This window comes from Musa acuminata, chromosome BXJ1-1, assembly GCF_036884655.1.
Source record: "Musa acuminata AAA Group cultivar baxijiao chromosome BXJ1-1, Cavendish_Baxijiao_AAA, whole genome shotgun sequence".
Classification (NCBI taxonomy): Eukaryota; Viridiplantae; Streptophyta; class Magnoliopsida; order Zingiberales; family Musaceae; genus Musa; species Musa acuminata.
The window spans coordinates 13,272,536-13,394,431 of NC_088327.1; the positions used below are offsets into that span (position 1 = coordinate 13,272,536).

General features: G+C 38.1%; 11 protein-coding genes, 1 long non-coding RNA gene, 1 other non-coding gene and 1 pseudogene across 21 annotated transcripts; 3 read left to right on the forward strand and 11 right to left on the reverse strand.

The window, feature by feature from the left end:
* Positions 1-7,920: 7,920 nt before the first annotated feature.
* Positions 7,921-8,944, reverse strand: LOC135674807 (germin-like protein 5-1). The gene is made up of 2 exons (XM_065184986.1): positions 8,732-8,944; positions 7,921-8,665 (listed from the first exon to the last, which is right to left on the reverse strand). Exons 1-2 carry the CDS (start codon positions 8,862-8,864, stop codon positions 8,121-8,123), a joined length of 678 nt encoding a protein of 225 aa, XP_065041058.1. The 5' UTR covers positions 8,865-8,944; the 3' UTR covers positions 7,921-8,120.
* A 2,568-nt stretch (positions 8,945-11,512) lies between these two features.
* On the reverse strand, positions 11,513-13,963 carry LOC135674812 (uncharacterized protein C24B11.05-like). Of its 2 annotated transcripts, none has more exons than XM_065185005.1 (8): positions 13,592-13,963; positions 12,989-13,049; positions 12,849-12,914; positions 12,672-12,769; positions 12,478-12,603; positions 12,045-12,353; positions 11,900-11,965; positions 11,513-11,761 (listed from the first exon to the last, which is right to left on the reverse strand). In XM_065185005.1, the coding sequence occupies exons 2-8, from the start codon at positions 13,032-13,034 to the stop codon at positions 11,612-11,614; spliced, it is 861 nt and encodes a 286-aa protein (XP_065041077.1). In that variant the 5' UTR covers positions 13,035-13,049; positions 13,592-13,963; the 3' UTR covers positions 11,513-11,611. The 2 variants fall into 2 exon arrangements, with proteins under 2 accessions (XP_065041077.1, XP_065041069.1); XM_065184997.1 differs by having other exon boundaries at positions 13,602-13,957.
* A 2,357-nt stretch (positions 13,964-16,320) lies between these two features.
* Positions 16,321-17,270, reverse strand: LOC135587146 (heavy metal-associated isoprenylated plant protein 2-like). Its single transcript, XM_065078191.1, has 3 exons — positions 16,976-17,270; positions 16,823-16,898; positions 16,321-16,741 (listed from the first exon to the last, which is right to left on the reverse strand). The coding sequence occupies exons 1-3, from the start codon at positions 16,979-16,981 to the stop codon at positions 16,491-16,493; spliced, it is 333 nt and encodes a 110-aa protein (XP_064934263.1). The 5' UTR covers positions 16,982-17,270; the 3' UTR covers positions 16,321-16,490.
* Positions 17,271-25,036: 7,766 nt separating this feature from the next.
* Positions 25,037-27,555, reverse strand: LOC135674816 (transcription factor MYB61-like). Its single transcript, XM_065185015.1, has 3 exons — positions 26,549-27,555; positions 26,311-26,440; positions 25,037-26,194 (listed from the first exon to the last, which is right to left on the reverse strand). Exons 1-3 carry the CDS (start codon positions 26,679-26,681, stop codon positions 25,210-25,212), a joined length of 1,248 nt encoding a protein of 415 aa, XP_065041087.1. The 5' UTR covers positions 26,682-27,555; the 3' UTR covers positions 25,037-25,209.
* Positions 27,556-39,290: 11,735 nt separating this feature from the next.
* On the forward strand, positions 39,291-45,168 carry LOC135674820 (uncharacterized). Of its 4 annotated transcripts, none has more exons than XM_065185032.1 (6): positions 39,291-39,569; positions 41,100-41,192; positions 41,307-41,402; positions 41,538-41,633; positions 41,754-41,846; positions 41,956-45,168. In XM_065185032.1, exons 1-6 carry the CDS (start codon positions 39,372-39,374, stop codon positions 44,686-44,688), a joined length of 3,309 nt encoding a protein of 1,102 aa, XP_065041104.1. In that variant the 5' UTR covers positions 39,291-39,371; the 3' UTR covers positions 44,689-45,168. The 4 variants fall into 4 exon arrangements, with proteins under 4 accessions (XP_065041104.1, XP_065041098.1, XP_065041108.1 ...); XM_065185026.1 differs by having other exon boundaries at positions 39,292-39,569; positions 41,953-45,168; XM_065185036.1 differs by lacking the exon at positions 41,100-41,192 and having other exon boundaries at positions 39,294-39,569; positions 41,953-45,160.
* Positions 45,169-61,430: 16,262 nt separating this feature from the next.
* On the forward strand, positions 61,431-71,039 carry LOC103997155 (dnaJ protein ERDJ2). Its single transcript, XM_009418309.3, has 11 exons — positions 61,431-61,562; positions 62,449-62,676; positions 62,769-62,864; positions 64,093-64,213; positions 64,315-64,421; positions 64,568-64,785; positions 66,494-66,671; positions 66,954-67,073; positions 67,231-67,317; positions 68,209-68,319; positions 70,110-71,039. Exons 2-11 carry the CDS (start codon positions 62,491-62,493, stop codon positions 70,935-70,937), a joined length of 2,052 nt encoding a protein of 683 aa, XP_009416584.2. The 5' UTR covers positions 61,431-61,562; positions 62,449-62,490; the 3' UTR covers positions 70,938-71,039.
* A 438-nt stretch (positions 71,040-71,477) lies between these two features.
* On the reverse strand, positions 71,478-79,730 carry LOC103997141 (aspartic proteinase). 2 transcript variants are annotated; one of them, XM_065185067.1, is made up of 14 exons: positions 79,598-79,730; positions 76,971-77,339; positions 76,798-76,858; positions 76,490-76,584; positions 76,271-76,383; positions 75,961-76,129; positions 75,827-75,866; positions 75,679-75,743; positions 73,451-73,564; positions 73,280-73,344; positions 72,921-73,074; positions 72,716-72,835; positions 71,949-72,037; positions 71,478-71,828 (listed from the first exon to the last, which is right to left on the reverse strand). In XM_065185067.1, exons 2-14 carry the CDS (start codon positions 77,316-77,318, stop codon positions 71,744-71,746), a joined length of 1,518 nt encoding a protein of 505 aa, XP_065041139.1. In that variant the 5' UTR covers positions 77,319-77,339; positions 79,598-79,730; the 3' UTR covers positions 71,478-71,743. The 2 variants fall into 2 exon arrangements, with proteins under 2 accessions (XP_065041139.1, XP_009416564.2); XM_009418289.3 differs by having other exon boundaries at positions 79,535-79,689.
* An 892-nt stretch (positions 79,731-80,622) lies between these two features.
* On the reverse strand, positions 80,623-81,707 carry LOC135674841 (diacylglycerol O-acyltransferase 3-like). The gene is made up of 2 exons (XM_065185075.1): positions 81,294-81,707; positions 80,623-81,199 (listed from the first exon to the last, which is right to left on the reverse strand). Exons 1-2 carry the CDS (start codon positions 81,654-81,656, stop codon positions 80,690-80,692), a joined length of 873 nt encoding a protein of 290 aa, XP_065041147.1. The 5' UTR covers positions 81,657-81,707; the 3' UTR covers positions 80,623-80,689.
* Positions 81,708-82,673: 966 nt separating this feature from the next.
* On the reverse strand, positions 82,674-91,416 carry LOC135674844 (ABC transporter B family member 11-like). Of its 3 annotated transcripts, none has more exons than XM_065185081.1 (13): positions 91,179-91,416; positions 90,606-90,931; positions 90,216-90,270; positions 89,944-90,119; positions 89,601-89,822; positions 89,272-89,510; positions 87,660-88,185; positions 87,147-87,420; positions 86,122-87,002; positions 85,425-85,691; positions 84,527-84,790; positions 83,716-84,009; positions 82,674-83,205 (listed from the first exon to the last, which is right to left on the reverse strand). In XM_065185081.1, exons 2-13 carry the CDS (start codon positions 90,900-90,902, stop codon positions 82,852-82,854), a joined length of 3,849 nt encoding a protein of 1,282 aa, XP_065041153.1. In that variant the 5' UTR covers positions 90,903-90,931; positions 91,179-91,416; the 3' UTR covers positions 82,674-82,851. The 3 variants fall into 3 exon arrangements, with proteins under 3 accessions (XP_065041153.1, XP_065041163.1, XP_065041157.1); XM_065185091.1 differs by lacking the exon at positions 91,179-91,416 and adding an exon at positions 91,014-91,161; XM_065185085.1 differs by lacking the exon at positions 91,179-91,416 and adding an exon at positions 91,009-91,158.
* Positions 91,417-97,009: 5,593 nt separating this feature from the next.
* On the reverse strand, positions 97,010-98,677 carry LOC135674852 (acyl transferase 4-like). Its single transcript, XM_065185096.1, has 2 exons — positions 98,126-98,677; positions 97,010-98,025 (listed from the first exon to the last, which is right to left on the reverse strand). Exons 1-2 carry the CDS (start codon positions 98,660-98,662, stop codon positions 97,186-97,188), a joined length of 1,377 nt encoding a protein of 458 aa, XP_065041168.1. The 5' UTR covers positions 98,663-98,677; the 3' UTR covers positions 97,010-97,185.
* Positions 98,678-99,587: 910 nt separating this feature from the next.
* LOC135587147 (uncharacterized) lies at positions 99,588-102,499 on the reverse strand. Of its 2 annotated transcripts, XR_010475778.1 has the most exons (4): positions 101,700-102,499; positions 101,161-101,397; positions 100,936-101,070; positions 99,588-100,838 (listed from the first exon to the last, which is right to left on the reverse strand). It is a non-coding gene; the product is annotated as an uncharacterized LOC135587147 (long non-coding RNA). The 2 variants fall into 2 exon arrangements; XR_010475775.1 differs by having other exon boundaries at positions 99,588-101,070.
* A 1,748-nt stretch (positions 102,500-104,247) lies between these two features.
* Positions 104,248-105,838, reverse strand: LOC135674858 (acyl transferase 4-like). Its single transcript, XM_065185105.1, has 2 exons — positions 105,369-105,838; positions 104,248-105,268 (listed from the first exon to the last, which is right to left on the reverse strand). Exons 1-2 carry the CDS (start codon positions 105,780-105,782, stop codon positions 104,429-104,431), a joined length of 1,254 nt encoding a protein of 417 aa, XP_065041177.1. The 5' UTR covers positions 105,783-105,838; the 3' UTR covers positions 104,248-104,428.
* Positions 105,839-115,061: 9,223 nt separating this feature from the next.
* LOC135592650 (U6 spliceosomal RNA) lies at positions 115,062-115,164 on the forward strand. The gene has a single exon (XR_010479173.1). It is a non-coding gene; the product is annotated as a U6 spliceosomal RNA (small nuclear RNA).
* Positions 115,165-119,506: 4,342 nt separating this feature from the next.
* LOC135587150 (acyl transferase 4-like) lies at positions 119,507-120,951 on the reverse strand (annotated as a pseudogene).
* Positions 120,952-121,896: the final 945 nt, after the last annotated feature.

A 121,896-nucleotide genomic window follows, 5' to 3' on the forward strand; every position in this document is an offset into this window, starting at 1 on the left:
TAATAATACGTAAACTAATTTTTGTGGTGGACAAGTATTCATGCTTCCCGGCGGCGAGAAGAGTTCAAAATGTTCGCTGGGAGGAAACTTCTGCTCCTAAGAAAGAAGCCCCCGCCGGTGAGAAAGAGGATCTGGATGTCGTGCTCTCGGGGCCGAAGCTAAAGCCTACCGAGAAGCCACTTTTGTCATTCGTGATGATCATCATCGCTGAGAACCCTTAGAGCCGGTTCTGCATATACTGCGGGGTCATGCCGGAGCGTCACGAACGAGAAGGCTGTAATGCTCTTCAAGGATGGACGGAGAATGGCTCGCCTATGGTGAGTTCCAAGTCCGCCTCGAGTAGTTTGAGAATACCAGGTGATCTTCTAAGATCTCTTGTTCGAATATTCGCAATGCCCTAATTTTGATTTATTATTAATCCATTTGTCTACATTTCAATAACTGGTGAAAATTTCATATTAAAATGCTCGGGGACGAGTTCTCAATTACGTTAGGGTTTTGCATAATGCTCCTTTCTTGTTTCTGTTGCACAAAGGACTAGTAGACTGACGAGCAATTAATTCTGGAATGATGCTTCTTAGATCGTTCTTAGTTGATGGGAAGGAAATAGGAAGTATCTGATTTCATTTCTATTGGGATTGTAATTGGACCCTCATATCCTGATGCGGTCTGCACCTGTTTAAGCCGTGGCGTCGGGGTCGTCGCGGCTTGGTTCGGGTCCGGAAGACGGTGATCTCCGTGGGGGCGTTCCTCGGGGTCTCCCGGCGGTCGAGCACGGTGGTTCGGGTCGGGAGGTCGGGTCGGTAGGTCGGGTCGGTAGTTCGGGTCGATGGGTCGGGTCGGGAGGAAGCTCCGTCGCAGCGCCTGGAAGAGTCGACCCCGTTTGGCCCCTGCACAAAGGTCGGGCCGGGAGCCAGGCCCGACCCCTCCGACGGCCAAGTTAGCGATGTGGAGGGGGTTTAGGAGGAGGAAAAGCCTCTGTGTGTTGAGTGTGTCCCCCCCCCTCCTTCCTCTTAGCATGCGAGGGTATTTATAGGGGAGGTTTGATGTTACCTGACGTAGCTGTCTGCAGGGCAGGACTGTACCTTTGGTGGCGTCTGACATTGCCACTGGGGCTACATGGGAGGCCGAGCTGCTGCAGGGTATGGCGAGCCTCGGGCAGTGTGTCACTCAGGGGGATGCTGTCATGGCGTGTCACATCACCATTTTTGCCCCTATCATATGCCCCCCCCCCCCCGAAAGGAGCTATGCGTCGGTTTTTGCATGCAGGGAGTCCGATGCATGGCTTCTTACTTCAGGTGGGTTGTTCATGCGGATCCGAGGGGCATGACGCAAACGGGCCGGTCGCACGAACGCGTCTCGAGCAGCACGAAGCCGAGGAGCATAAGGCAGGTTGAGCCGGCGAGTCGCAAGTCGGAGATCGAAATGGAGCGACCCGGACTATGAGCCGAGGAGCCGGCGAGTCGCAAGTCGGAGATCGAACTGGAGCGACCCGTGCTATGAGCCGAGGAGCCGGCGAGTCGTAAGTCGGAGATCGAACTGGAGCGACCCAGACTATGAGCCGAGGAGTCAGCGAGTCGCAAGTTGGAGATCGAACTGGAGCGACCCGTGCTATGAGCCGAGGAGCCGGCGAGTCGCAAGTCGGAGATCGAACTGGAGCGACCCGTGTTATGAGCCGAGGAGCCGGCGAGTCGCAAGTCGGAGATCGAACTGGAGCGACCCGGGCTATGAGCCGAGGAGCCGGCGAGTCGCAAGTCGGAGATCGAACTGGAGCGACCTGGGCTATGAGCCGAGGAGCCGGCGAGTCGCAGGTCGGAGCCTGAACTGGAACGACTCGGAATGACTGGATCGACGAGTCGCAGGTCGGAACCTGAACTGGAACGACTCGGAATGACTGGATCGACGAGTCGCAGGTCGGAGCCTGAACTGGAACGACTCGGAATGACTGGATCGACGAGTCGCAGGTAGGAGCCTGAACTGGAACGACTCGGAATGACTGGATCGACGAGTCGCAGGTCGGAGCCTGAACTGGAACGACTCGGAATGACTGGATCGACGAGTCGCAGGTCGGAACCTGAACTGGAACGACTCGGAATAACTGGATCGACGAGTCGCAGGTTGGAACCTGAACTGGAATCCGGCCTGAACTGGAACGACTCGGAATGACTGGATCGACGAGTCGCAGGTCGGAACCTGAACTGGAACGACTCGGAATAACTGGATCGACGAGTCGCAGGTCGGAGCCTGAACTGGAACGACTCGGAATGACTGGATCGACGAGTCGCAGGTCGGAGCCTGAACTGGAACGACTCGGAATGACTGGATCGACGAGTTGCAGGTCGGAGCCTGAACTGGAACGACTCGGAATGACTGGATCGACGAGTCGCAGGTCGGAACCTGAACTGGAACGACTCGGAATGACTGGATCGTCGAGCCGCAAGTCGGGAAATGAACTGGAGCGGCTCGGGATATGTTTGAACCGACGAGTCGCAAGTCGGGAACCGAACTGGAGCGACTCGTAATATGACTGAATCGCCGAGCCGCAAGTCGGGAAATGAACTGGAGCGGCTCGGGATATGAGCCGAGGTAGCAGGTCGTGCCGTCAGCCGAAGAGCTGACGCGGGGTGGCCGCGCATGGGGCCGAGGCAGCAAGCTGCGCTGTCAGCCGAGCAAATGAGGCGAGCTGGCCGAGCATGGGGCCGAAGGGTCGAGGCGCTTGGGGCTGAGCCGCGCGCGTGGCCGAGGAGCCGAGACGCGCGGGCTGGTCGCGCGCGTGGGGCCGTCGCGGGCGTTTTGGCCGCGAGGTTGAGGCAGCGTGCTGGCTGCGCATGAGGCCGAGGCAGCAGCGTGTTGGCTGCGCATGAGGCCGAGTGGCCGAGGCAGCGTGCTGGCTGCGCATGAGGCCGAGTGGCCAAGGCAGCGAGGCTGCTTGCTGGCTGCGCACGAGGCCGAGTGGCCGAGGCAGCGAGGCTGCTTGCTGGCTGCGCACGAGGCCGAGTAGCCGAGGCAGCAAGGCAGCAAGGCAGTAAGGCAGCGTGTTGGCTGCGCATGAGGCCGAGGCAGCAGCGTGTTGGCTGCGCATGAGGCAGAGTGGCCGAGTGGCCGAGGCAGCGTGCTGGCTGCGCATGAGGCCGAGCGGCTAAGGCAGCGAGGCTGCTTGCTGGCTGCGCACGAGGCCGAGTGGCCGAGGCAGCGAGGCTGCTTGCTGGCTGCGCACGAGGCCGAGGAGCCGAGGCAGCGAGGCAGCAAGGCAGCAAGGCAGCGTGCTGGCTGTGCATGAGGCCGAGTGGCCGAGGCAGCGTGTTGGCTGCGCATGAGGCCGAGGCAGCAGCGTGTTGGCTGCGCATGAGGCCGAGTGGCCGAGGCAGCGTGCTGGCTGCGCATGAGGCCGAGTGGCCAAGGCAGCGAGGCTGCTTGCTGGCTGTGCACGAGGCCAAGTGGCCGAGGCAGCGAGGCTGCTTGCTGGCTGCGCACGAGGCCGAGGAGCCGAGGCAGCAAGGCAGTAAGGCAGCGAGGCTGCACCGTCAGCCGAGCGGCTGACGCGGGCTGGCCGCGCACGGGGCCGAGGAGCCGAGACCAGCCCCAGAAGTCGCTGCTGCTGGTGCAGGTCGGCTGCAGTGGAGCAACCAGGGAGAAGACTTATGTACCGTTATTCCGGGCCCTCCTTTTAGCGCCATTCTGATGCGGTCTGCACCTGTTTAAGCCGTGGCGTCGGGGTCGTCGCGGCTTGGTTCGGGTCCGGAAGGCGGTGATCTCCGTGGGGGCGTTCCTCGGGGTCTCCCGGCGGTCGAGCACGGTGGTTCGGGTCGGGAGGTCGGGTCGGTAGGTCGGGTCGGTAGTTCGGGTCGGTGGGTCGGGTCGGTAGTTCGGGTCGGTGGGTCGGGTCGGGAGGAAGCTCCGTCGCAGCGCTTGGAAGAGTCGACCCCGTTTGGCACCTGCACAATGGTCGGGCCGGGAGCCAGGCCCGACCTCTCCGACGGCCAAGTTAGCGATGTGGAGGGGGTTTAGGAGGAGGAAAAGCCTTTGTGTGTTGAGTGTGTCCCCCCCCCTCCTTCCTCTTAGCATGCGAGGGTATTTATAGGGGAGGTTTGATGTTACCTGACGTAGTTGTCTGCAGGGCAGGACTGTACCTTTGGTGGCGTCTGATATTGCCACTGGGGCTGCGTGGGAGGCCGAGCTGCTGCAGGGTATGACGAGCCTCGGGCAGTGTGTCACTCAGGGGGATGCTGTCATGGCGTGTCACATCACCATTTTTGCCCCTATCATATCCTTTCCTTATCTATATGGAATTTTGAGGTATTGATTGAGCAGAACAAAAAGAATGGAGAACTGCCTTGTCCTTGTAGATCAGCCAGCCATAATCCTAGAAGACCATGAAAATTGGATCAAGAAGAGAAGAAAAACAATGTCAGCGGTATCCAAATCTCTCTACAAAGTTAAAGGTCTCAATCAGCAATAACATGATAAAATCCATAGACTGTTTCATGAATGATAAATGTCCATGATCTGCATGATTAAAGGCCTAGCCCATACTTACCTATGGCCACAGGACAATACTGAATATTTTATGCAAAATAAAGGTCTCTTGATGATGCCAAAGAAATGGTTTTGTTGTATTATACAAGACCTAATCCCGGTTTAACTTCTTACACTAATATATGGGAGGTCAGAGGTATACTGTTTCATGATACAGTTCCAATCTTGAAAACACAACACCATACATGTAACTTCTGTGTCTATTACAAATCCTCAATATAATTCCTCCAACACTTTAGGTAACTGTTTTATGGTTTATGGCTTTAAGCAATACCAAAATACTTTTAAGATAATTATATATATGAGCCTCAACCTCATTTTACATGACATTGATGACTTGCCTTATGCTTATTGTCTTAAAGCCTTCTATACTATGGGATGAACCCATGTATGGAGTTGAGCTCTACTTAACTTTGTGATTTCTGTAACTGGTGTTCATTAATAAGACTAGTGATTCTTAATATAGAATCATTTAAGCCGAGGACTTGCAAGAACAAAAGGTCTGACCATCTGAGATCATATGGTGATCAGCCATCACAGATCATAGAACTAAATGTATTGTGTAGATTTAAAATTGACAGGGATATGTAAATAAAAAAGAACTGAAACACTGGGTGATGAAGCAAATGCAAACATATTTGGCACAACCTTATTAAGTGCTAGTCTAAACCATTCAAGAAAAGAGTCAGTATGTGGAACATATTGATGAGCAATACTGACACACTTTGCAACATTTGAAAAGAGAGATTGTTACAAGTCTGGTAATATCAACAAATAGGCTTAATAAACTTAGTGTTAGGTGTTGAGAGATTAATATATCTGTCATTAAATAACCAAAACAGCAGACATGAGTAAAGAAGCAAGCCAAAGGAACACCATCTATTTCAAACATCAAGAGCTAAACAAAACTAATTTTAAGATGGATATTGTGGAGAATGCAAATGCAATGATGAAGTAGACAAGCACAGATCTAATTGCAAAATGACAATTTAGTCAACCATAGCATAAGAAAAGGATTATATTGATTTTGGAAGAGCACTATATGACAGGAGTTTGGTAACAGAGTTGCATTTTCATGTAACATTCAGGAAAACGAAGATTATAGTAAATAATCATAGAGCAAACGTGAGCCGTGGTGCCCAAAGAAGCAAATCGATACAGGCAAAAGTTGGTGCCACTTAGTCGACAGACCATCCATCTCTCCGGATCACAGAAAAATCAATCTGGGCTAAGCAAGTTAAAGTCTAACTTCCTTTCTGTCATATCATTTTCTGCTCAATCAACACCTAAAAATTCCATATAGCCATGGACAGGATATGAGGGTCCAATGACAGCCCCCATTGAAATGAAATCAGATGCTTGCTATTTCCTTCCCATCAACTAAGAATGATCGCAGATCATGGACATTTATCATTCATGAAACTGTCTATGGATTTTATCATGTTATTGCTGATTGGGACCTTTAACTTTGTAGAGAGATTTGGATACCGCTGACATTGTTTTTCTTCTCTTCTTGATCCAATTTTCATGGTCTTCTGGGATTATGGCTGGCTGATCTACAAGGACAAGTCAGTTCTCCATTCTTTTTATGTATCAGTAGGTATGACTAGTTTATGAAGCATTATGTTATTTGGGAGCATCTACTTGAGTTTTTCAATGGTTTGGTTTAGTTTTATCGTGATGATTCTCTCACATTATTCCTCTCAAAAGCTGGATACAGACAACCAGGCTCGCGGACAAGGTCCGAGCTAAGAACAAATGCAGCTCATATTCAATGATAAACCTAAGCCCTACTGCATAGTGACTATAATAAGGGCATAGAAAATAGCATGCCTCTTTGCTCATGCAGGGGGCCAAGAAAGCATAGGCCCCATGTAAAGAAAATGAAATGCTCCGTTGCTAGTCTGTTTGGATGCTAACATAAGGAGTGCAGGGGAGTAAAGAAGCAACCAAAGATACAAAAAGAAAGAAAGAAACACTCAAAGTCCCCCTCTCTCTTGAATCTTCTTATCCTTGAAGAGGGGAGTAAACAAAAGAAGGCATGGAGGAGAGTTGGTTCTTCTCCATTTTCTCTATTTCTCTGCACGTTCTATATCAAGACTGATTTATCCTTTCATTCTTAGTGTCTTCAGGCTTGTAGTGTTAGGTTAAAATAGACTGTTGATCACATGATGAGCTCAATGGTCATAAGCATTTGGTAAATGGTCTTCTGTCCTGACATGGATCTTCTACCAGTGGACTGGGTCTTGGTGAAAGGAATAGCTCAAGTGACTGATTCAAACTGGCAACCAAACAGTGGTTGCAAAGTCAATCCGCAGAGAGGCATTTGCCAATCTTGGAGGAACACTTGTTTATTTTTTAAAAAAATAGAAAAAAAAAGGGTATAATTATGTAAAAAAATCAAAACATCAATAATTGTGGCTTCAAATATAGACAATAACATAGGGCTTTATTCTAAAGTCTCGTAGACTTTCTTTTAGATGTTTTTTTCTCTTTTCATTATAAACCCTTAAAAGGACAGATTATCTTTCCGAAAGCTGTCTGAGAAACACTTTTTTTTCTTGTCATTTTTGGGTAATCTTGATCGACATGACAGATTCAATTGGCTCAACATTAGTTCTTTGACTTTTCCGATTCAATTAGTATCCCCTCTAGTTTTTTCTTTTTCATTTAAATCAATCTATCTGATCTGATTTTGATAACTATAGAATTGAATGGTCAAAGCTCTACAGGAAATCGATATGCTTCTGGATGAATTTATAGTCCAGAATCTTGAACAGAGCCTCATATTGGAGAAGTATAATAATGGTGGCTGTCTATGTCCATACTTACGGGGAAGGTCTGATGGTGACTTAATGTATAAGTTACCATTCCCGTTCTTCCGCACATATATGAAGTTGTTCATCACAAATGATCCAAGTCGTGCAAGGCACTTCCTGTGAACTACTACTATATCTCTTTGTCCTCAGCCATTGTAGTCGACACTAGTTTTCCTGCTTCCTTGTGCTTTAAGTCCTTTCTTGTTGGCCCACTTATCCACTGATTGCTCACCCTTGTCCTAAGCTATGACTATTCTAAGCTTGTTTTGGCACTCTCCTTTTCTATTCTATTTGACATGCATTTGCATTCTCCAAGCCCAAAGACAAATATTCACATATTAATCAAGACTACTCACCTAATTAGATATATGATTAATTTGATCAGGATATTACAGTCTCCTGCAGTTAAAATACATGCATGCCATAATCTGATGAGAGTACACAATTAGTCACACTACTCAAATATGTCAAACTCCCAAGAAGTAACATTTAGGTGTTTTTTGAGTTAATATTAAACTCATGTAGTATCCAATGTCTATAGAATCATTTCAGAAGGGAAGAGAAATGAAACGATTAAGCTTGTTTGAGCATTATTATTAGCTAATGATTGAATAAGCATCCAACAAAGGCTGTGGTGCCCGACACACTGAAGTAGTTATTACACTCTTTATTCTTCAACCACGAAATGACTCCAAAACAAATGTTGACCGAAGATAACAACACACGGGCGGTTACGGAGTCTCGTTGACTCGATCCATTGCCGCCTCACTTCTTGGGCGCAAGGCGGCTCTTGATATCCTCCACCTCCTTGGTGCCGATCTGGAAGGCCTTGGCGAGGACGTCGTCGGGCACCGTCGGGGTTGCCGCGAAGAGGGTGGCAGCGATGGACTGGGTGCCGGGGAGCTGGCTGTTGAAGCCGGCGACGACGGCGGCGGGCACCGCGCCGTTGTTCTTCTGGAAGTGGACGAGCCCGCGGGGGAAGACGAAGACTTCGCCCTTGGTGATGGTCTTGGCTATCAGCTTGTTGGCGGTGGTGATGAAGCCCACGTCGAGGGTGCCGTCGAGGACGAAGACGATCTCGGTGGCACGCGGGTGGGTGTGGGGCGGGTTCAGCCCGCCGGGGGCGTAGTCGATGCGGGACATGGACACGCCCAGGGTGTTCAGCCCGGGGATCTTCTCGACGTTGGCGCCGGTCACGAGGGAGCCCATGGTGTTGTTGGTGGCGCCCGGCGTGGCCAGCCCCTTGAAGAAGAAGTCCGCCTCTGTCACGTTTGCCGCCGGCTTGCAGGCGAATCCATTCAGCTTGACAGCTGCACGCAGTTGTCAGTTTGCAGGAGAAAGAACAGCCTCTGATCTCCGCATAATAGATCTGTTACCTGAGCCAGGATCTGCTACGCAGATGTCTTGCAGCATGTCGGGGTCCGCGGCAAGGCAGGGAGGAACAACGAGGAGGGAGAAGAAGGCGAGCAGCAACAGCGAGGGCTTGGTCATGGCGGTCAGCATTATCATCAACGTTGCTGTGCTTGGCTTGGGTGGGAGACTCGACTTTTAGGCTGTGCAGAAGAGAAGAAAGCGATGAACTTGGGAGGGAAAAGGGGTGCTATATATAAATAAATATAAGGGGGTTGGTGTGAAGTGTGTTGGCATGAAATGGAGGACCTCAAGCCAAGAAATGAGGGAGAGAAGACCAGAGAAGGAGGCATGAAAGGTGCCATTAGTCAACCATACAATGAAAAAGAATATTATGTGTAGCGTCTAACTCAACAAATACATGCTTGAAGTGCATTAAATAATCAGAGATGCTTCCAGGCTGTAACTTAATCTTGCCAACCAGCAAGCTTAAGATGATTGATAACGCTGGCACACGACATCAATTTGGTTTCGCTGATGTCGGATAAGGTTCTTCCCTTGAAAGTTCAGCTTATCCATCACAGCCAAATGGGAGCAAGCAACCTGTGACAGAATTCAAGGCTGCTGGCAACAAAGAAATCGAACCACCAATTTGGAGTGGAAGCTACCGCAGTGAAGCTTGATGTAGCTGATGCTTGCAGCAGGTGGCACCACCAAACACACAAGACAGAGCAACAGTGGTTTAACAAGTTGGATCACAAAAGTGGATTGGATGGAAGGTAAGAGTGCAAGTCGAACAGGTGATGTGCACGTGATATGAATCACACTAGCCAACAACCATAAAGGATAGCGTGCAATTGTCGTTGGCGTTTTGCAAATGAGGACGACGAGAAAACTACATGCCAACAACTGCCGAAACATAGTGCTTGAAGCTATCGACTGGAACAGTCTGTCGATGGCCGGAGACAAATATAGCTCAAAGATTCAAACTAATCCAGAAAAAAAAATATATGTAAATTTAGAGAGAATCAAATTTAATATATCTTTTATATCTTTATTTTGCACCCATAAGTTTATTAGATTTAGATAATAGTAACATGGTAGTAGGACGGAGATTGTATGATTTATGGCTCGGTTTATTGGATTTTGATAGTAAAATTCATGGATATTGTATGGTTTATAAACGATATCTTTCGATTCAATTAAATATTAAAGCGGTTTTTTCTTTTCATCTACTACTCTACTAATTAAAAATAATTTAATTGTCTTTGACATTTCATATATTTTCAAGACACCCATATTAACATAAAGCATAATACAATAATTTGAATAACGATTTGACTAGAAGATAATTGAATCTAATCTGTCATACTTCATTACTTGAAGAACAAATAACATCACGAGTAAAACTAATTAATTTATAATTCTAAGGTCTCTTATTATGACATTGTTCTCTAGTACTATTTCATATTCAAAACTTGAGATTTTTCTGTGTCTTTGATGCTTTTTTTTTCGATGCCCCGGAGCATGAATATAAAAAATACATTCATTTATAGAATCTTATGATTATGAGAAGAATAAGATACTATTTATGAGTTTTTCCTAATTTGATTCTTTGATATGTGCTTTGGATGATAGGTGGACAGATAGAACATATATATATCACATTTATACGTTTCAAAATGTAAAGAGAAAGAAAATATTTTCATCTGCATATTATATCTTCTTCAATATGTTTATGCATTTTTTGTTTCCTCCAATGTTACACTCAAAAAAATTTAAAATGTAACATAAATCAAAATTCTACTGTTGATATAAACAAAGCTAATTGGTGTCATGCGATTGGCATCAATTACGCATGACATGACATGACATAAAAATAACCATACCATTTTAGTAAATTACATGTTAAGACAATATCTTCTCTAATATCTTCAGAGGACAAAAGTTTATTTTCACATTGAAATTTCTGGATCATGTAAGTAACATTTTTATCCTCTTGGCAAACATTATACTGCATGACTCTTCACTTTGGCAAACATTTTCATCCAATGAAATGAAAGCATGTTCAATCAATTTGAATGTTTTTGAGATGTGAAGTTGACTTGTGTATTTTATGCCTAAAAATATTATGAAACTACTATTTTGGTTATTTAACAAATTAAATGCAGAGATAAAATTGTATTGAAAGGCTGCAATTGTTGGTACTTTTGATTTTTTTTTTTTTTGTCAGCCCAAAGTATGATCTATTATTTATTAGGAGTAGTGTTGGGCTGAGCCAAGTAGAAGCCCATTTAATATTATTGGGCTTTAACTTGGGCTTGACCTTTTGGGCTGTACCCTAATTGGCTTGCCTTACTCGAGAATATGAGATACTGATGACATGTAACTCTAAAGAATAAATAATGAAGGCAGGATTTGAATCTAAAATTTTACGGTAAACTATCAGTCTTTATCAGCTAATTGGCACCTTTATGACTTGACCTCAAATTTTTTTCTTCATTACTATAAATCAGTAGGACGCATTTCTTGTCCTACCATTGTAATATAGTTTGACGTGACAAATCTCGTCTAATTGGAGACTTCTTATATGCACTCACCATCCTCATGATATAGTAGTATATATATATATAAAACATTTTAATTTAGTCTTTTAAGTCTTACATCGAAAGTGGACTAAGATTTAGATTAACTTATAAGAATTCATGATAATATCATTGTATATCAAGTTGATGAAAGCCTTGTGATAGATGTTAGTGCTTTTGGCATTTGTGCGCAAAGGAAACCAGAACAGAGGAGAAGGAGAATGCAAGGGAACAAAGCACGCCCACCATTTTATGATCTCAACAATACAAGTGCTACAACTGTGGGTTTTGCTTCATACAAGTCAAGATGGTGGTCATGGTCTAGGCAAGGACTGTTGTTTCTACTGCAGTGGCAGCAAGAACTGGTTCCAGCTCATCTCCATCCTTCCATATCTCAGGCAATGCCTCTCTCATGTTGTGGATGCTCTCCAGTGCAACATCAGCCCCTGGTACCAGCGTTGGGCTCCCAACCTGCACTCACCGACATGTAGTGTGACATGAATCTTATGTGATCTTAGTTTTCTGCAAGTTATGATCACGCCAACTTGAGTCTGACTCCGTAAGAATAGCACGAAGAGGAGGAAGAACATGGAGGGAGCAGTGACTTACAAGAACAGTATGCAGACCTGCTGCCTTTCCTGCTGCGATGTTTCTTGCGCTGTCGTCCAAAAAGATCTGAAACCCGAAAATTTTCGATCAGTACGTGGCCAATTTGTGATTAGAACGGAGAACCGATCTCTAAACTGAGACAAACCGTTCTCTTCGGATCGATGTTTGCGATCTTGATGGCAGCTTCTATAGCTTCCAGTGATGGTTTGCAGAGTATTCGGCCTTTGGAATTCGACTTCCTTCCACCAACACAGCCGGCGGTATCAGCGCTTGAATCACTCTCTCCATCGGTGTTTGAATCGGCCTCACCAAAATTTCCATGACCATCAGCTGAACCATTCTGCTGTGGCGGTGGATTGAGTGTCTCAAAGCATGTGACACCCTCGAAACAGTCTTCGAGGCCAAGCCTACTGAGAACTCGTGCAGCATGAGCTTTGTCCGCATTTGTGAGAATCTGGTGAAGAACGGCATAGATCAAATCATTAGCATGGGATTTCTAAGCAATTTAAGTTCTATCTTTTGTTTGTGATTATTCATAATTGGTGCTCTTTTTCTTCTTCATCCCCAGATTTGCTTACTATCTTTCTTTGTGGCATCGAAAGAAGCAGATTCCTCAACAAAGGGTCAGGCTTTAGTATCTCATACGGCAATCTCCCATGAACATAAGCATGGAATTCATCATCGTCGAATTCGTATCCTAATGCCTGCTCACAGAAAGACAAAAAAGATTAATCTGATTCAAGTGTACAGACTTCTTAATCAGATAGAACACCTTAAGACCAGCCATTGTTGTTCCATATTCCTTGTACAATTCCAAGCACATTTTTGGGACTTGGCTTTCCTCAATTTGGAGATGATGAAGCATGTAATCTGTGATTCATGTATATAGATTAATTAGAAGAGGCTACATACTTGGAATCAACTCAAGTGTCACTAGAGCCGAACTCACCTTCTATGTTCTTGCGGCAAGCTAAGTTGAGGCCAGAACTCAAGGGATATAAGGTATCATCCATATCTGAGATCAGTGCATGTGAATGTAAACAAAGAACAGATGCAACATGTATAAATATACCTGAAATCTGAGCTTACCAAAGAGCAGACACTCATACTTGGCTTCATGTACAACAGTTTCCATGCTTCAATCTTATTCCTTCAAGAAAAGCAAGTCAGCCATTAGAAAGATTTTATGGCAAAAGATCAACCTATGATGAAATTGTTCAGCTTTGGCAAATATGAAATCTGTCAGGAATTCTGTGGAAGAGATGATAAATCTGTCAGGTAAATGAATTTGTTTTTTTGCCTACAATATGCTTGGATGGAAACACATCAGCTTGATATAAAGATGTGGAGTTCCTTGCTTTGATATCAATGAGGCTGTTTTCATGTTAAAGAAAGGATAAGATTAACAATTTACACCAAATATGATATTATAATTATGTGTGATCTGATCACCATCAGGAAAAGACTTGTGACAATAAACTTTTCTAAGAATCCCCAAAGATACCAATCTATAGTAAAGATTGATCCATCATGAAACCAGTTTATTATTAGACAGTAACAATAATGTAAAGAACAGAAAATAATTCAGCAGTGGATCGAAATTTATAGCAGACATGAGAGATCCAATTCACAGGGACATCAAGAAGAGCTGAAACAAACATGAGAAGTATGAGAATCTCCTGAGAAGCATACATATCTTTACCTTCAAAGAATGTGATGCTGGATGCTGGATGCTCAGATTGGTTTCTCAAGAGGCTCAATTTATACAGCATCAGGAACCCAGATTTGTGGCTAATGGAAGAAGATGACACCTGCAATGATTTCAATGGGATGTTTGAGAAGAATATACATATATCCTTTAGTCCCTTGAATGATCCAGTGGTTCTGCTTTTTCTGTCTGTAATGCCCTTCCACACAGATCCAAGTGCCTACCCACACAGACTGAACTAAGGTGTTGGAAAGAGTAGTACAAGTGACACAGACAACAGCACCACACTTTGGTACCCTCATGGCATTCACCACTGCAAGGTCCATTTACTTGGCAGTCCAACTTGTGGCTTTCCTCCACTACCTGTCTTTTCATGCTCTTAACCATGCTGGAAGCTGCAATGTGGCTGCTGATTGCCTAATTCCAACTTGGGATCTAACTTCCTCTTGGAAAATTGGCAGCAGATGTTTGCTAGAATCTGGTCATGTGGCAGGATCCTATAAGTTTCAGTGGAGGATGAGCTCTGTTCTTACTTTTTTCATGTAGTGATGGGCATCAAGGATTTGGCTCTTTTTTGTAGTACTCTGCTATCTTTTTTCCTTTTGGTGGCCTGTTTTGACAGGGCACATTCAGTGTAGACAATTAGATATGTTGTCAGATAACTTAGATTAGATGCTGTGAAGAAGGTGGGTCTGATGGATGGTGATTGAAAACAACTCAATGAGCTTTTTTGTTTGTGGTTCATGAGGAGGTGGACCTCTGCTTGTTGAGACAAACCAGCCAAATCTGTGCTCCTGATGACAATGCCAAGAAGCCTTTACTCTTGTGCTAGCCAAACCAGCCAAATTTGTTGTGGACATGCAAAGAGAAGTATTGAAATAAACAGTTTAAGAAAGACAAATTCTTGTGTGTTGTGCTATTAATTTGTCTCTCTGTATTGTGGTAGACACATGGAAGGAGATTGCAAAGAGAAGTATTGTAATTAGCAGTTCAAGGAAGACAGATTCTTATGTATTGTGATGCTATTATGCCTCCATATTGTTGTCTTTCCATGATGTCATGCAAGATCTTATAAGATGCTGATAATATTTAAGACAATATTATAATGGTAAGATATATAGCTGGCCTTTGATTGAAGATCAACTCCACTTGTTGAGATGTGGTCAGGGAATGATTTGATACTTAATAAAAAAGAGTGAATGATGCAGATTTAATGCTCTGATACAAGAGGGATTCTTGAATCATGTGATGCTGACCTTAATAAACTTAGTCTAATCCGTAGAACATGGGGCTGATAAACTTGGTCTAATCTCTGTTTGACAAGTCAGTCTGCCATCAATTGTTGGTTAGGTATGAGATCCTGGAAACATCCAAGCTAAATCTCTGAGGTAGGTGCTCTGAAGTAGAACCAGGGAAGAAAAATATTTGATGGAAGAACAAGCCATAAGAAGATTTATTAGCTTGAGAGACCAAAAATTCTGATACATTTTAATAGCTTCTTCAAATTTCTTTTTTTCCCAAGTCTTTTATAGAAGAGATAATTTCTCGTAGCATCAAACTGAAGCCTTCAAAAAAATTTAATGAGTTTAAATGCTCTTTCTTGATGATTCTTGCCAAGGTTTAGTTGTACATTTCAATTGATGCTATACATTTAGTTGTACTTGAATGCTTCACCAAACACTCATGCAAACAAATCAAATCCAATGAAGTAAGGAAAATTAACTCAAAGCAAGTGAATCAATTAGTTTTCAGGGGTAAAAAGAACATGATATAGGGGACATGAATTCAGAACAAGAAACCCTTTGATTCCAAGCATAATGATTGATTGTTATTAGAATATTAAATCAAACCTTGCGATTAGCATGGAAGATCCCAGCTGAGTTAGATGACGGCTTATTACTTTATATTAGGTGAAGAGACTAAGAGATGAGTATAACATTCAACTTGCATGGTCGTGAGGCACAAACCTCAGCTCCTCTTATTCCGTGTTCTCTATTGCCTCATAAATCTATTAGAGAAGAGCGAACATGTGCTCCCCGGAGCAGGCTGCCAATGGCGTGATAGAGATGAGCTGTTTCCTCCTGCTTGGGACAGTGACACAAGCAGTAGTAGTCCGGCGGATGATGAAGACGAGCAGTATCTTATACCCACGGTTTCAGGGAAATACCATGTTTAAGCCAACCTGTTCCTCTAGTTTATTTGCAGCGTGGTTGGACTCTGAAAATAAATGGGACGTTCAACAGCTCTGACGTCCGACAAGCTTCAGAAGTTGAGTTCTCAGACTCCTTCCTCTGAAGTCTTTGCGGTCTCGATAGATCAAGATGTAATTTACAGTATAAGTCAAATCAAGGCCGTCATTTGTGTATATGAATTCAAAGAGTTGTTACAGTACACCAGTTGTGTGTATGAATTCGATAGATTGCATTGGTAGGACCATTTGGTTTGCACGTTGACTATTCTACCATCATCAGTTTTAGCTACGTGAAAAGGCTTGTGCGTTGACTCATGATCACAGTCGTCTCATCGAGCTGTTGAAGGTTGGGAGATGAGAGGAGAATCAAGTGCTGTTGATTCCAACTCTCTCTCTCTCTCTCTCTCTCTCTCTCTCTCTCTCTCTCTCTCTCTCGGGAGAACAGGATTCTAGTGCATGAACCAAATGCAACATGACTGGAATTGATTTCACATGGTTAAGCAGATCATGTGGGATTTGGGATTGAAAGGATTAATCAAGAGCAAATATATATTCATTCTACACGATCTGCTGTTTGCTTACAGTACAAACGAGAAATTAAGTAGATATTGGAAGCATCTGCGTACACGAGGAAGTGATGAGGAGATGATTAAGCCAAATCAAAGAGAGGAGCAAAAGCAGTGTGCATGGATTCAGGATATGGTGCAGGCGCTTGGTTCATCCAGCCACACGACGGCGGTCCGGCAGGCGTTGCAGCACGGCGGCAACTTGCAGTCCTCAGGCTTCTTCTTATCCTCCTCCTTCTTCTTGTCCGGATCGCCCACGCTGACGATCTCCGCCGGCTTCTTCGCCTTCCTCAGCGCTTTCACCACGCCCACCGCGTCCACCGCCCCCACTATCGTCACCGTGCTCTTCTCCACGTCCATCGCGATCGAAACAATCCCTGCAATGAATCGATCGATCAAGCTTCAGTCTGATGCAACACCAAAGAACCCAACCACAGAAGCAATCAGCCGCTGCAGACCGTCGAACTTGGAGATGATGGTCATGATGCAGATCTTGCACTTGGTGCACATGACGCTGACCTTCAACACGATCTTCTGCAATTGGACCCCAAGAAAACTATCAGAACACAACGTACCATGAACCCTTTCGGCCGCAGGAGGTCACCACTTACCTTCATGACTGCAATCTTATGCCAGGTCGTGGTACGACTCTATGTGCGGCATCGGAAGCTTATATAGCGGTGGCCAAGAGGGCTCCGCCCAAGTTGGTGGAGTCACGGTTGACTCCTGCTATAATGGACAGGCCGATCGAGCTCATAGGGGTGACGCGACCAGTTCTGCAAGTTGGTGCCCCGAGTTAGGGCACCCGAGTCATCGACGTGTCGCACGTCAAGAAGCAGACAGCCGTGACAGTGCTCCGAAAACAATGGGCCGCTTGATTGGAGGTATTTGAAGACTAATCAACCATTCATGAGCTGGTGAGCAAGTGCTTGAGGCGTTTCTTGGTGAGATGAAAGAGTTAGGTCTGTATATATATATAGTCGATTAGGGTTCTTCTTCTTCTTCTTCTTCTTCTTCTTCTTCTTCTTCTTCTAATCAAGTTTATAATTACCATTGCAAAGCACGCAGTGCATGGGGAGGATAAAATATCAGATCTCTTGTGCACCTCATTACAATATGACTGGCATTGTCATTAAGCTCCTCCAACAAACGCTAACTGTCTTCTCCCAAAGCTAGTGTAAGTTCACAACGTTTCTTTGTTGACCGCAATATTAATGTTGACCTTGTGGAAGACTCATTAGAAGAGAAAGTAATTAGAGATTTTGGAGAGAGATCACCCAAAGGACTCTTAGAATGGTTGGCTTTTATTACCCTAACAAAAGCATGGAGTGACATTTGGTCAAATGTAGTGGTTGTTTGGTTAATCTTTGACTATTTTGAGAAGACATAGTCAAACTTCTCGAGTCCAATTTAAAAGCACGCATAGGTAGTTAATCCTACTTCTCGTAGGGATATTATTTTGTCCACTTGGTAATGAATCGATTAGGTCGTTAATGTTACTTGGAATACCATTTTTGTCCTTCGTCAAGTCAAGTCTTCTCTTCTCTGGTTATAAAATTGAATGACACTCATACACACAATATTTATTTTTTATTAAAAAATAAATTAAAGTTGCATCATTCAAAATAAATATTTAAGGCTAAAGAAAATAAAGCAAGTGACTAACTCATCATACTAGATAAATTTACTAACTTTTTTTAGTATATCAAAGATAATTAAAAATTAATCCCTATTATGTTAGTCGTATTCTAAAATTTATTAAAGTATAATTAATTTTTTTATAAAGGTTAAATGATAAAGACAATGTTACAATAAACTATCGAACTCTTTACCAACTAAGCTTGTTGACATTTTCAATAAAATATGTCGGATGAAGTTTTAAACTTCGCTCTTTGGTAAGTATGATATTTATCAATTAAAAAAATTAATTAAGAAAAGAACCGACCGATGATTTAGAATTAGGAATAATTCTAAATTGAGCTTGAAAATTAACATACTCAATTAATATTGACTCAATTGTGATTTTATAGAAAACTGAATATTTACCCAAAAATTAAAATTCTACAAGGACCATTTTCATATTATTTATCATAATATAGATTGATTAGGCTTGATCGACCACAACAATTATAGAATAATGAAACATAAGTATTCTCGATCTAAAATAGATTCTTATAAGTGCATGATATGGGAGGATGGTTTGACAACATTCTTTGATGGGTTCAATCTATGAAATTGTTGGGTTCTTCCCCTCCGACGATGGAGTTGTTGAAGGCCAGAAAGTTCAAGATTATACAGCGATGATATGGTAGATGTCAAATACAAGTGCAATGATGCATGCATCTAAGTCCTAATAATTTAAGAGATTTTAATCCTTTTTCTATGTAACCTAATTGATTTGATCAGAAATCACACTCTATTTCAATTGCTTAGCTATTCCTATTCACTTAGATGAAAATAAAATACATCGATGAGAAATCACACTCTTTATCCAACGAGGGGTGAGATTAAGATGGTATCCTAAGCTCTCTTCTAATGTCGAAAACCATATATATATATATATATATATATATATATATATATATATATATATATATATATATATATAGAGTTTTTTAAGAAAGATATTTCATTTTTTACTTTGCTCATTTGATTTTTTTTATATCATAAATACCTATTGTCGTCATTTGTTGTCTTCATCCCTCCGCAAGGTCTCCGTCCCTCCTATCATGATTGTTTTTATCTCATCTCAAGGTCTTGTACTTTCTGTACAGTCAAAATACGAAGAAGGAAAAAAAGACGAAAATAACAGTTGGAATGCGAAAAAAAGAGGTATGAAAAAACTAAAGATCAAACATACCTTTTGAGAAAATCTTAAAAAAAGAGTTTTTTTTTCATGAAAATCGCCTATATAATATAAAATAAATAAAATAAATAAATAAGCATATATATAATATTAAAGAAAGTACATAAAACGAGACATGCACATAAATAAATGATCCTAATTTAACCTAGAGTAAATTAAACTATCAAATTGATGTAACTCAACCTACTACGTGATTCGATGCATGAATTGTAGAAGCCAAGGCAACTGGTAGAGCTGTTAGTGCCACTCGTTGCTGAAGTCGTGCAGTCTGTCGCATCCCCCGGCATTGCTGCTACCACCAATAATTTTGAAGTTTGGTGATATAAAGATTGACTCACTAGTTTTGATTTGTCGTTGTAATCATGTGGTCTGCAGTAGAATGATAGAGCTAATGTGATCACTCTTAGATGTTACGACTGTTCAATGCTAGTCGCTTGGCTTGTTCACTGCTACAAATGGTTGCCTGTCCATGTTCAGGGTGTGATGGATATATTTTGAAAAGAATTCTAAAAATGTATGAGAAGCAACAAAATTTAAAGCATCATTTCCTTTGGTGCATTCAATTTTTTGCATGGTGAATATATGCGGAACACCAGTCACATTAGTTCTCTATTTTATAATGGTTGATCAATTGTTGGTTCCATCTGGTAACTTTCCTGATGCTTATATCTGATCTTTTCTCTATTTTGTAGATCCTTCCATGAAGCCATTCTTCATTTGTCATATTTGTATATATTATTTTTCTCCTTTTTTGTCTATAAAGTTCTATTCTCATAATTAACGAGCTCAATTTTTTAGGCAACAACACTTGATAACTTCTCAATGAAATTTTTGGTGCAAAATTTTCATCAATGATTTCTCAATATCTTAAGATAGTTCATCCATATCATAAGATGCTTGAAATGTCGCAAACCCAATCCAGTTGGCTATTTGTTTAATCTACGTGTCTTAGGAGTTTTGAAGTGGTGCCAAATTTTTATCCAATCTGCTTTTTTTTTGCAGTTCTGTTACTTGGTCATCATGTTCTAAATAATTTTTCCTGGACAAGTTTATAGTTTCTTAAGTACTACTTTAGGTTCATTGTTCCATCAGAATAAATGAAATATAGTTCTGTAGCCACGTAGGGTCTAAGCTGCAGGCTGCCAACATGTAAGCATGAGATTTAAAAAATTGGCTTCAATGCGATATTTGTCTGAATTTGTTCAATGTGTCCTGGTGTGAAAAAGTTGTCCCACTTCGTTCCAACTATGTAGGCTGCAAGAGAATTCCAGAATCTGTAAGCTGAAGCTTAGAGGCCATATCTCTCACTTGACATGTAAATTCTCTTTTTGCTTTAAAGTTTGAACTATGAAATCTAGACTGATTAAGGAGAATTTTCCAAGTAGTTGACTTATGTCTCTATTATGTTATTCCATCTTTTTATCTCAGAAAGCACAAATGGTTCCAAGAACTATTAAAATAGTGGCTCAAGCTCTGCCTGGATGTTAGTACATTCAATTCCTTCAAGTCTGTCCTCATCACTGAGGAACATTGCAACTTGCTCATCCACAAAACATAACAAACAAAGTGGGAAAATAATTTTTTCTATAAAAACTTTATTGATACAATTTCCTTCTACATCCTTAAGTGTCCTAGATATATACTATTTTCTGTATAGGACTCTAAGCATGGAGGGCCTAGCTTGCAATGCCTTCCTACCATTGTGATTGTCAAGTGAGAGACACTACAGTGCAGTTTTATGAAAGAGAAGCCATGAATTTTGGCCATCTATAAGCTATTATTTCATTCAATTTCATCTTGTAAATAGCAAAGCATTGAGAGCAAATAGAATTTGTTCTAGTTTTGTAAACTGAGGAAATATGTGTATAACAAAAAACATAACTAGAAGATGAAGGTAAACACAAGTTCTGACTAAGATTGCATTTATCTTGGAGTTCAATGATTGAGGTTCATCATCTATACTATCAACTTTTGATCCAATGTATACAACATCATATTTTTTTAGTGTCATTTTTATGTTAGACATTATTTTATATAAGAAAATGGTCTGTTCTTGTGAAATTCTTCTCTTATATTGTATAGTAAAGAAATTATATCTGATAATGCTGTGTTGTGTCCTCTTTGATTTAGTTTTGAGAAAGGGTTCTGACTTTTATAGTTCTAGTTTCTCTAGTAACCTGCTAATTTTGTATTTAAAGCCCATTTTGTTTTTTTGTTTTTCTGGTTTCCTTACTTTGTGCTGATGTTATTTATTAGCTCATAACAACTCCACATGCTTTTAATCATACTGCAGAAGGAATTTTCTTCTTAGCTTGCAACATATTCTACAAAAATGTAAGGAGAATTGACAAAGTATCAGGAACACAAGCTGACTATTTTAGATGTACTACTTCTAAATGCAGGATACTGACAAGGTTATATAAAAGTGTTTCTTCTTCTCAGATTGTAGTAAGAACTAGGTTTCACTGGTAGTATTAAGTAATGAATGGTGGAAAAGTAATGAGTGAAAGGCTTATTGTTTCTCCCTATGGCCTTTATTATCCCGACAGTTGTTTTTATCAATTAATTTTGCAGGTAAGATAAGGAAGAAAACAGCTTCAATTATGTAAAATAGAATACATAGTGAAAAAGTAACACAATTAGAAGTAAGAATTTGTTGGTTTTGTTTTTTTTTATATGTCAGATGTGCATCCCGTTCTACCCTTATGCCTAGGCTATATTTTTAAATTGCAGAACTACGATGTTTCTCAATTTTTATCATGGAGTAAGGAGCATTAGTAAATACAGAAGTGTAGCTGATTGTAAGAGATGCAATATACTGATCTGCAATATTTACGCGCAAACTAAAATTTTGATGTATAAAAAACCTCTCTATGTTGTTGGTGATGTCTTTTTAGGTTCATATATCAATCACATTTAGTTGCTGTCTAAAGGACAGAGGACTATATTGATCTTTCTGACAATCATCATTCTCAACTAGTTTATGTGCACTAGCCATTGGAATATATTCACTCGTGAGTCGTGGCTATGGATCTTGGCATCAATTGATTGTTATGCTGTTATTCTCATTCATGGAGATCATCCGCGTATGCTCACTATATGAATGTGGTATTTTGCCATCAAAAAGTCTCGGTAGTCTGGTTGTTTGTTCTCTTTTTTCTGCCATGTCTCATATGCTTTGCATTTGGTAAATGCATTTATTCTAAGATTTGATATAATTCACCATGTACTTATTGTTGTGTTTGATCTCTGTGGCTTCTTTCTCCACAATTTTGCAGTAGTACTTTTCATCGAGTACATTTTTCAACTTGTAATTTGGGTCCATCCTTGTAGATAAGGATTTAGATTGATAAAGAAGTGCTATTCTTCATCAAATTTGTTAAACATAAATGATTTCAGAATGTACTATTTGAGTTCACATATAATAATCATGTTGACTAGTGCGCATGGGTTCACGTACTCAAGTTCTAGTGATCAAACATGTGGAGGTAAACACTTTACATCATCAAATTTTTAAACAATTTGGTAGATGAAGGCAAGTTTTTTTAACCCTAAAGTAAACTTCAAATTATTGACCTGTGTTCGGCAAGTTCCTGAGAGTATGCTGTAATAATTGGAAAAACCTTGCCTTGGGTAATTTCATATAAATTTGCTTGATGCATTGTGCTGCCTTGTCCTTCCAGTTAAAAATGGTGTTTTAAAATGATCTGAATTCTATCTGTAGTTTGTTTTTCCTTTTTTGATTCGGATTCTCTTGTCACCATTTATTCATGAGAACTGTCTTTCTTTTCCAAAAGACAAATTAACTGTTAAGAGAATACATGAATTTGGTTTGTTCCTCGTACAGTTAACTTTTTTGTTTTTGCTATGTTTTTCCTGGCACTGTTTCTTGATGTTTGTTTACTTGATTCATAGAATATACAATAATCATGTGTTATCAGAGATGCCAAAGTTTGTCTCTTGTTCCCTATGCCATTATAGAAGATTTGTTTTTTCCCTTTGAGAAGATTCTGCATAAGAACATGTTATTTGTCTGCTCTTACTGTCTCAGCTAGTTCATAGGCAGTCTGCTTTTAGTCTACGGTTCCTTGATTGCTGTATCCTCATTTATGGTTTTTGTATACAATCGATGAAATTGAGTTGCCATTGAAATGGTCGGTGGTTATCATCTAATTGATAGGCTTCATGGTTATCAATCTCGATATGTAGATAGTCCGTGGCACTTCCAGCGTATTACTCTTTCCTGTGAAAGGCACATTCAAAATTTACTTCACTGAAGTTTTGGTGGTGCAACAACCGGAAGGAGATTTTTTCTATCTTAACCTGCTCTATAGGATCAATGCTTCTTACTAACTAGTTCTCTTTGCCATTCTATGTCGCTCTGAAAGTGCAGTACTGGTTTGGAAATCAGCGAGCAATCTAATTATCTTGTGCTTCTACTTCCTGAAAGATTCTGCTAAAAAACCACTGTCATGTTTATATATTGTCTCTCTATTCTTCCCTTCCTTTTAACTAGTATTTGCAATAGTATCATGGCTAAGCTCAATATTTCTGCTACACGGCTACCAGGCTGCATCTTACTGTTGTGTTTGCATTAAATTCCTATTACCTGATCTGAATTTCATGTTGTCCTCTATGATGAAGGTGTTTAGGTCTCTAAACAGTCACTGATTTGGAGGTTTTAGTCCTCTTTTCATGTGATTTGTTGTATGGGTCACATGTGTATCTACTGCCTTCTCTTGTACAATGTGTGTATATTTATTGATAGAACTATCGGTTATATATAAATCTGCATTATTCTTTTTCCTTGGCTGTTGATGATCCAGGTCGACATCGGGTTTCTTCTAATCAAGTGATCAGTATACATAACAGCTGGCCCCTAACCAAGTGTGCAGGTTAAGAAAGTTCAACTTGTTGATGCAACTCAGCTCTGTTGAAAGCAAAAGAAAGGAAGAATACAAGGAATGTAAGAATGAGCCTCAGGACCAAAAAGCCTTTGTGGAACAGTAGGTCCCTCCGCCCTCTCTCTTTCAGTCTCTCTCCTTTTTTTTGCCTTTTGTCCATAACTTGTTCTTGTGCCAGAGAAGACACACACATCAAAAAGGAAGAAAAAGGCAGGGAAAGTAAAAAAGGCCTTGACTTTCCCACTCTGCTACCAAAGTATCAGCATCAGGAGGAGCCCATTAAAGAGATTCACATCCATTGGAAAGATGATGCAGATGGTGGCTCCCTACCAAAATAAACAATAGGTATGCACCAGTGCCACAAGATGCTTCATCTAATGCCCACACTTTACCTGAAACTGGCACAGCATAGGCATGTGTCTCATACTTTCCCTAGACTTGAAAGACCTCAGATTCTAGGTAATGCCTAGAAGGTTATGGCCAGTAATAGATTATGTGAGATTGGCACGCACATCCTTTTTCTGGTTGTTCTGCTGGTTCATGATGATCCAAGTGGCAGTACTGCCATGGTTGAGAGTTATAGCCAAATCATTCCCTGTTCCTTACCTTTAAATGCTTCCAAAATGAGGTAAAATTAGTCGAGTAGCTATCAGATGAACGAAAAAGAGGTGGACAGAAAGAAATATTGGCTTCAGAAGTCTATTAATCTATGTTGGCTGCTGGAAAAGAGTTGTTATAATGCATCTCCAAGAGCTACCGACAGCAAGCCGAGACTTGTCAGAGATAAGGAAAGCAGAAGAACAAAAAGACGACCAAGCAAACCAAAGTCGAAACTTCCATTGAAGGATAGAGAAGTTAATATATGAGCTTGCAAGTCACTGAGAGCAAGAAGAACATTAGAAGAAGTAGAGAGACTCAGACTGTCACAAGCTTTATTTTGCACTCTTATTACCATATCTATTCACACAAGAAAAATCAATGCACACAGACCTGTAAAAAAAATCAGGAAAATTCTGTCACCCAAACCTTGCAAATTGAGTTGTAACTTTCCATGCTCTGTGTAGTCTTTCACGATCTATACTTGTCCGAATCCCACGGATAACATCTGGAAATCCTTGCCGTAGATGTCTGAAGACTGTAGCTGCTGCTGGATTTGGTGCCAGGATACTAGATCACTGAACACAGATGGGCTTTCTGCCTTGACGTCGCAATGCAGAGGTTGGCTTAGGCTTTGGCTTTGGGTGGCTGCTGACACCGGGAAGGCGCCGTCGAGATACTGCGACCATTTGAGGTCCTCGGGCTCCTTTTCAAGCTGGACCTGGGCATCCTTGTCCGGCGTTGACTCCGGCCAAAGAAAGATGTCATTGTGGAAGGAGCTGCTGTTCTGCATCTCTACTGTATCAGAACTGTTCATACTACTCCGACTACTATTTCCGGAGTAAACAGCATCACTGTACTGCATGCCATCGATACCAGCACAGATCTGTGCCGAATTATCCATTGAAGTGGAAAGGATTGTGGTTGGAACTGATGGTAAGCATGTGGATATTGTGTTGCAATGGAAGTCCCGATTCATCTCGAGCAGCCTACTGTTATGGCTGAGCCAGAGAGGATTCGGACAGGCCGATAGGTCGGCCAGGGCTGTCTCACTGCTGCTGCAGTCAGTGGCAAAGCTCAACTGTGCTAGGGGGAAGACACTCACTGGATCGGAGCTGCTTTGGCTGGTAATAAATTGGTCGAGGAAGAAGCATTTGGTCATCGGTGATGCCTTCCTCTCGACGGCACACGTATCGAACACCGGCATTGAAGACGACGCCGGTCCGCGTGCTGCGTCATTCAAGCTCTCCAATGCTGCGGCGGGAACTTTGAGGTCGACGGAGCCGGACGTGCCTTCGCTGGTCCTGGAGGCTTTGGCTTCCCCCACTTTGTCCTCCGCGAGCGGCTTGTGGGTGTTGGGGTCGATCCCTCTCTGCTTGAGCATCTTCTTGATGCAGGAGTTCCAGAAGTTCTTGATCTCGTTGTCGGTCCTTCCCGGCAAGCGTGCTGCGATCTGCGACCACCTGGAGAAGTTGCCGGTCCAGAAACAAGGAAGGCAAAAGGATCAGAGGCCCGAAACCTGACGGCGTTTGGGAGCTCAATATGGATAAAAGATGAGGAGGTGAGGGTCTTCTTCTACCTGTTTCCTAGCACTGCATGGAGTTCAATTATGAGATTCTCCTCCTGCTTTGAGAAGGACCCTCTCTTAAGATCAGGCCTCAGGTAGTTTATCCACCTCAGCCTGCAGCTCTTCCCACACCTCTGAAGTCCTGCATGCAGAAGAAACAATGGAGAATGATCAGATACAGAACAGTAAGGAAGGAAGGAGATATTGAAGTTCCACGCATTGCAGCCTTAGGTGGCCAGTACTACATCACCTGCTTGTATGGGGACAGAGCTCCAACACCCATGGCCATATTTTGTTATGTGCTTGATGAGCTTTTCATCTTCCTCAGGAGACCACAGGCCTTTCCTCAGCTTTTGCTTGTAGCAGCATGTGTGCCTCCCCATTTCTGGTGAGACCCGAGGGGAATGCAGCAAGGCTTCCTGCCTGCGGAATTGGCGGTGGGAGGAGCTTCGAGTGAACGAGGAACCCGAGAATGTGGAGGAAAGAGATAGGAGGGAGGCAGAGGAATTGAACTAACACTGGAGAAGGAATTGGAATTAGGAGAAGAAGGCCAAAGCTAAAAAGAGAGGGAGAGGGAGAGGGAGAGGGAGAGTCACAATCAAGTGGTTGGGATCGAGTTTAGCTTCTCTTTTCTCTCTTTTTCTTCCCCTTCTTTTAAAGGTGGAGAGAGGAAGGCTCAAATCATCTTCTGAATTGTTCATGCTTCAGAATAAATTGTCTGGTGCAGCCATGGTGGGTCAGCTCCTCTGATATTTTCAGTGAAAAAGCTCAGAATGTTCCCATGCTGATCACTCGTAAGGTCAAGTCAGTAAAAGTAACTTGGTAGCAGACATGCAACTCCATGAAGAACAATCCTCCTCCGAGCTACCTCCATCCGAATTGTGATTGAAGCAACCCATCCTACCTATTCATGATGCTCCCTGCCACAAGCATCTCATGCAAGGACAAGAATGTTGTATCTGGAAAGGTGGGACTGGGAGAGTCCTGTGGAGGCAAAGATATATCCTACATTAATTGGGTCTGTTTGCTGGAATGGCTGCATTCCTTCCTCCTGTCCAAAAGAAGCCAAAAGATAAAATTCCTGCTTGAGCTCTACATGATCCCCGAATCCATGGCCATGTTGGAAAAGCTTCATCATTGGGCAGAGACCAAACAAAAATTATGTGAGTATCAAATAACATAGCATCTTCCTTTCATCTTGACAACCATCATTGTCCTCTTGGAAACTTGATGGAGAAATTTGTTGTCTTCCATTGGAATACATGTCCTGAGGCATCTACATCTTTCTTAGTTGGTGCCCATGACAAACAAAAGCTGTGTTTTTGTTCTGTCCTTAACAAGAGAATCTGAAGCAGGTATTTTTATTCTTTGTTTCAGGAAATAAGAAGAGGCATTGTTCACTGACACCAAGTAATTATCCAATTGATGGATGTCAACATATATTTCCACTGAGAGTACTCACACTGGTCCTCACTCCAACATTGATAGAGAACACCATGGCTGTATCACTTTCAGGCAGTTCAAAAATGTGCAGTGTGCTCAGGTTGCTGCATTTCCACAGAAGCCTCTGAAAGCCAATATGCTTTTGCTTCATTTCATGCAATTCTCTCCTTTGAGTAAAAAGTGAAGCAGCAGATTAAAAGTGACAATTCGATGGTTACGTAATTAAAATATTACAAGTTGACAAAGAATAAATTAAAAACAATTATATTATGCAATCATATATTAAAAAGAATAAATTGTTTGGATTGCAGGAAAGGAAAGGAAAATAGTTTTGGTCCCTTTTTTATTGAGGGAAAACTATTCTTCTTCTTCTTCTGGAATTGTCATGCAAAGTTGATTGGAAAAATGAAAGGAGATTTCCCTAAAGAAAAGCTTTTTTTTTATTCGCTTTTCTCTTTAAAAGGTATCCATTTCTCTCACCAAAACAAAACAAAACAAAAAAAAATCTATTTTTTACTATTTTTATTTTTTTTTCAAATGATATATTCTATTTTGAATAATATTGAAAATATTCATTATCGATCCCAATGATACTTTAGTCTTCAAAATAACGTATGGACTAGTCTATAGGGCATACTGGTCGAAGTAAATGGATCGATCGATATAATATTATGATCGTATACGTAGGGTGAGCGAACCTATTACAATATTTAGAGTTAGAAGTTTGATTTATTATATTTTTCAATAATTTTTTTTATTATGATGATTAAAATATTATAACAAATTAATTTTTGGTGCCCATTTGAGTTAACAAATTAGATGGTATCTACATAGACCAATGCAACCTATGGACCAACCTACAAGATGTCTTTAAAAATTGATGAGAAAAGTATCATTGGGTGGGTGAAAGATATTTTTAATATTATTTCAAAAAAAAAAGCTATCATAAAAAAAAGGGGGGTATCATTTAAACGAAAAAGAACTTTTCCAGAATAAATTTAACCTAACTCTAGGAATAAATTTCATGAAAAATTGATTTGTGCATGGCAGCATAATTTGCTGCCATCAATAATTACGACTCAATTGCATGATGGCATTATTGAGTCCATGTGATGCTATGCAAGTCTCCAATTGAATAAGAGATCGTAAAGTGCCAATGCTAATTGCATACTATTTGATGAACTCCACCACATCTTTTGTTTTTTTTTTTTTGTGGTTGGTGCCACATTGGATCAATTAGGATATGAGTTCTTTTGATAGAGAGGGCCAACATACCCTATCTCATTCAATATATATACACACACACACACACACACATATATATATATATATATATATATATATATATATATATATATATATATATATATATATATATATATATATATGTAACATCTAATCAACTCAAGAACAATAAGACTACATATGATGACATTATGTACAAACTATCTACAAAATAGTGCCCAAAGTCCACTTTAGAGGCTTATAATTTTTGGAATGCATTGCCTTTTTTACCATAATATACAATTTGTAGGGAAGCCATCAATGCCATAAAGATTGGTACACATCGTAAAATAATTGTACTTGTGTTTTTATGGTTTTGATCCATATATATGTTTTTTTTTTCCTTATCTATTTTATAATATTGATATGGTGTATCATAGCTAAAAAATATTGCCATACCATACTAAGGAAAGGTCAAATGGAATAAGACCTCAAGACATGGGGTTTGATTAGTGTATTATGCTTTCAACGTGCATCATATGGATGGATCCTTTCTTGAGGCATCTACAAGAAAAACAAAAACAAGTGGTCTCAAATGTTTTGTATTGTGCACTAATGACAATGGAATTGCAAATGATCAACCAATCTTTGATTTGATCTCATTCCATCTTTGAAGTAGCAAAAGGTAGAGAGTGATTTTGTTTTTGTACCAAAAGTAAATCATAGGTTGCTCTTACATGCTAATTTCAAATGGCTCAATAGTAGTTAATTTGGATTCAATCTATGTTTGTGGGATAAACTACAAATTGTACTAGATGGATGATAACAGTACCCTACAAAAAAGAAAAGAAAAATGGTAGGGAAAACCTAGTTTGAGACTATGGTAGGCCATTAATAAATTCAACACTTTAATGTAGTCAAATATAGGAAGGACTAGTGACAAAAAAATATATTAAAGATAATGCACAATAACCCTAACTTGGTCCATTCTGAAGAATAAAGGGCTCCATGAAATAGTAGGGTTAACATCACAACACAAATGACCTAACTTTTGCAAAGAAGAAAGATATGTGAAATCTCCAGTGGGACCAGTTAAAACCATGGTGATTGGAATTGAATTTTACTCACCATCATCATCATCATCATCATGTATGTGATAGAAAACAAAATGATTTGATGGATGGACAAAGTTTCATGTGGCAATCATTCTATTAAATGAAGCAATTGTCATCCCTTCATCTCATCAATTAGCTGAGTTCATTTCATATGAAGCTTCATGCTATATTTTAATTCCTTTTTCCAATATATATATATATATATATATATATACATATATTGCAAAGCCTAAATATAAGTCCAGTGCATTAAGTTTTAACCATCCAATGAGAGCTTAATCCATCTGGTTCTTATATTACATTAGGAGATAACACGACATTGGATTTGAGTGTGAAGAAATGTGATTATGACGTTTTATTGGTGACTTGCTAAATGAATATTTCAATGAAAAGGACTGCCACGAGAATCACGTTTTCTTCACTTACTTGTGATGCTAAGATCCTCATTGTGTTGGTTTAACTGTTTATATCCTACGACAATATTTTGGATGAGGTACCAAATTGGTGCAATGAATCACCCTTGTGGTGGTTGAAACAGCCAATTCATTGAAGGCGATGATACGTCCTCCTTGATGAAGAGGTGATGGCTGAGGCTTCCTCTTTCTTCTCTAGACATTGCCCCTTGGAACACAACAAGCAGGTGACTCCATCATGAATCGAGAGAGAAAGAAACCCTGCTGACAATGGAATAAAGATGAGTTTATGCGAATTCGCATGGACTCTTACTTAATGATAGCATGATCAGAAGCTGATAACATGTGTGACAATTTAGTAATCTTCATTTTACATCACTTAGAATCCACATCATGATTGATGGCTCAAGCAAGAGGATTAATTAGAGGACTTGCCGCACATATGATTGATTACTTTAATCGGATCGTATTACGGGGACAAAGGGAAGAGACGCCAAAACTCACCTCGACCGACAAAGGAGCAGAAGAAGAGTCTCCTACTTGCTCGATGGGGTGACAAAAAAGTCAACTTCACGGTTCCTCTGGTACTCCATTATTGACGTGTTTGCTTGGTCCGTGAGACTCGAGATCGAATGCCCAGTTTTCTCTCCCACTTGCAGCTCATCTGCAGCTATACTGTTCTTCGTTCTATGGATCATCGCGTCTGTTCAATGACGTACTCCATTTTGAGCACCCGAATATATCAATGACCGGTGGTTAGTAGCAGCCTGAAGTGGTTGACAGGCACGTCTGCAAGTGGATTAAAGTACACCATGAATCAATCGGCAGTCACTGTTCATACAAGCGAAACGACAGTAGTTCCCTGCTTTTGCAGTTGTACACTGTCAACTTTGTGTGTAATTAATGGGTGCTCTCAGTCATCGACGATTGTGCAGTGTATGCTTCAAGTTATTATATCTTGGATCGGGTCAAGGAAGACAAGGAGCAAAGAATTGCACCGTGCCTTTTTTTAATGCCTAAATTCATGAGTCTGAGGTAGAACAATATAAATCATATTTAACACCATATTCCATATCTGCCTCTTTCACAAGGATAGCTCAAATTATGATTTGAAACTAAATTCAATATGTGTCAGTCACCCTATTCTTTTAATTTGTTCATCAACTATTAACGATAAACTATCTGAGATAGCAGCAATATCAAACTATTGTTTGCATGTCCACTTGGGAATGGCATGCAACTGTGTAGAGTACTGTAATGTTCATGTCCGTCTTTGATCTATAAGCATGCAACTGTGTACTCTAGAGCCATGCCCACGCATGACAGTCTCCGAGTCCTTCCCCCTGTGTGTACCTTCTCTGGTCCATCCCTGAATCGAAGTAAAGGAATCGTGTCCAATGTCCTCCATGGCTGCCCTTGAGGACTAAAATGAACAACCAGACAAAAAGGAGTCCTTGATTGCGGTGTACCAAACTCCTTACCCCTTGTCCACACGAGCAGGCAATTATAGGGTTGGTGCAACGACGGAGAGGAACAGCGTCCCAAAGCAAATGGTTGTCTTTGTCCCATGGAATCGTCAAAAGAGGTGAGGCGGAAGGTCCACCACTCTCCATGCAATGTTCCCTTCAAGTTGAAGTACTTTGCACTCAACCATGCGTGTTCGGATAGGGTGGGCAGGGCGTTCATATATGATTGCAGCAGGCCATGCATGAGGGACAAAGGTGCTTTCTTCTCTTTGCCGAATGATTACATGCCACCGGAGGATATGGCTAGTCTTCGTCTCATCGTTCAGTTCCTTTGGGTTCACTCCACCCCCTTTTATTACTGCCCTCGACAAAGAGTTCCTTGCAAGTAACAAATGTTACATGGCTTCTTTTTTGTTATTTTATCGATCCATAAGTATGCGATCAAAATTAGACTCTCTCGTTGTCGTCACCCTAAAACTAATGCATCCCCGCACAGCATGCACTAAATGTGAAGATGAAGGCCGCAAGCAAGCACACGGTTGAATGCCAACCACGACAAATCGATCGGTATACGGAAGGGGGACAGCTTCCTGTTCGTCGTCGTGTGGAGCACGGTGTGCCAACGACTTTCTCCATGGACGATTGCTTGACCCGACGCATCTGCCAGTCGTGATCGTTCCTTTTCCAAATGACAACTGCAACTCATCACTCACACTGTTCCGGGATCAGCTCATGGTTAAATATCTGGTTTTTCAGCTTCGAGCTGCCGACGCTCCGTCGAAGCCTTGAGATATATTAGCATGCACACTTGTGTAATGATCCAGAACAAGAAATTCGGGAAAATGACCTGTTAACCAGATCTTTTTCTGTAATGAAGTTCTTGACATTAACGTGCACTTTGATCCATCGTTTTCTAATAAATGTGACACTGTGTACTGCACATCAAAGTGATCAGAATTCCTCCCTTACCGACCGCTCTTTCGCTGGTTTCGTGAACATCAAGCACGTGGATCGAGGCAACAAGTAGCAGGCGTAATTAATATTATCATCTGAGCAATCCAAAAAAGCAGGTCGCAGGGCCACCATGACGTCCGTAGTTGTGCGTTGGTAGCTCCGTTAGGGCGGATGAAAGGCGAAGGTGCGGTCGGAGCATGCAGGTGCCGAGAAAGGACGACGAGGGAAATGCAGTGATAGATCATGGACGCTGGGGCCCGCGACGAGGGCCGGCCGGCTTGCCGGTGCACGAGGCGCCCGTGCCGTCGCGTTGAGGACCCTCGCTTTCTCTCCCTTCGTCGGTGCTTTCCACGCCGCCGGCAGGCCGACACATCCACGGTCGTCGGCGGGCCCTCCGTACCCGACGTGACCTTTTTGTCGGCGCACGCGGGTCCCATCTGGTTCTTGCCCTCACGTGGGCCCGTCCTTTGCTTTCCCCACGAGTCCCGCGGAATCTTCGTATTCTTCCTCCCTGTCCCACCCACCACAACGGCGCACTGGGGCCCACTTAGCGATCACGATGAGTCTGGGTAACCTTGTTTGGGTATCCGAATCATTTCGATTACATACATATATATATATATATATATATACATATATATTATATATATGGTGTGAAACGTTCCATGTTTTCTCGAGTATATGTTTCTATCTGACAGAGATTTATGTCAATTTTGTCAAGATTTCTACATCAATCAAAGCCACATAAATTCCAGTACTGGATTTATGTCATTGGAAGTTTCGTCGGCCGTGTGTTCTCTGTAGAGATGGCTTCTCGTTACATCAAGAGTTTCAAAAGCATGTCTTGATCTCCTTAGCATCTCCACCAACAATTATTTCTTTAAGCTGACTTGAATCGGGTCAGGAAAGCGCCTTTGTCTCCGCCTCCTGCTTAAAGGCAAAGATCCTCTCAGGATTTGTTCTTTGACTGGCCTGTCATGGACAAAACAAGACCTCACCGATCAGTATCTTACATCGTAGTAGGTATTTCCGTGATCCTCATGTCAGAGAATAGCGGCAGAGGAGCAGGTGAAGCTTACATCGTATCATTTCATCATGCTATGTTTCTCCAGACCAGCTCAAGTACACAAATCATCTGCTCCGTAGCTATTACAGTATCATGACTGTGATCGAGGTCCCTTTTTCTTAGAAGCTTTTCGATGAGCTTTCCATGGTGATCATCGGTTCACGTGAACTCCGAGATGGAGGGGCTTAGAATTGCGGTTAACTTTCGATCCATGAAAGGGAATGCCTACGGAGAGGCACATCAGTGACGGCAATTGACTCCTGCAAGAGAAAAGATGGATCTTGGAACGCCTAAAATCTTCTTACGTGCCAATTGCCGACCATCCTCTTTAAGAAAGCATTCCATTGTCTCTCCCATACTTGATCAATCATCCTTCTCCCTCTTGTTTAGTGTAAAATGACAGTCATCTGCCATCAGACCTTACATCATCGCCAAGTAGTGCACCGACTATTGCTCAAAAGATATGATTCTTCCAGTTCTCCTTACTAAATGATGCTTACCGACATGGTGCACATTGAAAGAGCATATATATAGATATATAGATCTTATACAATCAAAAAGGACAGGGAGATCTAATTCTGCTATTGCTCATGATGGTGGAGACTGGAATAGCAGAGTGAACTTTAATTTAATTAACCTGACATTAACAGATTGAGTAGCAAGAGAAAGGAGAGTGATACAGCCAAGAGAAGGAAGACAAGGAGAAAGGCTGGTTGATGCTACGAAGGCCTAAATCAGAAACAGTGATGGGAATGACTCTGCTATGAGGAACAAGCTGAAATCCAAAGGCATCTCAATTGTACTCGAGTATTATTTGCCATGGTTGGCCATGGATTCCATGATATCAGCATGTCAGGGGTGGACTAACACACACACAGACACACACACACACGAGTGGGGAAGTTGGATATCTGATTTAGAAACTGATGCAGAATGCAGCAAAGGGTTGCAATTGCAAAGCAAACAACTTGCTGCCAAATTTGTTTCAGAACCATGGAAGTTTAGTTTGATTTGATGTTCTTTCGGCTGATGGAATGTGTTCTCAGACAAAGAAGTGTTGAAACTCGGAACTGCAGAGTGATTTGGCTCACTCTTAGATGGTCATGGAATATGAACTCATCTCATCTCAATGCGAGCCACACAGAAGAGGTACTCCAAAGAATTATAAGGAAAAGAGGCAAGGCTGATTCCAACTACATGTTTGATGAAATTGCTCTCACTGTTCAGAATCGAATGAGTTCTCAGGTGGTTTAGATGGAATCGTTCAAAATTAAATGTAGAGTAAAATTGTACTTTATTTTACATGATTTGGTTCATTAGAGACATCATATATCTAATAATGCTATTGTACTTTATTTTACATGATTTGGGCCATTAGTATTATTAGACTGTATGGGTTGGAATATGTTGTTGATGTTCCATGGTGTTCCAATGGAATGAATCACTGGCTTTAGCTAAGCATTTGGGTGTTAAGTGATCTCTTATAATGCTAGGAGTGATAATAAGATGGTTCATAACTTGATAAATATTAGTTGTAATAAATGGATTTTTTATTATTTATTTTTGATGTAATAAGATGTTTAATTGATGAATGATTTTTGAAAGAGAAGTTCATGAGGTATCACAATTAGGCTTATAAATAATATTGTTTTTCTATTTTCTAGCTACCTTCTTAAAAATGAAAAATTGTATTGACTAGGGTTATGGATATTGTCATATAATCATTATGAATAGATAATTTATAATATTTCAATGCAAGGAGAAATTATAATTATATCGAGAAAATATGATTATTATTATTTTTTATCATATTAGTATCAAGTTGAAATCATGAGTTGATTTCGACTTTAAGTCGGTTGACTTACGGAAGAAAAACATAAAATTTAGAATATTTAATTAAAAATCTTATTTGTCAAGTGAGTGAATATTGCTAAGTGCTTGCAATATGTAATGACAGAGCTTATGCATATGATTTTTTCATGGAAAAAGTATTTGGAGAATACAGAAGTACAACTAATCGAATATATATATATATATATATATATATATATATATATATATATATATATATATATATATATATATATATATATATATAAGACTACGAACTTAATTACCTAATATTAGTATACTCAAAAGATTATAAGGTTAAGACAATCGTGATAAAGTAGAGGTGAATTTATCGATGGTGAAGGAAATGATATAGATGAAAATTTTCAACCATGTCACCTATTCTTTGCTCTTAAGAGAGATTAGTCAAGAATAGCGACTAAGATCATAAGAAATAAAAAGATAAATTTCGAGTATCAAGATATTATAAAACACGAATATTAGTTGGAGGACTTTAGATGAATTAAATAGTAGTTGTGATGCAAGTGATTTTATAGTTTGCTAGCAAATGAATGAAAATAATAAATAAAAACAATACAACTCAAAATTTATCCAACAAACTTGGAAAGGATCAAAGGCAATGATGTCTTGGTACATGCACTATATTAAGATGAAAAAGCTTCCAAAAACAGGATAGTTGAGCTTGGACTTTGGCTTAACATTATTATTAAGTGAAAGCACTTAAAAGTTAAAAGTTCAAATGGGATGTTAGAAAATATATCTAATTAATTATCTTGTACCTTACATCGAAACCACAAAAAATATGCATAAAAATTTACTATATAAGGAAGGGTTCATGAACCTTCAAATTAGTGCATGAACTGTTGAATTGGTGCATGGCCCTTAGAATATGATCATTAAAATTGTATGCTCTAATCTCTATAAATAGATACAAAGAAAATGATGATATTGTAGATATAGTAGTGCGATATAACTCTCCTCCATCTTCATCCTACTTTCCATCGCCCTCTCATGAGTGATAAGAAGGAGGCCATGCCGGAAGAGGAGGAGGAAGAGGCACCCTGCACACCGCGGGGTGCAGAACACAGGATCCCCGAGCCCGTGTGCCCGCCGCCGCCGCCGCAGCCGAAGAAGCCGACCATGGCGCCCCGCTCTGACCCTCCTCCCCGGACGCACTTCACCTCTGCGGAGATCGACGAATTGTTGGCAGAATTCACTTCAAAACAACAAAGCATGTCATCTAAATCACCAACCAAAAAAGATCATTAACTAAGAAGGGTGTAGCGTCGTTGTAGAGTGGAAGCATCAGTGCTTCCCTTCGTATATCAGCTTGGGAAAAGCTTTGGACTCGGTAGATGCAGTTATGTCTGTTTTCTGAAAGGTATATATATATATAAATATATACAATACTTATGGTTCTTTAATCTCCATGAATTTAAGCATTCATCATGTCCTCGGCACAAGTATTTTGTTGGATGGATTGTATGGTACAAAAGCTCCAATGGCATCTCTCCTAATGGTATTTGCTCACTTGTGGAGCTCAGCAGATATTGGTAAGAAACTGAACTCAGTCACTCCTCCACATTGTACGAAAAAACAGCAGCTGGACCTCATAAAAGGAATAACACTCTTCATAAGATGGCACATGTAATTCTTCAAGTTAATTTATCATTGTAAAACCAACATAAACATGTTACTCTGACTCCTTCAGAAAAGAAAATAGGGTGGGGCTGAAATGGACATTACCACAATTCATCATCATCATCATTTAATTCTCTGATCGAATATTCTGTTGTTAAGAAAGGGCAATGCATTTCATTAAAAGGGTGCCTTTATGGGACCTGCAACACTTCATACATCTTTGGCATGGACAAGGAGCAGATGAATCTATGAACAAAGATCTTTTCTGAGAAGGTCAGGTACCAAAATCATGTTCAGAAACCAAGCTAAAAGTTTCCAATACTGTGGCTCATCAACATCCAGTAATGTGGGCACTACTTCTTTCAGTGATTGTTTTGGAAACATGTAGGTGGACCACTGTCTTTGCTAAAGGAATTTGGCATTTAAGATTCCAGCACATACAACCCATCTCAGGACCACAATTTTCAGGCTCTGATTATTGTCTCAGCTTGAGCAGGAAACTAATAATGGCTTCTTCCTGTTTCTGACACAATTATGAACAACTTGTTTCTGATTGCTTGAATATTATTAAGCTTTGATGTCAAAATAAATTCTTTTAACACAACAAAAGCATCAAATTCTTTTTCCACTTCTCTTAATCAAGCCAACATAGCTTGTTGGCTTTGTAGCAGTATTTGATCAAGAAAATAAGAAATTATTGATAACAAGAACCATAATTGACTTGGCCTGAGAGATGATACCAGTAGGGGGTTGTTGGTCTCTGATACTACAAGTGGTTTAGGAGAGGACCTCTGTCCCAAGAATCTTGTTCTTGAAGCAGTGTGTGTGGTCAGTAATGTTAGGTCATGGAGTGGTGGTTGAAAAAAAAATGATTGGCAAATATGATACAAAGTACTTGTGTTGTCACTAAGACAAAAACATGATAGTTTGGTTAGCACTGAGACATGCTCTAAATCTAATAAGCAAAAGTTATCATAAAATATCATGAACTTTTGTTAACTGGTAGTAGGTGTGCAGAAAGAAGGAAAACAAGACTACTAGTTAAGCCTCCAAAGAACAGCATTTAATCTTTTTCCTGAAGTTTCATGATCAATGGAGTAGGTTTCTTTTTCCTTTTTTTTTTTTTTTTTTTGATTCAGGGTAGCCAAGTTACAAGGATGAACAATCTCCTCCCTAAAATTAATTTACAATTATTAGTACATATTTGTTACAGATATTCCATCTGATCTAATTGAAAGAAAAAAATCTGTTTATGACATTTGTCATTTATCTACTAAATAATGGATTTGTTATTGAATGCTTAACATATAAACAATATGCAAAAAGTTTCTCACTTTGCTTTTCTGTACAATTGGAATCAAAGAGGGGACTGGCAGCACAGATTGTGTGCTTTTTGTCTTTTCAGTGGAAAGAAGGATTACACTTTAGATATACATATCTATATATATATATATCTTCAAGTGACCTCTTGAACTACTAGCCAGAAGTCAATGCCCAAAACACAACCTATGTCAGAGAAGGACCACACTAGATTGATCCACAAGACAGAGAAAGCCAGATCACATCCTGTCGACTGAAAGCAACACTGCTTCATTCATTCTTGGAACTCTCAATTCTTTAAAAAGAACATAGAACATGGTTTCTTCTTCCTTCATCACAAAATACTGAGGCAAAGTCATAAAAGACTGGAAACTAAAGAGAAAGCTGATTTGATGTTATGCAAAAGGTAAAAACCTCTATAGCACAACTGAAAACAACCCTAATGCAAAAGGTTCTACCACTGATGAATCCACACAGGCCCAATCATTCAAAGCCACCTCATGGCCAGTGCAATGTTTTATTTAATGCTTTGCTATTTCTTTCCCTTCTTCTTCTGTAGTATTAGCATGGGAATCCACTCATGCCAGCTCATGTTGCTGTGTGCTTCCTAATTGAGCCACTGGTGTTATATATGTCCCAGACCAGCTCTGCTGTGGTCTCTTCTCATCTTCCCACGCCTTCCCTGCCTCTGCTGCTCATCACAGGGTCCATTGTCACCCTACAAACTCCTGGATCCATGGCCTCTGAAGCTTCTGTGACAGATGAAACGGTTACTGAGGTCAGTGGTGAAGAAATGACTTATCTACATACTTCCCTTCTCTTTCTTGCTTTGTGTAAGTACAGCTTTCACAACTAGATGATGTGATTAAACACAATTACACTGGCCAATGATCCTTTCTTTTTTTCTTTCTTTTTTGTATCTTAGTAGGTGATCCCCATTAAGTTCTTCAGATGAATCCTCTTGTGGTTGTTTTTCCCAGTTTCCTCAAAGAAGGGAAGAGGGAAAGAAATGGGGGGCTAAATAAGAAAAAAAAGTTGTTTAATGTTTGCAAATACAGGATTTTGTGTATAATATTGCATCCTATACCTCTCTTTATATGGCCTCTGCTAATCTGTTCTAGAGTGATTGTTTCTGGAACAAGACACCTATCTCTAAATTGCAATATTTCCTAATTTTCAGAACCCTGATTATATCATTTTTAAATCCTACAAGTAAAACCCTATTAGCTAGCATCAATTCGATCTTAGTCATCTTGTAGTCTCCATTAGCACTTGAGAATGGCCTGTCTTCTTTTTCTTGTATGTTGTTACTGTATTCCTCCATCATATTTATTTTTATATATTTTCTAGATGTGCCTTCAAGTTTTATGCACAAAATTTAGTTAGTTATTGATTGCAAAAGATAATTGGTATGTTTACCAAATTACTGAACATAATGAGTTACCATTATTTATCTTATTTCTTCATTATTGTATCCACAAATGTGATATGAAAGGCAGGAAAGCTTGTATCTGTCTTTTTACATTAATCTAACAAGTTTAACATAAGAAATTCTAAGTGTAGTTTACATTTTAAACCAAAAGCAGATTACAACCAGCTTCGTATTTGATATGGAACCAGTTTGTACAACTTCATATAGGTAGAACTGGCAAGCAAGATGATACAAGAATCATGTTGTATGCACTGAAATTTGGCCCCAAAGTTTGCACACTCACAGGATTTACTGCAATCCACCAAATGCTTGCTCAGTTCTTAAGAATATCTCTATTTAGTTTCTACAGAACAACCTTTAAGGATTTGTAATTTGCAGTTCAGCTTATCCAGTCATATAATGCAGGAAAGCATTTTGTTAAAGGATGTGTTAGAAAGATCCAAATTGGTCTTTTATCTTTTTTCCTTTTCAGCAGACATTATGTTAGTTTGATTTCTACAGACGTTATGTCAAAATGTATGATTTATGTCGAAGAAAGAGTAAAGCAAACCTTTTTGGACCTGTTTTGATATGATCTCCATTGACATAATGCAACTAGGTAATTTAACTCTTCCTCGTTTCACAGGCATGTAAAGTAAGTGAAAACCAGATGGTGCAATTTTCTCATCATATTAATTTTACAGATAAGTTCAATACGAAACTTACATTGCCCGTCACAAACATTCTCATAAGAAATACAAATTCCATACCTTCTCTTGCTGCTAATAATTTTAGACAATAGTGAATGTCAGGTGACTATGATGAAGTATATATGACTCCTAAGCAAATATCAAAGGCTTTAGTTGATAGCTGAATAGTTTAGACGTTTTACCACAGATCAATACAAATGTTTCTGATGACATAAGTAATGCTTATGAAATGAGTGCTTCAGAGCCTGAGGATCCAAAAGTAAAAGATGTAGAGGAAAAGGTGCATTTCCAAGTATCCTTGCAAATACCATAGTACATGCTAAGCAAATATCATTCTGTTTTTTGCATTTTTCTTATATTTCTGAAGTAGTTAAAACTTCAAACCCTTTTACAGACGATTGAGACTAATGTATCTGGTGATGTAAGTAATGCTGATGACATGAGTCTTTCAGAGACCGATGATCTAAAAGGGAAAGATGAAGAGGAAAAGGTTTATCTGAATTTGCATTTGCAAATGTCATTTAAATATTTGCTACCCGAGCAAAAATTATTGTGCTTTTGTATTTTTCACTATTTATTTGTCAGAGCTTTTTGTTGACATCTAAATGGTTCTAACCTTTTACAGAAGTTTGAGACTAATGTTCCTGATGATGCAAGTAATGCTAATGAGGCGAACCCTGCAAAGCCTGAGGATTTAGAAGTAAAAGATGGGGAGGAAAAGGTGCATTTGAAAATACGAGAAGATGCTAACTAAGAAAATACCATTGTGCTTTTGCATTTTCTGTATTTATATGTGAGAGCTGTTTGTCGATATATGAATAAATCAAACCTATTATAACAGATTGAAACAAAGGTTTCTGATGATGTAAGTAATGCTGATGAGCCAAGTCTTTCAAAGCCTGAGGATCTAAAAGGAAATGATGAAGAAGAAAAGGTGCCTTTGCGTTTCGATTAGCAAATATCAATATATGCTACCTAATTAAATATCATCATGCTTTTTAATTTTCTATATTAGCTGAATAGTTCACACCTTTTTACAGCAGATTGAGACTAGTGTTTCTGATGATATAAGTAATGCTGATGAGGCAATTTCAAACCCCAATGATCTAAAAGGAAAAGATGAAGAAGAAAAGGCTGTGCAGGATTCAGCAAGTGTTGAAGCACCTACAGCTGAAACAGAAGAGAATCTGGAACAAAAAGAAGAGGGCACTGTGATTGAGGTGGTGAAGGAAGCAGCAATAGATGAGTCAGTTTCAGAACCATCAGTTGAAGCTGAAGAAAAGGATGCAATGGGCAAAACTGATGTACCTAATACCCCTGAATCACCAAAGGAACCTGTGGATCAACCAGCAGAGGTTTCAGATGCATCTGTTACAGAAGATTCAATTGAAACACCAGAAGAACCATCAGTCTCAGAAATTGTGACTGAAGAAGCAAAAAGTATTGAAGAATCTTCAGAAGTTTTTAGTGTACCTGATTCTCTATTAGTAACACATGACAAACCTGTCGAACTACCTCCTGTTGGTTTAGTCCAGGAACCTGCTCCTGATTCCAATGTGACCCTCAATGCAAATGAAACAGCAGAAAAGTCCCAAGAGGGAGAGCTTACGTCTCAAGAACTACCTCAAAATGAAATCTCATCATCCAGTACTGAAGATCCAATCAATCAAGTTCATGAAACTGTTGAAACGGTAAGTTCAGAATCAATTGCCATAGTTCCTTCTATATATGAGCATAAAGAGATTGAAGCAGAAAATATTGTTCCTGAATTGTCAACTGAAAAGATAGATGATGATCACAATGCTGATGAGGGCAACAAGGAATCTGCAGAAGAGAAAGAAGTGTCAGCCACATGTGTTGTAGAGGCGTCTGATACCACTCCTGCCACTGAAGTTCCTGAATGTGCTGTGGAGCCAGAGGTGACTGTTAAAAATGAGGAGCAAGACAGTACTGTAAATGTTGAAAATGAAGTAGCTGGAAATTCTGAAGAGGTAAAAGCTTCTGACGGTGTTGGATTGATTGGTGAGGTGAAGAATGAGAATTTGGAAAGTAAAAATTTGAATTTGTACAAGAACACTCGAAATATCGATTTAATTGAAGCGGAAGACAGCAACAAGGCATCTTCCATTGATCCATTAGTAACACATGACAAACCTGTTGAACCACCTACTGTTGGTTTAGTCCAGGAACCTGCATCCGATTCCAATGTGACCCTCAATGCAAAGGAAACAGCAGAAAAGTCCCAAGAGGGAGAGCCTACGTCACAAGAACTTCCTCGAAACGAAACCTCACTATCCGGTACTGAAGATCCAATCAATCAGGTTAATGAAACTGTTGAAACGGTAAGTTCGGAAGGAATTGATGTAGTTCCTTCTATAGATGAGAATAAAGAGATTGAAGGAGAAAATATTGTTCCCAAATTGTCGACTGAAAAGGCAGATGATGATCACAATGCTGATGAGCACAACAAGGAATCTGCAGAAGAGAAAGAAGTGTCAGTCACATGTGTTGTAGAGGCGTCTGATACCACTCCTGCCACTGAAGTTCCTGAATGTGCTGTGGAGCCAGAAGTGACTGTTAAAAATGTTGAGCAAGATAATACTGTAAATGTTGAAAATGAAGTAGCTGGAAATTCTGAAGAGGTAAAAGCTTCTGACGGTGTTGGTTTGATTGGTGAGGTGAGGAATGAGAGTTTGGAAGGTGTAAATTTGAATTTGTACAAGAACACTCGAAACATCAATTCAGTTGAAGCTGAAGACAGCAACAAGGCATCTTCCGTTGATCCATTAGTAACAGATGACAAACCTGTCGAACCACCTACTGTCAGTTTAGTCCAGGAACCTGCTCCTGATGCCAATGTGACCCTCAGTGCAGATGAAACAGCAGAAAAGACACAAGAAGGAGATCCTACATCCCAAGAACTTCCTCGAAATGAAACCTCACCACCCATTACTGAAGATCCAATCAGTAAGGTTCATGAAACTGTTGTAGTTGAAAGTTCAGAAGGAATTGCTATAGTTCCTTGTATAGGTGAGCCTAAAGAGATTGAAGAAGAAAATATTGTTCCTGAATTGCCAACTGAAAAAACAGATGATGATCACAATGCTGATGAGGGCAACAAAGAATCTGCCGAAGAGAAAGGAGTGTCAGACACAAGTGTTGTAAAGGTTTCTGATACCACTGCTGCCACTGAAGTTCCTGAATGTGCTGTGCAGCGAGAAGTGGATGTTAAAAATGAGGAAAAAGAAACTACTTTAAATGTTGAAAATGTAGTAGCTGGAAATACTGAAGAAGAAAATACTTCTGAAGGTGTTGGATTTATTGGTGAGGTGAAGAATGAGAGTTTGGAAGGTGGAAATTCGTATTCGAACAACAACACTCGAGAAATCAATTTATTTGGAGTTGAAGACAGCAACAACGCATCTTCCATTGATCCGGAACATGATCCTAAAGAGTTAGACACAGAACTAAAGCAAGCAGCCAGACAGACTCTTCTGCATAAAATGTTAGAGGAAAGTGCAGAAGATAAAAAGAAAGAGACCAAGAAAGTTGATAATCAAAGCTTAGCTCAAAACACCAAAGACAATAGTGACTCAAAAACAGATGGGGAGGTTCCTAAAACAGATGTTTCTGGTAAGAAATCTCAAAGCCCACAAAATAGCATTTTATCAAAGGTGAAGAAGTCGATTGCCAAGGTAAAAAAAGCAATCACAGGGAAGTCACCAAGTTTGAAGACCATGATAACTGAAGGAATTAATGACACCAAAGACAAGTAGATGAAGAGTGTATGGAGATGGTGGCATGTTTTTGAGTGCAACACTTTCATGTCTTCTGTTCTTGGCTGCCTTCTTTAAGTTATATGATGTTTACATGTTCTGCAACCTGCCCATGCAAATGTGCCTGCTACATGTTGCCTTCCAGGAAGCTTGAATACATGTGTATGCAAGCTAAATGTTGGACAATAGTCACTGCATCTTCAGTTATCCATATCTAAGGGAAGAATTCTTGACAGATTCTGATTCACAGCCATGAGGAAAGGGTCATTTCCTTATAAGGGTCATTTCCTCATATGCATAATTTTCAGTATGTATCATGATGTTATGTTTGTTACTGTTTGATTCTTAAGTTCTACCACACAATTAATTATTCTTTCATGGAAGTATGTGTGATGCACTCTTGAATCTGAGTTGTTGATACCAAGGAAAGTAACATCTTTGACTGGTTATTGATAGAAGATAAGATTTTCTCAATTATACGAGGAAATCTTTCTATTTTGTTGAGAAAAATCCTTTATTCTGTTGAGGGAAATTATTTCTCTTAATTTGTATAAATAGATGAGGGAATATGTTAGTATTGAAGCATTTTCATTTTTTCAATAAAGCTTTTTTTTTTTCAATAAAGCTTATTCAATCATTGTTATTATTTTCTATTCTTTTTTTTCAGTTATGAACTTTTGTTTTAGCAGAAAAAAATTTGGGAATTTGAATAGGATATGTCATATCCTGAAATTTTTTTATTATTATTTCCACACAGGCCAAATAGATAAACATCACTTTATTCATCATCTATAACCATTTATTACAATTCATTTATTCATCAAATTACAAATAGAAAAGTAAACATAATGATGTTAACTTCAAGAGTCATCCAAGTGGCTCTATCTAGCGGTAGAGGAAGGTCCTATCTCCACTGGGATCCGACTTAGTACTAGAGGGAGGCTGCTCTGAAAATCAAAAACAAAGAAAATTCAGCAACGCTGAGTAGGAACCCCAAAAGTCAAATCAAGATGAATACATGATCAAAATTCAATCAATCATCCCATTGGCGTATATCAAATACCCGAAGGAGCACTCCCCCAACAGCGGATGGAGAGGCTTTATCCTACGGGATGAGTTTGTGTTCTCCCAATAGCGGATGGAGGCAAACTCATATCACACTCCCAACAGCGGATGGAGTGGTGTCCCACACCCGCCAAAGTGGGGACACGTTCCTCCCAACAGCGGATGGAGGAACCGTCCAGTCGCCACGTCTGATAGCCCGCTAATCCCCGAAGGGAATCGCCCTACCTGCCCTTGGCAGGGAAATAACATAATCTCACACTAGTCATGTCCATATAGGGATGAAATAACACATTTAAACATTTCTTTCAAATATCATCAATACCAAATAATATAAATTAGCCCTCAATTGACTTGAACTCTAGTTCAATTGATCCAATTGAACTCAATTTACTAGGACCTAACTGAACCGATCTCTAATCCTTATTTAACTGGTCTGGAACCACCCTAGACTAGTATAATTTGGATTAGATTATGTTCAATTTAGGTTAAACTAACTTGAATAAGTCAATCAATTTGGAATCATCCTGAATTGATCTAGACTAATCAAGCCTAGTTTAGTTCAATCAATACTTGGGCTCAAATCCAACAATAATATTGAGCTAGATTAAGCCAGCTCATCTACTAGTCATGTGCATTATACATGACTGGGCATGCATCACACAAAGCTGGTCCAGCCTTAGCCCATGGACTGGTCATGTGCATCGCATGTGACCGCCCATGATGGTTAGGCTGGGTTAGCCTACGGGTCCAGGGCCTAATCCGTGGGTTGGGCCTGGCCTACGGGCTGGGCTTAGTCTACTGATTAGGCCTAGCCAATAGGCTGTGGCCTGACCTATGGGTTGGGCCTGGCCTGTGAGCAATTTCAATCCAAATAATATATAATTTCATACCGCAACATATATTCATTAGCAATATAAACAAAAAAACATAATAACACATTCAATGATAGACAAGGAGATAAGCTTTAAAACAAGGAAATAACATTCTAATTTAAATGAAAATCATAATACATTAAAAGACATAAACTTTAATATAATGAAATAACCTTCTAAATTCATATAGAAATCATGCTTTCAATACATATAAAATTTCAACATATTCTAGTCAAATTCTAAATCATTCAGAATAGCATATTTTAAATTTTAAATTAATGAATATCACAAAAGATTTTAGATAACATATTTTAATCTAATAATATTTTAATCCAGATAAGATTAAAGATAAATAGTAATATCAGGAAATATCAGATAAAACATATAAATTTTTAACATCTTTAAATCTACAATAAAAACTTAATCATGGGTCAACATTATACAAGTGATTACTTTAATGTAATAATAAAAAAAATTAACATTTAAAGAATTGATAAACATTTTTCAAACTACAAGCTTTCAACATTCAAAGAATCAAAATAAAAACTAAAACTTTAAAATTTAAGAAAGGCAGGGAAACCTACCTCTTGTCAACAGGGTATAACTCCTCGTTCCTCCGACTGCCGGGCTCGACTAGGTGAGGAACGAAGGAGAGAAATCCCTCCCTTTAAATAGGAGGAGGTGAGCCTCTATTAAGGGAAATAAATTTTAATTTTCATATTTATTTAATATAAATTATTTCCATTTAATATACTACCAAATATGATATCATCATATTTGGAATACTTACTAGTTATTTCCTTAATTCATATCAACAAAGGAAGTAGATTAGGATTTCCTTAAATTATAATAACAAGTAAGGAAAGAAAATCAATTCCTAACTTAAATATTTGATGTGATTGCAGGATATTTGTCTGATAATTATCCTGGAACAAAATTATTTAATTCTAAATCTGAAAGTAACTTTTTTATACTTCTGAATTAATGTAGGATCATTTTTTGCTTGTATTGAAGCTGCCACTTTGTTTGTCCATCGAAACTTTTCTAATAAGTTGATTTCGGATAGATAACTGATTCAGATGGGAGAACTAAAAGCTGCCTCCTTTTGCATAGTTTCATGTGGATAACAAGAAATGTTAAGACAGTGGTGATACATACACATTTTGGACTGGTTCACATGGTCCATAAAATATGAGCTGAAACAATTAAAACTACACTGTCACATTTTGATTTTTTTTTTTTCATATCACATCTCGTCAAACTTTCCGAACCAAATAGATAAACATCATTTTATTCATAATTTATAAATATTTATTATAATTTATTTATTCATCAAATCATAAGTTAAAAAATAAACATAGTGATGTTAACTCGATGAATCATCCAAATGACTCTACCTAGTAGTAGAGGAAGATTCGCTCTTCACTAAAATCCAATTTAGTGCTAGTGGGAGGCTGCTCTGAAAATAAAAAATAAATAAAATTCAACAACTAAGTAGAAACCCTAAAAGTTAATTTAAAATAAATACATAATCAAAAATCAATAATCTCATTGGCGTATATTAAATATCCGAATGAGCACTCACTCAATAATGGATGAAAAAGTTATATTCTACGAGATAGTTTGTATTTACCCAACAGTGAATAGAGGTAAACTCATATCGCACTTTTAACAGCGGATAAAATAACCATCCAACTGCTACGTCTGACGACCCGTTAATCTCTAAAGTAAATCATCCTACTTGCCCTCGGTAGGAAAATAACATAATCTCACACTAGTCATGTCTATATTGGGATGAAATAATATATTTAAAATATATCTTTTAAATATCATCAATATTAAATAATATCAATTAGTCCTCAATTGACTTGAACCCTAGTTCAATAGATCCAATTGAACTCGATTTACTAAAACCTCACTAAACCGATCTCCAATCTTCATTTAATTAGTTTGGAACTATCTTAGTATAATTTGGACTAGATTTGGTTTAATTTAGGTTAAGCTGACTTAAATAAATCAAACCAAATATGGAATCATCTTGATCTAGACTAATCAAGTCTGGTTTAGTTCAATCAATATTTGAGCTCAAATCTAATAATTATATAATATTGAATTAGGTTGGGTCGGCCTATATACTAGCTATGTGCACTGCAACTGTGCATGCATCACACTAAGTTGGACCAATCTTGACCTATGGACTGGTCATATGCATCGTATATGACTGCCCATGTTGGGCTGGGCTGGGTTAGCTGACAAGTTAGGGCTTAACCCGTGGGTTGGGCCTGACCTTTGGGCTAGGCCTAATTAGTGGGCTATGGCCTGCTCTATAGGTTGGGCTTGGCTTATAGATTGTTTGAAAGATAAACAACCTAAGATTGAAAGAATAAGATTATGACAATATTGAATATCAATATCAAATTATCATGACATATATTCACTATAAAACATAACAATAAATTAAAGAATAAGATTGAAAGATAAATTTAAATACAAAGAAATGACATATGACATGAATAATTTTAATATGATCTAATCAAATAATAAAATTATAAATCTTAAAAAGGATGAATAATTTTTTGATAATATATTATAATTCAATAATAAAAACTTTAACATTTAAAGGATTAAGAAATATTTTTTGAACTACTCATAGTATATTTTAATCCAGATAAGATTAAAAGATAAATTGTAATACGAGAAAATAACATTTTAAATCCAAATATAAAAAATCAGATATCATGTATTCAACACATAAAATATGTATAATTTCAATATATTTAAATCTAAAATAAAAACCTTTAAAGAGGATTGAAGATTCCCTAAAAAACTTTAGATGATAAATTTTAATCCAACAATAAATATTTTGATATTAAAAGGATTGATAAATATTTTTAAAATTAATATTTAAGAAATCAAAATAAAAACTTTTATTTTAAAAAAAGGTAAGAAAACCTACCTTTAGTTAGTATAATGTAACTCATCGTTCCTCCAGATATTGTACTTGGCTAGGTGAGGAATGATGGAGAGAAATCTCTGAGGAGGTGAGCCTCTATTAAAGGAAGTTTTCCTTAATTTTTTATGTTTATTTAATATAAATTATTTTTATTTAATATACTAACAAATATGATATTATTTTCTAATTCGTAATGGTAAACAAGGAAATAAGATTAATGTTTCTTAAATTACAATGAGAAGTAAAGAAATAAAAGTTGATTCCTAAATTCAATATTTGATTTGATTATATTTCTCCACTCTTAAAAGAAATTTGATCCCTAAATTTAGCTTACCTTAATAGAATATACGTGGATATTGTTCTTGCATATCTTCTTTTCTTTTCCACGTTACCTCTTGGTTGAATAATATTGCCAACAAATCTTTAGTAAACGTATATTTTATTTCTTAGAATATATTTTTTCTTTCCAAGATATGGGTTGGTTATTCTACAAAAGTGGTATAATCTCTTAGTTATAGAGGTTGGTAATATATGACATGTGATCGATCCCTAATATATCTCCGAAGCATAGACATATGGAATACATCATGGATGCTAGCTAAAACCAAGGGCAATGTCAATATATATGCCACATGCATAACTTTTTTTTGTAACTTTGAACTATTAATAATCTTTGATGTTGGAAAAAAGAGGTACGAAAAGAAGAGGATAAAACCCACTATGGAAACAAATAACAAACACAAGATCAAGAATACTTTAGGTAAGATATTTAGGCTTGAAACGTGTATAAACACTTTCCTAAAAACGATATTTGCACCCTCTTCTCAATAAGATTACTCTGGGTTTGATGCAAATAGTTTTAGTGGATATGACAAGCCTTTAGAAGATCTGTATTGAGCAAACAATAAAGAATCTTCAGAGAGGAATTAGAGAATGTCTAACTCAATCACTTGGAGAGTAAAGAAGAAGATCATGAAAGAATTGTGTTTGTAATTTACCCCCAAATAGCAATTTATAGATATTTTCTCAAAAGACACAACCTTTGAAAATTAACTATTTTCTCAAAAGACACAACCTTTGAAAATTATAACTATTTTCTCAAAAGACACAACCTTTGAAAAATAACTACCAAAAAATAAAAGAAAACACCTTTTCAAATAAATCTTTTGAAAAGAAATTCTTAATTTGAATAATTTATAATAATCCCCCACTTGTTCAAATTTAAAATTTTCTCCAAGTGATTAAATAGTATTTATGAATAAAGTAATATATCTTTCGATTTGAATATTACCTTAGTGTAAGCATCACAAAGTGAAGTCGAAATCCCAAATAGCATAAAAGCTTTGAATTTGTTATTCCTCATGACAACACCAGTGATACCACACACATAAATACAACATTCTTGTATTCCTCATAAAATCTCGCTTAGCCCTAATATGGCCTTGGGCTCATCCAAGTTCATAAACTTTTATGAGAGAAACTCCAACTCTCAATCGAAGCGGCACCACTTCTAAGTTCATATAGGTGAAGTTCTTATAGTATTTCTGTCACTCTTTGAGATACTTGTCCTAACTTGACTGAACTTCATTAAGAGTATAATTAACTCAACCCTCGTTCGGTGACAACCAGCACTTTAACATCTTTAGATGGGACTCATAAAATATTTCAAAGTGCTGAACCACTCCACATATCAATGACTTGTTCTTACCCTTTGAACTCTTCATTACTCATTTCATAATGTTGAGTAGGGTTGCTATCATTGGTGGATCTTTTATTCAAGGAGTTTTAGCCCCATCCATTTTGATGTTGATCTTACAACTTAGGTTTGGTGAATGGATCGGCCAAATTCTCACTTGTTTTCACAAATGTGAGTGAAATAATCCCACTCTTGATTAATTTCCTCACATAATCATGTCTAAGACTTATATGTCTTGACTTTCCATTATATATTTCACTATATGCACGAGCTAAAGTGGCTTGACTATCACAAAGTATAGAAATTGAATTCACACTCTTAGAAGTCAATGAAATTTCTAATAGAAAGTCCCTCAACCATTCAGCCTCCTTTCCTGCATCTGCTAGAGCAACAAATTCCGATTCCATAGTTGAGTGAGTTATACACGTTTGTTTCTTGCTCTTCCAAGAAACAGCGCCACCTCCCAAGGTGAACACCCAACCATTAGTGGATTTGTTATCTCCAAAACTCGATATCCAACTTGCGTCAGTATATCCTTCTAAAATAGTAGGAAATTTTGAGTATTGTAGGCCATAATCTTTGGTTCGTTTAAGGTACCCAAGAACTCTTTCAATAGCCTTCCAATGCTCTACATTTGGATTGCTAGTAAATCTACTCAATTTACTAACTGCAAATGCTATATCAGGTCTTGTGCACTGCGTTGCATACATAAGACTTCCTATAGCACTTGAATATTCTAATTGAGCCACTGTTCTTCCAACATTCTCGACTAATTTGATACTTGGGTCAAATGGGGTATTTGCTTCTTTAATTTTTAAGTGACTGAATTTCTCCAATACTTTCTCTATGTAACGAGTTTGACTCAAAACATATCCCCCACTATTTCTTTTTACCTTGATACCTAGTATAGTATCAACTTGCCCAAGATCTTTCATCTTAAATATTGAAGATAGAAACCTCTTTGTTTCTACAATACCTTTTATGGTGTTGCTCACTATTAGCATATCATCAACATAAAGGCAAACTATCACCATATAGTCATCACAAGTTTTGAGATAAACACATTTATCTGCAATATTATGAACAAATCCATTAGAAAGAATTATTGCATCAAATTTCTCATGCCATTGTTTTGGAGCCTGCTTTAAACCATACAATGATTTAATAAGTTTACATACTTTATGTTCATTTCCCGGTAGAACAAAACCTTCGGGTTGTTCCATATAAACCTCCTCATCGAGGTCTCCATTTAGAAATGCCGTTTTGACATCCATTTGATGAACATAAAGATCAAAAATTGATGCTAAAGCAAAAATAATTCTAATATATGTGATCTTAGCCACAAGAGCATATGTGTCAAAATAATCTATTCCTTCCTTTTGTCGAAATCCTTTAGTAACTAACCTTGCTTTGAACGTTTGGAGAGTACCATTTGTATGATACTTCCTATAAAATATCCATCTACAACTAATAGGTTTTGAGGCAAAAGGTAAATCGACAAGTTCCCAAGTATGATTTGACATAATAGAATCCATCTCATCATTAATAGCATCTTTCCAAAAAGCAGCATCACGAGAAGCCATAGCTTATTTAAATGTTTTAGGATCATCTTCCACTTGTAAAATAAGAGGAATTGTTTTTAATACTCTTTCATTAGTTCCTTCTACAAGGTAAAAAGAAATACTTTGAGAATCAATCTCATCCGATTTTAATGTTTTTGCTTTTCGTACACAAGTACTTCTCCTTAATTCGTAAGATTGCTCTCCAACCTCTTGTGAACTTGATTGATGTCCAATCAAAGGAATTTTAGGTTGCTCACCAATCTTTTGAGATTTCTTCACTAGTGACTCTTCACTAGTTGGAGGATGAACATTATTACTAGAAGTCAATAAATGTTCAAAGAACTCCACATCTCGAGATTCTATTATGATATTAGACTCTAAATTAAGACGTCTATATGCTTTGCTATTTGAGGCATAGCCTATAAATGCACATTTGATTCCTCTAGGTCCTAATTTTGTCCTTTGAGGATCATTATTCTTATAATATGTAAGACACCCCCACACTTTAAAATAACCAATGTTAGGTTGTCTTCCTTTCCATAACTTATATGGAGAGATCTTATTCTTTTTAGAGGGAATTCTATTTAAGATATGACATGCAGCCAATAAAGCTTCTCCCCACAAATTATAAGATAATTTAGCATGCAACAACATAGCATTAATCATCTCTAGATAAGTTCTATTTTTTCTTTCTGCTAATCCATTTTGCTCAGGTGTTCTAGGTGCTGAACATTCATGAATTATGCCATGTTGTTCACAAAACAAGTTAAATTCATTAGGAAAGTATTCTCCTCCTCTATCACTTCTTAAAGCTTTAATTTTCTTCCCCAATTGATTTTCAACTTCTGCTTTATATGCCTTAAAAGCATTAAAAGCATCATTTTTATGTTTCAATGAGTACACATATGTGAATCTAGACATATCATCTATAAAAGTAATAAAATATCTATTACCTCCTCTCGTTAATATGCCATTTAATTCATATATATCAGAATGTATTAAATCTAACAAATTAGTATATCTTTCAACACTTTTGAAGGGTTTCTTCATCATCTTTGATTTAACACAAATTTCACATTTATTAAGATCATCAAAATGATAATTTATTAAGCCACACTTAACCATTCTTCTAATCATGCTAATTCCAATATGTGCTAATCTATCATGCCATAATGAATAAGAATCAACAATATAAATAGAAGCAACATCTTTATTAACTTTAGAATCATTGTCAACAATAGATAATTTGACCATTCCCTCAGCGGAATAGCCTTTTCCAACAAAAGTTCCATTATGGGATAGAATTAACTTCCCGGATTCAAATATAGATTTAATTCCAGGTTTGCTAAGGAGATTCCCACTTACTAAATTTCTACTCATATCCGGTACATGAAGAACATTAGTAAGAGTGACTTTCTTACCTGAAGTGAAAGTGAGTTCCACATTTCCCTTCCCAATCACCTTATAACGAACTTCATTTCCCATTTGAATCTCTTGCCCTTCTGTGACTTCTTTGTAAGTCTTGAAGAGTCCCTTATCATAGCAAACATGGACGGTAGCACAAGTATCATACCATCAACCAGAAACCTTGCCAAATATGGCATTCACTTCGCTCACCGTAGCGATTATATTATCATCTCCCTCAACGGAGTTGACTTTTGGTTTCTGGCCTTTTTTAAATCTGCAATCCCTAGCAAAATGACCAGATTTTCCACAAACAAAACAACCTCCACTCTGTGGCTTCTTAAATTTTCTTTGATCCCTTTTGGGGCCAAAATGATTCTCCTTGTTTTGTTTGCTTTTGTTGGAATTCTTAGGCTAATTCACAATATTTGCTTTTATATTGCAAAAAGAGTTCTCACTCTTATCTCTCATCCTCGATTCCTCCTCGATTCGAAGATGTTTTTGAATTTGCTCCAAAGTAATATCCTTGGAGTCATGCAAAATCTTCTTCCTATACCATTTCCAAGATGAAGGCAACTTGGCTATTATAGCCCCTACTTGAAAAGGTTCAGGAAGTTCAATTTTTTCAGCCTTCAATTGATTAACAATGACTTGCAACTCATGTACTTGTGCCAAGATTGGCTTGCCATCCACAAACTTGTAATCAAAATATTTAGAAATTAAAAATTTCTTTGTACCTTCTTCCTCGGCATGATATTTGAATTCCAAAGCATTCCAAATTGCTTTTGCAGATGGTTCCACCGTATAAAGATCATAAAGCCGGTCTGAAAGAGCATTGAGAATGTGTCCTCTACACATGACTTTATCTTCATTTCTTTTCTTTTGTTCAGCCTTGATTTCATCGGTGTCATCGTCGGTTGGATCAGGAATTGGTTGAAGATTTGGATCAAGCACATAGAAGATCTTCAAAGCAGTCAACATAAACTTCATCTTGTCTTGCCAACGGGTAAAATTCGTTCCATCAAAACGATCCAAATGAACAAAATCTTGATTCAATAATTTGATGGTATTTGTAGCCTCCATAGTGAATTTGAATAAACTCACAAATATCGTTTTTAGATTGTTGGAAAAAAGAGGTATGAAAAGAAGAGGATAAAACACACTATGGAAACAAATAACAAACACAAGATCAAGAATACTTTAGGAAAGATATTTAGGCTTGAAACGTGTATAAACACTTTCCTAAAAACGATATTTGCACCCTCTTCTCAATAAGATTGCTCTGGGTTTGATGCAAATAGTTTTAGTAGATATGACAAGCCTTTAGAAGATCTGTATTGAGCAAACAATAAAGAATCTTCAGAGAGGAATTGGAGAATGTCTAACTCAATCACTTGGAGAGTAAAAAAGAAGATCATGAAAGAATTGTGTTTGTAATTTACCCCCAAATAGCTATTTATAGATATTTTCTCAAAAGACACAACCTTTAAAAATTAACTATTTTCTCAAAAGACACAACCTTTGAAAAATAACTACCAAAAAATAAAAGAAAACACATTTTCAAATAAATCTTTTGAAAAAAAATTCTTAATTTGAACAATTTATAACATTTGATGTATAATTCAAATATTATTAATATTTTTTTTGAATTAATTGAGGTCCTAAAAGTTTTCGTTCTACACTTTTTTCTATAAAGAGTTTTAAATAGGGATATATGTATACTAGAGTGATAACTATTATTGTAAGAAAACTCAATTAGGTGTAAGTGCATATCCCAACTTCCACCAAAGTCTAAAGCATATACTTTTAAGAGGTCTTCAAGAGTTTGTATTGTTCTTTCAGATTGGCTATCGGTTTGGGAGTGGAAAACTTTATTAAACTTTAATGTGTGCCTAAAGATTTTTGTAGACTTTCTCAAAACTTAGAGGTTAACCTTGGATCTCTATATGAGATATGCTAACTGGCATCTTATCATATCAAATAATATTCTTAATATATAATCTTGTTAGTTTATCCAATGGATACTTCTTGTTAATAAGGAGGAAGTGAGCAGATTTAGCAAGTCTATCTACTACTACCTAAATTCCATCATATCCTTTTGCAATCTTAGGTAATCTTGTTATATAATCCATAATGACTTGCTCCCACTTCCATTCAAGAATCAAAATCCTTTATAATTTTTTCGTAGGTACTCGATGTTCTGCCTTCACCTGTTGACATATTAGATATTTAGAAACAAACTCTACTATATCTCTCTTTATACCATACAGTTTTGGCATAAATCCTGATACATCTTGGTAGTTCCAGGATTGATATTAAATTTTGATCTGTATGCCTTATCCAATAATTGCATGTTTATTAGATGATTTCCGGAAACACAAAGTCGATTATGGAATGCAATAGAACTATCTTCGACTTGGAGAAATTTGAGTCTAGATCCTTGAGCTATCTCATTAACTATCATATGAAGATATGTATCTTTCTTCCGACGTTCTTTAATCTTTTCTACTAAATATAATCATGCTATTAGACATGCAAAAATTTTTTTATTTATCTCCGATAAAAGTTTTAAGTTTTAAATATATTAACTCTGTCATTATAGAATTCCTTTGAATATTTATATAAACTATAAGACTAAAAGTATTTCTACTTAAGGCATCAGTAACTACATTAGCCTTCTCAAGATGGTAGTTGATATTCAAATTATAATCCTTTAGAAAGTCCAACCATCTTCTTTGTCTCATATTTAAATCTTTTTATATGAAAATGTATTTGAGACTCATATGAAGATTTCAAAAGTTTATCTATATAGACAATGCCTCCAAATTTTTAATGCAAAAATGATAGCTGCTAGCTTTAAGTCATAGAAGGATAGTTCGTCTCACGAGGCTTTAATTGCCTAGACGTATAAGTAACTATCCTCTCATTTTGCATTAGAACACAACCAAACCCTTGTAGTGAGGCATCACTACATACTACAATACCTTCTCCCCTTGAAGGAATCACGAAGATAGGAGCATTAGTTAATTTCTTCTTTAATTCTTGAAAACTTTGTTAATATTTATCAACCCACATAAATTTTATATTCTTATATGTCAACTTGGTCAAGGGTGCTACTATTTTTGAATAGTCTTATATAAATCCTTTATAGTATCCAATCAAACCCAAAAAGCTTCTAATCTATGAAATATTAGAAAGTTGTGAAATATGAATTATCACAACTTGAATAATTCAAATCAATTCAGAATCACTCTGAATTGGTCTAGACTAATCAAGTCTGATTTAGTTCAATCAATGTTTAGGCTCAAATCCAACAATTACATAATATTAGACTTGGTTGGGCCGATTCATATATTAGTCATGTGCACTACATATAATTATGCATGAATCACACAAGGCTGGGCCAACCTTGGCTCATGGACTGGTCATATGCAATACACATGACTACTCATGTTTTGTTGGACTAAGTTAACCTATGGGCTAGGGCCTGACCTGTGGGTTGGGCTTGACCTATAAGTTGAGCCTGGTTTGTTGACTAGGCATAACCAGTGGGCTATGGCCTAACCTATAGGTTGGGCCTAGCTTATGGGCCGTTTAACTCTATTCCTATCCAATTTTATCAATATTGACAATATATATTCACTAACAATAATATATTAAAACATAATAAGAGATTAAAGAAAAAAATTTAAAGATAAACTTAAATACAAGAAAACAACATTCTTAATTCAATAAAAATTAGAAACCATACTATCAATACATTCTGAATTGAATAATTTTAATATATTCTAATCAAACAATAAAATTCTAAATCTTAAAAGGAATAAAATTTTTTTAGATAATATATTATAATCTAACAATAAAAATTTTAATATTTAAAAGATTAAGAAATATTTTTTGAACTGCTCATAGTATATTTTAATCCAGATATAATTAAAAGATAAACTGCAATACAAGGAAATAGCATTCTTAATTCAAATATAAAAAATTAGATATCATGTATTCAATACATAAAACATGTATAATTTTAGTATATTTAAATATAAAATAAAAATCTTTACAAAGGATTGAAAAATCCCTTAAAAACTTCATACAACATATTTTATTCCAACAATAAATATTTTGATGTTAAAAGGATTGATAAATATTTTTAAATTATAAAAAAATTAACATTTAAGGAATCAAAATAAAAACTTTTATTTTCAAGAAAAATAGAGAAACATGCCTTTCCTCCGTATTACTCTTACTGTTGGGCTTAGTTAAATAAGGAACGAAAGAAAGAAAGGAGGTGAACCTCCATTAAAAGAAGTTTTCCTCAACTTTTATATTTATTTAATATAAATTATTTTTATTTAATATACTAATAAATATATCATAGTATTTCGAATGTTTAATAGTCATATCCTAATTCACAATGATAAATATAAAAATAGAATTAATATTTCTTAAATTATAATGACAAGTAAGGAAATAAAAATTAATTCTTAAATTAAATATTTGATTTGATTAAATATTCTCTCTTAAAAAATGTTCTGCCCCCAACAGTTTTATAGATGAGCTGGTCCTCTACGGGACCTGATCTGCGGTGTGCACAGGTGCAATCTGCCTTGGAAAGTTTTTAGTGTGGAAATCTGGTACTTGTAGCAGGATTAACTAATGACATGAATTATGCCCTGCATAATAATTTTTCCAGCCCAGCCTGATATTAGAATATTAGTTATTGTTGTTAGTCTTCAAATATAAGTAAGTATCTTTTTCCTCTTTTATAACAAGTGATAATCCAACTAAAATTTAATCATATAATCATAGCAATGAGCAGAAATCATGTTGCATGAGCATTCAATGACAGTGCTTTCTGGCAACACTAAATAAGCTAGAAATTTGCTCATGCTACCTTCTTGATTCAGTTAAAGGTTCCCCATTTTTTAGGCTTTGTAAAGATGTTTTTGGTAATATGCTTCAAAAAAGAAGCACAGACTTTAGGATCATGTTAGAAACTTGGCTCAAGAGACCTTACTGAAATTGCCATACATGCTTTACCAGTGATTGCCAGCCAAAGAAGGATCCAGTCTAGTTTTACACTGCTTTCTTTTGTCTATAACAAGTTAATTTGATGAGTTCAAGAAACAAAGATGCATCATAACTGATTGAGGATTAATACAAGAAGGTGTTGTCTGGCTTTGTCATCAGATTGTCTATAACAAGTTAATTTGATGAGTTCAAGAAACAAAGATGCATCAAAACTGATTGAGGATTAATACAAGAAGGTGTTGTCTGGCTTGGTTATCAGATTGTGTAAGAATGAACTGCATTACTTCTCATTAGTTTCCAGTCAACCAAGTTGTCCTTTTCACAAAAGAAGAATGTCCACCAACATCTGGTGGCATTTTGAGAAACACTTGTACATGGGGAACTCTAATGCTGTGCTATGATTCTTGACTCACTGTGAGCTGGTCATCATCAAGGAAAAAGACTGACTTGCAACCGAGAAGTTGAAAGAAAGACTTGTGCCTGTCTTGGAAGATGCTTGGTTGTTTCTCCTCTCTTTATTGGCTTTTCTGTGAGGTTGATTGGCATAACGAAGGCGAATGTGATCAGGAGCATGTACTCGAGGCTTTCACTCATGTAGCAATCATCTTTATAACCTCTAAATGCATGTATTTGATCTTCTATCAACTTGATAAAAAGATTTTTTTTTTTCCTTCAAATTCTTCTATTGTTTCGCAAAAATCTTCCTTTCCAATTTTGTTTTCCGTAATCTGTTATTTTCTTCCGATACTGGTTTTGGCAGAGTATTCAATCAAAACTTGAGACGGCGTTTGGTTATCATCTTCTTCTTCTTATTGAAGATCTAACACATCAGAACATACAAATTCACGAGTCAAGCAGTTGATATTCCACTGCCTCATTGCCTTGCATACCTGAAGACTTGGTGCTGTCAAGCAAAGAGGAAGAATGCAGCTTGTCCGATCCATTCAACACCACTAACAATTGCTCGATCATGGTTCCATTTAGTGTCCATTTACGCATATGGATCACTCAGAAAGGCAACAACTAATTTACAATTACAAGAGCATATTTGTTTCAGTAAGACATAATGGAAGTACAAACATGTTTTCTTCTGCAACGTAATGAGAATACTGGCAAACACACATGGCTACAAACTCTGATGAGAACAGGAAAAGTACAGTAGCAAGGTTTATTCACCAGATGAAGAATACATCAGGCGCAATTCCTTGCGAACTCTGTCAATGTATTCTTTGGACTTCCTGTCTATGTCAGACTCTGCATACTCCTCATCGTCGCTTGGTCGATTCTTCCTCGGCCTCGGCTGCTCTGCTTCAGCTGCCTCCTCTCCCTGGTAGCGCGTCTTCTTGAAGCCGAAGAAGGCAAGAAACGACTTCCTACCTCTTCCCATCTCCTATGAACTGTGTCAGAAGAACTACTTGCTTGCAGAGAGGAGAAGCAGCCTCGTAATTTATAGCAGAAGGGAGAGGCCAGAAGGCTAACAAGCAAACTCGAGGCAATCACAGACGTCGATGACATCCGATCGAGCGATCAAGATGGACGAGACGTTGATGGTTCAGCAGAAACCGTGCACTAACCTTGAAGTCACAAGGCGAAGGAAGAAGAAACTTGCAGCTTCTTTACAGCTTGGGAATCTTTGGCTGTGATTGGCTTCACAAGGGTGTGTGTTCAAAGATTCTTCCTCTCAACCCGGTAAACACGGGCCTTCCTGCAAGCTTCCCTGCTGATACTGCTTCCTGGTCTGTGGCATTGTTTGGTACACCAACTCAGTAGACTGATACAAGCAAGCACGCAATCAACGCGTTCCCTCTCCTCTCGTGTGCTGTTTCAGATCGTTCTTGCGGTTCCTAATCCGTCTGCAAGTGTCAACCTAACAACGGAGAAGGGTTCTCCAAAAGCAAGTCAAAAGTTGGTGGAACCTTAACTGAGATCTATCATTGTTTACGGTGAGATTCAGTCTTCACTTTGTTTCTAAGACGATCTTTACTTGTACTTGCATGTATCAAGTCAAAAAGTTCCCACAACAAAAGACGCATTGTTTTAGCCTAACTTAGCTTTGAATAAATAATTTGCCTTATGTTTAATGACCTTTGAAAACCCGAACCCGAACCCGAATCCGAACCCGAACCGGAACCGGAACCGGAACCGGATCCGAGCCGTTGATGGGACTGTGGGCGGTGTCATCGCCGCCGACCCGCACGTTTCCCAACCCAGCGTCTATAAACGACTCGTCCCGATCTGGCCTCTCGCTTCCTCGCCGCCGGCGCCGCGATATCTGCCTCTCTCTCATCCAGGTTAATTTTTCCTCTTGCTATCCTTCTTTCTTGTTGGATTTTTCCACTTTGGCGTATGAGTTAGGGTTTGGATTTAGCTGCAAGAATGGTACCGTAGCCGGGATCTGGGAAATTCTGATCTGTTTGGGGCGGATTGTGGCGTCCGCCGACGAACTACGATCTGGATCGCGTGGATCTCGACGCGGTTTCATGAGTTGAAAGTCCTGGAGCTGATCTGGCAGAATTTATTTCCTTCTTCTTGTTTCTTGGATTGTGGGGGTTTTGAGATTCTGGAACTGGCTTCTTTCGATCTCGACGGGTGCTCTGTCGCTGTCTCTCTTTTGTGGGTCAGAATCGATTACATAGACGCGAGATACTTATTTTTGAACTGTTATCAAGTGTGATCGATGTTGTAACCTTTCTTGCTTGAGATTGTTCCTTGGTTTGTCGAGCGCGTAGTGCCGGTGCTTGGGGATTTGTCTCGTTCCTCAGCGTACCAAGTTTCTTTTCACTTTAAGTGCTAGTTTTTCATAGGCTGACATTCATGCCACTGATTGGTTTGACCAAACAATTGTTACTGGACTGTGGATAGGCCTGGGAAACCTGGATAGTGGGTATGCAACGCATGGTAGTCGCGTCACGAATCTTTCTGATTAAATTCACAGGTTTCATGGTGATGAAAGTAATTTGTAGTACATGCTGATCATTTACTGAAGTTTGACAGGGTTTCTGTCTCATTAGGCAAATTCAGTAAGAAAGACCTCAGATTTATCATAACTAGGATCTTTGGTGTGTTAGAATGCACTTCTTCGGATATTGCTACTTTTTTTTTCACTCGAGAGATTCCTAAATACTATGGCAAGAGGATCATCATAGGAAAACTGATTAAAATTTTTTGCTTTTACAGATATAGGAATCATTTATATCTTGCAGTTGTGATAAGGGATCCATGGCTGCATCAGAGGAAAACAGCTCTTTGTTCCCAATCTTCATACTTACGATCATGGCAATACCTATAGTGCCTTACACGATCCTCAGGTTATCCCGTGCTTTTACAAGGAAAACAAAGAGCATCCACTGCCAGTGCGATGTATGTTCACGATCAGGGAAGTACCGAAAATCCATTTTCAAACGGGTAAGCAACCGGACCCTGTTGGTTCTTCTCTTACAGTTTATGCCTAGATTTATTTATTGCTCTGCATAGTTTAATTTTATGATATGTTGCAGATCTCAAACTTCTCGACGTGTAGCAATCTAACACTTCTGCTGCTTTGGGTCATAATGGGGATCCTGGTTTATTATATTAAACACATAAGCCGTGAGGTATATTAAATGTCACACTCTTTTACTAGTTCGACAAGAAAATTGCATCATGTTATGTGTTTTATATATTTTGCTTTCATCTGTTTCAGGTTATGAAATGATTATAAGGTGTAGAATTTTTTTCTCATATAATTCTGCTTTTAACAATTCATGTCATGAATCATATTCATTTATCACCATAGTTATATTCTCTAACATGTGTGTCAATCTTCGAGCCTTTACACATTTTGCACTTATTTTACTGTTAGTTACTGGGTTTAAGATTTGCCATTTCTCATTTCTGTCTCACTAATTTCACAAGTTGTCATACTTGAAACAATAAAGATAAGATTTACTTTATATTTTTTTGCTCTATGTATGAGAAAGTTTCTTGTGATTGTTATGGTAAATCGCTAACATAGTGTCAACTGCTAAATATTAAATTTCAGCAGTCTTTTTTTCACATCACTTGTTGTTTCTTTAAATGTGATGGTTCAGCTTCTTTTATTGTCATGCATCAATCTTTTTTTGTATTTTGATATGTATCTACTTAGAATTTTCTTGGTATATGAGTATTGCTTATTTTGTTTCTTTCTATTTTTATTTTTTTCTCCAGAATTTGATTATCAACATGTTTCAAGACATATGTGTTCCATTAATAAATATACTCTACGATTGTCTTATTTGGGTTTTCAATATGAGCACTGGCCTCTTCTTATTGTGTTAGTAATCATTGACATAATTTGATCTTAATTAAGTATTTGTATGTGTCCTGTGTTTCCGCCATTCTTGTGAATACAGTGAAGCTTACTTTATTTCTGTATGTTTCTAAGATGTTCACAGTAGCTTTTGCCTTTCAAAAAGTTGAAATGCATGGGTGGTACTCAAAAAACTCAAAACTGAGATATACAGCATTATGAAAACCTTATAAGTACATCTGCATCTCCTGAATCTTGCATATACTGGCGTATATAAAAACTATTTTTGCTCGTGCATGCTCTTGAGCAGCAATAATAAGCTGCATCATTTTGGTTGTATAGAATGAAAATGTATATATTCATGTATATGTTATCAAAACAGAATCAAATTGTTCATGACTGCACAAAGGGTAAACTGACATTATCAAATTCATGAATCACTGCACACATTATCTTTGAATAAGCTATATTATCTACAAACCATCTGTTACCTAAACAGTAGAATTTCCTTTTTGCTATTCTTTATGCATAGTCTGTAAGCTTCTTTTCAGATTCAACCATTCGAACCGTTCAGCATCCTAGGACTAGATCCTGGAGCCTCCGATTCGGAAATAAAAAAGGCATATCGAAGACTGTCGATTCTGTATCATCCAGATAAAAATCCTGATCCAGGTATCAGATCTTCCAGTTTTGGTCATGTTTTGTATGATCTATATATTCAGACTTGATCAACTTGTAATTATTCTGATTCAAACCTCACGTTGCTGTTTCAGAGGCCCATAAGTATTTCGTGGACTTTATATCCAAGGCATATCAAGCACTGACTGATCCTATTTCTCGTGAAAATTTTGAGAAGTATGGCCATCCAGATGGCAGACAGGTAGCTTAATAAGTTGCTCTTTACATATGTACACCAGTTTTTTCATGCCTTCATGTATTTCTCTACCTCATAAGAGATGGAACTTAGATTTTCCTTGTCTGGTTTCAATTCCAGATTATTGCCTAAAAATATATACCTGATTTCAGGGACTTCAAATGGGGATTGCTTTACCTCAGTTCTTACTGAACTTTGATGGGGCATCTGGTGGAGTACTATTGCTTGGCATTGTTGGAGTTTGCATACTTTTGCCTTTATTGATAGCGGTTATATATCTCTCAAGGTCATCAAAATATACTGGAAATTATGTTATGCATCAAACCTTGTCCACGTACTACTATTTCATGAAACCATCTTTGGCTCCAAGGTATGTCTTTATGTTTGAAACTAGTATATAACTAATATTTTTTCGTATTTTGATCTACAAATTTCTGCTCCACTCTCTTGACATGGATGCTTTTTCTTTTTTTTCATTAATCAACATGCTTAAACATGCACTATCCTTGGGAAGGCTCTTCACTATTATAAAGCTTGCTTAGCAAAGTTTAGAAAGTTATTTTCTTGCAACAATTTCATACTGTACAGAAGTCACAAGAGTGCCAACACACTAAGAGGTATTTTCCATGCAATTAGTTGGCCAAGTATTGGAGAAAATTAAGACTGGTCTCAGCTTAAAATTCAAACAAAGAAGGTCATGGTTAAGAGAATATTGTGATGATAAGCAAGGATTATTTACAGACAGTATATGTATAAGCTTGGCCAGAAAAATAAAAAGTTATCACTAAGAGAGGTTGATGTTTGAGATGAGAAAATGGTTCCTTAGACGTGGACAAATATGGTAAATGTGGATCGTCTGCATCAAAGATAAACAATTCATTAACATGGTATTGTAGGTTTCCTGGGGATAAACTGGTTAAGCAAAGGCAAAAAATAATGAACTTTAACATGAAGCTAAAAGGTTCTGATTGGTATTTGATCCTTCATGAAGCAAATACTGAACTCTTGAACATTATCAACTAAAATATCAAAGTAGATTTTGTACGATTCTCCTTTCTAATTACTATGACACATTGCAGCATATTAGAAATGAACATTTATAGCATATTTCAGATTTCACATCTCATGTTGATGTCTGAGATAAAAGAAGTTATCTTAAAAGTGGGCCAAATTAGTGTGATGAAGCTGATTGCTGTTTAGAGTGGAATTTTTATGAATAATGTTCCAGGGATATGCAGGCTTGTTTAACATAAAGGGTCAAGTAAATGAAAAATCTGGCACTTCAAGGTCAGGCTAAAAGGATATTTTTGGTATCATCATGATAGCAAATTCTTAATAGTTGAATGAGCATCCAATATATTGAGCTACATGGTATTATATTTTCTTTCTACCTTTAAGACACAAGTTGCAATTTGAAAATTCAGTAATCTCATGCCCATTTAAACTAAACTAAACCTTTCTAGTTAGCTGTTGAATCTACAAAAGAAGCATTGCCTTGCTTATATTCAAACCCAAATACTACACTAACGAGTACATCCCATCATATCAACATGATTTCTTTCTTCATGAACTCTTTTATATGGAAGAAAAATTTACTAACTGGTTAATAAGGACATTCAACCACAAATTTTGTCTTAAATGATTTTTCTTTTTAATTTGGTCAATTAAACATTAGACAAGTCTGAATATAGTGCCTAATGAAGATTCAAACCATCTTATTAACTGTTTGATCAGACCCATCAATATAAATTGAAAACAACTTAGATGCAGCTCAATGAATTTGCACAACTATCCTTGCCCCTATATTACGAATCAGTTTGGTGTTCACTTTAAGGATCTCGTTTTCTATCTCATAATTTAGTTGAATCTATTTAAATTCTGTTGAAGAATTACTATTTTAATGCAACCTCTAAGAAGATAGGGATGTGAAATATATTTGATTTGAAACCCATCCAGATTACCCTCTTTGGTCTTGACGTTTGTTGATCATATATCTTCCAACATTTCTCATAGAAATAGTGGTTGTAAGCTGTTTTGCAAACATATCTTTTCTAAGCTGACAAATATTAGTTAAACAGCAAGGTTATGGATGTCTTCATCAAGGCTGCAGAATATATGGAAATGCCAGTTCGCAGAAGTGATGATGAACCCCTTCAGAAACTGTTTGTAGCAGTTAGAAGTGAACTGAATCTTGACCTTAAGAACATCAAGACAGAGCAAGCAAAGTTTTGGAAGCAGCATCCTTCGCTAGTTAAGGTAGTTCTACATGATATACACCTATGATGTTTTCAACTTGTATTGAGGACTTAGCATACAGCAATCTTTATTTGGTGGAAACTTGCAACCACATTGGCACATATCACTAGAGCTTTATTGCCGACTAGATATGGATAAGCCAACATTTATGCTGTCCATCAGAAATGCAGAATTTGATTAAGAAAATTGTTGCTATCAACTTGTCATGTACAACAACATCGACTAATTCTTTTGTGCTTAATGTGGCCTTATATTTTGATGACTCGTTCTTATTAATTGCAGATGGAATTATTGATCCAAGCCCACTTAACTCGTGAATCAACTTTGCTATCTTCATCACTACTGAATGATTATAGACGAATGCTAGAACTTGCACCTCGTCTTCTTGAAGAGCTAGTAAAGGTGATTAATCTTTTTTTCTCTTGGCAAAGTTGTATACGCATATTTAGCTCCAATATTCTTTTTATCAAGTAGCTATTAACAACAACTCAATTGTGATTTTAAGTTCACTGTGAGATGAAACTTCTCAAAGAAGTCTAACCATTTTTTATACATGCAGATTGCTGTAATACCACGTAGTCCCCATGGCCATGGATGGCTGAGGCCAGCGATTGGTGTAGTTGAACTTTCACAATGCATCATCCAGGTATCACATCATAATGCTATGCAACTGACTTTTTTGGCTTCAGCTTTCACAATTTTTTTTCATGTACTGAAGATGAATACGTAAGAAAAAGGCATATATATATATATATATATATATATATATATATATATATACTCTTTGTGAGCTCATCAAGTGGCAGATATAAGCCATTCATTTTATTGATTTTGAAGTTTCTCATGAGGATATGTAGGATTCTAGCAATTAGTGCCAGCTGATTTACTTCTTAAATTATATTTGCATATCTAATAGTTATTTTAAAGCTTGTCGTTAGTCAAAGATTTATAAATTGATTATAAATTGCTGGAGAACATGTTCTTGGTTATATTCTCTGAATGACAATTTTAGTTCCAATCATGTTGCTGTTTCTCTCATTATGCTACCATCTTTCTTTTGTTTATTTTCCTTTCAAATTAACATTTCAACTCATTACTAAGACATCTGCTTGTTAAGGGAACTTAATTCGAGCTCACTATGTTGACTGCACTCTAATTAAGAGCATTGGTGGATTCCAATCTTAACTCTGCGCCTATTACATGTAGGTTGTAATATTTGCCACCCCTGCCAAACCACATTGCCACCAAAATCTGGGTTTTGTTCATGAACTAAAACGTTATCCGAATACTACAATTGCATTGTTGAAATTGTAATGTGCTTTCATTAGCTTGATTTTACTGAGTATAGATTTTTTATTATTTATTTTGCTGCAGTTTTATCATTTTTATGATACTTGGACGTTTGTGCTAGTTATTTAGTCAATTCTTGTTATTGTCAGGAAATCTGCTTATTTTGTATGTTTCACGTAAACACTTGACAGTTCTTCCATTTAGTCAAGTCCTTATGTTAATAATCTATGATTAATATGTTAAACAGGCGGTACCACTAAGTGCAAGGAAAGCAACTAGTGGAAACCCTGAAGGCATAGCACCTTTCTTGCAGCTTCCTCATTTTACCGAGTCTACTGTCAAAAAAATTGCCCGCAAGGTAATAAAATTCAGTCAACAGCACATTGCGTATATGCTTTTGTATGTTATATAGGCAAAAAAAGAGCAAATTTTGAGCAATTTTTATTAGCGTCCCAGCATCAATTGTCTATAATCTTTGATAGCTTAAACTACTATCTGGAGGTTCTTAATAGTCAATTTTAGTATAAGTACTTTTTAGTGAAAAGGCTATGCTTGTAAAATAGTTATTTCTCTTTAACTGCAGAGTGTTTGTTTGTCAAGGGGATGCTATGGAAAGCATCGTCACATGAATATGGCATAATACTATTCATAAAATGATATATTTAGAGATAGGATGATAAAGCTTTTGTTCATCATGGTCATTAGCAAGGTCTGCCGTACCGAAGCATACCGCCCTTACCGGGCGGTATGTACCGGTCCGATAGGTTACCGGTACGCGGACCGCCTGGTACCGCTACAGTGCTACAGTACTATACTATAGCACTGCTACAATATGAAAAAAATAAAAAAATATTCAGTACACCAGGGTGTACCGCTCGGTACGCCCTGATATACCACCCGGTACACCGGTACCGTACCATACCGAGCCCGGGTCGAAACGCCGATACGGTACGGTACAGCAAACCTTGGTCATTAGTATAAGGTATTATCACTAAGTTCATTCGACGAAGTAAATTACTTACAACTAACACTTCTTTTTTCAATAATGATTTTCTCCAAGTTTGTTTTAGTTTTAGACACTGTGGTACACATTCATTGTCAATTCAAACTGGTTAAGTTGACTCTTTATTGCATCTATCCCATTGTACCATTTCTCTTATGTCAGCATCAAGAAAGCAGATACAAAAAAATCATCTTATGAGTTTAGAGGTGGTTGCTCCATGAATCCAATTATTATTTTCTATTAATAGGGTATGCCTTGGTCTTATAATAAGGTTGTTTCTTTGCAAATTTGTGACCAGGTTTGAGTCATGGAGACATTTGCATGTTAAGAAAAAAACTGTATATGTTGATCCTCACCAAACCCCACATTGGTGGGGAGCCTTGATCATTGTTTCATCCTTTTTTTCAACTTATTTTAACATAACATGGATTTTTTGTTATGATAGAATGGTAAGTTGCTTGTTTTAACGCAAGAGGGCATTATTGCCCAGGTCAAAAACAAACTTTGCCAACTTATTTCCAGACCAGTCTGCTTCCTTGTTCACCTATGGAATTAATTATGAACCTTCACATCTACTCTATAGGTGAGATTATCTACAGGTGAGATCTACTTTTGAGGGAAATGGGTCAACTTTCTTTCTCTTTCTAAATAGCCATCTAAAATACCATCTTTATGTTTCAGGATATCATAAAAAATATAAGATGGTTTACAGATCTTAAATGAATATCACTGAAGACAGATAGATAAGTCAATAATTTGACAAGAGTGCCAAATATACCTCCTATTTATGCTGCAGTTTTCTCAGAAGTCTCCGTCATTTTATATTGGCTGACTTTCCTTCCTAAGACTGCTCGATTAGCTATAGATACAAAATTTGTTATTATCACCTTATTTTGTGAATACACAGGCATTTGGGTGGGTTTTTGACATAATGGGAATGAGAAGCACAATTGTGTCCTTTATATTGCTAAGTTTCTTGTTTCGGTAGCTGATATAAGCTTAGTTCGTTAAGAAAATTCTCGAGTGCTTATAATGCCCTATTGCACTAATTTGAAGCTCTCAATCTTTCTAAATCCATTGGTTATGTTCCGGTGACTGTCATTCATTTGGAATATCTTTAAGTCTAACTTGATTGTGTTTTGCAGAAAGTGAAAATGTTTCAAGAACTGCGAGACATGACTGTTGCGGACCGTGTGGAGCTGCTGACTCAGTTTGCTGGGCTTTCTGACACTGAAGTACGTGATGTCGAGCATGTACTCGAAATGATTCCCTCGATCGCTGTAGACATCACATGTGAGACTGAAGGGGAAGAAGGCATACAAGAGGGTGACATCGTCACGATGTATGCTTGGGTGACACTGAGGCGTGGTAACGGCTTGATAGGTGCCCTTCCTCATGCCCCCTATTACCCGTTCCCCAAGGAGGAGAACTTTTGGTTGCTGCTTGCTGATCCCGTCTCAAATGATGTTTGGATATCGCAAAAGGTGAGTTTTATGGATGAGGCAGCCGCCATTGCGGGCGCATCAAAGGCAATTCAAGAAACAAAAGAGAGTTTGGGTGCAAGTGTGAAAGAAATCAGTGCTGCCGTGAGAGAAGCTGTCGAGAAGGTGAAGAGTGGGTCGAGAGTGGTGATGGGCAAGTTCCAGGCTCCTGCCGAGGGGAACTACAATCTGACCTGCTTCTGCCTGTGCGATGCATGGATAGGTTGCGACAGGAAGACGAACCTTAAGCTGAAGATTCTGAAGCGAAGCCGAGCAGGTACAAGGGGCCACATCGCGGAGGAAGGGCCGACAGCAGATGAGGGCATCGAAGAAGAGGAAGAAGAGGAGGAAGAAGAGTACGATGACTACGAGAGCGAGTACAGCGACGACGAGGATGACGAGAAGGAAAAGAAAGGTAAAGTTGCAAACGGCATTGCCAATAATAAGAAAGAAGAGTCAACTCCAGAAGGTTCAGGCAGCGACGAGGAGTGAAGAACTCTATTTACAAAGTTTTCATTAATTCATCCTGTAGATCAAATTGTGGGCTCTTGTCCGAATCATGCCAACATTAATGCTTTAAAATTCACTTTCATATACACTGGTTTTCGATTTTTGCTGCTGTTCTTGATGAAGCTAAATGCTGACGATGATGCATGTTTACCTCTCAAAAACCATGTGGAGGTTCAACTGCAGCATGTTGAATTGCCTTTTCCTGCATGAAACGATGAATACTGTTTCACCTTTATCACACAAATCGTAGGAGTTCCGCAAAACTATGATGACAGAATGATACCTAAAGAATGATATCAATTCCAAGTGCAATCACAGTTTATGTAGCTCTACTACAACATCTCCATATAGACTCGATGATCCAACTAAGCAGCATTCCCAGCGTAGCTCATCAAAACAAACAGATGGGTCAGATTTAAGCAAGAGAAAAATCATATCTGTGGTCCGAATTTACGCTTATCACCAACAGATCATCATTTGGCCCAAAGAAATGGTCAATTATGAAACTTTGAAAGAAGAGGATAAACAGAAATTTCTTGTACAACCAAACATATAAAGTATGAATCCACATAGTCTATGGCCCCATTATTTTGATATTTATAAACTGTATGACCAAACACGGCGGCCTTAAAATATCTGGATACTTAGCAACATACAAACTTGCCTACCATGGGTACCGGAGCGGTTTATATTTGTATTAGTCTACATTTCAACATCCACCTTTTAGCTCACTGTTATCTACAAGGCTATAAACAGGTAAATATGAGCTAAGTTGCACTGCAATCCTCTTAAGCAGACTCGGCAAACCCTATACTGTTATTGCCAAAATCAAAGACCGTGTGATAAGCGCCCATGAAGACATCTCCAAGAATCCTGCACCAAAGGCTTCTCATAAGAACAGGTTGAAGGTACTTCATGCATTTGTATCTCTTATATGGTAAACTTGGTTTATAGCCATCTTTATTGCAATCGACAAACATGGGTATCACATACCAGAGAGGTCCCTGAGGAGGAGGTATATCGATTGCCGTAAAGCCACTTAAACAGACTGCTGTGCCTCCTTGCTCGACTTTGAGAACATACTGGAATGGGAACGAGAAAGTGCAGCGATTACAACAACGAGAACAAGGTAGACCTAAAAGACTCAACAGTAACTGATGGTGTGACTGGTAAGCAATAAAAAAAAAAAAAAAAACTAGGCCAAGATTTGCTTGAGAGCCGATCATTTACATGAACATGATAGCAAAAGCATTTCTATGTTTATGGTGAACCAATGGTCATTTGAGCAAGCTTCCCTTCTAGTTAGGCACATGTGCATGTGCACGCACACGGTCACATGCATATATGCATGCAGGCACACATACATGTACACACGAGTGCAGACGCGTGCAATCAGACACAGCACACACGCACGCATATGCACATCCGCCCACACACATGCACACATGCATGCAAAGAAATGCTGGCTCAATTAATTAACTTTAACCTCTGATCAAAGTATCTTCAAGGTTCAAGGGATAAAAAATGACAGCAGCAACATTTTTTTCCAATTCCTAGCAAATTAGTACAGAGGCCATAATTCCACAAGCCCAAAATAAAAATCTAGGTAATTTGAAATATTTAATAATTCCATTCGAAGTAACCAAGATGAAGTCTAGAGAGTAGAAAGTAGAACAAAGAAAGAATACATATTTCATTTGACCAATAAAAGACATTCATAAATATCTGAAGTGATGGGATCTAGTACATAAGCACCGCACCTCTTTTGGAGTTAGACTAAATGTTCTTTTCCCAATAGTAAATGCAACATTTGGCATGCTTGCAATCTGATTGCAATCAACAGCTGACTCTCCCATGGGGCTTGGCAGGCGTTCACAAATCTGGAAAATGTCAATACGAATCAATTTGGAACAATAAAAAATACCACCAAATTTAAATTGGACTATGCATTAACAGAGAAGCAACCTCATTTGCATAAGCTAATATGTGTTCTTTAGTTTGATTTTGTCGGAGCTGATTTTCAATCCATATAACAGCCATCTCACAAAAAGTACATAGAACATCTTGATTAACAGATGTTTTGTCCTTTTGCTTCTCAAGGACAGATTGTATGTCAGTGCTGCAAGGCAAAATTTCAATAATTTTGACAAAAGAAATAGTGGGGCATATGAAGAAGTTGAAACATTGAAAGAACCAGCTATGAAAATTGTTAAAATTACCATCAAAGTAACATTTTATAAAGTTCTATATAGCAATGTGTAATCGACTGCTGACCCCAAATAGTTTGGATATTGTGGCTTGTTGGTGTATTGCAATTGACTAACCTGACATATTGAGCTCCATCAAATTCACACAGGCCAATCTTCCTGCACACTTTCACTGGTCGTGTCTGCAGTCAAACATGTCACCAGTTATGAAGATATTGTAGAGGGCACTAAATTACATCTGTACTTATTAGGGCAACAGACCAGAAAACTAAAACCATCAGAACAAACCTCTGCTATCAGTAATTCAAGTATCATTTCCCCATATTCGTTAACAATTTCTTTACATTCCATGCTAACGATTCCTTCAGCACCAATGGCATGATTGACTTGGGCTATAATAGTCTAAAGCCAAAATAGTGGATCAGAAATTACATGTTGTCCACCTTAACTAAATAATAATATGTAAATACTGAACAATTCATACAGTTAAAATATCTTCTATCCTAGATAAACTTCACTAGTAAATTTAACCAAAGAATGTTGCACAAGTAAAGGCTAACTTGTAAATGGCATCAAACAATCCTGGAAACTAAAGGAAATTACAATTCATTCACCGTGTTGTTGCTATCCTAATGTAGCTAACATAATACACATCGATGCATGTGCTATTATATCATGCTGTATTATTCATAAAAGAATGCAAATTATATTTGCCTTCATGCAAGTTCCCAGTAATCAGAAATATTTCTTTTCTTGGATATTGATAGGAAATTTTACATAACAATTTCTTGATACCTCTTTTAATTGAAACACTAAGTGCAATCCGAACATAGTTGAGCTGCATTTAGAATTTTATCCACCAAATGAATCATGCAAACTGAATGAAGTCCTTAACACTGAGGGTACGAGGATGGTCAAATTCTCTTAGACTTACCTCCCTCATGTCAAGATAGATTGTTTCTAAGACCCAAGCCTACCATACAAAGACTACTGTGACTGTTCCAAAACTACATAGGCCTTACCCCCAGAAAGGAGTAGAGATGAAGCCGTCTCCACTTTCTTGATCAGCAGGCTATGAAACAACGTAGCCATTGTTACCAAGTGTCTGATATTCCAGGCTATGAAACAATGTAGCCACCTCCACTTTCTTGATTAGTAGGCTGTGAAAATTAGATCATTGCTATTTGCTTGCTTCTTGTTTGTCATTTATTAACCAGTAGAACTTTTCAAGGGATCTTGAAAAACATTCTCAAGTGTCTGATATTCTAGGCAACACAATTCATACCCAACCGGTACAATATCCATAATCAACTTTTTTCAAAAATGTGGAAGCCATAACAATGGTCCAAAATTCTTAAGCACGGAGTACTAGTAGCAAGAGCACCAAACCTTATCTAAACAATTTATCCATCATCGACTCTAGCCATGGCCCCACTCTAGCATCATAAATATTCCCACTCAAATGCTTGACATCCTTATCAAGATCCAATACATAATTCATAATCCACTTATGGGTGTTGGACTGCTAACTGAAGGCATACCATCAAAGTAAATGTTAGCTGATAAGGAGTGTCCATGGAGTTGTTTCACCTTTTAGCCCAATAACTTGGAAAAAGTAGACTTTTAACCATGAACCAAAATATTTAATTTAGTTGCAGTAACCAATCTAGCACACCATCAATTCCCACTACATGACTATTGTGACATTGTATTTAAATATATGGAGGCACAACATCAAGAAATATAAAAAATCATGAGAAAGTATCACTCTTGTGCACACATGCACACACAACTAGTTGCAACAGCATAGTGGAGAGAATGGACCAAGAAGAACAACACAGCAGGCGCATCCTTCCTCTTCTTTTCCTCTCTTCATCTGTCCCTTCACCAGCTAGAGTACTGACAGTGGGTGGTAACAGGGACTTCTATGGACTACTACTAGTCCTCTTCCTCTGTCCATTGACAGCAACAAATCAGCTAGCATTAGCCGAATTTGCAGATTTGGCCTTGGATCAGCTGAGTACAGATAAGTCAGATTGGGTCTGATGTGTTGAGGCACATCCACATGCATTGTGATAAACACAGGGCGTATACAAGAGCCCAGTTAACACTACAGAGGACAACTCAGGAAACTGAAGATAACCACATAGCATAAAAGGAGAATATAGTATTTGATTCACATGTATATCTTTGATGAACAATTAACATTACTGCATAAAGAAATGACCATCAAAGTTGTCTATGAAGGTGCATTGGAAAACAAGACAGAATATAAACATGAAATTGTCCTAAGCAAGACACGAACACATTGTGAACTGCATATTGCCATCCAACAATGTCAAACAACTTATCCTTGTAGCTACACGAATTAATAAGTCACAAATTTGTATCACAAAGTTTAACTGGTAGAATAAATCTAGAATAAATCTGCAAATTAGGTTCTTAAATCATCTTACTAGCATCTAAAACTTGGAAGCACATTGACAAAAAAAAAAAAAAATCTTGGAAGCACATACTGTGGGACCAGTCAGCAAGGAAGTCCCAGAATCAACAATAGCAGAACAACCTCCAGAACAGAAGCCTAGAAAATAAAAGGACCATTGAAATCATCAAAAAGCAAGATGCTGCCTGAAATAGTAGATGTTTGATGAAAGAAAGCTTTACCAGTAGACTGGCCATCAATTAGAAAATCACCCATCTCAAACTGAGAAAAGATAAAAGTATTTAAGCACAAAGTTATCACCAGAATACATGAGGTGACTACTAATTTGCCTACACAAATCTTCAATTTCCTCTACCTGCCAATATCCTTTATGAGAAACTGAAACATAAGTATGATCACCCTTGTAATGCTTTGAGTCAACACCTCCAAAAACAATTTCACCACCATTCATGTCATCAGTATCTCTATTAAGCCAGAAAGAAAAAACCTCATTCTCAATAAGTCCCTGCTTAGCCATGTTATACCTGCATAAAAGAAAACATAAAAGCTTAAAATATGACAAAAAATATGAGTAAACTTTGTTTTATGCACAGAAAATATTTGCAATCTCTTTTTGCTCAGAAGTGACTTAAGGAGAAGTTTCCTGAGATCATGCAAATCCATACCAAATGGGTGGATAATTGCCAACAGATATTTCTTGAAAACCAAGACCAAGAATGCCATCGAACTTTGCCAGTAAGAATGACAGGCTTGATTCTTTTGTTGCCTCTATGAAAATCTGAAACATGACAATTCCTATGATTGCATCTAGTAGGGAATCACACCTGCAAAGAATAGGTGATGCAAAATGCAAATTTGGATATTGATACATAGAGAATACCCACCTGATCTTTAACAACTAGGTCACCAACTTGTACAGTGTCTTGGCTGAAGAAACCAGAAATTGTCCCAGAACCATAAGTTATTTTACATGACTTTCCTGATAGGAAAAAAAAATATTATTGAATTATTCCTTCATAAAACATAGAGGATAAAAGAGAAATCCAGTTCAGCCTCAAATTTGTAAATTATGCAATAGGAAGTTTGAACAGAAACTGGAGATAAGTTGTAGTAGACCAAAAATTCACAATGTTCAGAGAAAGCACGTGCTTGAATATCTTCTGGGTCAAGATACAAGGAATAAAAACTATACCATTCTTTCTGTAAGTACTTGATGAACCTGACTTGTACTTATGGTGAAAATAACATGGCACCTGTAAATAATTAAATTCACAGACTTAAACTATATTTTCAATTGCATTAAAAGAAAAAAGCAATTGAAATGAACATATTAATCTATCATGAATGATTGTATCAAAGACTTACAGAAAAGAAGCATTTTGATGATGGGACCCACAAGTTCGAGCTTCCAGTGTCAAAAATGACAGAAAAGTTTTGCGGAGGTGAGCCAATACCAATCTCACCAAAGTATTGGGCATCCATGTAGTTTTTGAGGGATACTATGTCAATATCAGAATCTTCAAGATTATGATGAAATGCATTATTATGACTATGCATGTTCTCTTTCCTCACAATTCTTGCTGCATCCAGAGTATTGTGATCCAAGGGTCTCTTCTTAAGTTTGACTCTCAGGAAACCATCAGATGAGGCATGGAGTAGGGAGCAAGTAAAAAACCAGAAACAAATACACCATAACAGATATTTCTGGTCCATTTTAAAAAAACTACCTGGAACCTGTAATAAACCAGAAAGCAGAGAAAAATATTGCATTAGCAAGTATGGCAGATGACAACATGTTCCAGAAAAAGACAAAGCTACAAACAAGAGGAAGTAGTAAATATCATCATATTAAGAATTTAGGATTCAACAGGATAGAGAGCATGAAAGCAAGAAAAATCAGCCCATAAATTGCACAAGATACTTACAGCTGCTGCAACAACGAGGAAGATAGACTATTAATCATGGTATGCAGTACCAAATGGTACCGGGCGGTACGTATCAGTCCGATGGCGTACCAATTTGCGGACCGCCCGGTACCGCTACAGTGCTACAGTATTACACTGTAGCAATGCTACAGAACTACAGTGCTATACTGTGATAGTACTACAGTACTATAGTAATAAAAGAAAATATATAAAATTATTCGGTACCGCTCGGTACACCGGTATCATATCATACCAAGTCAACCTCGAAACACTGGTACGGTACGGTATTACATATCTTGCTATTAATCCTATTTACTTTATACCAACTAAAATGAGCATAAGAGAAAAACAATTCAATTTATATAAATAAAACCTAACTACATGATACCAGAGAGGGTAAATGCTCAGTGCAAAACCATGTTGTGAAGAAGTGCTCAAGCTATGCAAGGTTCAAACATCACAAGGGTTCTAGGGAGGTGCCTTCAACTGGGGGCTGCCTTGGCGAGTGCTTCAATTGAGGCATAAAGCACTTAAGGCACTTGCTGTGGATGAAGTTGATTGTGACACAAAAAATAGATTGTGAAGAATGAATCAAATGATAGGGGAGATGATAACATGGATTAAGCTGATGATGATGTATTGGACCTTGATGATCACTGGAGCTAGATTATCAATAATTTTTTAATTTTGAATTTTATTATTTAAAAATAGGAAAATATTAAAACAAGAACTTCCATTAGGACAGAGTTTTATTTAAAAGGGAGCTAGATGAATGTAATATGGTGTTTTGGTAATTTGATATAAAGCTCTGTCCTCATTGAAGTTCTTGTTTTAATAATTTTCTCTATTTTTATAATTTTCGTAAGATAAATGCCTTGCTTTGCCTGGACGAATGCCTAGCGCCTAGGATAATAAAGGACCTTGGCAATTTACAAAGCCTAACATTTTTTAAAATAAAATTAGTGCCAAATCTAGCAAACTGAAGGAATAACACTAGCACCATGTATCACCCACACAACTTCAGGGATGATGAATGCTCCTTGTTAGGAGTCGTACAAAAACAAATAGACCTTCAGAAACATTTAGAAGTGAAAAAATATAAGTTCAAGAAAAACCATGGTCAACAGAGGAATTAATAGATACTTTTAGAGAGGTAGAACTGAGTAAAACATACAAAGATTATCGGATTAGAGTTTGACGTTTGAACATCTGAAGCAGTGATAAGCTGAGTTACTGATACAATTCTAGGGAAACCATAAGAACTTGGATTCCAGTTTTAAGATGTCAGGCAATATCAAAGTCAATATATCGCAAGTAATAATATTAATCATTATCAGGATTTAAAAGATACCACACATTAAATACATTCTTTTGGACCTGACATACTCTGAAGGACTAAAAAATGAATGTGCTGTGAATATGTAAACATAATAAGGGAAATCAATATATTCACTAGACAATAACTTTCTGAAAATGAAACTTAAAAAAAGAAAGAAATTCAACAAGGAGACTTTGCTTTCATGCATAAAGATTGAAGAACACATGGAAAAATGTAGAAAAACCCTTTTAGTATTTTTTTATTAATTAAAAGAAAGTGAATCATTAGAGGTAATGAGTTTCTTTCTTCTTTATCTGAAAAGGTCAGACCTGTCACTGATGCGAAAGTCAAATATGAGATCAAACACCAAAGTAACTGTCGATGCTATGGTGGGTTATTGCTTAGAACCTTGCAGCTATGTAGTCACCAGAATTCTTATTCCTTTCCTAATAAGAGTAACAAGTCCAACAGAAAACAAAGAAGCAACATCAAGACAAGATAACATCTATAGCACCATACTCATGCGATCAAAGGCACCAAAAATTGCCAAAAGAGAACCCAGGGAGGAAACCCTAGGTCTTCTGAATTCAATCAAAGATCTAAAGATGCTTAGAGATGAAATAACTCAGAAAGCAGCAACTAAAACATTCTTATTACTGAGAACTTAAGCGATCCAAAAGAACTACCATAAACAAAGAATTCTGATCCTTATGACAGTTCCCGGAGATCATGAGATGGTGAGCTCATACCCTGTCGGTACCTAAGCTACGGAAAGCGGAGATAAGAACTGAGATGGTAAAGGGACTCGTAGAAGGGAGCGCTTGAATAAAAAGAGGCAGCAGAAGTGTAGGTTAGAACAACCACCCGCGTCGGTACCCAGAACGGTAGAGCGTTCCACACAGGCAGGCCCACATGACCCAAGTAACTCTCTCAAGTCACTTTCCACAAAGGTACCTGAAACGGGTAGGAGAAGAATTGGTCTCAACACTCATCCAGTCAACCACCTTTCATTGTGGGTTTGGAATTGAATTGAGATAGCTACCTTATTTTGGGCCGGGCTAATGTGATCCAAAGCCAGACCCAATATAAATTGTAATTAATCAAGTTATATATATATATATATATATATATATATATATATATATATATATATATATACATATATATATATATGTATATGTATACATATATATATATATGTATATGTATATATATATATATATATATATACATATATATATGTATATATATATACATATATATATATACATATATATATGTATATATATATATATACATATATATATATACATATATATATGTATATATATATATACATATATATATATACATATATATATGTATATATATATATACATATATATATATACATATATATATATACATATATATATATATATATATATATACATATATATATATATATATATGTCTCTAAAGTTATTGATTTTTGTATATTGCACTTTTAAGTTGTATACTTAATATTACATAAATATTCCTTCCAAATTATTGAAAATATAAGAGGTAAATATAATTAAAGATATTTTAGGTACTTAAGATTTTGGTATTTTTACAAAATTAATGATAACCATGATTAATATACTAAAAACTAAATTTTGGAAGAATATATATATATATATATATAGGGGGGAAATTATCCTCATTTTATGAATATTATAAAATTAATAATGTTCATAAATAAATCCTTAAACTCATAGAGTTGAATCTTCAATTCCTCTCTTGAATTGGAAGATGAAAAACAATAGATGGCATTATCTCACTAAATAGATGCAAACGCTACATACGTGACATGGTCAACACTACGCGGCTATAAGGCCTTCATGCTTCTTCCCAAAGAAGTTCGCCACGATGGTGGCGACATCATCGAACCCGACGCCGATGCACAAAGGATTCGTGCTCGCATTAGTGCTGCTGCGATTCAAGACTCGAAGGTTCGGCCCATCCCTGCACTTGCCCATGCACTTGCACCCAACCACCGCTCCTTCCAAGCCGATCTTCTTGTTGAGCTCCTCCATCAGCGCCGGTGCACCAGATCTTATGCACTTCCCTCCCATGCACACTTCGATCTTGTTCATAGGCTTCTCCACCACCGCTGTTCCGCCCCTGCTGCAACATTCTGACACCGGAGTCTGCGGTTTGCACTCGGATGCTGCAATTGATGTTGGTTTGCTGATTCTGACGACCTCCTCGGCGTTGCAGGATTCGCAGTCCTTCCTCCTGGCGGCCTTCGCTTCTCTTCGCTTTCTCTTCGTCTCCTTCTCTCGGGCTCTCAGCTGATTCAGCTCTACCAGCAAACGCTCTGCTGCCTCCTGATGTTACAATCCCAACACTGAAACAACTCAGACATCGTTCGATCTGGAAATTAGTAAGAGTAAGACAAAAGGAAGGAAATTTGGGCCTCACCGAGATCATCTTCCCCTTGACTTCTCTGGCAAGGCCTTCGCCGGGGTCGGCACCGATCCCCAGCGTGCAAAGAGCGGCCAGATCCTTAGACAACCCCTTCACCAGCTTCGCCCTCTTCTTCTCCTCCTTTCTCCTCCCCTCGCCGCACCGCACCGGCGACGCGTAGTACTTGAGGTGTCCCGCGCCGGAAAACGCTCCCCTCCCTCCGCCGCTTGGGACCCCACAAGGCGAAGCCGAAACCCTCGTTCTCCTCCCGAATCCCGCGGTCGACGGACCGGCGGGGGCACTGCTGCCGGAATCACGAAGGGCCCGGGCGCCCGAGACGGAAGGGGAACGCCGGAGGATGGCGCCGGAGACCTCCATCGCTCGGCTTCTTGATTCGTTTCGTAGGCGGGGTGCGGGGGAAGAAGGTTCTGCACGTCGGCCGGGGGCGCCTCGTCTTGCCCCCATATAAAGAGGTTTGCGTTCCACGTTCCGTATTTTGATTGGTGGAATATGACGTGTCGTACAAGTGGACTAATGAAGATGCTTCGCGCCAAGGGCTCGTGGCGATCTCCGCCCGTGCACGCCGCGGCATTGGCCATCGCGTTCCGGCCACGCGAGCTCGCTCGACTCGGGCCGTTCGATTGAGCGGTACAGCATTGGACGGTCGAGATTGGATGAACGTGGACGATGCGTCATCGCCCGATGCCTGGGAGAATATTTAAGACGAATATACCCATATCCACATCAGACCGAGACGGCTGTTTCAAGGGAAGCAATCGGGGAATGCACGAAACATGGAAGGGTTGATGTCTTTCGACAGCTAAGGAAGGAAGCCGTTATCCTCCTCCCAAGCAAAAGCGGTAGGGAAGGCGTGTAGAGGTGGTGGTGGCATACGTGCGGTCATATGCTTCATTCATTCATTGTGGATATTGGGGATGTGATAATTGGCAACATGATTGATGGAACATCTGCATGCTTTCCTTGTTGAGGTGGTTTAGAATTTCTTGACGCAATCCTTGATGATGAAAGGCAGATTCAATTATTTACTGGGAGTGTTGCTGTTTTCATGTTTCATGATGGAACATGACACTTATCGATGTAGAACATGAGTGACTTTTCAGAGAGAAAGACTGTATTTTTATTTCTTTCTAAAATAGCACTACATGAAGGAGAATGTCAAGATATGGAAATAATTGAGAAAATATTGTGTTCATATTTCCTCCATTTATATAGTGAGATATCTATCACTCATTAGATTGAGTTTGTGCCAAAGGATGTTAAATTGAGCTACATTTTGATTGATCTAAAGCTATCAATCTATAAAGCTTAATCTAAAGGATACTTCCAAAGAATTGAGTCTAAATATGCAAAATAAAGAATGCTAAATCCACCCACTGCATGAATGAGAGAATGAAATTTGTTGAAGTTTTTAGACTGAAAAATACAGCAGCATAGTAGTAGTAATCAGATGCAAACGTGTTACAAAAACATGATACAGGGGGAGGCATCAGAAGTTGTGTTTGATTGATGCCTAAGACTTGTGACCGAAACGAGGAGGAAAGTGTGTGTCAAACTATGATCCGGAGCTCAAGTGAAGTGCCACTAAGGAGGCATAAGCCCCATCCTTGATGCTGATCAGTGTCTCATGGTTTCCTTTCTCTACGATCACCCCGTTCTTGACCACAGCAATAACATTTGCGCCTCTTATCGTCGACAATCTGTGGGCGACGATGATTGTGGTTCGGTCGACCATGACACGGTCTAATGCGTCTTGTACTACTCTCTCGGATTCAGCATCAAGTGCACTGGTTGCCTCATCCAGCAGCAAAATCTTGGGATCCTTCACCATGGCACGTGCGATTGCGATACGCTGCTTTTGCCCCCCAGATAGCTGCAATCCTCGCTCTCCAACTAATGTGTCATAACCCTGCAATTTCAAATGTTTAATGATAACAATGAAGAAGCAAGAAAAAAGATAAAAGCTGCTCATTATTGCTCATCGCTTAACATTAAAAGGAATAACCACATTTTGCTTAACACAAGGAGTGCATTGTCTAGATGAAAAGAATGGAGTTTATATACCAAAGAATGAGTAGATATAAACTAGCAAATCACAAAGAGGAAAAAAGAAGCCTTAAGCCACCAGACGAGCTATATGGATCAGTTTGACATCAAGAAATCTTGATCATTGGGAGACCAATTTGGATTCCAGATGGAGTCATCCTTTTGTACTTAGCTATAAAAAAAAAAAAGGACAAATCCAGTGCACAAGGCTCCGTTTGTACAAATCTGTTAGAGGAGAAATCCTGAAGGAAAAAATACCTTGCGGACCAAAAGTTTGAGGGGTCAAGAAAAGAGAACATTGAACTAGTAAAAAATCAATTAATATGGCTAATAAATTAGTGAAGTAGAAAAAGCTTTGGATACAGGATCACACCTTGTGCAAGCCGCTAATGAACTTGTGGGCATTGGCTAACTCTGCGGCAGCTATGATCTCAGCTTCAGTAGCCATTCCCTCCTTTCCATAAGCAATATTGGATCGAATTGTCTCGTTAAAGAGTGTTGGTTCTTGACTCACCAGACCCATCTTCTGCCTCAACCACCTCAATTGCAGCTTTTGTATGTCAATCCCATCAAGCAATATCACCCCAGAGTCAGGACTGTAAAATCTTTGTAACAACGATATGATAGTTGATTTCCCGCTACCGCTCTCTCCAACCAGTGCAACTGTCTGAGGAAAACAAATAATTTATTACTGTATTGTTTTTTGATCTGAGGTCCCAGAATTATTTGAGATAATAATCTTCACTGGAAAAAGAGCATCACTTTTATGACATCAATATTTCCTTTCATACAGAGATCCTTTTAGCTGACAATTTGATTAAGTACATGAAGTAAATCAATGATGTGTATCTTAAGTCTTAACCATGCTTTCAAATTTCTCATCAAGACATCAAATCTGTTGCATGCTTCATTCATAGATGTCGAGACTACTACTGTGAGAAGAATAGGTTACTAATTATTTAGTGCAGTTTAAAGTTAGCAACCATTTTACATGGACATAGTAACTTCACTTCTTTCATTTATGGCTTGGTTTAGTAATTTAGTCAAAGTCACAACTGTTTTATGCTCAATACCCAAACATGTGATAATCTCTTTAATCATCATAGAACTGCTATCGGCAGGAGCCTTATGCAATGAGTCACCCTTTTTTTAACTTAAACATGTAACAACCAGAATTGAGTTACCTTTCCAGAGTGAACTGTCAAAGAAAGGTCTTGAAAGATCTGGATATCTGGCCGCATAGGGTACCTGAAGCTGACATGGCAAAGCTCAATGTTGCCCTTCAATGTTTCTAAGATCATGCCAGAATCATTGCTGGGATCTATTTTAGATTTGCGGTCGAGAATAGCAAATACTGAGGCCGAAGCAGATCTGGCTTTTGACGAATCTGGTGCCAGGGAGCTTGACTGAGAAATCCCAATGGCTGCCATTGCAAGAGCAAGGAAGACCTTCAAGGAAAAGCAAGAGCAATGACTACGAGAACAAAAAAAACAGTGAGATTACAAAATTTTGGTATGCTTCATCAGCATGAAAAATGATGCAGGACAAGCTGCAGAATCCATGATGGGGGCCATCAAGTTATGTAACTAATCCATTAATACTATGGTCTCACCAGAGAATGTAAAGTTCATGTGCAAAATTAGCACTAATGGATGTCTCAATTCTCAGTGTATAAATGTATCACGTTCTTTATACAAAATCATTTAAATATACTGTTAGTACTTACCTTCGGGTAATCTCAAGTTCTCAACAATGTATCTTGATACTGATACATTATTACAGATGCCAATGCTGAAAGTGATCGACATATGTATCATGTTATATACTTGCTAGCTGTTATCTCTTTTCATTGGAGAACATATTATTTGTAGGTGTTCTTATATAATTTAACACCTGCTTTAATAAGCATTTCCAGTTTAAAAGATTGTGAGCATCTTTGTTAAGGTTCTTGTTCTGAATCTTAAAGAAGCACGACAAGAAAAAATTCAAACTTTCAGACATAGAACTTGTGACAGAAAATTGTACACCTACTTTTGGGGAAAAGTCAAGGTAACAGAAGTTCAATGTATAAAATTTGCATACCCGAAATACTTTGCCAAAAGTAGTCTTCCCACTGTCAACCAACCGCGCTCCAGCATAAAATCCAGCTGCATAAACACAAAATAAGAAGAATATGGAAAAACCAAATCCGGCGCCACTGATTATCCCTAGCCTAATTCCCTTTCTTGTAGGGCCTTCACATTTCTGCTTGTAGATCTCCATCACTTTCTCTTCAGCTGAAAAGGAAGCAACTGTTCTGATACTTCCTACTGCATCATTTGCAACCTGACTTGCTTCCTCATACATTATCTACAGCCATTTACAGTGGTAGTCATCAGAAGACATTATGACTACCAAATTTCTGGGTATAGCAAAGCAAAACTCTCTTTTTTCAGTTGTGAACCAAACACCAAGAACAGAAACAGAAATCTAACATTTTGTTTAGAGATAAAACATTTCTTTTTTGATTGGGAATATTCATATTTGTTTGACAAATGATTACATCTGATCAGATTTTATAAGTCTGTTCCATGTCAAAATAATTCTTCCAGCTACATAATTTAGAATTTTTTCTTTAAATTGAATTAGCAATATGATGTAGTCAATTATGGTAAACCGGTGTAGTATATACAAAGTTACATACATAGACGTAAGTCAAAAACATACATAGGCAAATGGGCGCATATCTGCATTATGAAGAACTCATGATATGCATGATAGCATAACTGTGGAGCCATACCTTTGCATCCTTACCAAACCCCTTCAGAAACTTCATTTGTATGTATCCATTCAGACCCAAGAGAGGTAACAAAACTAGGATTATCAGAGAGAGTTGCCAATTTGCAATAAAAGCAATCAGCAATCCAGCAACCAATGTTGTAATGTTCTCAACAATTAATCCAAGTGCATCACCAACAAGACTCCTGACTGTAGCTGCATCTGCTGATAGCCTTGCGCCAATTGCACCGCTAGAATTCTCAGGATCATCAAACCATTCTATCTCCATGTTAACCACCTTCTGAAACGTCATTAGCCTAATCCTCCTTATCAACTTGGATCCTGCAATGCCAAAGAAGTATGATCGAGCTGGAAGGGAAAATAATGCCACCCCACCAAATACCAAGAACAGTAATGACCAAAAATTAGAATCCCTTTTGAGCTTCTGTGGTGGCTGGTAAAATGCATTAATTACATTTGATAAGAGCATTGCAAACATGGGAAACATGACCCCATTAGCAATGGCTGCAACTGAGCCGAGAATCAACACTGGGATCTCTGGTTTATTAAGATAAGCTAGGCGGCGGAGAGGCACTTCTTTTGAACCTTCAGTAGGAATTTTAGGATCTACTTTCTCATATGTACTATCTTGGACATCAACTCCTACATGCAAACCAACAGGCAATTGGAACGAGTGGCGGCCGCTGTGTCTACCAGATGATCCATGGCTAATTGAGTGATGAAAGGACAATATTTTGCCTGAGGACCGTGCTGAACCATTCCACACATCAGATTTGTCTAAACGAGGTCCACTTTTAATATCTTCATCCCGGTTCACTTCTTGCAGTTGTATCAGTTGGCTATAAGCTCCATTTGGATTCTTCAGGAGCTCTGTATGTGAACCTGGAAGCAGAAATGTTAACATTTATGTGAGTTAAATAAGCTGAATTTCTTTTAAGTTGGATATTGCCAAATTTCCTCTTGAACAAGAGTAGAAAAGTATGCCAGCTTAATTATGGTCAATCAGTAGAAAGGAACTATATTTACCTTTTTCAACGATTGATCCTTGATGTACAACGGCAATGGTGTCAGCGTTTCTGATGGTACTCAGACGGTGTGCCACTATAACAGTAGTACGATTTGCCATGATTCTATCAAGTGCCTCTTGTACTATCCTTTCAGATTCTGCATCAAGTGCACTTGTAGCCTCATCCAAAAGCAAAATACGAGGGTCCTTCAGAATTGCCCTAGCAATGGCAACTCTTTGTTTTTGACCTCCAGATAATTGAGTTCCATGCTCTCCAACCATGGTGTCAAGACCCTGAATGTGATGTGTGTCATCCGTTAAGCCATTTCAAACAAAAGTATTCATATATCAGAACAAGAAACAGAAAAGACCCTCAGTCTTTAACATCTAAGAAGTGTGTACGAAATGCAATATTCGCCCAGTTCCATCAAACTGACAAAGAGGATGATATTGTGCAGAATAGTACTACTGATGTCAACATAATCCATCAAACTGAGTTGTAAAATGGAAGCTCTTAATCAACATATTCTTACCTTAGGCAACTTATCTATGAATTTGGCAGCATTTGCAATCTCTGCTGCAGCTCTAATTTCTTCAACAGATGCACTATCCTTGCCATAGGCGATGTTGTCTCTAATACTAGTAGCAAACAGGACTGGTTCCTGAGTCACAAGTCCAATTTTCCCTCTAATCCACCTGAGTTGAAATTCCTTGATGTTTATGTGATCTATGAGAACTTCACCAGCCTGTGGATCATAAAACCTCTCAATCAAACTTATAACTGTTGACTTTCCACTTCCACTTTCACCAACCAATGCAAGAGTTGTTCCTTGCTGAATAAAAAGAGAAAATCCAGAAAAGATCTGTTCATCTGGTCTTGCTGGATAACTAAAATAAACATCATTAAATTCAATTTCCCCTCGAATATCGTCAAGTTCCTTTCCATTGGCATCATAAGCATCAATTTCTGGCTTTCGGTTTATTGTCTCAAACATCTTATATGCAGCAGCTTGTCCTGCTGCAAATGCTTTCATGCATGGTGCTATTTGGCCTAATGAGCTGCAGAATTGGATCAAGATACTTAAGTTTAAAAATGTTAAGTATCGGCCATGATTATATAAATATGGAAAAGGATTAAAGTTCCTCACTTTTACAATGAATTCTTGATGTTTGTAAATGCAGCAGAATGAAAAGGTGAATCAAGCAATTGAACAAAGTTGCAACTTCTATTATTTTCGAAACCTTTCTTTTTCCTTTTCTATTCATTCAAGAAACTTCACAATCTTATTGATATCTGGAATAAGTGGATACTATGTTTACATTCAAATCCCTTAATTAGAGTCTACTTCAGAGTTCTGATGTCAGTTCTTCATTCTTATTTCTGCGATGTATCAGAATATTCACGTTTCCATTCATGTTAATTTACAGGCCAAGAATCAATTCCAGGGATATTATTTTCCTTAAAAAATGAAATTTAATTTAGAGCATATTTATTTGCTGTTTCTATCCGATAAAGCTCATATTTATATTGCTTGTTCATTCCCGGAGAAACAAAACAAAGATTTCAGTCAATGTAGTAGAAATTACAAAATCTTTCATTTAATTTGTAACTAAATATAAAATTAAACAGGTTTACCATTAGTTATCAGTCAATCATACTAAAAGACAGATGCTATATCTATTTAAATTACATGAAGTCTTCATTTCCATGAAGAGATCTTAGAATTTGTAAATTGTTAGAATCAGATTACAAATTACCTAGACATACTCATATCTGCATATTTACATGTATTAGAAAATCAACAATTTTTACATGTATCAGGAAAGGAATATTCATTATTATCATGATTTCTTCATGTTACTGTGTTGCAGTTTTCATAAATTTTTATGTATGTTGCATGGTTTTAAATTGGGATCTACAGAGAAACTAGTATATTGAAAGACAGTTCACACAAAGAAAAAACAGGAAACTTTCATGGCGGCGGCATTTTTAGACTAGTGCATAGAAGCATTACAATATTTCACCATGCCATCAGAGCTTGCTACTATCCAAGTCAAAAATAAAAAGGATATATCCAACTATATCCCAAAATATGACAACACTAATTATTCATCATTAAAGTATAAACTATAAAAGCAACTTACAAGGAGCCAGTGAGGATTGCAAATATCACATTGATGACCTTGCCACCAGTGTAACCTTTTTGCAGTATCAACTTTGCTCCATACCATGTTCCCAATGAATACCCGGCAAACATGAAAAGCATGACTGTGCCAAGACTTATTCCAGAAACCAGACTCTCTTGAACACTGGCATTGTATGCATTCACCAAAGACTTCTCATACTTCTTTACTGCTCGTATTTCCCCGGTAAAAGATGCAACCTGAATAAAGTCAGACTTGATAAGAGTAACGTTTTCAGGCATAATACTGTTCTTTCATGCTTCCACATCTGTGATAAGAGCAAAACTTACTGTCCTAATTGACCCAATTGTCTGCTCGACGGTCGCTGCAGCTTCTCCATAAGCTGCTTGTCCCAATGATGCCATCCTGGCCACAATAATGGCCATGACTCCTCCAGCAACCACCAAGGGGGGGATGGTGCACAGCATGACAAGGGTGAGAAGCCACCCTTGGGCAAATGCGACTATGAACCCTCCAAAGAATGTCGATGTTAGCTGAATGAATTTACCGACCTGTAAAATTGTCAGAAACAAATTACGAAGGAAAAGGATAACATAGCAATGGTAAACAACTTGAAGCAACCGAATGGACATGTACAAATGTCATAGCTGAAAAACAACTTGGAATAGGTACCTTCTCGCCCATGGCGTCCTGAATAAAAACAGTATCTCCAGACATCCTCTCAACAACTTCACCTGTCTTTGTTTCCTTGTCAAAGAATGCTATTTCTTGCCTTAGAATGGTTTTCAGGTACAAGTTCCTTATCCGGGCAGACTGCCTTTCCCCAGTAGCCATCCAGCAAGCTACCTCTGATGGAAATCAGAAATCTCAGCCATCACTAATACATTGTAAGAACAGAACTGAATTTATAAATCATATGGCCCCAATAGATGAAGTATTCTTACGAAGGAAAGATGCCACGCCTGCTCCAACTGCTAGGTAGACAAATTCCAAGGCTACCTGAGTGTGATTAAATCATCAATCACTTAATAGTTCTAAGGAGGTAGAATTCATGAGCGTTTACTTCTTTTTTGTTCAAAAAACAGAAAAGAAACATTAATTCAGCGATACGGAGATACTAACTCCAAAAATATCTAGCAGGAAGAGGAAAAAGGTGCAAAGCATTTTGTCAAATGAGAAGTAGGCATCATGGAAGAATCCCAATTATTACTTTTAGCTAATAATGATAAACCATCAAAAGTGCTCTCCTGAACTTCCATTGTGGTCACAATTCTCAAGTTCATGGTTGAAGAACCAATATTAACTTAAGCCGAGTATGATGATGAAGAACTTACCTTGGAAACTCTACGAAGGACATCATGTATGTCCGAAGCTCCTCCAAAGGACTGGATCAAATCCCCGAACAGAACGGTCATGAGAGGTAGAGCAAGCCCATTCCCCAGCGCACCAAGTGATCCCACGACCATCAGAATCACATCCGTGGAGTCCGCAAACGAGAACAGCCGGTAGAATGGGACAGTAAATTTGGTCTCATCTTGATTCTTGTTCTTCCCACGGGCTTCCAACTCCCGCTTATCAGAAGAACTCGCAACTGGCTCATGTGACGCAGAATTGCTTGAGGATGCACTCATCTCTTATTCCGCCGGACTACCCTTCTTACCTGGAACAAGACAGTGAACAGTCTCTTAAAATGAAATCAAACAATAGTGCAGTTCAAAGGGAAAGGTGATGATGTACAAGACTTGATAGATTTCGCAAGAAAAAACACGCTTTGGCTCAGCAGAGACTCAAAAGGTGGCGGCGTGATGAACACCGAGGCAAATCAAGTCCAGACAAAGAATGATGCAGGGAGAACAACCATCTGTATGTAAAGCTGTCACACACAGGCAATCAGATACTCAACAAACCTAAGTAGGAAACCCATCACTGCTTTACAGCAAAAGCTAGCATATGTTCTTTGCCTTGGAATCCAAGCTTGATATCCAAACGCAGTCGAATCTTTTCAACTCGGGGTCGACAGGATTCACTGCAATCGGACGGAGATTTGCTCGGGTGGATTGTGCTTGGGGATGACAATTAGCACGTTGGATAGTTTCTTGTCTTCGTACGTTTCCCACTCCTCGGTTGGTTGGTTGGTTGTGCACCCCACAGTAAACCACACTTAGCCTCTTTACAGTGTAATTATTAGTTTGGATAGTAATGGGGTCTGACCAAATCCTCCCACTGATTACTTGACCACTTTATCATGAGATTCTTTCTATTTTTCTTATTTTTTTTAGTTTGTTTATTGCACACTAAGTTTTCATTGTAAAATAAGATCTTATAAATGTCTTGACAAATTGAAGCCTAAAAAATGTATGATGACAAAATAGGATTATGAATATTTTGATTGTTATACTTTTGTGTTAAATACTTATATGTTCTTATCTTATTAACATTTATATATGGATAATAGGTGTTAGCATATTGATCCTTTCCAAACTTTGTGTTAGCGAGTCTCATAAATTTTTTTCGATAGTTATAAGATAATTATCACATTTCATATGTCTGTTTAAGATTAAGTAGTGGGTTTATTAAAATGAGCAATGAAGATATATGATAAACACAAAATAATATTGTAAAGAAATGTTAAGTGTCAAAATATAAATAACCATAGGAAAGATTGCTGCTATATATATACTCATAAAATAAGTGGTTTTCATATTTTTCTACGTAAATTTAAGTTTAGAATATATATATCATTCTCAAATAACATAAGAAACTTTCCCATACATCTATCCACTTGACGCATATCAGCTCAAGCCGTATGCTCTCCACTGCCAAGCTCTTCCAAGAAACAAGCAGTTTGGTCCGGTGGTGTGTGAGTTGGAGCGCACAAGGCTCACTTTCCATCGCGCAGGTGCTCCCCATTTCATCCTTCTCTAGTGGCCTCACTATGAAATGAAATGTATGCATGCATGAAGTCGCAGAAGAAACCAGCAGTCAAGCGATTAACACAAGGAGGAACAGTTTCTCTTCATGATGAAATCAGGGATCCACATGCTTAGCTTTCATGTCTGTGATCGTAGCAAAAGAAATCATTCGGATAGATATGTTTCTGACGCTTGTCGAGTGTTATCCTAGTGGAAGAAGAACAAAGCATTGTTTTTGGGCCATTCATCGGTTCCACTTTCTAAAGCCACCGGTGCAACATAATTCTTGATGGAGCTCTGTGACTCGTCCAACCTTAAAGCCGCAGAATGTTGGTTGGTGCCCACGTCGGTGCTAACTTTTCTCCTTGTTAATATTGGTTGGTGAGAGGATGAAAGATGAAGATGATGGAAATATTAAACATGTTCTAGAATCATATATATAACCACTAGTAGAATCCAAGCAACTGGCGAAATAGGAGTTAATTGATGCTATCATTGTTCTTCCTCCTAAATCCATATTCATGAGAGGAGGAGGATGAAAACATGTTTTGAGCCTGTTATTGCAGAGGTCAAAATGGGTGTGATGATGTGATGCAGTGAGGTTGGTGCACGCTCTCCCTCATCGGTTGCTATGTCTCCTTCTAATTTGTCCAGTCGCTTCACTTTTCAAGGTGTGCCAACCTAAAGTACCACTTTCGTGGGATGGTGGGTTGGTGAATTCTGTGCTCACTCAAGTCCATGGCCACCTCAACTCTCGTTGCTTGCAACTTTGGAACAACCACTGACTTGATGATCATCCAAACGAAAAGTTATCATCATGTTCGTGTTGGTTTCAGACATGTATATATGTATTCAATAAAAATAATTGAAAATTAGGTTATTATTGGTTGAAGTTGCAAATCATCATGCACCAAACTAGATTAATTTTGAAGACATATTAAGAGTCTAATAGCTAAGATTTTAGGGATTACTAAAACCCAATCCAAGTGCTTATGATTAGCTTATCTTTTTCATCATTAATTTCGGTGTGAGATCCAATTTTATCTATATTTGTCTCGAACATAATTATTTTAGATATCGTGGATGATGAATCGATAGACCGATTTAAGGCCTATGTTTATAGATAAAAATTACAATGTATTTTCTCACAAATCCAATGCCAAACAAATAATTCAATTTTTTTTTTGTCAAAAATCATGGTAATTATGTTGAGATTAGCAATTGATCACATCAAAGATAGAAGAGTGAATAAATTAGTGCATGAAATTGGCTTCTCCCTCAATAGATGTGGCCTCTCCCTCAACGGTTTTACGTCAAAAATGATTTCATCGTATGAATGCAGTTTTAATCGTCGAAAATTTTTCGCTGCACTAATTCACCCCCCCCCCCCCCTCTTAGTGCTCTTGATCCTAACATGATCATCTCCAAAAGTTTCCAAGGAGATGCTAATGCTTCTTATAGTTTGGGTTTTCCTACACAATCGACGCTCATAAGTTATAGAGCTCCAAAACAATGTTATGCAAGCACACCCCACCCACATAACTCCTATAGTTTCATCTTCTTCCACTCTAATGTGTTTGAAGTATTATGGCTTATATTCCTATGAAAAGTGCATGATGTGTTACCTCTACCTAATTTCATTAATTTTCTAGAATCTTTACTCAAGTTTATTATATCTAATCTTAACTTACTTAAAAATGTGTCTTTCCTAAGTGGTAAACAGCAGATTCATTCTCCTCTAATGGCTTGTGCATCCCACCCCATGCACTCTTAACTTAGAACATCTCTTTGTGTTGCATATCCATTTTATTTTCCCATAGCAATTACACCCACTTGAAGTAGGAATTCAACTTTTGCTCAAATATCTCTAGCTGTTGGTGAGTGATTCAAATTAGACATAATGTTCAAACGAAAAGATGATTTGATGATTTGTTCTTGTTCTTAGTGCATGGCTTGAAAATGATTTTAACATACTATTTTACATCCTGATACCATTTTGAATCAATATTATCTGCAATTCAATCATTATAAGATTTATGGGAGAAAAGATTTTCCATCTTAATATGTGGTGATGTGGTGAATGAGCCCTGTTAATTTTTAGATGCTTTATCGTTGCTTCCCATATTAATAATATTGTTAGATGCTTTATCGAAATTATATGTTTTTAATTCTTTCTGATAACCTTTTTATATTCATCTCCATACCATCAATTTTATGTGACCATCGTGCCTTGTTTAATTTTTGGATAGGATTCTCAGCTATTTGACATAGGTCAACGATGATAATGTCATCCATATAAACTTAAGTGTATGTATATCATTTTTATTATCATAAAAATAAAAATAGGCTAAACTTAGAGTTGATAAAATCATTTGACGTCAACAACAAGTCAAGTTAGGTATATCAATCTTTGGAGAAGTCTATAAATATCTTTTTATAGTTTATAAATATAATTTGAATACTGAGGGTGAATGAAATCAAAAGGTTACTGTATAAAGTCACCTTTGGTTAAGGTCCATTATAAGAAATTATTGTTAATATCTAGTTACCATATATGTCAGTGATAATCAAACTCAAGACGAATTAAATTATTATTAGTTTAATAACTAGACTAAAAGTCTATGCGAAATCAATAATTGATCATTGGTGAAACATTTTAGCCACTAAACGTGCTTTTTGTCTAGCAATAGATCCATCTATATTTCATTTAATTTGAAATATTCATTTATACCTTATGATATTTTATGTGAGATGAGATGATACAAGGGTCCATTAGCATTATGAAGTAAGGTATCGTATTCATTACATATGATTTTATGCTAGTATGAAGATTTTTGGATTTGAGTGATGGTTGTAGGTTTAGTAGGCTTAAATAGAGAGTTTATGGTAGTATGGAGATTAATAATTTGACATTATTTGAAGATATTATTTTTGAAATGTGTTATCATGTGATGTCTAGACTCGATAGTATTATTGGGTCGTATAGAAGGTATAAGAATTAGTAAAGAGTTACTAACATGTATATAACTAGGCTAATATACTTCAGTATCACTTGATCGAGGAGAGGACAAAAACATAATTTAAGTACAAAGGGTGTTGCTTCATTGAGCATTGTACAGTGAATTAACAGCAAGGAAGATGAAGAAGTTACAAAAGGAGTGAGGTACGGATTAATATGAGAGTATAGGTCTAAAGGAGAACTATCGATTAATGTGTTGAGAGGTGCGCTTGAGAGGGTTTGAGATATACTTATATAAATCCAATGATAGATGGTTGCTATAGTATCTAGTTGAAAAAGCATGATTTTGGAAGGAAATGATAGACTCGATAAAAATAGGATAATATGATGTAACTTTTTGAGTTTAAGGATTATAGTACCAAAAAATATTATATTTAAGAGAATATCTAATGAAGATACAAGACTTAGATCTTGGTGTTAACTTATGTGAAGCCTAGGGGCATAGCTACGGATAACATAAACAATCAAATATTTTAAGTTTTTAAAGGTTTGTGATTTTGTAAAATAGTTTTTCAAATAGTAAATTGTGTTGTAGAATTGAGGTAAGCATATAGTTAACGAGGTAAGCATATAGTTAACGAGGTAAACTATAGTTTAAAGATTGCTAACCAAAAAGTTAGATAAACTATTCTATCAGAGCCTTCTTACTTCAAGCAAGTCTTCCTCTTCTTTATTTTTTCTTTCTTGCTACCCCGTTGATATGTTAGTGATTATTATTCCTCTTCCTCGCCCTCCTTATTGTTGCTTTACAACTCTGGATTTCTGTTTCTCGCTTTCATATTTCTAATATTGCATCGAAAACAAAGATGCAGAAGTCCTCCTTACCAATCTCCTATTACAATATGCTTTATAGCATATCTACTTTATTGATCTCTCTAATGATAGGCCTATTTCTTTGATGATGTTCTATTGCTATGCAGTTTTGCTTGACGGGCATTCACTTTGCTCTTACACCAATGTCTACTACCCAATAGCCGCATCGGCATTCTCATCCCCTTCGTTAATTAGTAAAATCACTAGTGCCTTAGATTTACAGTCGACCTCCTAATGATAGTCCACTACTGTCAACACTTATAACCAAGAGGACTTAAGAGAGGAAGATAAAGATTACCCTCTTCTACACATCTTAGATCAAATCTTCTCTTGTGTATTTTTCAGATCTAATCTTCTCCATCAGATATCCTCTCCTATGCACTTCTTAGATTTGATCTCCTCCAATTGATCATTCAAACCAAATTATTAATTAGCTCTATATTTTTCTTATTAGATCATAGCATCTTCTTAGCATATTTTTTTCCTCTATCTAACATCCCAATTATTATTTTCTCATAAAATATAATTTATCTCAATCTACAGTACTTATATATATCAATGTAGAGACTCTAATCACTGCGATCATCATTTGCTAATCTTCTCCTTGGATATGATCTATTAGACTTCATCGGTGGTTCTCTTAGTTGTCTAATAGAAAAAATCTAAATATTAGGAGAACTCATCCCAATAACAAATTATGATCGTAAATTATAGCTACAATAAGATCATCTTATTCGATCATTCGAACCTTAGTTACTGTCTTCGTAATACTATTAATCTCTTTGTGTACCACTACAGTAGAAGCATGATCCAGCAATTGGATGTTAAGTCTTTTATCTTAATAAAATAAAAAAACAATATTATTATTGATTGAATAATAGACAAAATTTGAATCTCCTCATTGTAGAACAACCTAATCAGTATTATTATTTGTTGTTCATGGACATGCAAATAAACAAGTTACAGCAATATACAAATCTTGAATTACTCTCTGTAGAACAACCTGATCAGTATTATTATTTGTTGTTGTTCATGAACATACAAATAAACAAGTACAGAGATAGAACAGCGACCTCTTTCTTATTCTGATGACAAGCATGCATGAGACGTTGGACTGGGACATTATTATAGGACTCTTTGAAGGATACGGAGAACTACATTTCTGCTGGTTCAGGCGAAGCCCTTCATCTCTTCCAGGAACGCCTGCATGTGCTCCTTCTCGACGCAATGCGTCATCACCCGAGTCCCCTTTTGCGGCGCCGGCGGCGCCACGATGATGCCGATCGCCATGATATCCAAGTACGCGAACGGTATAACGTGGAGGGGCTTGCCCCAGCCGTAGTCTACGTCGAGGAGGCCCAGCCGGGTCCAGTCCGTCACGAAGAGCGAGCTGTACGTGAAGCTGAGCTCGTAGGGGTCGTCTTTGAAGTCCCCGGCGAACCACTTGGCGAACTCGTCCGGCAGCCTCGCCTTGGCGTCCCTGATGATGCTGATGACGTCGATGAGCTCGGCCGAAGCGATCCTGCCGCTTGAGGCGGTGGCAGTCATCGGGTAGATGCAGTTGCCGTAATAGCCACCCTCGGGGGGCAGGACCGGGCGCAACAGGTGGCGGGTGTTGGCGAAGAAGCACACGTGCACATCGACGCCGGGGTCCAGGTTGATGGCGCGCGTTCGGGACTGCCACAGGTTGGAGATGGCGACGTCGAAGGTGGAGCAGCGCTTGCCAGTGAGCTCCAAGTGCCGGGCCTTGACGTGATTTATATGGTCAGCGGACAGGTCGACGGTGGCGTCGAGCAGCTTGAAGGAGGGGAACACGGGCGGGCCACCGGTAGGCAGCTTAGGTGGGTTGGGTATGACCTCCCGGGACCATGCAGGCTCCACGGTGGGATTCGGCAGGCCGCGGGCAATCTCGGCGACGGCGTTGAAGAACTGGGCGATCCCGAGGCCGTCGCCGATGGCGTGGACGAAGATGAGGCCGACCACGAATCCGCCGCCCGCGAACTCTGTCACCTGAGAGAGCAGTGGAGTGCAGTCTTGTTGTAGTAAGAGGTCGATCAGATGACCGTACCCATTCATTCTCACTCACTGATCAGCAAACCTAACACGCCACCTGCATCATGAGAGGGAGGTCGAGGGTGTTCATTTCCGGGCTGGGCTTGGGCAGGAGTGCGTCCTCAGGGATCATGAGTGGGGATTCGAGGTACTTCACGTCCTCCAAGCTGCAGTCCATCTTGGCCTCGACGAACCAAGCGCCCTCGCCAGTGCAAGCGACACGAACCTCGCCGCTGCCGTCGGGATCGTCCACGAACCTCCCCGCGAAGGGGTAGTACTTCACCAGCGCCTTCGACAGTGCTTCCCTGATGACCCTGGCCGGCTCCCGGCCGTGCCTGAACACGTGGAGCAACCGCACCGTATACTTGAGGACGGGCCTACGGTCGATGACGGAGAGGCCGAGCGAGCCCCTCGGCGTCGCCTCGCATGGAGCGACGAAGGACCGGCTTGTTCTGGTCACAGCGAAGCTCATAGCTGCAGCTATGGACAGAGGACTCTTGTCGATGTGCCGTATGAGTAGTTGCAGCACATGTGAGGTCCATATATAGTGGTTTGGTGCATGCAAGTTGATGGCTGCCTTTGCTCTGTCTTCCATGGGTTTCGTTATCAGTGGTAGGCATTGAGGTTGGTCTTCTCATCAGACGCTTATCTGTGTGAGATCCCAGTGACTTGTTCTAACTTCCAATTAAGCATATTTATGTTGCACATTGAATTACGTTTGCAGAGGATCAACCTTGATGCTTTCTAGTGAAGAAGAAAGCTATGCGTCCGCCACTCCCTCTTTTAATGCTCAGGCATGTTCTTTCTCCAACCTCATTATCTTCTTTCCCTTGGACCCAAATTGAAATGATCCAATGCATCGGATGAAGACTCGTGATGTTCTGTCACAAGTGAAAGACTTGGCTTATCAGATTGGCAAGGTCAAAGTCTGCCAGCCGCGGAGGTCATGTGAGAAGAATGAGATGACAATGAAGTTGTGTTCGAATTCTACTGTATTTGTGGTCACAATCACAAAATGAATCTCGGACTAGATTTAGTAGTTCTAAGAGTAGAATAGATTCCTAACCATCAAGCGTCATGTAATTTAGTGCTTGAAGAGAACAAAATCTTTGTTGAACTCACAATTTGCTGTCAAAAGTACTAACCAGTAAATGAATCTTAGCCCTTATGGGACGTAAAATATATCTCTTCTCACCATCTCCATAGTGTATGAGACAAATGTATACATTTTGATTAGGGTTGTATTCTATAATTACGATTCTACCATATATGTCTTTTCCATTCTGTCGAAAATCGATTTTACAGTATAGACGCTTATGACCTCCCCTTCTATGTCATGCGGTAATGATTCCTCTGGCACTACGACTTTTACTATAACGATGCTGTCCGTAGATCAAATTATTTCGTGGATTGGATTTCACTTGACTGTTTACAGCATGAAAGCCCAAGTGGCATTGCTTGGATGCATTATAAACAATGAAACATAATGTATACGCACAAGTTTGGAGTGGAATATTTGTTTAATGATAAGATCATTCATGATCAAGCTAGATAATACACAGGCAAAAATTAAAAAGAACAGGTCATGATTGAATTGAGCTTGAGATATGTTATCATGTTCTTGATGCCTGTTAGCGTTCCATCTTGCAGCTCTGAAAGTAACTTCAGTGCATTCGTTGATACTGAGAACACAAGTACTTTTTGTGGTCAACGTCTTTTCTCAGTAAATTACAGTGATCGTCTTCATCAGCTTCAATACATGGACATAATACCCACCACAAAATCCTGCACATGTTAGGAAAGGCAATAAGGAAGATTATACAAATGTGTGTAAAAATCATATAAATAAGGAGGTGATTGAGTTATGGAAATACTGTTATCCTTTTGATACAAACGGCATTAAAAGGAGACACGGCAAAATGATTAAGACAACAAGGGATAGAAGGAAGTGTAGATGGGATCAAGTCTCATCATCTTTTCTCTCTATCTGATGGAACAAAAGTACTTCATGTTCATGATCATAACTGGTGAATTTGTTTGTATCACTCACAAGACCATCCTCAGAGAGAATACTGCCATCGTCATTCATCCGTCCTTTTCTTTCATACAGAGATCATCTCTGCTGCTGATGTTTACATCCTTCTCAAGAATCAATACTTTGATTTGTAAACATGTGAACACTTAGTTCTCATAACAAAATAACATATGGAGACAAAGAAAGAGCTTGTGGATGAAGAAATTTGTTGGCATATGATGAACCGAAAGACATGATTTCTTTCTTCTTCTTTTCTTGTTGATATTGCAAGTTTTGGTTAATAATACACTGAGATACCTAATTGTCTCATATTATACTGCAAAGAGAGCTATTTATCTAAGATCAGTGTCATGTACCTGTGAAAGACTTGATGAGAAAAGCAAAAAAACAACTCTATTTTTCTAAGATGATGGTCAAGTATGCTATTTATTGCATGTAGTTGTGTGCCAACCGCAGCAATGAAAACAAAAACCTGATACCAATGCTCAATAGTGAGATGATAATGTTGTGTTCATGCATGACCTACACAATCTTTGTACTTAGCATTCATATCAAAATTTTCCAGAGGCATCATATGCTTCTTTGTACTCAAATTCAATTTCCCCACGAATATCGCTAAGTTCCTTTCCATTGGCATCACAAGCATCAATTTCTGGCTCTCGGTTGATTGTCTCAAACATCTTAGATGCAGCAGCTTGTCCTGCTGCCAATGCTTTCATGCATGGTGCTATTTGGCCTAATGAGCAGGAGAATTGGATCAAGATAATTAAGTTTAAAAATGTTAAGTATAGGCCATGATTATATAAATATGGAAAAGTATTAAAGTTCCTTACATTTGTAATGAGTTCTTGATGTTTGTAAATGCAGCAGAATGAAAAGGTGAATCAAGCAATTGAAGATGCAACCTGAATAAGGTCAGACTTGTCATATTTCTTTACTGCTCGCCTTTCCCCAGTAAAAGATGCAACCTGAATAAGGTCAGACTTGATAAGAGTAACGTTTCCAGGCATAATACTGTTCTTTCATGCTTCCACATCTGTGATAAGAGCAAAACTTACTGTCCTAATTGACCCAACTGTCTGCTCGACGGTCGCTGCAGCTTCTCCATAAGCTGCTTGTCCCAATGATGCCATCCTGGCCACAATAATGGCCATGACTCCTCCAGCAACCACCAAGGGAGGGATGGCGCACAGCAATGACAAGGGTGAGAAGCCACCCTTGGACAAATGCAACTACGAACCCTCCAAAGATACCACGCCTGCTCCAACTGCTAGGTAGACAAATTCCAAGGCTACCTGAGTGTGATTAAATCATCAATCACTTAACAGTTCTAAGGAGGTAGAATTCATGACCGTTTACTCTCTTTTTTGTTCAAAAACACAGAAAAGAAATATCTAGCAAGAAGTGGAAAAAGGTGCAAAGCATTTTGTCAAACGAGAAGTAGGCATCATGGAAGAATCCCAATGATTACTTTTAGTTAATACTGATAAACCATCAAAAGTACTCTTCTGAACTTCCAATATGGTCACAATTCTCAAGTTCATGATTGAAGAACCAATATTAACTTAAGCTCAGAGTATGATGATGAAGAACTTACCGTGGAAACTCTACGAAGCACATCGTGTGTGTCCGATGCTCCTCCAAAGGACTGGATCAAATCCCCGAACAGAACGGTCATGAGTGGTAGAGCAAGCCCGTTCCCCAGCGCACCAAGTGATCCCACGACCATCAGAATCACATCCGTGGAGTCTGCAAACGAGAACAGACGGTAGAATGGGACAGGAAATTTGGTCTCATCTTGATTCTTGTTCTTCCCACGGGCTTCCAACTCCCGCTTATCAGAAGAACTCGCAACTGGCTCATGTGACGCAGAGTTGCTCGAGGATGCACTCATCTCTTATTCCACGGGACAAGACAGTGAACAGTCTCTTAAAATGAAATCAAACAATAGTGCAGTTCAAAGGGAAAGGTGATGATGTACAAGACTTGATAGATTTCGCAAGAAAAAACACGCTTTGGCTCAGCAGAGACTCAAAAGGTGGCGGCGTGATGAACACCGAGGCAAATCAAATCCAGACAAAGAGTGATGCAGGGAGAACAACCATCTGTATGTAAAGATGTCACACACAGGCAATAAGATACTGAACAAACCTAAGCAGGAAACCCATGACTGCTTTACAGCAAAAGCTAGAATACGTGAATCTCATCACAGTACGAAGCAGAAAGGTCAGAGCAATCTTGTCAGGCCAAGCTGCTTATGTTATTTGCCTTTGGAATCCAAGCTTGATATCCAAACACAGTCGAATCTTTTCAACTCGTGGTCGACAGGATTCACTGCGATCGGACGGAGATTTGCTCGGGTGGATTGTGCTTGGGGATGACCATTAGCAGGTTGGATTGTTTCTTGCCTTCGTAGGTTTCCCACTCCTCGGTTCACGTTGGACGCACGTCTTCCCCACAAAGGCTCATCGGTTCGTTGGTTGGTTGTGCAGCTCACACTGATGACTTGACCAAATCCTCCCACTGATGACTTGACCACTTTATCCTGAGATTGTTTCTAATTTTCTTTATTTTATTGTTTGTTTATTGCCCACTAATTTTTCATTCTAAAAAAAATTATAAATGTCTTGACAAATTGAAGCAAAGAGAAATTTATGATGATAAAATAGGATTACATTTATTTTTATTGTTATGCTTTGGTTTAAATACTTGTATGTTCTTATCTTATTAACATTTATATATCAGTAAAAAATGGTGAGAGGATAGGCATCGTTACAAATATATTCTTTATATATCATTCTCAAATAACATAAGAAACTTTCCCATACATCTATCCACTTGACGCATATCAGCTCAAGCCGTATGCTCTCCACTGCCAAGCTCTTCCAAGAAACAAGCAGTTTGGTCCGGTGGTGTGAGTTGGAGCGCACAAGGCTCACTTTCCATCGCGCAGGTGCTCCCCATTTCATCCTTCTCTAGTGGCCTCACTATGAAATGAAATGTATGCATGCATGAAGTTGCAGAAGAAACCAGCAGTCAAGCGATTAACACAAGGAGGAACAGTTTCTCTTCATGATGAAATCAGGGATCCACATGCTCAGCTTTCATGTCTGTGATCGTAGCAAAAGATATCATTTGGACAGAAATGTTTCTGATGCTCGTCGAGTGTTATCCTAGTGGAAGAAGAACAAAGCATTGTTTTTGGGCCATTCATCGGTTCCACTTTCTAAAGCCACCGGTGCAACATAATTCTTGATGGAGCTCGGTGACTCATCCAACATTAAAGCCGCAGTATGTTGGTTGGTGCCCACATAGGGACTAACTTTTCTCCTTGTTAATATTGGTTGGTGAGAGGATGAAAGATGAAGATGATGGAAATATTAATAATATTTTTTTTTTCTTCTAGTTCTAAAATCATATATATAACCACTAGTAGAATCCAAGCAGTTGGAGAAATAGGAGTTAATGAATGCTATCATTATTCTTCCTCATAAATCCATTCATGATATTTTAAGTCGACATCTTTTTTTGGTTTTTTGATTCGTTTTCGGCTGAGAATAATATTTATTCTCCTTTAATAGTTACGATATGTAGCTGCTCATCCTCATATCGGATGTCATTTTGCCTCCTACATTAATAATATTGTTAGATCAGACTCGATGCTCTATCGAAATTATACGTTTCTAATTCTTTATGTTCATCTCCATACCATCAACTAAATCTGTGACCATCATGCTTTGACTCATTTTTGGATAGGATTTTGGGTTATTCTACACAGGTCAACCACGTAAATGTGGAAGGTTTATGTTGACTTCAAAGGTGGGAAAACGCATGCCGACTCTTTCGAGCTGGTGCGATTTGATCTTTCCGAAGTGGGAACGAAAGAGCACCGCGAGTTTCTTTTGGTCTTCAACGTCAAAACCCTCGCCAAGGCACAACAGCTGTGAGTCATCTTTGCTCCAGTGGCTAAGTGGAGACTTATGTTAGAGGCGTTGGTGATGGAGTCGAAACAGAAAGCCGGAAGATCACGCAAGGAAGTTTTTGGATCAGAGTTCATCCCTTCATCGTCTTTCTAAAGCTTGCATTAATTTGTTTGTCCTTGTGCCTTCGTTACAGCAATAGACAAAGATCGAATCTACACTCTGTAGAACAACCTGATCAGTTTCATCTTTTGTTGTTCATGGACATACAAATAAACAAGTTACAGAGATAGAACAGAGACTTCGCTCTTGTTCTGACGACAAGCATGCATGAAACGCTTGGACTCGGACATTATTATAGGACTCTTTGAAGCATACGAAGAACTACACTTACACTGCTGCTGGTTCAGGCTAAGTCCTTCATCTCTTCCAGGAACGCCTGCATGTGCTCCTTCTCGACGCACTGCGTCATCACCCGTGTCCCCTTTTGCGGCGCCGGCGGTGCCCCGATGATGCCGACCGCCATGATATCCAAGTACGCGAACGGTATAACGTGGAGGGGCTTGCCCCAGCCGTAGTCTACGTCGAGGAAGCCCAGCCGGGTCCAGTCCGACACGAACAGCGAGTCGTACGTGAAGCTGAGCTCGTAGGGGTCGTCTTTGAAGTCCCCGGCGGCCCACTTGGCGAACTCGTCCGGCAGCCTCGCCTTCGCGTCCCTGATGATGCTGATGACGTCGATGAGCTCGGCCGAGGCGACCTTGCCGCTTGAGGCGGTGGCAGTCACCGGGTAGAAGCAGTTGCCGTAGTAGCCACCCTCGGGGGGCAGGACCTTGAGCAACAGGTGGCGGGTGTTGGCGAAGAAGCACACGCGCACGTCGACGCCGGGGTCCAGGTCGATGGCGCGCGTGCGGGACTGCCACAGGTTGGCGATTGCGACGTCGAAGGTGGAGCAGCGCTGGCCAGTGAGCTCCAGGTGCCGGGACTTCACGTGATTGATGTGGTCAGGGGATAGATCGACGGTGGCGTGGAGCAGCTTGAAGGAAGGGAACACGGGCGGGCCACCGGTGGGCAGCTTAGGTGGGTTGGGTATGACCTCCCGGGACCATGCAGGCTCCACGGTGGGATTCGGCAGGCCGCGGGCGATCTCGGCGACGGCGTTGATGAACTGGGCGGCGCCGAGGCCGTCGGCGATGGTGTGGACGGAGATGAGGCCGACCACAAACCCACCGCCCCCGAACTCTGTCACCTGAGAAAGCAGAGGAGTGAAGTCTTGTTGTCGTAAGAGGTCGATCAGATGAGCGTAACCATTCGTTCTCACTCACTGATCAGTAAACCTAACACGCTACCTGCATCATGAGAGGGAGGTCGAGGGGGTTCAGTTCCGGGCTGGGCTTGGGCAGGAGTGCGTCCTCAGGGATAATGAGCGGGAGGTCGAGGTACTTCACGTCCTCCAAGCTGCAGTCCGTCTTGGCCTCGACGAACCAAGCGCCCTGGCCAGTGCAAGCGACACGAACCTCGCCGCCGCCGTCGGGATCTTCCACGAACCGCCCGGCAAAGGGGTAGTACTTCACCAGCGCCTTCGACAGTGCTTCCCCGATGACCCTGGCCGGCTCCCGGCCGTGCCTGAACACGTGGAGCGACCGCACCATATGCCTGAGGCCGGGCACCCGGTCGATGACGGAGAGGCCGAGCGAGCCTCTCGGCGTCGCCTCGCATGGAACGATGAAGGACCGGTTTGTTCTGGTCACAGCGAAGCTCATAGCTGCAGCTATGGACAGAGGACTCTTGTCGATGTGCCGTCTGAGTAGTTGCAGCACATGTGAGGTCCATATATAGTGGTTTGGTGCATGCAAGTTGATGGCCTCCATGATGCTGCCTTCGCTAAAGATTCCATGGGTTTCGTTATCCTTAGTAGGTATACGTAAGCATCGTTAGGACAATTGACTTTGTCAATAATTTGTAGAGCAAGTTCACCAGTCTGTAGGTGAGTTGAAAGCTTGTGTTGTGTTTTGAAGTCCTTGTCAAAGGTGCCTAATCTTCTTCTCCAAAGCTTGTCTGTGCCTCATGATGCATCTCATGTCTGTGTGAGATCCACGTAACTTGTTCTAACTTCCAACTAAGCATTTATGTTGCAAATTGAATTACGTTTGCAAAGGATCAACCTTGATGCTTACTTGTGAAGAACAATGCTCTCTCTGCATTCACCACTCCCTCTTTTAATGCTATATCCTTTCGCCAACCTCAGTATCTTCTGGACCCAAGTTGAAGTGATACCCGAAGACTTAATTGAGTGCTTATCAGATTGAGTTTCGCATTGTGATGTTCTGCCACAAGAAAGAGACTTGGTTTGAGATGAATCTGCCGGGCAAGGTCGAAAATCTTCCAGCTGCAGAGGTCATGTGAGAAGAATGAGATGACAATGAAGCTGTGTCCAAAGTTTACTGTCTTTGTGGTCACAATCACAAAAAGAATCTTGGACTAGATTACGTGGTTCTAAGAGCAGATTAGATTCCTAACCATCAAAATTTCATGTAATTTAGTGTTTGAAGAGAACAAAATCTTTGTTGAACTCACAATTTGCTGTCAAAAGTACTTACCAGTAAATGAATCTCAATGAATGGCATACACAGTGATTGTAATACTGGAATCATAAATGGCTAATCGTAACCCATAAATCATAAAGATGGCCTCAGCAGTAATTGTAGGTAGGTGGACAACTAATTACTTCATGAAATCAGGTAGTCCAAAACATAGGAATCAGATGATTCTTGTTTCTGTAAGCTCAGAGTGAGCAGGTAGGTAATTATTGATCCTCACTTGCTAAAGTTGGGTATGATTAATGAGCGTGGATAAGCTGTGTGCCATACAGACAAATACAAGGCATAAAAGAATCACTCACCTGCTTTCTGTACTGAAACTTCCAAGCACAAAACACTTGGAACAGAGTGGCATTGCTGGGATGCATTATAGACAATGAAACATAATGTATAGGCACAAGTTTGGAGATGAATATTTGTTAGATGATAAGATCATTCATGATCAAGCTAGATAATTAAAAAGAACAGGTGATGATTGCTGGAGATATGTTACCATGTTCTTGACGCTTGTTAGCGTTCCATCTTGCAGCTCTGAAAGTGACTTCAGTGCATTTGTTGATACTTAGAACACAAGTATCAACAACTTCAATACATGGATATAATACCTTAGCAAAGGCAATAAGGAAGATTATACAGATGTGTGTAGAAATCATATAAATAAGGAGGTGATTGAATAATGGAAATACTGCCATCCTTTTGATACAACAGGCAATAAAAGGAGACACGGCAGGATGATTAAGTAAATAAGGGATAGAAGGAAGTGTAAATGGGATCAAGTCTCTATCTGATGGAAAAAAGTAGTTCATGTTCATGATCATAACTGGTGAATTTGTTCGTATCACTCACAAGATCATCCTCAGAGAGAATACTGTCATCATGATTCGTCCTTCCTTTTTCTTTCATACAGAGATCGTCTCTGCTGCTGATGTTTACATCCTTCTCAAGAATCAGTGCAACCTCAACAGTTCAGTTGACTTAATTGTGTTTTCTATATTGGATCAAAACAAGAAGAAAAATCAATACTTTGATTTGTAAACGCGTGAACACTTAGTTCTTAGAACAAAATAGCATATGGAGACAAAGAAAGAGGTTGTGGATGAAGAAATTTGTTGGCATATGATGAACTGAAGGACATGGTTTCATTTTCTTTTGTTCATGCAGTAAGTTTTTGTTAATAATACTCTGAGATACCTAATTGTCTCATATTATACTGCAAAGTGAGATATTTATCTAATATCAGTGTCATGTTCCTGTGAAAGACTTGATGAGAAAACAACAAAAACAACTCTGTTTTATTAAGATCATGACCATGTATGCTATTTATTGCTTGTAGTTGCGTGTCAACTGCTGCAATGAAAACAACAACGTGATACCAATGCTCAATAGTGAGATGATACTGTTGTGTTCATGCGTAACCCACACAATCTTTTTACTTAGCATTCATATCAGAATTTTCCATGTCATGTCTTTTGCAAGCTTCAAGTGGTAATTAGCTTCAATCATTTACTTGTAAGGTTCAGAATGAACATTGCTGTAATGGAGATGAGACATTAAGAATATCCTACGAATTCTATCGAAGAACTTGGCACAAATCATCAGAATTTCTATGTGATAGAAATAATAGAAGATAAGAATAATAATTGAAGAAGCTTTATCGTAGAAATGAAATAGCTTTAACTTGAAAATATTAACATGTTCCCTCTCCTATTTATACAGATTAGGAGGAAGGATTTCCCTCAACAAAATAAACAGAATAAAGAGATTTCCTCATATAGTTGGGGAAATCTTATCTTCTATCAAGTTGGGGAAATCTTATCTTCTATCACTATGGAGCTTCTGCGTGACATGCAATATAAAATAAATTAAGGTGACGTTGTTGCATCTTCATCTCCATTTTATCATGACTTGTTCCTTCGTTAGCTATACTGTTAAGAACAGTATTTATCAAACTGAGCATTCTCCAAAAAAAACTACAAATTGAACACCACATATCTTCAGCTCTTAGTAGAGAGAGAGTTTGTCATAGTCTTAACTTGAGTTTATCTATTTCCAGCTTTTGTGTCGTCTCCCTTCAGCTTATGCAGCTCGCAGTTCACCATATCATCTACTAGTAGTAGTAATGGCATGCACCATTAAACTTACCAGCACTGGATGAATTAATCTACCTATTATACTGTAGAATTTTCTCCTTGTGGACAAGGCTTGACTATGTTGAAACTTTCTTCTAAGTTTGGATGATGCAGCACATCAAAACCTTCTTGTCCTTCAACTGAAACCTTACATGAATTTTTGTTTTGCTTTGTACAATCTTCAGGATAGAAGTTCTTCCCCTAATCAACAAGCATTATAATAACTTGTAAGAGTTTGCACCAGCGAACTAATACATTTACAAAAGGACAAAATTCATATCACAGATCTTGTTCTGGTAGATAAGGCTTGACAAAATTCACCAAAAGGACAAGTTTTTAATGCTCTAAAAGAAACATAGGAAAGAAACTTCTTTGGCATTATAAATACTTTCAATCTACAACAAACCACAATTTTGACTATACTGAAGCTACCTGGAGATCTAGATAATGAAACATATCAAATTTTAAATGCTTGTGCAGAAAAGTCACACCAGTCTCTTTTGCTTTACAGTATCTGCGGAAGAGAAGTGCTTCTCTAATCCAGTAATATGAGAAGTTCATTCAGGATACCCCTATTTGTGCTATTTATTGCTTGTAGTTGCGTGTCAACTACATGAATTAGAGTACCAACCAAACAGTCCTATGGTAGCTAGTAAGATGAATTTTATCTCATGCCTTTTGCATAGTACAACAAAAGTTCCAAGTAGATAGTAGATAATTAAGAGTGTTCTCAGACTATTTTTTCTAGAGATTGGCATAAGTACTGCATCATCTGCTGCATCTGCTTTCTAGCAGAAGTTGGTTCGGTCATTTATCATAACTTCAAGAACAAGACATATAGCTGCATACTGAACTCAAACAAGAGCCACACTACATATCACCAACACTTTTTAGAGTGACAGTTTGATTGAGTTCTCTACCAGATTCGAGTTATAGATTTGTGTAATCTATTCAGTTCGAGTGGCTTGTAAGCCATATTCAAACTTGATGCTGCAGTGTTTCAAACATGAACATGATCAAAAGATAGATTCATCATCTTCTTCTTCATCAACTATTCCGTAGAACTTGGAGTAATCTTTTCCTCTTTGACTGCAGGATCTTGCTATCAGTAATCGAGATGACAAATTACCACTTGAATAAAACTTCTTTGCTTCATCTGCAAGAATGTATAAATCATTCTTTTGTACACTTGAGCAATACAATTTGCATTACCTAAAGCATTTCCAAGGATTAATTATTACACTAGTCCTCCATCATGATCCATGTAAATAAAAAGACAGCAAGGTAAATAAAAGTTGGCATGGTGATTAATTATTTTCCGTAAATTGTTCTTGATTTAAGTAAGGATATTATTTTATACAGTACTCAATGGTGAAAAATATCCATGTAATCAATGACAGAGAGTTAAATAATATATTACGAGCATGTTTTTTTTTTTTACGAAACACAAAAGGTTGATATTTCGACGTAATGCATTTGCATGCTCTAACAATAAAACAAGTAATGCATTTGTAGCCTCATATTTGATCAAAAAAATCATAAGATACTTCACATAGCACTTCAATTATTCATTAGTCAATATGTCATGCACTAAATGTTAGATGTAGATTGGGCAATTGGGCTTGTTCTTATCTTTCCCAAATTGGCAGGATAATCTGAAGGTTTTAGACTGATTGAGATAGAGACCAATGGAAGAAGAACATCCTTAGAGATGTATTAACTGTATCCGAAGTCGTTCTCCATATTTATGTAGGCTTGATAAGATCTCTCATTTTTATTTTAGGGAGGTTAATCGCTGTGCTTATTGGTTGATAGAGCTTTGACAAAATTTACCCAAATACTTCAAATTACCCCGGTTGACTAACAGTTGACCAATGTTGGTCACAGTCAACTTCTCTTCCTCTCTTCTCTAAGGTTGCTGTAACAAGCACAATGGCTGGCCGGCGATGGAGATCGGTGACCGGAGGTCACGTTGGAGAAGATGCAACGTTGGAGATGAGGATAAGGAACTTGGGTCAAATTTGGGCAGGAGATCTCTATCACGTCTTCCTTGCCTCGCTCTTTTTCTCATTGCTTTCTTATCTCTAACATGAACTCTAACTTTTTAAATCCTTCTTCGTTAATAATCTCATTATTAATTTGTATGAATTCTTTTGTTGATTTGTATGCATCATTGTATTTTCCCATCATCAAGAAAAAAAAACTATATATGAAGTCATTATTCCTTTAAGGCATCTTTCAATTGCTTAACCCATTTAACAACTTTCCAGTGAGCCCTTCTTGGGTTTGCCATGTATCGACTCACTATGTTGATAGCATAAGCAAGATTCAATTGCGTGTATATATCATGACATATATTATATTATGCATAAGGAATCTTTTTCATTTTTTTTCTGTTTCTTTCTCATCTTGGGACACAAGAACTCTTACAATCCGAAGTGTTTTGCCTGTGGAGTTCAAACGATATTTAAAGGTAGTAGGCCAAATTATTTCATCACTTTCTTTATGTATGTTTCTTGAGATAGGTACAACTTCTTGGTAAATCTATGCAATGAATCTTCATATCAAGAATTCTTTCTATTGCCTATAAATCATTCATTTTAAACTCCGTCTTCAGTAGATTCTTAAGTTTGTCTATTTCAGACTTATCTTTTGTAGCAACAACCATATCATCAATTTATATTATTAAATATACTATTAAATTACTTGTCTTTTTTAGATATATACAACTATCACAAAGAGATTTATTATATCCAAAACTAAGTATAAACTGATCAAATTATTTATTCTATTATCTTGGAGACAGTTTGAGGTAGTAGAGAGACTTTTTCAACAAACAAACATGATTCTTATTTCCTTTTTCCTTGAAGCCTTTTTGGCTATTTCAATTAGATCTTTTTTTCCAAGTATCCATCAAGAAAAGTTGTCTTCACATCTAGTTACTCTAACTTCAAATCAAATGTTATTACTACGACTAGAAGGACTCGAATATATGTTTAATAATTTTTAAAAAATATCTTTATCATAAATATATATTATCTAGCTATATCTCTTTGCCACCGAGGCTCACCCCCTTCCTTGATCTTAATAATCTCCAATCAGCTTATTGTTAGGTGGAGGCTTCACTAATTCCCAAGTATGATTCTTCAACGGTGAATAAAACTCTTCTATCATTGTCTGATGCTACTTCTTTGAGTCTGGACTACCAAGATCCTCCTTGTATGAAGTTGGCTCTTTTGCACTCTATAATTCCTCAATAATAACAAGTGCATAGGTGATGATATTCGCATACTTTGGGTTTAGATATGGTGTGCAATGTGGTCGATCGAAGGTAATGTAGTAGGGGTGCTCCTCCTTAGTTGGATGTGGTCCCTCCTTTTTTTTTCATCTTCAAAAGATGTAGAGGCAATGACAAGTTCTATGGAGGATGGTTTTAGAATCAAAACTCCTTGTTCAGTTGGTTCTGCATCTTTTGCAACCTATTCATAATCCTTCCGTAGTAACACCTATTCATAAAAAATAATATCCCCATATATTTCAATTTTATGATTCTATGGGCACCATACCTTAAAGCCTTTTACTCCTAAGGGATAACCTAAGAAAATATAACATCTTGACCTAGGTTCAGTTTACCATAGTTCACCCTTACATATACTTTACAACAAAAAATTTAAAGAGGAAGCCTTCTCACTTTAAGCAAGGCTCCCTCTTCCTCACTCTCTCTTTCTTACTAGCCCACTTATCTATTGGTGACTATTATTTCTCTTCCCCACCCTCTCTATTTTATTGCTACTTTATAATTTTTTATTTTTACTTCCTGCTTTCGGATTAGGCATTGCACCGAAGATGAAGACGCGTGAATCGTCTCTACCGATCTCCTAGCACGACCTGCTCTATAGTAGATCTACTCCACTTTATTGATCTAATCAGCCTCCTTTAATGATTGACCTACTACTTCGGTGGTTTTGTATCGCTATTTAACTTGATTTAGCGAGTGTTTCTTCTACTCCTATACCGACACTTATTACCTAACATCTTCACCGCATTCTTGTCGCCTTCTCATCAACCGTCGAACTCACTAGCGCCTTGGATTGTAGTGCCTAAGTCTTACACACATTAAACTACAATTAGCATGTTATTCTCATTTAGTGAAATAATTCATGATGTTTATGCTTCATAAATATGATAAATGACATACTTATATTTTCGGCTTTTAAGATTGAAGTACACACTTTTCAAAAATATCATTCTTAATATTCTATAAAATATTGGTTGAGTATATATAAGCATTAATGTTTACATTAAGTATAGCACAAAAAATCAAAATATACTAACGGACTTGAATATGAGATTAAGTTATGATAATAAGTAAAATTTATAGATGATCAAGGATAAAAAATATCATCTTTGTCAAACCAAATTAAACTCAATTGAATTACTAGAATATTCAAATTATATTAGTAAAAGAAGAAGAAAAAAATTTAATGAGGCATAATATGATTGAACCATAGACCTTAAGGTAACCTCTTAAGCATCTCTACTTTATTTTAACATCATCCTCTTTGCCAGCCTAATAACCCATGACCTTTTCTCTCCTTTAGTCATACGATGAGGGGTTTACTGTTTAATATCTTATGTCAATCATTTTGAAATGTTACATATATGATATGATGCATGCTCACTTGAATAAAACTATCAAGACTAATATTAAATGATTACTCACTATAGATACTAGTACCTCACCCAAGTGATTGTATAGAAAAATGAATACATGCACAAGTGTTAAAAATAATATGTACAAGGGAAATTATATCATTTTATTTAGTAAGTTAATATATTTTAATTTTAAAATTATCTACTTTTTATTGCACTTGTAATGATAATAGTAATATCAATTTTAAATATAGCATTCTAATTTAGTCATACATGTAGGGTATGAATGAAACTAGGAGTAAGGTATTATAATTATGATATCAAAGCCTAAGTCATGAATACAATAGACTATCTATATATGTAGAAGCATGAGATGCACTATGCAACTATCCTATAAGTCTTAATAATTAAGTTACATTAATTTTTTTATTATTATTTGATGCTCTTATACTTGACAACTAGAGCATGAACAACTTGGGATTACTTAGAAAGATATCATAAAAATCAAAGGATACACTAGTAGCTTTAGTAATATTCGAGAGAAAACTCCCGATGGTAGAGAGGCATATATATAGGAATATCATAGAGATATAATAATTAAAAGGCTAATAGAGTTAGTAGAGAGATAATCTCAATAATTATAGTTATTGGCTCGAGGAAAAGAGGTGATGCTAGTAGAAGCTCGAGGACATGATATTATATAATTAGTAAGTGAGAGATTTAAAAAAAATAATCCACCAATTGATACAAATTCACTAATGACTGAAGAGTGGATAAGAAACATTGAGAGGACCTTTGAGTATGCAAGGATTCTATATGAAGATGAAGTTATTTGTATAACTTATATGTCATGAAAAAATATTCGTCATTAGTGGGATGCAAGAAAGGGGACCGTAAATAACTTGGGAAAGATTCAGGGAGATCCTTTACTAAAAGTATTTCAATCCAACCTATCGATCAACCAAAATGATAGAATTTGTTAACATGAAGATCAATCGGTGATGAATTACATTAGAAAGTTTGAGGATTTATAGCTCATATTATTAGTACTTTTGCCTTGAGAGTGAATCAATTTTTTTTGTAATGACTCAGAGCAAAAATTTATTATGATCATAAAATGACGATAAATATCCCAGATATTCCCTATTCTTGATAGCGAAAAAGACTTTGGAGGTAGAGAAGGTCGAGCAAAGAACTTTTTAAGCCCAACAAACACACCACAATCATAATATATCAATGAAAGATGTTATTTTTTAAAACAGAACCCCACAACAAAATTTAGGTAGTAAAATAAAATAACACTCAAATCAAGAACAACAATAGGAGCATCTCAAACTCTTTACATAAGAAAAAATTTGTTAGATGTCCCAGTCTTTTTAGTTGTTTCATGCATAAAGACTCATTTGCCCTGAATGCATAAAACGTCATATGAGATAATGTTTTAAAAATAAAGGACTATATTTTCAATGTAGAAAGCTAGAACATTTAATAAGAAATTGTATAACAATCTCATCAAAATAGTAAAAAGTACTAGGCACAGTCTTTGATGTCCAAGATAGAAGCAAAGGCTAGTCCCTTAATGATCGTAGGTGAGATATTTATTTATGATATTTCCTTATATGTATTAATTGATTCCAACACCACATATTTTTTTTACATTGTCTCTTTGGAGACATCCGATAAAATTGGAACGATACAGAGAAGATTAGCATGGCCCCTGCACAAGGATGACACGCACAAATTGAGAAATGGTCCAAATTTTTAACTTATAAAAAAAAAACATATTTTTTTTACATTACTAACTTGCATGGAGAAACTAGGCAAACCATCTAAAGTATTAGATGCGATGTATTACATAGTTATTCCATTTTGGGATATAATATGTTCATGTTACTGAGTGATTACTCACTATATGTCCTATTTTATAAATAAAGATACTAGTACAGTACCCAAGTAATTGGATTGGGAAGTGAGCATGTGCAAGCCCATACAAATGCAGATATGGACGATGACCTATGAGTATTATTATATATAAATTTTAGACATATTATATATTTATTTTTGTTAAAGGTTATAATTATATACAAATATCATAAATAACATGTATAGAGGAAACTCTACCATTTTATTTAGTAAGTTAGTATGTTTTAATTTTAAAATTATCTATTTTTTGTTGCATGCTTAATGATAGTAATAATGAAAATTTAAAATATGACATCCTACTTTAGTCATGCATGTAGGGTTTAGGTGAAACTAAGAGTAGAGTATTATAAGGATTCACGATCAATCTCTCAGTGATAGTTTATTATCTTTCACTATCCTCTCAACCATGCCTTCAACACTAAAGATCAAGAGAAGAACTCAAGTGAGGAAGAGATCGCCCTCTTTTGCACATCTAAGATCAGATCTGTCCTTATACACTTCTCAGCTCTGATATCCACCAATAGATCATATCTCCACTATTTGTACATCAAAATTAGATCATAAATTATTTTGGATTTCTCTTATTGGATCATAGCATCTTCTCATCATGTCTTCCTCCTCTACATCTAATGCTCTAATTATAGTTTCCTTAGGAAAAAAAAGTTCATCTTAACCTATAGGACTTATATCTTTCAATATAATAACTCTAATTCCCTTTAAGCTCTCCAAAGATAGCAACTATGTATTTTGACGAGCATAATTCTCCAATCTCCTCTTTGGATATAATCTATTAAGCTACATCGATGACTTTCTTAGTTATACACTAGAAAAGATTTAATATATAAAAACTTATGACTACGATAAGATCATCTTATTTTATAAGTCATCTAAGTCTCAATCACTAGCTCCAAAGTACCACTAATCTCTTCGTGTAGTACTATAGCAAAAACATGATTCAAGTTATAAACTTCTCTCGTCAATTGTCTTGCACTCGCATACTAGGCCTTTTATACACTTTGATAAAAACAACATAAGAGAAAAATATTATTGTTGATTATATACAAAATCTAAAAGTTATTATATATGATTTGATTAATATGTCATCTCGTGAGTAATGAAGAAGTCGTTGTTTATGTTCTCAATAACTTAGGAGAGAAATAGAAGAAACTAGTAATAATAATTCAAGCACATAACTTACCAATTTTATTCAAAGAATTGTATAATAGTTAATTGATTATGAAACATATTTGAAATAAAAAAGAAAGGAAGATGAGACCATCTATAGCTCAATTTAATCAAAAATCTAAAAGAAATGACAATCAAAAGAATAAAAATTTTAATAAAGAATTGAACAAGATGACTCTTAAATACATTGGCAATATGCAAAGTTATAATCCTTCGTTACATTGTCAACTCTCCAATCATGGTGGTAACTTCAACCCAAACAACTCAAAAAATAACTTTAACTATAACTATTAGTAGTTCTATTATCTAGAAAATGATAGTTAGTAAAAAATCATCTGTCAACTTTGTGACAAAATTAGACACAACAAAGATTTATCGATCTTAAACCAAGCCTGCTATTACATTTAACTAGCCTGAAGCAAACATCATGACTACTTCAATTGCTCATCCAAGCAATTATATTATTAACTCTAGTACTTCCTATTATATCACATTTGATTTACAAAATTTATTCATCCACACCGGCTATGGAGATAATAAAAATTATCATCATTCATGATGATAATAGAATATTTATAACTCATACTAGTTCCATAATTAGTAATTCATATATAAACACTTTTATACTTAATTATATTTTTTTGACTTCACATTAAAAGGAATCTTATTTCTTTTTCTCAATTATATAAATAAAATAATACTTTTATTAAGTTCTTTTCAAACTCATTTTTATAAAAGAACTGAGCATGAGGGCAACTTTGGTCTAACACTAGAATAAAAATAATCAATATATTGTATTGTCGTCTTAGTTTTTTGTCATCATCCATTCAATAATAATTAATTTATTGTTACTCTCTTTCAACTTTGAAATAAAGTAAAATTATAACTCATTGTGATGCTTACCTTAGTGAAAAAAGTCATAGAGTATCTTTTGGAACATCTTCGCTCTAAACCACTTGAAATCATTTACACTAATATCTAAGGCTGTGCCCTAATCACTTCCTTTAATAATTTTAGATTTTATATTATTTTTATAAATTACTTTACTAAATATACATTATTATATCCTCTCAAATATAAATATAAAATTATCATAATTTTTACTTATTTTAGAAAAGTGGTCAAGAACTTCTTCAAATCCATCATAAAATAGTCTACTCTGATGGAGGAGGTAAATATCAAGCTCTAATAACTTGTCTCTTATCATGTGTCATACAATATCTAAAGTCACCACCGCACATATCTCAACTAGTTAGCTTAATCACTAACACATAATTCAAACTAATCTCACCCTCCTACACTAAGACTATATCACTAACCTTTTAGTCAGTAGTCTTTCAAACTATATTTACTTCATTAACCGTATGCTTATCTCAATCCTACAATATTAGTCATTATTTGAAAAATTATTTCACAAAATCATAATCCTTCAAAAACTTAAAGTACTTAATTATTTATATTATCCCTATCTATGTCCCTATGATTCATACAAATTAATACTAAGATCCAAGTCTTGCATCTTCATTGAATGCTCCCTTGAGCATAACGATTTTTAGTGCTATAATCTTCAAACTCAAAATATCTTTGTATCATATCATATTATTAGTAATGAGTATATTTTTTCCTTCCAAAATCTTACTCCTTTAGTAACGTGAGCCACTATAACAATTATCTATCATTGGGTTCATATGAGTACACCTCAAACCCTATCAAGGACACCTCTCACTACATCAACTAGTAACTAGTAGTTCTCCTTTAGACATGTACTTCTTTATTACTCTTATTTAGCAGCACCTCATCTCCTCTGTAAATTCTCTATCTATCTCTTCATTAACTCACTCTGTAATATTCGATGAAACAACGCCCTCAGCACCACAAATGATATCTTTGTCCTTTCCCGAACCAAGTGGCACTAAAATACATCAATGTGATCAGATACATATCACTAACTCTTCACTAATTTATATACATTCAACATAACTCAATAATACCATTGAGCTTAGATATTATATGATAACACGCTCCAAAAATAATATATTTAAATAACATAAAATTTTTTATTTTCATACTATCAAAAACTTTCCACCTGAGCCTACTAAACCCACAATCATCATCGAAGCCTAAAAATCTCCATATTGACACCAAGCCATGTGTGAAAAATATAATACCCTACTCCATAATGTCATATGAACTCTTATACTATCTCACCTCATATAAAATATTATCGAGTGTAAATGGATATTTTAAATTAAGCGAAGCCCAAAAGAATTCATTGCTAAATACAAAGCATGTTTAGTGACCAAAGGGTTTCACCAAACTTAAGATATTAATTTCATGGAGACCTTCAATTTGGTTATTAAATCGATAATATTTGAACTTATTCTAAGTTTGACTATCACTCAAGGTTGACATATACGATAATAATATATTAGCAATATTTTTTAACATAGGACCTTAGCTAAAGATGTCTCTATGCAACAATCCTCCGGTTTCATCCATCATTAGTATTCAAACCATATTTGTAAACTACAAAAAGCTATTTATGGACTTTGCCAAGCTCTAGTAGCTTGACATATCGAAGTTGACTTATTTTTTATGTCAATCGAGTTCGTTAACTCCAAGTTAGATACACCTTTATTTCTATAATGATAAAATGGATGTACTATATGCTTACTAACCCTGATATTATCTTTATGGACGATAATTTTATATACATTAAGTAATTTTTTAAGTAATTTATGGATTCATTATTCAAGAAGAACCTTAAAATTAAATTATTTTTTTGAGAGCAAAAGTAATGTTCATACTTTTAAACTTTTTTTCTACATCAAAAAAATTACATACAAGATATAAAATTATCATTATATATTTACCTTTTATCATCATCTTCAATCACTTATGCCCTCGTTACAGCAATAGACAGAACAACCTGATCAACATTATTATTTGTTGTAAATGGACATACAAATAAACAAGGACCTCTTTCTTGTTTTGATGACAAGCATGCATGAAACGTTGGACTCGGACTTTATTATTGGACTCTTTAAAGGATACGAAGAACTACACTGCTGCTGGTTCAGGCGAAGCCCTTCATCTCTTCCAGGAACGCCTGCATGTGCTCCTTCTCGACGCAATGCGTCATCACCCGAGTCCCCTTTTGCGGCGCCGGCGGCGCCCCGATGATGCCGATCGCCATGATATCCAAGTACGTGAACGGTATAACGTGGAGGCGCTTGCCCCAGTCGTAGTCTACGTCGAGGAGGCCCAGCCGGGTCCAGTCCGTCACGAAGAGCGAGCTGTACGTGAAGCTGAGCTCGTTGGGGTCGTATTTGAAGCCCCCGGCGGCCCACTTGGCGAACTCGTCCGGCAGCCTCGCCTTGGCGTCCCTGATGATGCTGATGACGTCGATGAGCTCGGCCGAAGCGATCCTGCCGCTTGAGGCGGTGGCAGTAATTGGGTAGATGCAGTTGCCGTAATAGCCACCCTCGGGGGGCAGGACCTGGCGCAACAGGTGGCGGGTGTTGGCGAAGAAGCACACGTGCACGTCGACGCCGGGTCCAGGTTGATGGCGCTCGTTTGGGACTGCCACAGGTTGGAGACAGCGACGTCGAAGGTGGAGCAGCGCTGGCCAGTGAGCTCCAAGTGCGGCCTTGACGTGATTTATATGGTCAGCGGACAGGTCGACGGTGGCGTCGAGCAGCTTGAAGGAGGAGAACACGGGCGGGCCACCGGGAGGCAGCTTAGGTGGGTTGGGTATGACCTCCCGGGACCATGCAGGCTCCACGGTGGGATTCGGCAGGCCGCGGGCGATCTCGGCGACGGCGTTGAGGAACTGTGCCAAACCGATGCCGTCGGCGATGGCGTGGACGAAGATGAGGCCGACCACGAATCCGCGGCCCGCGAACTCTGTCACCTGAGAGAGCAGAGGAGTGCAGTCTTGTTTTGGTAAGTGGTCGATCAGATGAACGTGATGATTCATTCTCACTCACTGATCAACAAACCTAACACGCTACCTGCATCATGAGAGGGACGTCGAGGGGGTTCAGTTCGGGGCTGGGCATGGGCAGGAGCGCGTCCTCAGGGATCACGAGCGGGGGTCCGAGGTACTTCACGTCCTCCAAGCTGCAGTCCGTCTTGGCCTCGACGAACCAAACGCCCTCGCCAGTGCAAGCGACACGAACCTCGCCGCCGCCGTCGGGATCGTCCACGAACCGCCCCGCGAAGGGTTAGTACTTCACCAGCGCCTTCGACAGTGCTTCCCTGATGACCCTGGCCGGCTCCCGGCCGTGCCTGAACACGTGGAGCGACCGCACCACATACCTGAAGACGGGCTCCCGGTCGATAAAGGAGAGGCCGAGCGAGCCCCTCGGCGTCTCCTCGCATGGAGCGACGAAGGACCGGCTTGTTCTGGTCACAGCAAAGCTCATAGTTGCAGCTATGGACAGAGGACCGTGTCAATGTGCCGTATGAGTTTTTGCAGCACATCTGAGGTCCATGTATAGTGGTTTGGTGCAGCGAAGTTGACGACCTCCATGGTGCTGCCTTTGCTCTATCTTCCAAGTGTTTCGTTATCAGTAGTAGTTATAGGTATACATCGTTAGGACAATTAGCTTTGCCAATAACATGTACAACGTGTTCACCAATCTGTGGTGAGATGAAAGCTTGTATTCTGTTTATGACGGTGCTGTTGAAATAGATGAAGGATAAGAGAGGGCAATCGAAGAGTAAGGATGAGATCACGAGTCCTCCATCATGATCCATGTCGTCTTAATCGCCTGTAACACATTGAATTGTATCTCTTTGAACACGAGGATAGTCTCATATTTGATGGAGAAAGTCATAAAATTCTTTGCGAAGCCCTTCAAGTATTCACAGGTAAATATGTCGTGCACTAAACGTTCGCCACAGAATCCTGAATATAATCCAAAATAGTCGACGTAGATTGGGCAACTGGGCTTGTTCTTGGCCTTCCCAAGTTGGCAAGATGGTTTTAAGGTTTTCGATGATTGAGAGAGAGACTGATGCTCTTCAAATTTGTTAGGAGTCCTCGATCAAGAGGAACAACATCCTTAGAGATATGTTAATTGTATTCGAAATCGTTCTCCATATTTATGCAGGCTTCTAAGATCTCTCATTTTTATTTTAGGGAGGCTAATCGTTGTGCTTATTAGTTGATAGATTTTGCAAAACGTAATCAAAAGGACTATCTGAGGAGGTCTGTCTGATTGGTCTCCCGTTTTGATTTCTTTTTTGAGCTCTGATAAACAGAGCATTGGTCGTCATAAACAATTAATTGAATCTAATTTTTCTTTTCGGAAAAAATTAAGATCATTCATTTGAGGGCCATTGATCGGAGGAAGCCCTCAATCTGAGGTGCCATGAAACTT

Coding starts and splice junctions, on each gene's coding strand:
- LOC135674807 (XM_065184986.1), bottom strand. CDS start 8,864: ATGATAATGCTGACCGCCATGACCAAGCCCTCGCTGTTGCTGCTCGCC. Junction 8,666..8,731: donor CGTAGCAGATCCTGGCTCAG/GTAACAGATCTA, acceptor AACTGCGTGCAG/CTGTCAAGCTGAATGGATTC.
- LOC135674812 (XM_065185005.1), bottom strand. CDS start 13,034: ATGGAAACTGTTGTACATGAAGCCAAGTATGAGTGTCTGCTCTTTG. Junction 12,915..12,988: donor GTATGAGTGTCTGCTCTTTG/GTAAGCTCAGAT, acceptor CACTGATCTCAG/ATATGGATGATACCTTATAT. Junction 12,604..12,671: donor CAACAATGGCTGGTCTTAAG/GTGTTCTATCTG, acceptor TTCTGTGAGCAG/GCATTAGGATACGAATTCGA.
- LOC135587146 (XM_065078191.1), bottom strand. Junction 16,742..16,822: donor CATCATCTCCAAGTTCGACG/GTCTGCAGCGGC, acceptor GATTCATTGCAG/GGATTGTTTCGATCGCGATG.
- LOC135674816 (XM_065185015.1), bottom strand. CDS start 26,681: ATGGGGAGGCACACATGCTGCTACAAGCAAAAGCTGAGGAAAGGCCTG. Junction 26,441..26,548: donor CTCTGTCCCCATACAAGCAG/GTGATGTAGTAC, acceptor TTCTGCATGCAG/GACTTCAGAGGTGTGGGAAG. Junction 26,195..26,310: donor CATGCAGTGCTAGGAAACAG/GTAGAAGAAGAC, acceptor CAACTTCTCCAG/GTGGTCGCAGATCGCAGCAC.
- LOC135674820 (XM_065185026.1), top strand. CDS start 39,372: ATGCCAGCTCATGTTGCTGTGTGCTTCCTAATTGAGCCACTGGTGTTA. Junction 39,570..41,099: donor CAGATGAAACGGTTACTGAG/GTCAGTGGTGAA, acceptor GTTTTACCACAG/ATCAATACAAATGTTTCTGA. Junction 41,403..41,537: donor GGAAAGATGAAGAGGAAAAG/GTTTATCTGAAT, acceptor AACCTTTTACAG/AAGTTTGAGACTAATGTTCC.
- LOC103997155 (XM_009418309.3), top strand. CDS start 62,491: ATGGCTGCATCAGAGGAAAACAGCTCTTTGTTCCCAATCTTCATACTT. Junction 62,865..64,092: donor TTAAACACATAAGCCGTGAG/GTATATTAAATG, acceptor GCTTCTTTTCAG/ATTCAACCATTCGAACCGTT. Junction 64,786..66,493: donor AAACCATCTTTGGCTCCAAG/GTATGTCTTTAT, acceptor TTAGTTAAACAG/CAAGGTTATGGATGTCTTCA.
- LOC103997141 (XM_009418289.3), bottom strand. CDS start 79,579: ATGATCTCCGGGAACTGTCATAAGGATCAGAATTCTTTGTTTATG. Junction 76,130..76,270: donor GGCAATTATCCACCCATTTG/GTATGGATTTGC, acceptor TCTTTTATGCAG/GTATAACATGGCTAAGCAGG. Junction 71,829..71,948: donor CCTCCTCAGGGACCTCTCTG/GTATGTGATACC, acceptor CCTTTGGTGCAG/GATTCTTGGAGATGTCTTCA.
- LOC135674841 (XM_065185075.1), bottom strand. CDS start 81,656: ATGGAGGTCTCCGGCGCCATCCTCCGGCGTTCCCCTTCCGTCTCGGGC. Junction 81,200..81,293: donor TCAAGGGGAAGATGATCTCG/GTGAGGCCCAAA, acceptor TTGTAACATCAG/GAGGCAGCAGAGCGTTTGCT.
- LOC135674844 (XM_065185081.1), bottom strand. CDS start 90,902: ATGAGTGCATCCTCAAGCAATTCTGCGTCACATGAGCCAGTTGCGAGT. Junction 89,823..89,943: donor AGGACGCCATGGGCGAGAAG/GTACCTATTCCA, acceptor ACAATTTTACAG/GTCGGTAAATTCATTCAGCT. Junction 84,791..85,424: donor CTTTTGGCAAAGTATTTCGG/GTATGCAAATTT, acceptor TTTTCCTTGAAG/GTCTTCCTTGCTCTTGCAAT.
- LOC135674852 (XM_065185096.1), bottom strand. CDS start 98,662: ATGGAAGACAGAGCAAAGGCAGCCATCAACTTGCATGCACCAAACCAC. Junction 98,026..98,125: donor ACCTCCCTCTCATGATGCAG/GTGGCGTGTTAG, acceptor CTGCTCTCTCAG/GTGACAGAGTTCGCGGGCGG.
- LOC135674858 (XM_065185105.1), bottom strand. CDS start 105,782: ATGAGCTTCGCTGTGACCAGAACAAACCGGTCCTTCATCGTTCCATGC. Junction 105,269..105,368: donor ACCTCCCTCTCATGATGCAG/GTAGCGTGTTAG, acceptor CTGCTTTCTCAG/GTGACAGAGTTCGGGGGCGG.